The sequence below is a fragment of the Equus przewalskii genome, chromosome 7 (genome assembly GCF_037783145.1).
Source record: "Equus przewalskii isolate Varuska chromosome 7, EquPr2, whole genome shotgun sequence".
NCBI classification, from domain to species: domain Eukaryota; kingdom Metazoa; phylum Chordata; class Mammalia; order Perissodactyla; family Equidae; genus Equus; species Equus przewalskii.
In genome coordinates this window covers 55,133,889-55,278,067 of record NC_091837.1, presented here as the reverse complement: position 1 = coordinate 55,278,067, position 144,179 = coordinate 55,133,889, and the positions used below count along the sequence as shown (strand labels likewise).

Below are 144,179 nucleotides of genomic sequence, written 5' to 3'. Positions count from 1 at the left end.
AGAATGTAGACTTCAAGGGTCCTAACTGAAAAACTAGCATGTTTCCTAGGTTCTGCTTTTTTGGTGGACCCTGAATTTTAATTTTCTTTCCCCAGGACCACAAGACTGCTGAAAGTTTACTCGGCTTTCAATTCTCTTAGCTGAAGGTTTCTTCTTGCCTTTTCAACCTCTTAGTTGATGCTCATAAATTGGCAAATGTCACTTCTCTTCAGGACTTTGACTTCGCAAATGCTGGCTGTCCTCATAGCCCTCCAATTTTCATCTCCCCGGGATTGTAAAACTGCCGAAAACTCTGCTCAGTTTCTCAGCCCTCAAACCTGCCCCACCTATGAATCGGCATATGTGTTGAGAGGGAATGTGGCACAAAATATTGGGATAACCTCAATGTACTTCCTTCTCCCTGAATCCATGGCCCCACAAGTATTGATAGCCTTGGTGACTAACGCTAACCCTGACACCAATTTTAACACTCAGATAAAAAATAAATGCCTCCAATCAGAGATTTTTAATGCTCCTTCTAGCTTTTCTACTTGAATTTGTCAGACGTGCTATTTTAATACAAGGCAGTCTGTGATAACCTGAGGCAGAAATACCACTGACACACCTCTGAAATAACATTTCTTTAGAAAATTCCAGTCTCCCTTAGCTGTGCTACAATGAATGGAAGATACAAAAAAATTGAGTTTTGTTTTTCAGTAGCATCACAGAATACTCCCAAGTCTGGCTAAGATGACAAAAAAATTGGTTCAACTGAGAAATCCCCAAAAGGAAACTCTTAAGGGAAACTTGAGTCAATGTTACAGCCATTTCTTTTCATCTGGAGATCTTCCTTCTAGAGTATAATGAGTACCACCTTCACAATGCTAAATGAGTATTAAAAAACATATAATTAGCACATAATGCCTCTGATTTTACAGGTCTCATTGCTGAGGACTGAAATAGGTAATGCTGTAATAATCTACCTCGGGCAGACCTCATAAATTGGATATTTAGTGACAAGAAGGCATTACACAGGATACTTTTGTGATTCCTAGGACCGTTCTTCAATTGAACTTTTTTCATGCCTTGCCTCTTCCTGGGGTACTCCTTTCACATCAATATGCGTTCATAACCTGTCTGCCCTTCTGCAAGGTCCAGCTCAAATGGAAATGCTAGAGCTTCTTGGCTCCTCCGAACACCTAATTCATGTTTCCTATACTGCTTTTATGGAACTTAATCTACCTTACGAACATTGTGTTTGTTAATGAATGTTTTCTCCCACTCTGAATTAAATCTCATTGACGTCAGAGACTGAAATGTTTTCATCTTTGTTTTCCCTGAAGTACTTTGTGTTTATAAATAGTTGTTGGCAAAATAATTATGTTGAACAGCCTGACTGTAGTGAAAGGCTATATAGCATTCAATGTAAATCAAAGTACAAGAATAATTCTCTCCACTTGTAGTTCTGGATAGTTCAACTAACAAAATATGAAAGATGTATAATAAAAATAAAGGTTAAGCATATTCGCACTACAATGGGGGGCGGGGACGGCTATTGGTATAAACATTATCCTTTCCAGCTAGTGATGGACAGACAATTGTTGACCATTAATTCTGACAAATTCATGCTTCATTTACAATTAGCTATACTTATTTGCATAAACATAATGCAAGTAAAATCAACAAATACATTGTTTGGGTTCCCACAATGCAAGACACTGTGTTGTATGTTTCGAAAAACACAAGAAACTACAATATATTAACCCTGCCCTCAAGAGGGAACATTCTGAGGAGTCAAGAAAACAACACATTAAAAGCAAAACTTTACATTAAAAGTAAAAATATTGATAAAAACAATTTTTTAAACCACAATTAAAGAGATGTCACTAAACAACACATGATTAATTGCCTAATGAGTTGAAGAGACAGTCACTGCATTAGGAAGTGGGCCCAGGGCGAGCGCTTCCTGGGGAGGTGGTGGCCATGGCTGCTACTTGCGAAGGAACCAACGTTTGTGTTCTACACAAAAAGCCCAGGTTGGGAGGATGCAGCCGGAACTGCAATCCAGCCCCAGGTCCTCTCACCAGCCCTCTGCCCTGACACAGCCTTCTTCAGACAAGAGAAGAGAGATCTTTTTATAATTCACTCAAAAATATAGCATGTGCCAGGAGGCTGATGGAGTGGAATTTTATGAAAGGTGTAAGATTCGAACAAGTACTAGTGTAATTTGCTGTAACTCAAGCAGATGAAATATACCAGCAGTATGTTTGGGGGCCACTGGTGTGGGGAGAGTAAAATGTTTAGAAGGAGAGTATTTTGAGATACGGAAACATATGGAGAAGATGTTGTATGAATGCATGTCTACATGAATAGCCTTGTAATCCAGGCCAAAGTGTATAGGGTTTATTTTATAGCTATTTAGAGCCGATAAATATTTTTGAACAGGTTACAAGTGGTTGCTGTTTTAGTAACATTTGTTTAATGCAGTATATTAAGTGAGTTGGAGAAGTGAGAGACAAAGGCTCAGGGCATCTCACTGGGGTGCCATTGTAATTGCCCAGGCACGAAGTGTTGAGGGTCTGGTCAAGGGCAATGGCAGGAGTAATAGTAAGAAAAATGTAAGAGAAATGCAAGAAAAAAATGCAAGGTAATTGGAGGACTAAGAGAATTAGGAAAATTGGGAAGAGAAAGAGTTTTATTTTACAATAAAGATATGTTAGTGATTAAAAGCAATATTTTTTCTTTAAGTAATTTTAATATTCTTTTTCCGATCTTGAATTAATGTAAGTGGTTTTTCTTCACAGAATTTCATCAGCCTTCAAAAATTTCTTCAAAAAGTTGTATTTAACATTTTACTTAACTATTGAGACTAAAGTAATGAGGTTGAATAGTGTCATAAGATGGCTAAAAGCATGGCCTCTGGAGCTAGACTTCCTCAGTTGTACCAAAGTTCAGCACTTACTCCTTATGCGGCCTTGGAAAAGTTACTTGATTTCTTAGTACCTCAATTTCATCAACTGTAAAATGAAGGCAATAATAGTATCACTTTGTAGCATTATTGTGAGGAATGAAACGACACCCGGCACATAGTGGTAGTTGTTATTGAAGTTATTCTTATTCTTATTATTTCTTATATTTCTTGGGCCATATCAGCCTGGGGCTAAGAAAATGGTCATAAAATCTACAAAACAGTATTTCTTTGACGCCATCGCCACCTGCTTTTCAGGAATCTCAATCTCCCTCTTCACGCTGCCAAAGAATTCTGGAAACGGCGAGGTAACATCTCATCGGGCTGTCAGGATGTCCAATCCTCTCCCTTTCTCAAAAGCTAATAATAGCATTACCTCAGGCTTTGGTGCTGCCCATCAGAAGCTCTGCCATCGTTGATGCCTATCCGTGCAACACTATTTCCAGTATCCAATTTTAAGGGCTCCAAAAGGACTCACGGACAGAGCGCCATTATCCGTGCCACCACTGCCAACCCCACCTATACTCTCTCCAGCACTGCTGCTTCTAGGACACACAACTTCATCAACACCGCTGATGTCAGTGCTGCTCATACCTTGTATTCCTGTTACCCCTCAGACGTGGGGAAATTGTTCATTTTATTTTCAAATGGTCTTTTTCCGTGTCCCTCACTATAAGACTCAGGTTTAGGTCCTGGTATCTAGCTTACTGGACCCTCCACACGACAAGCACTATTCCATACTTAGAATCTCCCTTCCAGCTTGAAATTTACCTTTTGCCTTTGAACTCCTTAGGAGGAGCCTTTTTCTAAGAGGTTACGTTATCCCAGAGGGCAACAGCCTGACTTTTGGCGGCTACATCTTCAGAGCTTTGTCAAATCTTGGTAAATGCAACACGGGCTCAAGCAGGATTCCTTGTCCACTTGGTTTAAAAAAAAAAAAACCCACGCCACACAGAAAGACTACTTTTCTAAAAAGAATCAAATTCATAAAAACAAATATTAAAATGAGGAGATTGTTTTCGTAGGACAGAAACCTAGGCAATGAATGGAAAAAAAAGTAGAGGCATTAGGTAAATAAAAGTAGTCAAAGTGTTGCAATTTCAACCCCCTGACAATGACTGATAGATCACAGGACTGGAATCAGATGGATGCTTGTCTCTGAGTGCGTTGCAAAAATGTTCCCTCACACAGCTTGTGAAGCAATCAACGGTACCACGGGCTATTCTGGACTTCGTCCAAGGAAATGAAAGTAGGTGAAATGAACACGGTAACATGGAAGCTAATAAACCCCTAGGGGAAAGTTATCATAATATCGCCAGATTGGAACACACTTCTGAGAATATTTGTGAATGGTAATAGAAGTATGAAAATATTGGAAATGTGGAATGAGTTAAAAGAAAACTTGATTGGAATCAACTGTTGTGCACTATAGTGGAAGGGTATACAGGGCTAAGAAAGGACATGTGACATTTGCTATCCTGAAATTCAATTCTAATAACAGAAGTCAATGTAATCTCATAAAAATGTAGTAATGGGAGTCAAAAACAATCTCCTTATTTAAAAATACTATCAGCTTTGGTATGGGATTAGATTCTGGAGATTAAAAAGAACGAGAGAAGTCACAAGCAAACTTCAAAATTGTATTTAAAATATAGTTTCAAAGGAAGCTGCATGGAATTGCGAAATGAGCAGGGATTTTGGAGTCTGACTGGTCTGAATCCGTGATGCTAAGCGAGTCACTTCTCTCATTTCCTGCTCTATACAAAGGGCACAGGAATACCTTCACAGGAAGTCAGGTCAGTCATGAGAAAGCACTCACGTGGCTCATGGCATTGGATAGGTGCTCAATCAGCATCACCTCTGCTCCCTTTATCCCCCTTCATTTCCATGGCCAACAGAGTACCAGACATTAACTCTCCCCTCTCATTTTCGTCTTCCTTCCACTATAGTAGTCTCTTCATTGTCAACTCTTAAAGTCTGATGGGCCAATGGGAAAGACGGAAGAGTGAAAATGGCCTTGAGAAATCTTGAGAGAATAAAACATACAAATGAGTCACATTATAGGAAGTGCTTTTCATCAGCTGGTAAGCATTGATCCAGCTTGCGGTACCTCAAAAATACAAAATAAGATCAGCAGTGGATGGATATTTTTTTTCAGCTTGTAATGGAGACAAGGCAGACATTAGATGGGCACAACCTGATGATTTCTAATTCTCTTTCAACCCCTTTCTTCTGATTCTAGCCAGGCCGACATGTTCTTAGTAATCTGGCTTCCAGGAAGCAGAGTTGGTGAACCATGGCAGCCTCCTCAGGTCTGTGCTCCCTAAAAGGCAAGCAGCACACCCATGGGCACACAGAGGTGCCACACAGAAGTGGTTTTCAAAAGCTTCCAAAAGTGAACATTTTTAATATGAGAGCTCTGTCCAAGCTTACAAAAGGATGGATACAGTGAAATCAAGAGAAACCTGCCTATCTGCTATTTTTACCAAGCTCAGCTTATGAAGTATAATCAAAATGTAATTTTATTTTGATCTCCCCTCCCCCTTTAAAATGTGCTCATTGAGAGAAGTTTTCCTCTGCCATTAAATACCACCTTCAACACGTCCCTTTACTGTTGTGTTTACTATTTAGTAATAGATGGTTCTAGATTCACTTTAGGTTCAAAACAGTCTCAGATCAATAGTCAAATGCTCGTTGCTGGCAATTATGAAAATTCTGGACTTGATTTAGAGTGAAATCCTCTCCCATCCAGCCACTGGGCCAGTTTCAGGAGAGCTGCCTGCTGCCTGGAGGGCAGGACACCCATCTTCTTTGTCCAGCCTGGCTCTCTACTCCTCCTATCCTACTCATTAGCCATGGTTTCTATCCCCTCCTGCATTGCAACATAGGGAGCTAGAAGGAAAAAGGCAGATAGGGAAGTGTCTCACACGAATAGGTATTGCTATAAGCTGACTTTCTTCTATCTGGGCCTGGAAGATGGTTAAGCTGACTCTGTCTCTCATGGAGGTTATAGTAGCTAAATCTGGTGAGTTTCCAGCTGGTTCCCTCCAGCTATATCACTAGCTTATGCTTTTCCTTGAACTGCCCTCCTCCCCACCCCCACCCCAAACGCTCACCTTGGTCTCAGTTCTCAAATGGTCCATTCTACAGAGATATTTTCCTGCTGGAGTCCCATTGCCTCTCTAGGCCAGTTTCTTTGCTAGGGCATTAAATAGCTTCGGGCCATCCCTACATCAGATCCCTCTCTGGTTCCTGGGGTTTTGCCTCTTTGAACTTCTGGCAAGAGAGAGCGGTTACTTTCTGGATGTAGCCGAGACTCACCTCCGCTCAGCTGCCAAACCAGCTCTCCAACACATCTCATCTACCTTTCAATTTCCTGGACTGAAATCAGACTCAGCCTACTCTGGGGTCAAACCCAGAGGAGGAATAAAGCTGTGTGCACAGTCCTCGAAGTTCTCCCTGCTCAGAGTGAGGGCAGATAGGTCTCCTGCCCTCCTCCCTTAGGGAAAGAGGAGGCTGTCGGTGCAGCTTTCCCTGAGAAATAGTCCTCAGAATGCTCTCCCCTTTCCTCTCTCTTAACATTTTTACATCCTCCATTCAGGTCAGTGTTCCCCTCATGTCAAGCTCCAAATTTGTGAAACCAGCTCTTAACCTCCTGCACATTTTGATCCAGCAACATCTATCGTATTGTGAAACCTTGTTCAAAACGTATTAATATCCTATTACAAATACATGTATCAAATTAAAAAAACATTGGATAAAGGAAAGTATCCAGCATTTTAGTATTAGGGGACCATTTCACCACAGTATGGAAAGCTAGTCAACTGCTCCTGAAATATTGAGATTTCTATGTATTCACTCATTTAGTTATTCCATATTAATTGAATATATATCATATGCAGGCACAGTGCAAGGCTCTGCAACCACAATGGTGATCATAAAGAGTCACGGTTCCTGATCATGGACTGTATAATCTACAAGGAAGGCATCTCTCCCCATTTTTGTTTACCCTCCTTATTTTTCAAACAGAGACTATTAAGCTCTTATACTCTTGGTTCAACATCGAAAACACATCACTTTCTTTAATGTCAGCCCGTAAGAGGCAATTAAGTCAACATATATACAAGACAGCAGGTTCTTGCCAAAAAGTAACTGGAGTATATGATATGAGATTGTTACCTAAAGTCCTTGCCAAGGTTTTGTGTTATTGAAACCTGAAAGTTCACTTAATCAGAAGTACTTCTTGGTAGAGCACCATGGGTCAGTAGGTGAAGCAATGGCATGGAAAGGACTCTGGGAACATGAATTTTAATTTGGTTCTGCCACTGACTGCGACCTTGATCAAGTCCTCAGACTTGTATCTCAGTTTCCCTGCTGTAAGAGCAGGAGGGGACTGATAATAAAATTGGTTGAGTGTTGTTGTGTTTTGTTTTCTTTACGTCTAGGGAAGACAAGTAAGCACTACATATCTGTTTTGAGTATATTAAAACTGAGCCACAAAAAAAAAAAAAATCAAAGGATGTTTCTAGATTCATATAGTGAGTGAGAAGCCATCCAAAAGTTGAAACTGAGGGTCTTTAATTCCCCGATCTCTTATCTTGGTAATATTACTGGCAACGTTAAACATGAATTCAGGTTTTAGTGGTTTAGTTTCCATTTCCTTTCCATCATCTTTCACAGAAAAGTTCTATCCTCACTCCTTCTTGTCCTTGTGAAACAAATGTATAAGCTGCCTCTTGAAGCAATATATTTTTTACCATGTGATTTAAGAATGTTGCAAGCTAAGTGAAACAAACATGTATTGAGGCCCCGCTATGAACCAGACACTGCTGGGCACTAAGAGTATAAAGCAACATGATCAATCAGGGCTCCTAATTGTTGAGGGCTTACTATGTGCCGGGTGCTTTATGTGGATGTTTCTTTTACTTATTAAAGCCACCCCTGCAGGGTAAGAAGCAGCCATTTTAGAGATGATAAAACTAAGGTTCAGAGTCATTTTCCAAGATCACCCAGCTAGTAAGTGGAGGAAGCGGAAGTTTTACCCAAACTTTCTAACTCCAGAGTCCATATTCTTAACCACTAAGTTACTCTGCCTTCCAAAGATGAATAAGATTAGATAGAACCTCCTGTGAAGAGGTTCACGGATGAATGGAGGAGAAAGATTCATAAATAGCTACCATGGAAGCACAGAGAAATGTGCAATTAAATTTGTTCAGGGCTGGAGCAAATGCGTGTGTGAGAAAGTGTTGCAAGAGAGACAACATATGAACTTGAAGGAAGTAAATGAGGAATAAAGGTGAGGCATTCCAGAAGCAACAGCATGGGGCTAAGATACTGTAAGTCTGCAAGACATGTTGAGAAAGAAACTGTGAGTGGTAGAGGCTGGCTTGAGCACGGTACAATTGGCTCCTTCCTTCCCAGGTGTCCATCCACTCTAGGTCTTTCCATGGCTGCACTGAACCTGAATGTAGACGTAAGACTTCTCACTACTCTGTCCTCCTGCCCAAAGCCCATAGAGTAGGGAGAATCTACATGTGCAAACATATCGCCATCAAGCTCTGAGAAAATGCCCACATGATCAGTTCACCTCAGCTCTGTTGTTCCTCAAGTAAAAGCATAAAATTCTGAGGTAGCCTTAGTTAATCTATAGATGAAAGGATTTTGTCTGATTGTGGAGCCAGCCATAGACTGATGGTAGCTTTTAAGACAATCGCCTCCCTGTGGCCAGCATCTAAGTTGATCCCACACTCCATGTGACATCAACATATAGACAACACAACTGAGTTAGGGTTCAGAAGTAGGTGTAACTCATGTTACCGAAGATCAGGCAATGGGAGGGAGCAAGCAGCAAGGATGAGAATGCAAGCAGACATGGCAGAAAAAGAAAATTCCGTCCGAAAACATTTCTCAAGAGCCTGTGATACTCCAGGCTCAGATCTAGGCTAGAAAGCAAGATCTTGCCCTTTATTTGCTGTTACTTTAATATTTTAAATAAAGTGTTATGGAAGCCCAATATGAAGAGGGACGAAAACTGATTTTTTTTTCTTTATAATGGCATCCATCAGTTTCTACCTCTCGACTTTTTCACTTATGGCTGTGTTTTTCCATAGCAACTCATGGGGAGTCGTTAAAATAGGATTTAAGTTAAAATACCTTCTGAACTATTCCACAGTTGGGTACCCACTTGGTTTAAGTCCTGATCACACACACAAAAGAAAACCTTATTAGCTTGATTTCCATATAGGAAATTCAAAGAATCACATAGGAACTTATTTTTATGTAGTTTTGGGGTGGTGATAATGTAAGATATTTGCCCCATGATGAATCATACTTAGGACAAAATAGAGGATTTACATTTGCTATCCCTAGACTTCCAGTTTTTCTTCTCGTGCTTCAATCCATGTTACTAGATGGCCACCTCTGAGTGTAAGCTTAAAAACATTTATACAGGTTTTTAAAATATATTCCCATATAAGCTTGTGCTATTGCTGCTTGTAAGGTCTAATAAGCAAAATAAGCAAACACTTTTTGAAAGAAGATTGAGTCAATGGGAATAGCCAAGCTGTTAACTTTGTAGAACATAACATTTTCATTCTGCAAGGGAAAAGGATAAAATTCCTGAACAAAAGAATCCAGGTTTGTAATAATGAGGATTATGATAATAATAATAATATCTACCAATAATAATTTTGCATCTATTATTTTTAAATGTTTAATATTTTGCACTCTGAGAGAGGTGTCATTCTTACTGTACATTCAAAGAAAGCAGGTCTTTGAGAGGTTAAGTACCTTACACAAGTTCGTATAGCTAATAAGTAGAATAACATGGACTCAAACTCAAATCTACAAATGCTAAAGACTGAACTTAGGCACTATGTTTTACTGCCAAAAAGTTCAATGGAAGATTTAACCCCTAAGGAACATATAAATTCTGAAATCTAGATTTGCAGACAGCTTCCAAACATTATATTTTATTGCTCTTGCAAAATATCTAATTTTCTGCCCTATCTTTCATCTAATCCAAAAATGTCCACTATTAATCCATCTAGTCCACTGTCTGCTTGTGGACTCAGGCATGCATATCCCTGTAACCAGCTCTGGCCTTGGTTCAGAGCCATGTGAAGGGCTGGGAGCCACAGGATCGTTCAGCATCAAACTCATGCCTTTTGTTTACATCCTATGCCTATTATTCAGACCTTTTGAATGGCTCCTAATCTCTTGTTGTTGAGGGGTCATGACCTCATGTTGCCAAAAACTTTTTTTTCACCCCCTGACCTTGTGTGTTCCGGAATCCTAACCTCAGCATCTGATCCCTAATGCCTGTCTCCCTGGATTCTGGTCCTCTTACTTGCTAATCTCTCCCTCAGCTGAACTTTCTGGAATTAATCAACGACCCACCTGCCAGTACCTTTTGTGCCTAACCAAACTCCCAGTCCTGGCACCTCTGGCTTTATCTGTGGCCCATTGTCTCCCAAACTCTGTTAGAACATACTTTAAAGAAATAGTCTGATTTCCAAAGAAGCAAAATCAGTTTGAAGTTTTCCAAAACATAAGCATTGAATATAAACATATCTACAAAACCTCGAAACTGAAGATATTGACATGCTGATCAAATGTCAGCAGACCATTGAAGAGGAGGATAAGCATGAGAGAATACAGAAATGAAGGAGCCACTTGAATGACTGTCTCTCTAGCTTACCTCTCCTAAATTACAATCTCTTTGAAATTCATTCCACTTTAGATCACACACGATGTCCAGTATAATGCCTGGCACTAGTTGGCCTTCATAAATATACTTTGAATTAATTAATTGATGACTAAGACTTAATGAATTGACTATCAACAGCCTTTTGATCCCTTGGTCCTCTATGACTGTCTTTAACACCTCAACAAACGTGTAAATAAGGTCTGTCTATAACACTTCTTATCAGTTTACTTTCCCTGTGCTGTGAGGATTTTAGAAGCCAACAAAGAAGACGGAAATTGTCTGTCTCACGGTCTGGGATTCATCTGCACTTCCTAAAAAGAAAGGAAAGTTAAATAATAAGTTAAAGACAGGCAAAGAGAATAACACTAGTCCGTGCTGTTCAGGCCTATTTATAAAGAAAAGAAATCTTTAAAGGTATATTTTTATCTGGACAGATCAAAGTAAAGTATAATTCAGGACAAAAGTAAAAGAGAACAAACATTCTACTATCAACAAACATTTGGGAACAAATGGAAAATAACACTGAGACTCTGAAAATGATGAGGGTGACCCTGAGGATTTCAAATCGGACTGCCTCGCCTTCTGCCTGGACGACAGCACCATACAACCGAACAAAGAGCTGAGGGGCCGTGTTCCATCCCAGAGCCCCCCACGTGTTTGCATTCGTGAGGTAAGCAACTGTGAGGAGGGGACTTAAAAGAAGACTTTGTATTGTTCACGGAGCCTTTCAAGCATAGCGAGGGTGGCATTCCATCTGTTCAGTTCAGTTCGGTTCAGTGAGCCGGTTCACTTTTAATGGTTCACTGAGTTGTGACACCTAGTAGAAATTACAACCAATGTTTTTTAAAAAAAACCTTTACATGATCTTATATGAAACTGTTGTGGCATTTATAAAGTTTACTTTAAAGTTTTCAGCTCCTTGTGTTTCCCATCTGTTCCCAGGGCATTTCTCCCCTGGTGAACAAAAAAATAGCATTAAAAATGCCTCTGAAAAAGAGGAATATATTTGTTGAGCTTTGTTTTGCACAGTGGCTTCAGCTGTGCATGATTTCAGACAAACACAGGAAGTTACAAAGCTTTTACTCAGGGTTTGCATTCACCAAACCATGAGCTCCTTACACATAGAAAGAGCTATGACTGCCTAACAGTCTTTACAGCAGCTTACAAGACACTCTACCTTGAGGAACAGGTAGAATTCCACTCTACTTGCTTGAATGATTCGCTGAACAATACCAGGTTATTAAGTTTTTCAACAGCGAGAAGATGATGGGGGAGGGGCCTCCATCTGATACCTGCTCAGTGGCATCGTACAAAAAGTCTGTGCGCCTGCATGGACCTTTGCAGGAGGCCAAGTACTGATCGGTGATGATTATGATCTCAGTCAGATCCTCATTTTTACTTAACTGGAGGATGAGAAATAAAGCGGTGCCATGCTACAATGATGTAAAATGATGGGTGGTCATTTCCAGTGTATTTTGCAAACAGCACATTGGGCATGACGAGGGAGAACCCTTGCAAGAAGTTCAGTGTGCAACAGAAGACATTCCCACTACGCTTTGAGAAACCCACCTCAAAGCTGCCAGACTTATTTCTCACAGAGTGAAGGAAGAATGCAACCTAGGGAGAAAAAAAAAAAATAGAAGAGAGGAATGTTTAAGGAGGATTTCCACTGCATGCACTGGAGATCTGAAAAGAATGAAAGTAAATCTCTAAAACAGAAAGCTAAGGTAGAGGAAATGCAAAAAAGCTGACCACATCAGGCTCCAAGTCCAGTCGATCATGGCTTCATCATCGAACACCACTGAGGTTTTTGTCTGATCTGCATTCCCACGCTTTAGCTGACTCCAAAAAGTAGCTCCAGCATTTTCATCTGATCATTGCTCAGTAAAGGAGCAGCATGTAATCCAAAACGGACAAGCTAGACCAGAGTCTCAACAATAAAGAGCTTCCCACTGGAAATATTTCATCAAATAAAAGGATCCTTCATTTTTTTGCCAACAAAGTAGCAAACTCAAATTCTCGTTTAAGTAATGCTTTGGCCATTGTTTACCCCTTCTACACCCCTGGGATTACTGTCTTTATGTTGCAACTCAATTTACCCCCTTACTCATCCAAGACCACCTCTTTGAACCGTGTTCTCGTCCTTCTTCGCTATCACTCAGGTGTCATCCTCGCCACATCAAAGCAGGTAGGGCAGAGATACGTTCACTGCAAAGAAGCAATGTGATGGGAGCTCTGCTTTTTCTAAGCTCTGCTCATGTTTCTGATGAAATTCCTCCCTCTAGACTTTTTGGCCGTTGGTTGTTGGATGTTTTTGTCTTGGCTGTATCCATTTGCACTCGTCTCAGACCCTCACTCTACCTGTCCTCACCATCCATCGGAGCGATTAGACAGTTAAGTTTCAACATGTCGTGAGATAGGGCAACAGCATGGTCTCTAGTCGTATTTAGAGCATTTGATATTCTTGGTCTAAACTCCTTTTAGCTTATTTTCTCTTTACCAATCTTCTTCCTTTCCAAATCTTCTCGTTTTGAACAAATTCTGTTGATCAAATTAGTTTTTATCAAATGAAAACTAGGTGACCTGGGAAGCAGCTAATAGATTAACTCTCCTCACTTTACATATCCGCTGTTTTCCTTTTAAAAGAAAAAAATGTTATAAAGTGCTTTGCATGTTAATCATCCCAACAAAGTGTAAGCACAAAAAAATCCCTGTAATTAGGCCTGAATTTTTATTAAAATCTATAACAAAAGAAAATACTTCTCTCTAGAAATGAATATGGAAATAAAAAGAGAAAACTGACAAATATAACTTAGAAAAACATAAAATGCTTCTGAGTACTCTCTGGAAAGTATGGATCAGCTATTTGTGTGTCTGTGGGTTAAATCTTTGTTTGAACTGTTTCAGAAGCTAACCTGGGTGGCATTTAGAACATCACAGCATGATTAAAGATTGCTGGCGTGCTTTACAAAAAGAAAAGAAGAAAAAGAGGAAGGTCAGGCCTCACTAACTTCTTGGAATTTCTGGAAGACACAACTGACCATGAAGACCAAGAGAATAGAATGAACACTCTATTCTTTGCTTTTTTTTTTAAAGAACACTTTTGATAGTGGTCTGTGTTAGATACTACGAAAAGTTTTAAAACAGGTAAACTCATTAGGGTGTGGGGAAGAAGTTAGAATATGTCCAGCTGTTCCCTGAAAAATAGGTCCATTTGCCTGTTCAAAAGGTAGCATGTCAAAATGTGTGTGAAAACTTCTAAAATAGGAAAAGAAAATAGGCATTTATTGGACACCTACTGTGTTCCAGGCATGTCACATACTTGTTCTCATTGAATCTTCACTCAGCCCTGCAAGGTAGATTCGATTGTCCTCATTTACTACATGAGAAGGTTAGTGCTCCATGAGATTAGGTAGATTGATCGCCTCAAGTCACCCAGCTGCTAAGTGAGTGGGGAAACGGGGATTCAAACTCAGGTCTACCTGACACCAACTCTCCTGTTCTTACCACTACACCCCACTCCAGGGGAAGCTAATGTTGGTGTCTCTGGCCCTTGCATCCTTCAGCTCTCCTGTGCCGTGGGAGGGGCCTCTGCCAGCTTCTCCTTCCAGATTCCTACTGAGCAGATCCCGGATTTCTTCCTTCACAGTAAGGTACAAATGCTCTATTAGCAAGTTGGAGGTATTTGGATTTCCCCCATGTTCTCAGCCTTAAACTGAAGGGATTTTGTTCTAGGAGAAAATTCTGACATGTACAGGGAATGACAGGAGAAGCTTTCCGACACCTTGCAACCTACTCCTGCTCTGCACACGGCCTCCCTTGCTCATGTATACCTTTAAATACGAGTGCGTGCAAACACCGTGCAGGGTTCAGCAACATCTTTTGGCTAACTAGGTGACATTTTGGTGCTTAATAAAAATGGACAGAGCCTGGGGGAGTCAATTACACTAAGGGTACTGAGCTAGAACCTCGCTGGGAAAGAAGTGGAAAAACAAAAGAAAGTAGCTAGGATTGAAGGAAAAGTGTAACAGGTGCACTTCAGTAATGATTAGATTAGTTCATATCCTAAGCATTGTCCCTACAGCCATGAGATGCCTTTTTAAGGTTTTAATGTCCATATCCCTCAGCTAGTAAATTCTAGACGCCATGTTTAGTGTATATACATATACACGTGCACACACACATATACACATATACACGCACATCTCTAAAAAGCAATCATAAGTTCCATATTTATAAACCTTTTAAAAAATAAAGCAAATTAAAATTATTTGACACAAGTTTTTTCTTTTATGTAATCATTCCTTGAGGTCATTTTTTACATCCTGGGGTATCACAAAATCAAAGTACCTTATGCTTTTGTGCTAGAAGTATTTTGGCCTTCAGAGAATAAATGCCCTGGGGAGTTTACCAGAGGGACTGGCTCGTAAGAGAGAGTCACTTCTTGTGGCTCTTCAGGAAGTCCATTAACAATGCCCACCACCACACACAGGGATCCCCTATGACATTCAACACAGCAATTTTAACCTTCCTTCCACGCTCAAATGTGACATTTGGTCAAGATTGTTGAGATCTTCCTAAGAGAGAGTGATCAAGAAATCAAACTGTTACCAACAGTTATTTTCTTATATTCCACACTAAATTTCTCACACCCTTTGCTTCAAGAAACCTTTACTCTCTTAAAAAAAAAAAAATTGAGTACTCCAAAAAGACTTTAGTTAAATGGATTACACCTACTGATATTTACCTTACTAGAAATGAAAAGGCAGACATTTCAAAAATATATTTATTAATTCATTTAAAAATAACAAACCTGCTACATGGTAAAATAAATCACAATTTTATGAAAGGTAGCTATATTATCCGAAACAAACAAAAATCAGTGAGAATTGTAGCATTTTAAAAATATGTTTGCAAGTCATTTTGAGGTCTGGCTTAATAGCTGACAGCTGGGGATTCTTGCATCTGCTTCTACATTCAATTTGTTACAATATGTCCCTCTGGTAGAAGCATATGAAGAAAATCCAGATGTAATTAGAAAAGGAAGAGCATTTTTGTAGCCATTTCACATAATTTTGGATATTATTTTTTTATATTATATCAAAACTCGACAAGAGATGCTTTCCTTTGGACCAGTTGCAATATGTACTATGAATTTATATTAATTAACTTTCTGTACTCTATTACATTAAAACCCATTGGTCTGGGGGCTGGCCCCGTGGCAGAGTGGTTAAGTTTGTGAGCTCCTCTTCTGTGGCCCAGTGTTTTGCCAGTTCGCATCCTGGGTGTGGACCTAGCACCGCTCATCAGGCCACACTGAGGTGGCGTCCCACATAACACCTGCAATTAGAATAAACAACTATGTCCTGGGGCCTTTGGGAAGAAGAAGAACAAAAAAGAAAAAACGATTAGCAACATGTTAGCTCAGGTGCCAATCTTAAAAAAACCACCATTGGTCTACCTTGCATTTTTCGTGAATTCTTTACCACGTATGATTTTGTATCCACAAGCGTTGGTATTTGGAAAATATTGCTTCACTGAATCACTGAATTATGCAAAGCTTATAAATGTTGACACCTATCATTATACAATATTTTTAAAAATATTATCTGTTAAAAGTACCACCAATCTCATTAGGTAAGTGCTTCAATCAAGTTTGTGGTGGTGAATACAGGTTTTCCAAAATTCTATTTTTCACTAGAAAGCTCAAATTTTGTCCGTGGCAATAAATGTTGTCAGTTGTTTTTCCTGAAGTGACAGACTCACTTTTATCATTGTGAAGAAAATTTTTGCCATATTTCCAAGACTGAAAACATCTGTCAGTCATTCTTTCAAATCAAGTCATTTTCCATGAAAAAAATAGCTAGTTTAGCTTGCAACTCAAATACCTGCACAAGAACTTTTGCTTAAGATAACCATTATACTGTGGCATACGGGAGAACTTCTCTTTTGTTATACTGAATATTGAAAAGATTCAGGGTTAAGATGTAATAAAGTTAGTATTTTTATTGCTTCATCAAAGACTTTCTTAAGTGAAACTTGCAAATTTTTAAAACTGGAAGTGCATAGCATTTAAGAATGCATTGACTGTTAGTTCAGTTTGTTACCGTTGTCTTGATTCTTACTAAGGCACCAACAATGTACCCACCATTGCTTTTCCACCATCAGTACAAACGTCAACATGGTAAAAAATGCAGATAACATCTTTGTTTATTATAAAAATAGTTTTGACCTCATGGACCCTCTGAAAGGATTTCAGGCGCTGAAAGGAGGTCAGTCTATGGACCACACTTTAACTACTGTCCTACATAAATAATCTCTTGAATTTACACCTACAAAAAACTTGAGCACCTTAGAGCTATGAGAAGCTCTGCAGCCTTGCCTTTAAGCCTTTTCTGACGGGTTCACCTGTGGCATTGTGTATAAGGTGTGCATAACTGTCTAAGTGTCATCATGAAAATTCCTCAAAGTAAGCATGTTTAAGTTAGTGCTTTGTCTGCTGGCTATCGTCCCTTGCCTGATTTTAACCTGGTATTCAATGGTTACTCAGGTTCTTATGACCTGTAGAGTTGAACGGCTGAGCTGTTCCAGAGCAGACATTGTGTCTTACTCATCTTCAAATGCTTAGCACACGACACTTTATAAGAGCTCAGGAAAGGTTGGAGTTCAATGAATTAAGCTTAGTGACAAGCTAATTGTCTTCCAGGGTCACATTGATTCATCCTTCATTATTGCTGTTTGTCTAGGGTAAGTGGTAGATGGTGATGTGGAAATTACCTAAGAACCTAAGGTAGGATCATTTCTGGACACTGTCACTTACTTTCTTTGTCATCTTTATTTTTCTCTTTAAAAACTCAGTGCTGGGCTGGCCACGTGGCGTGGTGGTGAAGTTCATGTTCTCTGCTTTGGGGGCCACAGGTTCAGGGGCTCAGATCCCTGGCACAGACCTGGACACCACTCACCAAGCCATGCTGTGGTAGCATCCTACATACAAAATAAAGGAAGACTGGCGCAGATGTTAGCTCAGTAACAAACTTCCTCAAGCAAGAAGAGGAGGGTTGGCAACAAATGTTAACTCAGGGCCAATCTTTCTCGCCAAAAAGAGAAAAGAAGAAAAAAAACCTTCAGTGCCACATTCATGTTCCTAAAAGACATGCAACCTATCTGAATGTACCTGTCTAATTCCCTGTCTTTTAGCATACCAGAATTCAAGAGTATCTTTCTTTGGAATTACTAAGCAATTGTGCAGGACTTTCCCTCATACAGGTTGATAGAAGACTTTGATATTTCCTCAGATTTTGTGTGAGTCTTTGGTGCCCTAACTGAAGAAAGTCGTAATCAACGGGTTTGAATTTCCAAGTGTGTGCTTAGAGAGAGTGCTCCCTCAACTGTAATTGTTTCACTTTGTTTCTGGCAAAAATTAATGTATCAACTAACATTTATGCATCCTTTTATATTTTACAAATTATTTCACGTATGTTTGCGTTTTCTTTCACAATAACACAAGCTGTTGTATTTCGAGGACTTTCTATTTGCCAGCTTGAGGCTGGAAAAACAACACACGTAGTTCTGCTTGATGTTAACAAAAACCCTATGAAGCAGGTATTATTATCATTCCCAATTTACAGATGAGGAAACTGAGGCTCAGAAGGATAAATAACTTGGCCTTATAGCTAGTAAATTACAGAGGTGGAATTTGCGCCTAGTTTTCTAACTCCAAAGTTTGACTCTTTTCCACTAAAGCACACTCTTGGAAACTCAATTTTAAGTTATTCTTATTGAAAATATTCCAAATTCTTTATCAGAAATTTCCTTCAAAACACTGTGGTTTGGGATTTGCTGGTTTTGGAAAGCTTATGAAAAGATTAAGCGTCTTAGGATTGATGTTACTTTTTAACAGCCTTGGAGCTAAGGGAGAATATTATCAAACCCTGAAATATTTGGTTACCATGACCATCTCAGAATATTAGTAAAAGTGCTTAGTTGTGCCTGTAATAAACTTAGCACTTAGCTAGGTGCCAGGCTTTTTTAGAGGTTCTTTGCTTCCTTTTCCTCCATTTTCTAAGATAATTTTTAATTTTTATTTTTCATATAATTTTTAAAAAAAATACTATTTAAGCCATATTTAATAAGCTAATAGAACATAATATCCCAATTTATATTATAGGTATAAAAATAGATTTAAGAATCATTTAAATTAATTCCTAAATATTATATTCATCTTCTTGAAAATTTGTATTCTATCTAATAGCATTTAATAATAACCCAAAAAGAATATTGGCATTGTGAGTGTGACCCAATAGCTACCTCAGTTTTGTGTTTTCTATCAAAATGAAGACAATGAGTCAATTTCCATAGTGCACTGTAAGTCAGCGGGTAGTGACCTTTGTCGAATGTCTTAGTGTCAAATATATAGCTAGAAAATCGAAATTTTTTATTAAGTTGTCTCTCCATCCAAATGGATGTGGCCTAAAACTCCGTAGATTCTCCCCTAATTCATTAGCAAATCACACTTAAATATTAGTCATTTAGGTGTTCATTCATTAAATAATATTTATTTTACCAAGTATAATTTCTAATGCCAGAGAACATAGATATAGAGACAAAGAAAAGAATAAAACATGGTTCTGCACCAGTTTGTGTGCATTATTTTTTCCTGCCATCAAACTGCGTTAACTCAGAAGGTACATTTGAATCCATTGCATAATCAAATGAAATTTTATATGTGTCAGCACTTTGAAGACTGAAAAAATGCTATAAAATGTTAGCTGTTATTATTATTAGTGCTAGTTTAGCACAAATTGAGTCATCTTATTGCCTGGCCCAGTTATCTGTAGACTGAAGATAGATGGGATAAAAGTGATATAATTGTTCACTAGCCAACGTGTAGGAGTCTCTCTGAGATTTCCCTTGTGTGGAAACATTAAGGAATATTAACCTTTAAGCATTCTTGGTGGATTGATTTGAAGATATGGCCAGACTCACTCTGGAAGACTGGTTCTTAAACTTGAATGGACCTCAGAATCACCGAGAAGGTTTGAAAAAACACAAATTGCTGGGCCCTACCCCCAGCATTTTGGATTCAGTGAATCTGGGATGGGGTCCAAGAATTTACATTTCTGACAAGTTCTCAGGTGATGCGGATGCTGCTGGTCCATGGACCACAGGCTGAGAGTCCCTGTTCTACCATAACTAGGGACACACTAGATGTTGGAATGTGAAGCTTAATAACAAATTATTTGTGTAAGTGATCTGCAGCCATCCCATTAATCAATGGACCAATAAAGGTAATCATGTTAAAGGGTGTATCTGCATTTATAACAGAATGAAGGAGAAAAGAAAAAAGAGGGAAAGCCTCTGATAAATGACTTCAATAACAAAGCCAACATCAGTGAGGGAAATAGAGAATCTCACATTGCTTGCTATATTTGTACATTATCTTAGAGACGTGACAGTAAGGGTTGGAAGTGCTATCCCTACACAAAGATAATGACTTGATAGCATCAGATTTGGAAATAGAAGAAATAAAAACATTAATGGGAGAAAAGAAATGCAATCTTTTCTTCCTCAAGGTAAAAGGAATACTTTAAGTAAGCTTCAAATGTCTTTAAGAAGCTGCATTTCATCCATATGTAACAGTCCTAGCCTTAAGTCTGGTAAAGGTTAACTTCATGGTGCATGGAGGGCACCACTAAGTGATCAATTGCTTTAACAGACAATCTAGATTCTTGCCTGCACGTTTGTCCTTGGGGCTGCCGCCCTCTCTAGAACCCCTGTGGTCAACTGCCCACTGCAAACCCATCACCTTTCTGTGGACAACAGCTAGGAGCAACCATACTTTCTGAAATTCTAAGCAAGACCAGGAATGCCCGCCTGACTCCTGAGCCCACAGAAACCTAACAAAGTCTCTATAAATATTCAGACACAACCCTCACCCTCACAGTCGATAATAACACTTGGGAAAAGTTGGGGTCATGCAAAGCGGGAGGATTTTGCCTAAAGTTACCTCAATCCTAAATGGGGTCTGTGCCAGTTAGTAATCTCATTCAGCTATGAATTACAGGGGCTCCTTTCCCCCAATAAGGGATTAAATGCACAGGTTTTATTCTCTCATGTAAAAGAGATTCAGTCATAGGTGGTTCAGGACCAGTGTGGTGGTTTCACGAAATCATCAGGGACCTAAGCTCTCTGACCCACCAATCCCAGGGTCAGCCTTGTCCTTACAGCCCAGGATGTGCTGCTGAGGCTCCAGCTCATACAGGCACGTTCCAGATAGCAGACTGGAGAAAGGAAGAAAAAGGGAGATCCTCTCAGGGAGACGTTTTGTACATGCCACACAAAAGCCCCTTTTGCATCCAGCTGTCAGGATGACTGGGAAATGATAACTGGACAGCAAGGAGCTCAGGTTAATAAAAATTAGGGTTTCACTATTAAAGAGAAATAAAAATATTGATATTGGGTTAGCTGACAGTAATTTCTGCCATCAGGTCCAAGAAAATTAAAATTCTTACTTTCCACCATAGAAAGTGGTAAAAGGATAAAACATACCAACATTACAACATAAGTCTCACACTTTGGGGAACATAAGAGCTCCTTAGAGTGCTTGTTGAAGTGCAGAATGCTGGTACCCAGGAGATTCTAAGTCAGCACTCTAATTTGATCACTGTGAGTCGAGAGGTACCAAGGACCAGGCTTTGAGAAACACTGCTTTACAGCTTCATTACCATTTGTCAGCCATCTGCCTGCTGCTGCTTGGAGTGTTACTGAGCATCCCCTGATAACAAATTTTATTCTGTTCCTTTTACTCTTTTATTCTCTATAATTAGATCTTGCAAATGGGTTGGAGGTATTTCCCAAAATGTTTGTTCCGTCAGTGGAGCAAAGTGGGAATGATAATGACAGATGGGTTTTAGCAATGCAATAAGCCCCTTCTTGAAGGCAGGTGGTAAAGGTCTCCCCCAGGAGGAGTTAACCTGACTTCCCAGAGTGGAGTGGCAGGGCCATGCCTTTCAGTGACTCTGGTGGCCGGAAGCAGCCAGATCACGCATGGCAGTCAATCTAACCATGAGTGATTAACAGCCAAGCAGAATCTCTAGGGCTTTATTCCCCAGTCCCCGCTCTGCCTCCTCTTTAACACTCAGGTAAATGTCAAAAATGGACCTAGGGATTATAGCTGACAAGGGGTAAATGCCTTCATGTTGTCCTCCAAAGGTTAAGGTTTCCCAGACTCCGTTGGAAGCCCCAATCTCCAATAACCATTAATCCACTCTACACTGGTAGGAGTGAGCATATTTATGACTGCAGTCACTAAAGGGTGAAATAAAGATTAGTTTTTAGTTAGGAACGCAAAGCTTTTGAGATCAATACAAACCCACTGCTGAAATCAATCTAAAGTTTGGAATTTTTAAGTAAAGATTTACTGGGCTTCCTTGTACAGTTAATTTTCCAAAGGGAAAATAAGCTCAGAAATGTAACATAGTAATCAAATTGGGTAAACACTAGGCAGTCTGTAAACTGACCTTGGTTATGCACATATCAAATAAGTGTGTAAAGCAATAAAAACCCTCATAATGTGGATTGTAAATTTTCCAATAAACAGGTAAAACCAAAATACACATAAAGATTTACATGATAATAATATTAGCAGCTACATTTGCCTATTTGAAAACATAAATAATCAATAGACATTAATAATGAAGTTATTCGTGCATTTCCCTATTACTGTGCATATTAAGTGTTTCAATTATTTCTACTTAGTTTGATAGATAAATGTATAGCCATATTTTATAAAAGCCTTCAAAAAGGATGTCGAATTGTTCTTGAAAACAAAAGCTACTGTTTGGATGAAAGAGCAAGCGGACTGGAAATACATAGCTTGTTATACTCGTCTGATGTTCATGTTTGATGCATGTATACAATTTATTATGCAATTTCTTGAGATTTGACAAAGTAATTGTCTGGCAAACTAAGGCTTTAATGATCTTTTTTTCTGTTCCATATGAAAAGACTGTAGGTATTTTAGGAAAATGGTTTAGTAGATCAGTGTCTATTGGTACTCTTTTGCTTGTTATGTATCTGTAGGTTGCGGAGACCCAGGGATATTTTAGGAGGAGTGTGATTCCATGTAGTAAATTCATTTTCTTCAGCAGAGTAAGTGCATGAAAGCTTACAGTAAGCTATAACTTCAGAAATTATTTAAGCTACCCTTGGGCCCTCACAGTGGAGCTGCATATCCTCTCAGTAGGGTATGGAGGAGAGTGAACAGGAGAGCATCTCCAAATGTGAAGGGGATACCGGAAGACAGGCGCAGCCTCTGGTTAATTTCTGACTAGGCTATCGTGATAACAGGCTGGTGTTCTCTGCATACATCTGTTAACTGCAATACATCTACAGTTAGTAGAGGGTGGAATGATCAACTGCACTCTGACTGATCTGCAGCTCAGATTCATTTGCCACCATTTGCTGCCTGGGTGCTGGAGATGGGCTCTGAAAGCTCATGGCCTGAAGCATGTTGCTTCCATTCAGTCCATGCTGTGGGGCAGAGCTGTACATGAATTTGGATTCTGGGGACTGATGTTGCCCTCTTTGAAATATTTACAGGGTAGAGCAAAATTTTTTTGGTTGCTTAACGTTGACATCTGCCACCTGGTGCCCCATTCTTGGGAAATATACAAAGCCACTGAGCAAATGTGTGTATATCTTCTTAAATAGTAGAATACACATGGGCATAGGAGACAGGCAATGTTTCTTACTCCACTAAAGCTACTATATACATCCTAAAACAGTATTTGAATAGATCATACCCTCCAAGGATGGATAAAGTAACTCTTAAGTTTTACAAAGTGCACATGTACAGTAATTACATATATATATATGTATATCAATAGATGTAGATTGTATGCATGTGAATGTGTAATTCGTGTGTGCACACACATACATAGACATGCGTACAATATACATACATGCATGCATGCATACAAACAAAAGCACCATGTCTACCCTGGGAGAGAGAACTTGATCACTTAAATTGTTGTTGAGATGTTTTGATCAACAATACATTATTTTTCAAAATAATTTGGCAGTTTTTAAATCACTTAAATAAGTTGCATTATTATTAGGAGATTCATTTAGTGCAAATACACCCTCAGATTCTGACATGTGGCTGTTGAAATAAAGCAATTTGGGCTTGAGGTTACTGAACTGCTATCAAGAGTCTGTATGATTTCATGAAAAGCCAGGTTAGGAGTTATGATACCAGAAGAGTTTCTAGGTTTCTGCAGATTTCAGAAGTACATTGTTAAGTGACAATATGCTTAAATGATCAAATTTTCTTACAGCACCAGCTATTCCACTGCACAAATCTCAAAGCGTTTGTTCTAAGAAACAACCTATGAGCACAGAGGTCTTCTTAGCATCAAATATTTTGTTGAATGAGTGATGAATGCATAATGCAACCCACCTATATATCAGGACAACTGGAACAAACAAGTCCAAGTCTCCTTGCCCCAGTGGTGATGACGTAATTGCCTAAGTGGGTCCAGGTAGTAAGTTGAGCCCTTAGGAGTCACAGCATTCTTCTAGGCCAGTGAGAAAGGGGGCTGTACAAACAGAAGGAAGGTCTAAGAGCCTCAACTCTTCATTTCACAGGAGAAGATTCCTGAAATACAAATGATCTAAAAGGAAATCTATATTCAATCCTGTATCTTGGTGCATCAGAGGAATCCGTCTACTTCTATGTCTACTTATTACAGACTTGACAGAATTCTCAAAGAAACAAATGTGGGGTACATAGAGGAGCAGATACACATTCTCTGGTACCTAAAATTAGAAATTTTAAAAAGCTAGCAATACAAAATTTTGTGGATTGCAAAATCCACAAAAATAACATAATTTTAGCTAAATAACTTCCTAATACATACCTCTATAATACTCTTTTCCCTGAAATTTTGCCTTCATAGTCTTCAACTCCATGATGGCAAAGATTTTGTAGTACCGTTTTCTAAAGAAAAAAAAATAGATCAGTTAGTCTTTCTAGTCTTTTTTTTAAAACAAGATTGATCAAAATTTATTTTTTTATGATTGATAGATGAGAAAATTTCTTTCAGCTTCCCCACTTTCATATATTAGTAATATGATGTGTTTGGGGAAAGCTTTATAAGTTTCTTTCATAGATGAGCTGTAAGATTTCAAGTTTTATTGTGCAGGGAACCATCTTAATGACCTCCATGTTCTTCAAGGACTTTTGCAACAGTACACATTCATATCACAATATCCAGTTTTCACACTTTCTTGTCTTGGTGCTGTGTGAGGCAGCACAGTAGGAAGTCAGAATATTCCTGGTAGTCATTCCTTCATTGGGGTAGCTAGCAACAACTTAACTCTATGTGGAAGTAATCGTGAACACATAAACGAATCCTACTATATCCTACTACCCCAATTCCACACTAAATTCCTGAATTCAACTTCCCTTTACACCATATCTCAAAAATGTCTTGGCCTCTCCCCCACCATCTGACATGAGGCAAAGGCAAAGTGGAAAAAGAGAGCAATCGTAATTGATTGCAATTAAAATGTCTTATTTTTGAAAATTTTACACACTGCTAAGTCCCTTCCCAGAGCTTTGAAAGGGGCCCATGCACGTGAGGGGACTTCCCAGGGTGCAGCCTCCTCTGACCACTGAATTAGGACACTATTTATCTATGGCCCCTCCTAGCTAAGTTGAGAGGCCCAATCCCTGTGCTTAATTCAAGAGAATTTACCCAGGCTTTGCTTCATGAACTGGGAGCCCATATCCCATGCCTCAATCAGCATCTCAAGGGAATAGAGATTCAGAACTTGAGATTTAGAGCTAAAAAGGACATTAGCACCTACATAATCCCCATCCCTATTCCATAGATAATTAAACAGAAATCCAGGGAAAGTTAATACGGGAATAGATTTATTCCTTAGTTCTCCTGTGAGTCAATTATTTAAGGCTCACCAAATTGATATTCAGTGTTTTCCATGTACAAGATATTCTCCCACTGAATCATCACAATAAGCTTATCGGATATATACATCCCTTTTTACCTATAAGAAAACTGAACATCAGAGAAATTAAGTTTCTTGCTAATTTTACACAGTTAGTAAATTGTGCAGTTGGAATTTTAACCCAAGCAATCTCTTTCCAGAGTCCACGTTCTTGACCAACATGCTATATCACCTCCATGCTAACAAATTACTTTTACATATGTTAGTTTTCCTGGTCACTACACTGCCCCTAAAAAATAAGTGTTGTAGGAATTATTATCCCATTTTACAAATGAGAAAACTAAGGTTTAGAGACATTAAGATATTTATGTTGCCAACAAATGTAGGTGATCCTCAAATCCACTTCTTTCTATCCCAAATGTCATGTTCTTTCTTCCCACTCCCACTGAGCATTGAACTATTGAAAGAACTGTAGCTACAACCGCTACTGTTACAGGAACTTCCAGTGGTCGTCAGGATCAATGGCCTACAGAAGCAAGAGCAGGCTAGGCTGGGATGCTTTTCCTTATAGGCTCCTCCCAAGAGGCCTGTGTTTGAGGTCTCCCTCTAAGGTTACAGAATCCTGACATCTCTCCTGTTGAAAAGGTATTAGACTTTGAAAAGTCCAGTTGAAAAGATATTGGACTTCAATTGCAAAGTATTCATTTTCCATGTGTTACACTAAATGCATTTGAAATATAACCCTATTAAATAACAAATTTGAAAATTGTTACCAAAGGATGCAGTTCATTCCTCCAAACACGTGTTTACATCCTGTGAGTGCTCAGTGTAGTTTATGATCTTATCAACCCCAAAAGAGGAACACTGTTTTGCCCGTTCTTCCTTCCCGCCATGTTTTTCCCATGTAAACCATTCAAGTTAAGATAAAGTTGGCTGGTGATGGATTGTGTGAACTCGTACTTAGCTTAATATAGATACAAATGGTTACATATAGAACTATGTATAGATATGTGTACATACAGGGTTAGTATACATACATAATATTTCCTTGCTTTATCAGCTGAGAGGGTCTAAAAGAAATACCCCAGTAGCAATTAGCACTTCTAATGTCTGGGTCTTCATTTCTAATACCGTTCTGCAATAAAAAGAAGCAAGATTCCTTGAAGAAATGGTTGATTCTAGGACTTGGGCATGAAATATGCAAGGTGAATATATAGCATCTTGCCATGCAAGGGAGGGGGAGGGAAGGAGGGAGGAAAGGAATGATGAGAACATGTCAAGGGGAAAAGGAGCCAACTGAAAAGCCTCCTGATGGCCAAAGATGAAACAGTTCCAGCAAAAAAATAAAGCAGTATTGGATTATAACCCATAGTACAAAATAAATGCCCAGGGGTCCATACAGATATGAATAAAAGATTAAATAAATAAATAAACAAATAAATAGGGGAGAGTAGCCAAATCTCCCTTGCAGGCAAGTTCCAAATACTTTATGTAGACACTCCATCCTCAAAGAGCTGGAGCACAGTTCTCCACCCCTTAAATGTGGGCTGTGAATAATGACTTCTTTCCAAGGAGTATAATTTGGAAAGAAAGAAAAAAATGAGTAACTTTACTTTGCAGAAATCTGGCAATTACTACCTCAGCCAAGTGATCAAGTTTAACATCAACAGTGAGAAGTCATGCTGGTCACAGGTACTCTTGGTATTATGTGATTCAAATGGGACTTTACAGGGCCAGCCTGGTGGTGTAGTGGTTAAGTTTAGCACTCGGCTTCAGTGGCCTGGGGTTTGCAGGTTCAGATCCCAGGCACAGACCTACACATCGCTCATCAAGCCATGCTGTGATGGCATCCCACATAAAAAACAGAGGAAGATTGGCACAGATGTTAGCTCAGGGACGCTCTTCCTCAAGCAAAAAGAGGAAGATTGACAACAGATGTTAGCTCAGAGCCTATCTCCCTCACCAAAAAGAAAAAAAAAATGAGACTTTACTTCTGGGATCCTCCTCCCCAAACCCCAAACCAGTCTAATCATGAAAAAAAATCAATCAACTTCCAATTGATAGAAAATCTATAAATTATCTGGTCAGTATTCCTAAAAATTGCCAATCACATCAAAAAAAAGAAAGTGTGAGAAACTATACAGCCAAAAGGAGCCTAAGGAAATATGTCAACTAAACGTAATGTGGTATTCCGGATGGGACCCTGGAACACAAAAAGGACTTTAGGTAAAAACTAAGGAAATTTGAATAAGCAATGGACTTTAATAATAATAATGAGAATAATACATCAATATTGTTCATTAATTGCAACAAATGCACCATACTAACGTGTGACACTAACAATAGGAGTCACTGGGTGCCAGCTATATGGGAACTCTCTGTACTATCTTCTCAATTTTTCTGTAAATTAAATCTATTCTAAAATTAAAAGTTCATTTAAAAACTACCTTTGTATCTTAGTAGGAAGACTAAATAAAATGTTATATTAATAATAGTTTTAAAAGAAAATAAACTTGGCAAATCCTGACAGCTACTCATGCTGAGAAATACTAACTTTGGAGAACAGCAACAACAAATACATGCATGCTTATAACATTTTACCTTCAATATTAAATACTGTACATAGTACCTAAAATCATTATACTCGAGTTTTCCCCCAAATATCTACAGCATATTGTTCATTAAATGGGCAAGTGAGTACTTACATATAAGATTCAACTGGCAAGTTTTACCCACTTTGGAGATGCTGTAAAATCTCATGTCAATAAGTATATGCATTTCAGGTTTATGCAGGCAATTACAATTGAAAGCACTTCTTAAAGATGAGAACTCAAAAGAGCTCTATTTTACACAATAAGAGTGTTCTCCACGTTTTCTCTTGAAGCGTTTGGTTTCCTTTGACTATTCTTACAAAGCCGAGGAAATTAATACACATAAAACAAGATAAAACTGGACAAAATATTCTTGCAGATGAGATTTAAGTCCCCACAGAGAACTTAAATCAGTCTTTATTGAGACCCAGGTTTACTTTATTGTTGAGCTCAATAAGATGTAAAGACAAAAATGAGAAGATTCCAATTCACATTTATCATGTTGCATTAGCAGTGGCTGCATGCTACCATCAGGTTTTGAGGAAACATATCCTTTAGTTAGTCAACTGTCTCTTAAAAAATAAAGTAAAATACCCAAGAGAATTCTGTAATTGCTTGTCACCTCAGCCAACCAACTCCCAAAATTATCCAACTGTCAGACAATACTTCAACAATATAACAATACTAATTCATAGAATTTGAACAGTTTGAACAGCTTTAATGAAATATCATGAAATATTGTATTATAAACAAACATAAAATAAGTAGAAATGTGATTGGGTATACTGGGGTGGGATGGAGGAAAAAGGAAAGTATAGTGAAAGGGATAAGACAGAGTAACAGAGAAAGATTATTCTGGAAAAGAGAAAATTAGAGAAATATACACTAACATCAAAGAAGCTGAGAGAAGAAATAAATAGATATTTCAAGATATAAACAGGTTATCTGAAAGGAAACTGGACCTCAGTCAAGATGGTCTATCCTTTTAATGATATAATAATATTTAATGATTAAGCATATAAGTATTTGGCTAAGAAACTTAGATCATTTCTCTCTATTAACTATAAAAAACTTCAACGAGCTGGTGAATATTCCAACACAGGAATATGAATCTTCTTTTTTCTTAATTTATTTTTTTTATTGCCATAACATTGGATTATAATATTATAGAGCTTTCAGATGTACATCATAATATATTTCGAATTCTGTGCGGATTACATCACGTTCACCACCCAAAAGCCAATTATACTTCATCACCTCACATATGAGCCTAATCACCCCTTTTGCCCGCCCCCATACCCCCTTCCCCTATAGTAACCACCAGTCCAGTCTCCATTGCTATGTGTTTGTTTGTCATTGTTTTTCCCTTCTACTTATGAGTGAGATCATATGGTATTTGACTTTCTCCCTCTGACTTATTTCACTCAGCATAATACCCTTAAGATCTATCCATGTTGTCACAAATGGCCAGATTTCATCATTTCTTATGGCTGAGTAGTATTCCATCATGTATGTATGCCACATCTTCTTTATCCATTTGTGCCTTGATGGGCACCTAGGTTGCTTCCAAGTCTTGGCTATTGTGAATAATGCTGAGATGAACATAGGGGTGCACGTATCTTTGCGCATTCGTGTTTTCATGTTCTTTGGAGAAATATCCAGCAGTGGAATAGCTGGATCATATGGTAGATCTATTCTTAATTTTCTGAGGAAACTCCATACTGCTTTCCATAGTGGCTGCACCAGTTTGCACTCCCACCAGCAGTGTATGAGGGTTCCCTTCTCTCCAGATCCTCTCCAACACTGGTTGTTTCCTGTCTTGTTAATTATAGCCATTCTGACGGGAGTGAGGTCATATCTCATTGTAGCTTTGATTTACATTTCCCTGATAGCTTGTATATTTTAGTTGTGGATCCTTCTAATTGTGGCATGTGGGACGCCACCTCAGCATGGCCTGATGAGTGGTGCCATGTTCTCGCCCAGGATCCAAACCAGCAAAACCCCAGGCTGCCGAAGCTGAGCACACAAACTTATCCACTAGGCCACTCTTCATTTTTAAGAATTAGTAAGAGAGGGACCGGCCCCCTGGCGGAGTGGTTAAGTTCGTCCCCTCAGCTTAGGGGGCCTGGGGTTTCACTGGTTTGGATCCCGGGTGCGGACATGGCACCACTCATCAGGCTACGCTGAGGTGGCATCCCACATGCCACAACCGGAAGGATCCACAACTAAAATATACAACTTTGTACTGAAGGGATTTGGGGATAAAAAAGGAAAAAAAAAAGATTGGCAATAGTTGTTAGCTCAGGTGCCAATCTTAAAAAAAAACAGAATTAGTAAGAGAAAGAAAAACAATATTGTCACAAATGAAAGAAAAAGCTGAGGGTGGAGAAGGTAGAATAATTTGCAAATTTGGATAAACTTATGATAAAGATGCATTGTTTTGCTTATAGAGAAAGAGTTCCATACATTTCCTTAATGAACATTTGGAACATGGCATTTCTACAGTAAAACAAATACTTTCCCATGAATTCTAACTCTTCAAACGTTTTTGATGCATGTAAAATAATTTACTTGTGAATGCCCACTATATAATTTCTGTTGACACACTCAAAATACTTTCAGTTTGGGGGCCGCCCCATGGCAGAGTGGTTAAAGTGCCATGCACTCTGCTTTGGTGACCCAGGTTTGCAGGTTCAGATCCCGGATGCAGACCTACTCCACTCATCAGCCATACTGTGGAGGCATCCCACATGCAAAATAGAGGAAGACTGGCACAGATGTTAGCTCAGGGCTAATCCTCCTCAAGCCAAAAAAAAAAAAAAAAAAAAATGAGGAAGATTGGCAACAGATGTTAGCTCAAGGCAAAACTTCCTCACCAAACAAACAAAAAAATACTTTCAGTTTTTATCTTGTTGTTCGTATCTGTCTACTTCCACAAAGCTGACTAGATAAATACGTCTGGCCTCAAAGTTTTGGGCAGTTTTCAGGGGGTGAAGAATGATTTTCTTCTTCTATTGTCTAAACATTCATCTTACTCCATGAGTCACTGGGAAAGCTCCCTATTGTTCTTTGGGGAACATTTACTCTAGTTACTTCTCCTCAGTGCAACCCAAACAGTGGTTAAATGAAGGAAATGCAATCTCTCCCCAAATATGGGGAAACTGAGACCTGCAGAAGAGAGCTGACTTGTCCAGAGTGACAGGAAATGTCAGAGACAGAAGCTGAAGCACAATGAGATCCTTTTCATCTCCCGTCATTGGTACGAAGGCCTATCGCCAAAAAGCTACTTTTCAGAGGCAGGAGTATATTCTGCAACCCATCCTTAAACTATCATTAATAATAAATATCTTTAATTTTTTAGAGTCTCAATTACCCAAGACATGTACATGAAACACCAAATGTCCCTAAAGATAAAAGAATGATGGTTTTAAAACTATAGGTAAACAAACTGAAATATTTTAGATAAAATATCTAAAGAGCAAAGTCAAAAATAGTGGTTCTTTTGTTAAAGTGACCAGTTGCCTCTTGAACAGCATCAGGAGTCATTGCAACCCCGAGAAAAGTAGATTTCTTTATTCCTTCCTCCAGCCAATATTTGTTGCACTAACCATTAATGTGCAAACAAGAAAAAAATAAGAGGAAAACTAAGGAAGTTTCTAGCTACAGATGTTTATTTTTTATTTAACAAACATTCACATGGCACTCGCTATGTGTCTGGAACTGTTCTAAGCACTCTTACAAGTCTTTACAAAAGTTTAAGCAACATAAAACCCTAGGAGGTAGGTGTTATAATTATCCCCATTCTCAAATGAGGAAATTGGGCAGAGAGAGGTTATTTGCCCAAAGTCACACAGATGGAAAGTGGCTGAGCTAGGATTGAAATGCTGGTGGTCTGCTTCCAGAATCCAGGCTTGGAATCACAACACTGTGTTACCTTTGTTTAGCAATTTAATTAATATTTCTATAAAAGTAGGTACTCTCCTCAAATTTTGAGAGCACTCTGCTGAGAGATGGTTACCATAGGAGAAGGGCTTGAGGGCAGCACTCACTAAGGTCCCATCAAACTCCTATCTATGTGCCATGAACAATAAATTATTTCACAATATTATAAAGATTTTAAATTTTAGACAGATCATTCTAATCGAGAGATTGAGTAACACCACTTTCGTCAAATGCCCAATAGTCTCTAATTATGAAATACCCCCTTGTTCTTTCTGCTGTTACCCTGATGACTTTGAAAATCTCTTTTTCATAGTCCGTCAAATACTTATTGAATAACTACTATGAACAAGGTACAGAGCTGTGAACCATCAGAGATTTCACCAGGTACAAGGCTCTTTCTCCCCTAGAAGCTGATAATCTAGTTGTGATCATAAAATAAATTTCCCTAAATAAGCAACTAACAATACAAAGCAGTAAATAATAAATGTGAGTAACGTATTATAGATAAATTCTATAAGGAAGCTAGGAGCCTGCTTCTTTCTCCTCCAGTAGTTCATCATATATACCCTTATTAGAGCAATTATCACACTATAATTATTCACTTGCTGTATCTAATTTACTTGCCTGTCTCCTCCATTAGAATGTTAGCCCCTTGAGGGCAAGAATGCAGTTTTATTCATCACTGTATCTTCAATGTTTAGCACATTGTTTGGCATATAATAAATACTTAACATATGCTTGATGAACGAATGAATGAATGAGGTTCACAGGAGGCAGGAATTCTTGGCCAGTATAGTAGAATGGTTAATCTCTGGAGTCTGGTTGTGTTGGTTTGAATCTCAGCTCTACCTTTGAAAAGCTGTGTGACCCTGAAAATTTTACTTGATTTTTCTTCTCTTCATTTTGCTTATTGGTAAGATTATAATGATAGTACATTTCTTTACCAGCGAATTTTACTACAGAACAAATCATCCCAAAAACGAATGGCTTAAAATAGCAGCCATTTATTTAGCTCAGAGTTCTGTGGGTCAATAATTTGGGCTATGTTGGTTCTCTGTCTTGGCAGGGCTCATTCATGCATCTGAGTTCAGTTGTCAGGTCAATTGGAGGATGGCTGGTCCATGTGGTATCTCATCTGCCGCCAGGCTAAGCTGGGCTTTTTCACATGACAGGGTTCAAAGACAGAGAGTTGAAGCAGACCAGGCCTCTTGAGGCTCGGACTTGGAGCTGGCATAAAGTCACTTTTGGCATTTTCTATTGATCAAAGCAAGTCACAAGTCCAGCTCACATTCAAGGAGTAGGGAAATAAACTCCAGTCTTGATGGGAAGAGCAGCAAAGTTACATCATAATGGGATGTCTATGCGACAAGGATGGAGAGTTGGTGCCATTTTACAATATGCCATATTCCCTCATAGGATTAGCAAGAGGATTAAGTAAACAAAACATCTAAAGGATTTAGACTAGTGTCCACCACAAAGCAATGAGTTTAATAAGTATTAGCTACTATTATTCTGCTGGAGGTTGCCAGGAAAAGGTTCATAGTGGAAAGAAATCTGAGTTTAATCTTGAGAATTAGGTGGGATTTCTATATGTAGAAAACCAAGGCCTCTCATAAAGATACAACCTAAGCATAGGCACCATGGTACGAAAGTAGGATGTGCCCAAAAAAACATCTATCAACAGGCTTTGCAGAAGAGGTAGTGCAGGATCCTGGCAACCCTGAACGCTGGCCATGGAGTTGGGCTTGACTTGGGCAGTAGCAAACCACTGGCTTTTGACTAAATGCCAGTCAATAGTACCATTTCTTATCTTTTATTGTTATTTCAGACTTTTTGTTCTTCGATAAGCTTCCTGATGGTGATGGTATTGTGATATTCCTGGCCACGCCTACCCAAGATTTTTTTTAAAACACTAGAAATCTATGAGTTTAGTCTAGGCTTTGCCACTCCCTGGCTTTGGGGAGCTATGGGGGTCCTTGTTTATTCAATTTTATTGTAAAACAGAATAATTTCTCCCTTCATCTACCCATTTCACCATGGCGGCAGTCTTAAAGGTCAGGCCGCAGGAAGTAGTATTTATCAGCCAAAAGAAACACAGGGGAGGCCAGGCTCTGATGTTTATACAATTTGGTGATAACTTGTAAATCTTAAGCAGAAAAATCAAGAATGAGGAAAATAAAGTTTCAATGTGGCTGCCCCTTCATGTTAGGCAGCAAAACACTTCCGGAACTGCTCTGAAGATAATCTTAAGTTCATCCAGTCCAGTGAGATACCTGGTCCTGACCAACAGCAGCCACTGCTCCACCTGGGTCCCTGCCACCTTGAAGGCTGACCAGGCTGCTCAGAGCTGGTGGCAGCTCTGGTAGACGGCTCCGTGGCAGCCGGTTCAGAATCTTTCCATTGTACCTAGTCTAAATGCAGATTCACTGATGAATAATTTTGATAATTCTGTCGAAGTATGAAGACGGCTTGAATTAGATGATTACACGATCATATTTAATTTTTTTTATAAAACCATTCTGGCTTCTCTTATGCTATGTGAAATCCATCCTGCTGAGTGCTCTTGACGAGTCCCGTCCTTCCTGCCATTTTAAAAACAATAGTGGCAGAGATGCAAGCTGCTGAGAGTGCTCAGCAGGACAGATCAAACACACAGATGCAATTTCTGTACGTTGAACAGTGAAGTAGGATAAAATTCAAATACTTACAATCGCTTAGTAGCTAGCATCTGATTGCTGCAAATTGAATCTTTCATAACGGGATTTATTGTAAATAGTGTCATATCATTTGTGAGTTCTGCAATAATTTCAGTCAAAGCCAGTGCAAGATATTGGAGGTGTGAGATTTACATGATCTATGTGCTAGTTTACACACAGATTATGAAGGAATTTTTTTATTATCAATATTCTTTTTTTACCTGCCTACAAAACAGCCATAATTGCAATCTTTCTCTGAAATTGTGAACATTCTCAAATAGTTTAACTGTGAACCCAGAAAAAAACAGCCTAGCCACTTCAGCAACTGTTTTAGAACTACAAGCCCCCAATTCCCCCTTCACCGTCCACCTTAGTTGTTAAGTAAATGTAAAAATTATAAGTAGTTAAAATTTTTGAAAAGTGGCTTTCATATTGTTCGAAAGCAACAAAGATCCTAGTAATCATCATTAGTCATCAGTATAGTCTATCAGCAAAAAAAAAAAAAAAAAGAAACTCAAAACTAAGATATTTTGAAGTCTGCAAAACACATCTTAATTCCTTTACGATAAAATGGAAAGATGATAATAACATAAGTGATCAATTACTCTTATTCACCTTTGGATTCAGTTCCAAATACTTCATGGGAAGCTGGTAAAAGATCGACATCCGATGCGTCCTACACAAATTGTACTTTGCATATATGAGAGTTTGGTGACACTCCACATACTTGATATCTTTAATTACTAATGAAACAGAACCCCCCCCAAAGAGCTATATTACAGTCACACAATCTTCCTGTTCAAGATGTAAATGAGGGAAATTCAAAAAAGATAAAAAAATCAAAACAAATAGCCCAGAAGATTTGGATAATATGTTTTCTTTCTTTCCTCTGCTCTAAACAACAACAACAAAAATCCTTCTCTATTATTTTACCATGTATGTGGGCTTTTTTATTGTAAATATGAAAGTGAGAATGCAGCATCTCAGCAAGATCTGGCTAAAGGAGCCCTTCTCCCAGATCATCTAGGACCTTGATAGAGAAGGGCCTCTGTGAGGCATAAACGCTTCATTTCGATCCTTCTTCATTTATTTAAGAGTAAATATCCTATAGGCATGTTAATGTTTATTATTCTAAATGGAGAATTCCCTATTTCTGAACCAACAAATTTTCAGTTTTCCCCTCTCCCTTAAGCAGGTGTCTCTCCATCTCTCACCAATCAAAGGGGAAGGTAAAAAGACAGCCTTTCAGTGGTGCCCTGATGTGTATTTTAATAAGTTTACTAATCAGAGCACATATAAATTAGAATGAATCATTCGTATATCTAATAGCACACAAAATTCAATTTAACTCAGGTCTAGCTTTCTTTCATATTCTTTTTATTCAAGGGCATACCTTCCTTATTCTGCTTCTTTTTTTCGTTCTTTCTTGGACACCTCCAACCCCCATTGACAACCAAAATGCAGGGCTATAAATGTAAGGGTGTAATACATCATGAGATAGGTCTGGAGAACATGTCCTCTACCCAAATGCACATGAATCTCTGGTACAGTGAAAATTCCAGAATCATGCCGGGGTTCGTTTTGCATGCTAAGCAGGGTCAAAAACGTGAGCTGTACGTGGTCGTCCTTATGTATCAGATGAGCTCCAAAGGTAAAGAGTTACCCTTGTGAAATGGCAGCTGGGTTTCCTACCCTTTGATTCTAGATCCTGCAAATCAAAGACTCCTAACTGAAAGACAAATCTGACCATATTAATCTTCCAATTAAAAAAAAGTGACTTCTGAACCTTTATCTGGTTGAAGAGCTGACAGAGAAGTTCAGAGATGACTGTTTAACCAGACAAAGTGATAGAGAAAATATGTTTTCCAACAAGATCATAAAGCTTGAATAGTGCAGAGAAACAAATGTAAAGCGAAGGGCTGTCCTCTGTTCTGTCTACCAGCTTTAATGCCCCCACCCCTGGTCTGTACACTCAGCCACTCACCTCCTGGGCAAGGGCTAGTGTCTTCCAAGTCAGACTCAAACCCCAAATACCAAGACAGTAGAAAGTGGCATCTTGGCACACTTGGAAATCAGACGGTTTCTGCATTTCATAGTGTGGGGGGGAGGGGGGTGGAAGGGAAAAGCAGCATACCAATGTAGTGAAATCTGGAAACAACAGCATATATACAGACACAAAAAAAAGTTTGCATATTGCACAGAGCACTTGAAGATCATAAATCTATGCATGAGAAAGATGTAGTGGAAATTTTGGGGGGGATTAGAGTTTATTTTTGTCATCTCTGTGAGACAGCTACTCATTCATCCAGATCACAGCTAAGAAAAAAGCTGGTCACAGAAATTAGCAGTTTCAGCTCAGCAGCGAAGTCGCCAGCCTGTGAAGGCAGAGAGAAATTGACTAATTAGCAATGCGCACTAAAACTTGACGGTTCTTTATAGAGAGAGAGAAGAGAGAGGGAGAGAGAGGGAGAGGGAGGGAGGGGGGGCTCGCTTTTTCCCCTTCTTTCTTCCAAAGATGTTTGAAATCGCAGTCATTTACGCTCGACAATTTTTACAATAGCCTTGAGCCATAATTTTGCGAGTCTCTCCAGCATCCATCCCCCTGTATGGTCTCTCTCTACTGGCCAAGCACGACCGTTTCTCTCCCCAACCGTGGATTTCCTATTACTCTCGTTACGACTCACTGAGCCCCAGGCCCAAGGATAATGATGTGTTGTTTCTTGGTAGCATAATTTGTCACACGTACATTTTTTCTTCTTCTTCTCTTGCAGAAAGCTCTGCTCCCTCTCTCTCTCTCCCTCTCTCTCCCTCTCTCTCCCTCTCTCTTTCTCTCTTTTCTCCCTCTCCTACATTTTCTTGCTGTTGCTAATTCATGGTGATCAAATGATGTACGACAAAATAAATTGTAAAGAGTGACTGCCTGGAGTTGGGAACCAGAAGGTGTTTCCCCCTCCCAAGGAGAGAGCAAACCTTTAAAAAGGAAGGACAATTGATTTTTGGGGGGGAGCTTAAGTGAGCCTTGACTTTGCAGCTGGTTGAAAGCAGGTAAGTTTCTGGCCTTGTGTCTGCCTTGTGTGTATTTTGTTCTGTCTTTTGGGTTGTTGGCGGGGGAAGGGACGGGTAGGGAGTCTTTCAGAGGCGTGGGGGGGGGGGGTAGTTGTGTGGCAAACGCTCATAAAGAATAAAACTCCTATTGCAAGAAATAAGCAGATGAGGGGGAAAGGCAAAGAAGGAGAGCAAGAAGGAAGGGGAACAGGAAAAGATGGGGGTGGGGGGGGGCGAGACAACGAACCGGGGAGAGCGAGAGAGAGGTATGACCGGCTCCACTTAAAGGGAGAGACTCTGGGAGATGTTTCAGGAAAGCCAGAGCTGTGGCGACTGGTGGTGGGGGGGCGGGGGGGCGTGCTGCCGGGGGAGGGAGCTCGAGGGAGGTTAGGGTCCACCTGGAACTGGATGGCAAAGTGAGTCGAGAGGAGCCCAGTCCGGCATAAATAGGAAGCCGGCGATCCAGGACTGGCGCCAGGCAGGGCAGAGTGAGCCGCAGCGGAAGGGGCAGGTCCGGCGGGATCCCTCTGAGCCGGGCGGCGGCGGCGGCCCTCCGGGGCTGGTGGGCGCGCGGGCGGGATGTGGGCAGAGGGTCCCTTTCTGCTCAGCCCTAGAAGGTGCAATTACAGGTTAAGGACCTAGCGTGTAGATCTCGCCTCGCCTCCCCCATCCTGCCCTCCACCGCCTGGATGCGGGCGGCTCAGACTTTTTACAGAAGTAGTTCCAGGGCCGGGAGAGTGGGGGTGCCCGAGTGGGGGGCCGCTGGGGGCTGTACGGAGGGGCTCGGAAGGAAGCTACGGCTGCGGGCGACCATTCTGGGTGGGATGCAGAGACCCCATACCGAACTGTGCATCCCCCCCATCCATTGGACAGCCCCCACCCCCTCCCCCAACACCTGCCTGTTAACTTGAACTTCTTATAGTTACTGGAGTTAAAGCCACTGCGCCTGGTGCCCAAGAGGGAGAACCGTGCACACGAATCCCTCCGGGCCTCCCAGCTCTTGCTCTAAATCCACCCCAGTAGCCCCACTTCCTCCCTGCCCATCTTCCTCGGGGCCGCCCCGCGAGGGAAGGGGAGACACATGTCCGAACTTCCTCGCTTTGAAATGCGGGGGGGCGGAGGAGAGGGGGCCCGGGGGTGGGGGGGCTGGAGGGACTCTCCTGCCAGGTTTAAAGGCATCTCTGGAAAATTAGCAAAACTGAGTGGTGACGGGGAAGCCAACAGTTTGCGAAGCAAGGAAGCAGGCAGGGCCGGGGTGAGGGAAATGAGCTAGAATTGATAAGGACAGCTCCCGCCTCTGCCGAGTCCACTGAGCTGGTCCTCACCGCGCTCCGCTGCACTTTCCCGGGAGAAGAAAGGGCTTTATCTGCTCCCTCAGACATTAGCCTAGGAGTTTCTGGGGGCAGCACGGATTAATTGAAGGGATTCCCAGCTTTTGGAGGGCTAAGAATCGCCCGCCCGCACCCTTGTGGGGCCCCCTTTCCTACCCCCCAAAACTGGACCAACTGCGAAAAGCAAAGCTTCGGGCACAAGTTGACCTGGAACCTCCGCCGTCGGTCGCCTCTGCGCTCTCGGTGCACCCCCGGCTACCCACTCCCCGGCCTTTCCCTTCATCCGGCCCGGCATGGACACAAGCCCACGAGGTGTCTTGGCCTCAGCCGCCACTTTGCCGTCGCTGCTGCCACCGCTGTCGCTGCCAAGAGCCGATCCGGGGTGGTTTTAGGAAAGTGAGGGACGAAGTGTGTGGGCGGTGGCGAGAGGAGTAGCAGGGAGCCGAACGGGCGCCCGGACCCCAGACAGGGCCCTTCTGGTGGCGCTCAGGGATCCAGCGCCTTCAGACCTTCCTCCTAGGGTCGGGGTCCGGAGGCGCGCCGGGCAGGAGCCAAGCTGAGCACTGATTGTTGTTCTTCGCCCTCCCCTCCCCTCCACACCCTTCCCCACCCCGACCACACCCCACTCCCTCCACTACCCTTCTCCCCTCCCTCCCATCCCCCACCCCGTCTGCCAGGTTGGAGGAGGGTTTAAAGCCAGGTGCGCCGAGTCAGCTCGCCATGTCCAGATCCGGGGACAGGACCTCCACCTTCGACCCCAGCCACAGCGACAACCTGCTGCATGGCCTCAACCTGCTGTGGAGGAAGCAGCTGTTTTGCGACGTGACCCTGACTGCGCAGGGCCAGCAGTTCCACTGCCACAAGGCCGTGCTGGCCTCCTGCTCGCAGTACTTCCGATCGCTCTTCTCCAGCCACCCCCCTCTCGGGGGAGGGGTCGGCGGCCAGGACGGCCTGGGGGCCCCCAAGGACCAGCAGCAGCAGCCGCCGCAGCAGCAGCCGCCACAGCAGCAGCAGCCGCCGCCGCAGGAGGAGCCCGGGACTCCTTCCTCCTCCCCCGACGACAAGCTGCTGACCAGTCCCCGGGCCATCAACAACCTGGTGCTGCAGGGCTGCTCGTCCATCGGGCTGCGCCTGGTGCTCGAGTACCTCTACACGGCCAACGTGACCCTCTCCCTGGACACAGTGGAGGAGGTGCTGTCGGTCAGCAAGATCTTGCACATCCCCCAGGTCACCAAGCTCTGCGTGCAGTTCCTCAACGACCAGATCTCGGTGCAGAACTACAAGCAGGTGTGCAAGATCGCCGCGCTGCACGGCCTGGAGGAGACCAAGAAGCTGGCCAACAAGTACCTGGTGGAGGATGTGCTGCTGCTCAACTTCGAGGAGATGCGCGCCCTGCTGGACTCGCTGCCGCCCCCGGTGGAGTCGGAACTGGCGCTCTTCCAGATGTCCGTGCTGTGGCTGGAGCACGACCGCGAAACCCGCATGCAGTACGCGCCCGACCTCATGAAGCGCCTCCGCTTCGCGCTCATCCCGGCCCCGGAGCTGGTGGAGCGGGTCCAGTCAGTGGATTTCATGCGCACCGACCCAGTTTGCCAGAAGCTGCTGCTGGACGCCATGAACTACCACCTGATGCCCTTCAGGCAGCACTGCAGGCAGAGCCTGGCCAGCAGGTAGGAGACAACAAAGAGGAGGGCGGGGGTTGGGGGGGAGCCGGAGAGGCCGGAGGGAGGGGGCAGGGAGATGGGGGAGAGGGGCGGGCTGGGCTGAAGGCTTCGGCAGGCTGAAAACAAACACAAACAAACAATTCAGACTGTGTGGGGAAAGTTGATTTCAGAGTCCCTGAAAGGTCAACAGGGAACTGGCCTAACAGCATCCCCGAGCGCGAGAAAGCCCACGTTCTCAATATCCCCAGAGCAAGAAATGTGGGACTTGTGAACTGAAATTGACAGGCAGGTGGGGCCAAAGGCCCGGGCTGTTAGAGCAGCTTTGGAACCCTCTCTATCCAGTGCTCCTTCCAGCTCTCAACATGAGCTTGCTCAAGGAAAAGGATTCTGCCACGAGAAGAGCCCACCCCACTCCACATCGTTCCTGCCCTGGGCCAGCACAAGCGCCCAGGCGATGCTCGGAGAGGAGAGCTTTCATTCTTTCTGTCAAACCATCCAGTTGGTTTTTTTGTTGTTAGAGACTGGGATCTACTCCCTTTGGCGGTTAGAGCTCGGAAATGCTTTGTGCATTAGGGTCGCTATTGGAAATTCCGGCATCTCATACCCAGGCAAACTTTTCCATCTTGTGGAAAGCCTTTCCTTTTCACTTTTAAAGGAGAGCAAAGCAAGAGGTTTCAGGGTGTCAGAGGGAATCATGCCTAGTAGCTCCTGTCTCAAAGTGGAACGCCGTCGAAAATTGGAAAGAGAGGAGTCACCTAGCTCCAGTTGGTCTCTGTGCCTACTCTGAAGTCACAGAGAAGTTGGGAAGTTGTGGTTGTTGCTATTTAGAATGTGTGTGTGTGTTGCAAATAGGATTTCATGTCAAAGAGGAGAGAGAAATGATGTCTTTTGTAAAATGCTGCTGAGATTAAAAAAAAAAACTGTAGGAATTGTCAATGGTGTTTTATTGGCTCCAATTTTAAAAACGCTTTTTAATGAGACCTAGCAGAGGGTTTCTTCCTCTTTTTAGAAAAGAGAAGCAGTATCTTTTCGGTTTCTCATGATAAAACATCATGAGTCCAGATGCCAGGCTACCCCAGTCTAATCCACCAAAGCGTTACATTAGAAAGTACACCGTTTAAAAATCCGCCATGGCATTTTCCTATTTAGAAGGATGTCTAAAGGATGGGATCCACTTTGTGCAGCCTTATGGAATTAAGTGTTTCTTTTTTCGTCATGATGTTTCTACCAAATCTAGGTAACTAAAGTTTTAAGAAATGGAAGATATTTTCTACAATTGTTTGGGCAGCATTGGTGTTCAGGTGAGGCCCACAGGAGGCATGGGAAATCCTGAACTGAGAAATCTTCTAAGTTGATTTTTCTCACATCTGTGAGAGCTGAGTTAATGAATTGTGGTGTCAAAAGATGACAGTAGGACAATAGCACAAGCAAGAATCCCAACCCCCGTGTGCTTGAAGAGCGAACACGGGAGTCCAAGTGAGAACAAGAACGTGGAATGTATTCTTATTCTGTAAGAGTTTCTCGCTTGTCTAAAGATCAAAATGGTAAGCTTGGTGTGATGGGCCAACGTCACCACACCAATGGGCCTTGGTGATTAGTATTATTATTTTAACTTTCATAACTTTTAAAAGTCCTACACATATACTTAGTTTAGCATATATCATACATATTCAAGAGTCAGACAACACAGTTATAGTTCTGAACAAACATTTATTCATATTTCTAAAAATATATACAATCTAGTATAAATTCAGAAACCCAGAAGGATAATAAAATTAAGATTTAACTTGTTCTAGGAATAATTTTGGAAAATGAGCATCATAAATTTGATCTAATAAATCTTCCTGAAGCCCTCAATGCGGTTTTATCTGATGAGTATATCCTAGGGCTCAGTGTTAGAAGAGTTGACTTTCAAAATGCAAAATCCATTTCTCACCTTAGTCTGGACTCAGCACACCAGCTGGGCCCTGCTGGCTCTGTCCTGGTGGATGGCTGAGATACCAGGCTGCCTGGCTCTGTGATGACACCTTCCAGCTTCACTGGGTCATATCATTTGAGGGATATGTAGTGGTGTCTGACCACTGGATGCTTACAAGTGTCATGGATGCTGCAAGAATCTGATACTTGTGCGGTAGCAAGAAAACCATATTTGCCTTTAAAAGCGGAAGATCCAGAAAAGAAAACAGTTCATGTGAATCTTTTGTTGATCTCAAAGTAATATAATTTAGATTTTGTTCCATTATTGGTAACCATAGCATTTTTTTAGGGACTAATTAGATTATTCTAATTTTAATTCACAGAAAGAATGCAAGAATAACCATCAAGATCTTAAATTTAATGTAGACAAAAATACTGTAAGTTGCAGCCAACAGTATTATATCAGCCCATTTATTATAGCATCAGCATAATATAAAAATGTTCTCTCAGCCTTACACGTAGTTTGACAGAGAGGGAAATGTGTTCAACAGCTGTTTTTGCAATTGCATCACTTTTATTGAAGACAGTTGAATGGAAGGACATTGTATTTATTACTTTTTATCCACCTGTAATTTTTAAAGTCTAAATATAAAAAAGTTCCTCAAATTCAGAGAGGGAGTTTGAAAACTGAAATTGACCCATCCGTTGGAATAAAAACAAAATATAAGTAAACAAAATAACTTCAAGGAGAATTTGCTTGTCTAAGAATATATGGTATCTGTAGAGAGTAGGGCCATTAATATAATAAAATTTAAATGTTTTTAAAGATTATTAAGTAATTTTGAATTTTTATTGTCTAGAAAAATAAAGCAACTCAAGCACAAAGACTTTATATATACGCAAATCAATTTTTAATTTTTGCTCTAATTTTTAATTTCGCTTTTCTTAGGATGCCATTTATCCTCAGATTTATATTTTATTTTAGTAAATTAAGCTTTAAGAATAATAAATAGAAAACAAGAGACATCTTTTATTCAAATGTATACATAACTAATTTAAGACAATAGGACTTAAGTGGACAAAAATTAAAATATTTTGAAGTCTTGTTTCTTAGTTATTTTCTTTTTGCTTTATTGCAAGAAATATAAAACTTAAGAAATAAGTTCTTGAAAAAGTTCCTGGAAAAGTCATTATTAAAGGTTTCTAAAGCATGAGAATTTAATTTAATAAAGTGACATGACATGCGACAGTTAGTATATTAAAAAGGAAATATCAGAAGACTTATAGTCTAAGTTTAGCTCAAGTCACCCACAAAATTTCTATTTTATTTGTATTTAAAAATTTTTAATGCATAATTTAGTAATTGTCCCCAATAAATCAAATTGGACTGGATTAATTAACTTCTCTTTTACATTTTCATTGTACCCCATACAATGTACCAGTTAAATAAATGCTTAGTGAAAGTTGAAGGAATTAAGATTATAAAATAAGAAAGCCTCAGTGTTGCCCTTGACCAATACGTTCCTCAACTAGGTCACTACTGCATGTAACAAAAGTCCGTTGAACCTTCTCTGGGAAAATGCCTGTAAAAGAAAAGCGTTCATGAAAATAATTACATTTTATAAAACATTTAACCAGCAACTATTACAGTCCCGTGTAAAGTCCTATATTGAAGTGTAGTTTTCAAGATACTGTATTTTATAGAAGATAGAATACCTTATAAAGGTTTCATTTTCTACAAAACATAGCCTATTTAAAGATTTCACATAAATTAATGTAGAAATCTATCTAAACATCAGGCGTACTAATTATCTATTTGCTAAAATGACTTGCAGTGATTAAAAAGCTATTAGATTTCCGAATACACAGTTTCGAGTCCAGGCTTGGGTGCTTAGAAAGTGTTTCTTTAAATGTAGGGCAATATTTTCTAAGAACTGAATAACCACCTTAACAAAGCAAACTAATCTTGTATCCGTGCATTCTCTAAATTGTTTCTTCCCATTGTATCAATTCGATACCCTCAGATTAGGAGTTGTTAGGTAGCTAGATTTTGTATCGGAAGTTACTCAACCATTCAGAATACAATTTGTTTATTATCTGAAACAGGACCACTGATTACAAAATTATATCATAGGTTTGGGAGCCAAATAGTTATATCCTACAATCAAAAGGCAATTAGAGCAGATATTAATGCATCGTATTGGCCTAGAGGACTTAGTGACAAAAGTGGACATGTTCAAATTTAATTCATGCTTATACCTTTCCCATATTTGTGAACATGTTGACGTTCATTACCTTAGCTAATTACTAAGTATCTCAATTTTCTTAACTTAAAAATACAGTCAAAAATGCTTTGTTTACAGCAGCTACTTCATTCCAGCCAGCCCTAGTGGTCTGGTCTAGTGGTTAAAATTCAGCGCTCTCCCTGCCGGGCCGGGGTTCATTTCTGGTTGGGGAACCATATCACCTGTCTGTCGGTTGTCACACTGTGGTGGCTGCCTGTTGCTGTGATGCTGAAAGCTGTGCCACTGGTATTTCAAATACCAGCAGGGTCACCCACGGCAGACAGGTTTCAGCAGAGCTTCCAGACTAAGACTAGGAAGAAGGACCTGGTCACCCACTTCCAAAAACATTGGCAATGAAAACCCTGTGAATAGCAGCAGAGCAGTGTCTGATATAGCACCGGAAGGTGACAGGATGGCGCAAAAAGACCCGACAGGGTTCTGCTCCACTCTATAAAGGGTGACTAGGAGTCGGAATCTGACTCCATAGCACTAACAACAACAGCTAACTTCATACCAGGTGATGTTCTAAGCATTTCACAAACATGGCTTATTTAATGCTCATAACAGCTCTAAGGAATAGGTACCATCATTAGCCACATTTTATAGATGGAAAAACTGATACCAGAGGAGTTAAACATTTTGCCTCTGGTTGCACAGGTGGTAAGTGGTGGAGCCAAAGTCTGAGCCCAGGCAGTGTGGCTCTTGAGTCTATGTTCTCATCCACAGTATTCTGCTTCTCGCTATGAGCCTGTCTATGCTGCAGTGTAATCTGGTGATTGTCCTGAGAGTTATATGTAGACTTAAGACTTTCCCTTTGCAAAGAAACTTGTGACAGTTACATATTAATATATCCGACTTTAAAAGAAGTTAAGGAGACATATTGTTCTAGGCCTGGGGTTGGCATGTTTCTTTCTGTGAAAGGCCAAATAGTAATTATTTTTGGCATTGGGGATCACACACCATCTCTGCTGAAACTACTCCACTCTGCCCTGGCAGCACAAAAACAGCTGGGGATGATATGTAAATGAATGGACATGGCTGTGTTAGGGTAAAAAGTCATTTATAAGCACTAAAATTTCATGTTATTTGCACATGTCATGAAATATTATTCTTCTTTTGATTTTTTTCTGCCAGTTAAAGCTAAAAACTATTCTGTGTCTGGGGGCCGTGTAGAAACAGGAGGCCAGCTGGATTTGTTCTGTGAGACACAATTTGCCAACCCCCGTGCTAGTCACTTGGGATACAGCAATGAACAGAATGGATGCAAAATTTTGCCCTTATTCTAGTGGAAAGAATCCTATTGGTCTTTCTCCTTATGCTTGGAAATAATTCTACTCTAAATAATCCTACCATGCTGAGTTAGAATTTCAACTTTCCATAAGACTTAAGAATTTAAATAGGGGTCCCAGGAGGGTAAATAGTGATTAATTAAAATGGTGAATGAGTTGCTCATTTTTTCAAGCATACCAGATATAGAACAAACTACGATAGATTGGTCATTATTCAGAAGAAGGTTAAATGTCATTTCTGTGGTATTTTAATGATTTCCAGTAGGAAAGCAGAGTAGTCAGGTACATTTAACCCACTGCTTTCTGAAATTGATGCACACATGTCCAACAAACTAATCTAGGCCTATAAATGAACAGGTGAGCAATTATTTTTCTCAATTCCAACCTGTATCTCCAGCTGCTCTGATCCAAGGGCATGTGTTGTCAGGACTCCTGACTTCTGGGTGAATCAGCTGGATTGAGTGTGTCTGCAGAACCTCCTTGACTTCTCCTAAGTGAGTAAACTCTGGAGGCGCACTCGTGGTGTTACAGGTTTGGGGGAGATAAACACATAAGCCTGACCTCAGTGACTGCTCTGAATATTTGTAATGAAAACGCTTAACTCAGTGCCTGACCTCCATCCAAAACTGTTACTTCCATATGAATTGGTGTTGGTCTTTAAAGTTGATGTGAACACTTAGGTTTTGGCTCAGTTTAGTTGACAAAGCCAATGTGAAATACAAATGGAAGTGATTTTAAAAACATGATTACACAGACACAACCATTGTTTGCCCGTAATAATAGTAACTATCACTAACTGAGCACCTACCTTCATCTAGACATATTACTTACATTCTTTCTAATGCTTACAACACTTTTTCAATCTTTTTAAATATTAGAAAACTGAGGCTCAGTGGAGATATGTAATTTGTCCAATTACCTGAATAGTGTTGAGTTAGGAGCTGGTCATCCTCACCTGAAGACTACTCCCATTATGAGTGTATATTGTAGATATGCTTCTACAGAAAGCAAACTTTAGTCGACACCTCCCCTGTCTTTGTTTTACTGTACCATAGAAGTGATTGAAATGTCCTGCTTGCTCATGCTTCTTCAAACCACCCAACCAATGAAGAAGAGTGAGCCGAGTACATTAGAACACCAAAATTCTTTCCTACTAGTCTACTATACTTAATTATTAGTTTTTAGGTTAAGGGGTTAAATAACAAGGTTGCTCAGATTTGTTCCTATGATATTGAATTACTGAAAACAGAATGAGCCAATATATTTTAAATAAATCAATAAAAATAAGAACTTTCAGTTTAACATGGAAAAATGGTTGTGAAAATAAAACAAACCAAAACAAAGCCTTGAAGCTTGAATTTGAACCAAGAGGCTTTTTTCCCTAGATTTCTGTGCACTAGAGTGCTAGAGTGGTATCAGCTTTGTTTCTGTGAGGACAGTAGAAAGCTATTCATGTTGGTGACATTTACAGGTGATAAATACAACAGATAGAAGCCAGAATTCTAAAAATGCCTGTATATTTTAATAACATAAAATAAGATTACTCTAATTGGACATTTATTCTGTTCATATTTTGTTTCAAGAAAATCATTTTAACCGTTGTTGTGCCATAAATGCTTATGCCTTCTGTCATTCATTTAGAATTTCAGAAAATATATTCATTGTCATGTCCTTTCCAATAACTTCCAGGATAATTCATGATGCATGAATTACTAATGATGACTTCTTAGAAAAACACACACACACTATTATGATATGGGCAGGAGAGTGAGCTAACCAGGGGAAGGACTCTCAGTTGTACACAGATGATACAGTGAATATGTCCTTTTTACTGTAAATATCAAAAGGGTTTATATATTCACAAGTAATATTAATGAAAATAGGGTTAGAACTATTTGCATCATTAGAAGCAGAAAAGTACTAGGGAAAGCCTACAGTAGTGGGGACATGAAAATAGTGAATATTTATGATGCAAAGAGAGAAAATAAATCATAGGGACATGAAAAAAGAAGAAAAACAAACAGCAAGGAAAATGCAAGGAAATATGAGAAATTAAAGAAATTATTAAGAGAGAAATCATCTGAAAAAGAAAGGAAAAGTACTAGCAGTAGAGGAGGATGGGCAAGGACGTTCTAGAGTTTGGAGAGTAGGTATTCAAATTTGTTGGACAAATAAGTACGAAGTTAGAAGTATTTAAATCACTACATACCCCACTTATATGATTTGCAAAGTTAAAGACAGAGTCCCATTAAAAAGAAAAAAAAAGTCATCCTCAAAAGAAAAGAATAGCGTTTCTACAAGAAGAAAAGGTCAATCATGGTACCTTCACTCCTGTAATTTGATTCAGTTCAATAATTATATATTTGTAATCTGAGTTAATCAGGATGTTTTATAAAAAGCTCTTCGCTCTTGTAATAGTTAATGCAGTAGTTTCAGGAATGTCACAGTTCAAAGGGGACAACCCGTCATGCCAACACGAGGAGATGAAAATATTGTTGCATTCTTTGCAAAATCCTCTTAATTCCCAGCATCATTGGAGCTGGCAGCAGACCTGAGAAGCCAGGGGAACTTCACAACCTCAGGCAGCTTTTCTGAACCCATGACGGTGACCCTGCCACACCCACAGTGGGAACTTGGGGTAACGCATCACACTTTACCACTTACAAGAAATTCTGCTGTGGAATATTCCTAGATTTGTATTGAACATATATATATGGCACCAACCTCTGGGCTAAGTTCTGAGATACAGATGTGAACAAAAGAGACACATTTCTGAGTGACGTAGTTTACACTATAAGGAAAAAGAGTAAATTATTACACAAATTAATCAACCTGGTAATACCTGCTATAGATTAGAAAAGTGCTAAGAGAGACCGTATCACAGAGTGCTGTCACCTTGTTGGAGTGGCTGAAGAAGACTTTCTCCACAGAACAAGATTAGGGTGAGCCTTGAAAATGAGATATCCTGAGTAGTGGGTCTGGGGGAAGACAGGGTATGCTATTGTTAAAGGCACAAGCTGAGAGAAGAGTACATGCGTAAACACTAGGCAGAGAAGAGTAGGGTACCTTCTAGGAACTGAAAGAAGGTGTGTGTGACTAGCGATTATACAGGAAGCATTGTCCATATTTCAGAGGAAGTTGTAGGGCCTGCTAAGGATTATCCACTACACATCTGAATGCCACACCGGAAAAATCAGCATTTTTTTCACTTGAACTGAGAAAATAAGTGGAAACCCTACTGCGTTTGAAATCATAAATTTAATTGTGTGTCCTAGCTCCACGTTAGCTGAGTCCCACATCAGTAAAATGGCTTAATAATTCTAGTTCTACTTCCTGGGGTTTTGGTAAGGATCAGCTGAAATCATGAAAAAATTGCATAAACAGAAAATGCTATTTAAAATTAATTTATTTTTAATTTTAAAAGATACATTAAGCAAAATGTACCTAAATACATTTTCACCTATTAAGAAAACTCTTGAACAGATCTGTGATTTCACTGATAGCACAGAAATAGTCAGAGCCTTTTAAGAACATGAGAATGAAGTTGAAGGGACCCGAAGGTGAACACAAGGGCATTGGAAGGAAGGGGGAAAATTAGAATTTCTGATCACACTCAACACTTTATATTTAATTCTTCAAAGGGAAAATGATGGCCTTTTTAGGTATAAAAGGCTTCCTTCCTTTCCTAGAGGAGAGTCTCTCTTCTGTTTAATCTCATAAACTCAAGCTTAGAGGCTTCGTTTGCTACTGCTCCAGAGCCTCTCCCGTACATATGTCTGGTTCTCTGCTCCCAGTGCGCCTGCGAGCGGGTTGGAAAATTGCACCTTTGCAGGGACTCTGAACTTCCTCTGAGCTCAGCTGGGCCACCGTATGGAGGCTGGCTCACTGGAGGCTGCAGAGAAGTGAACTGAAGAATTACAGTCAGTTTCACTTCCCTGCCTTATGTGCCTTCAGGTGCCTCTGAAGACAGGCGTGGCCAGTGATATGGAGAGGAGGAGGAACAGAGAAAGCACCAATATTAGACAAGAAAGAGTCCTTGAAAACGTGGAAGCGTTGTTGAAAAATCTGGAGAGATGGATGTGTGTGCATGTCCGTGTGTGTCTCCACAGTCAAAGCGCATATTGTTGGGTTCCAGCTTTAAATTTTCTGTGCAGTGACTTCTGAGATGGGTTTTTATCCAATAAAGCTCTAGTTTGTATGGCGGGATGGGGGTGAGACAGTCAACGATTCACAGACTGGCACTGAGTGCAGAATTATTGGGTTGGGAGAGTCAATTTTTCACCAAAAAGACAATAGTCATATTTGTAAATCCGGCTTAGAACAAAGCCTCAGATCACTGTCTGGCCCTGATTTTTAGCACCTTTCAAAACCAACCACACTAGAGCATCTTGGGCAAATGGAAAGGTTTAGAAGAGGGAATGTAAAATCTGTGGGTCAGAGAGAGAAACTTTGAAGGAAAAACTTTCGTGCTTTAAGATGCACACTAAGACCTCAGCACTTTCTATCTCCTCGGCATTAACGGGGGTTCACTGATGCTGTGAGGTATCCCAGTCAATACTGGTGTATTATAGAGACAGAAGTGCGTGCCTCATAACACAGACCAAAGTGGTGAATTGGTTACTATGGCAACTGTACCACTACCACCAATGGCAATTCCTGTAATCTCCCTGTCTTAAGGTTTTCACAAGTGTCCACTCCAAAATGACATTTGTAGATAGGGACCATAAAGTAAAGCTAGGTATATATGTGTGTATATATATATATATGAATATCATATAATAAGAGGTTATGCTTATAATGCAAGTATCTTAAACAATTCTATTACATACTAATTAAGACCTAAAAGTCAGACAGATGTGGATTCAAATCCCAACTTGACCGCTTACCAGCTGGCTCCTTGGATAATTTACTTAACCTATTTTCAGACTGCTTACTTATAAAATGTACATAATGCCCACCTCATTAGGGCAATTCTGACTGCTAGAAAATTGTATGTACAACACTTAACATAGTGCCTGGCTGTGGATACTTGATAATAGATAGCTTTTCTTTTTATAAGAATAGTTCTACTTATATCTAATCTCCTTTCCCTTCACTTGGCAGTACTGCTAATTCCATACAATATGTTCCCTCTAGAGCTGGGTTCCCACAGCCTGAGTCGCAGGTGCTATTCTAATAGTGATAACGTCTCTGCTGACAGTGTCTGTTTTATCCATCTTTGAGTAAACTAGAGAGCCTAGGCCAGTCCTGGAGTCTGTTGCCTCCTCTTGATCTATCTGTGTCAGCAACTGGAAAAGAAAAACCATGATGGATTTACATTGAAAAGCTTTATTGAGATATAATTTACATGCCTTACAATTCATCCATTTAAAGTGTATAATCCAATCGTTTTTAATATATTCACAGGGTTGTGCAGCCATCACCATAATTAATTTTAGAATATTTTTACGACTCCTCCAAAAAAAACCCTATACATGTTAGTAGTCAGGGCCTAACCTCCACCCCACCCCCCAGCCTTAGGCAACCTCTAATTTACTTTCTGTCTCCTTAGATTTGCTTATTCTGGACATTTCATATGAATGGAATCATACAATGTATGATCTTTTTTGACTGGCTTCTTTCATATGGCATAATGTGTCAAAGGTCATCCATGGTGTAGCATGCAACAGTATTTCATTCCTTCGCATGGCTAAATAGTATTCTGTTGTTTCGATATATCAAATTTTCTTTATCCATCAGTCAATGGACGTTTAGTTTGTTTTCACTTTTTGCTATCATGAATAATGCTGCTATGAGCATTCATGTACAAGTTTTTGAGTGGATATATGTTTTCATTTCTCTTGGGTAGATACCTAAGAGTGGAGTTGCTGGGTCATATGGTAATTCAGTTAACGTTAAACAAATACTTAATCTTTTGAAGAACTGTCAGATTGTTTTCCAAAGCAGCTGCAGCATTTTGCATCTTCGCCAGCAGTGTATAAAGGCTCCAATTTCTCCACATCCTCAACAACACTTATTATCTGTCTTTTTTACTACAGCCGTCCTAGTGGGTGTGAAAAGCTATGTCATTATGATTTTCATTTGCCTAATGGCCAATGATGTTGAGCATCTTTTCATATGCTTATTGGCCACTTTATATATATATATATTTTTAAATATCTATTCAGATCCTTTGGCCATTTTTTTAGTTGGTTTGTCTCTTAAGCATTTTTGGTGGGGCTTCTTCTGGTTCCTAGCTCACAGCTGGGGCTACCTCCTGCCGGAACTGGGTGTTCTATTTCACAAAAATGAAAAGCAAATGCATGCAGATGTGCAGTGGAAAACTCTGTAGAGACTTTTATATGGCAGATGTCTATTAAAAATCTTGCTGTTTGATGTGGCAGAGGAAAATATCTCTGGTTGATTTTGGTGTTGTTTGTTTTCTTCTTCATATGATTATTTTGGCTTTATGTTGACTTAGGCATTATATTTCTCAAGTGATAGTCTGGCCTTAGTTTAGCAAATCTTTTATTCAGAGATAAAATATTCATTATTCAAGTTACTTACCTAAATTTTCTTAAAGGCACATAAGAAATTTTTATTCAAACTATGTTTATACAATAATTATTTTAGGGAAATGAGGTGGATTTCTTTGACTACCAAGACAGTGATGACACGTAAGAACCACTGCAGAAGAAGAAGAAATATGTTAAAGAAAACAAACCTGAAAACCAAAAGTTCTCATTTGAAAGGTGATGCATTCCGTACAGGGATCAGCAGGAAACAGCCCAGCCCAGGATTTTCAGTCATGGCTGAGATTCAGCTGAGGGCTTGGCTAGACCTATCACCAGGGCGGTTGCTGACATGGAAAAGCTAAATTCCTCGTGAGAATTACTTGTCCGGTTTCATCTGCCTTTGCTATAGTCTTTTTGCAATTTTCTTTAGGGACACGAAATATCTGCTGCTCCTGACAAGAAGTTGCTTAGTACTCTTAGCAGGTTGGTACTGTTACTTCTCTAACTGTAGCTTTGAACGTGTGGATCTGAGAGAATGTTCAGCAAATCATTTCCTAGGCTTAATGTTTATGCTTCTGGATGGAACCATTTCTATTGTGATTATGAATCTCTTTGAACAATCATATTTTTGCTTTCTGTTAAAAGATTCACATCTCTATTACGTAACAGAGAAGTCTCCAGGCCACCATGATAGATCTGAGTGCAAAGTGGAGGGAATTTTAACATGGATTTCTTTATCTGGATATTGAAAGGGACAAGGCGTTATCAAAAGTCTGTGATAACTTTATAGTTTTTGGAATGCACTACCAGCAGATCCCAAGAAAGCAGATAACTCCCCTAAATTAGTCATGTGTATGTGTGTGTGTGTGTGTGTGTGTGTGTGTTTAGAAGGCAGACATCTTTTCCCTCGGCAGAAATCTTAGTCACGTAAAGAAGGTACCTAATTCTAGGCAATCACTTCAGAACTCCTAGAAGCCCAACAAACTTCAACTGTCACTCAGACATTCTTATATTCAAAATTTGGAAAGAGAGAAAGCAGACAAAGCAAAACTGAAATAATTAAACACCACTCTAATGCACTTCAATAAATTCAAGGTTTGCAATTTTTCCAGAGTCCGGCAGCAGCAAACTACACCAGCAGCAGCGAGTGGTCTAAGTAAAAATCCTTCCAAGGAAGGGGCCCCTCTGTACAGCAAGAAGCCCCTCAAGCCTTCCACCAGTCTAGGCAAATGATAGCTCAAGTTCCAGGAAACGATAGTCTTTTTGATCTAGAAAGAATAATCTCACTTCAGAAAGACTTTTCTGGCGAATGCTTCACCTTTTTTTATGGCGAGGAAACTTTAAAGTCTCAGAGCATAAGAAACATTTAAAATTTCTGAAAACACAAAGACATTCACGTCTGTAGCTTTATAGATGCTAGTTAGGGTCTACCAGGAAAGCTTATGCAAATCGGTTCTCTGTTAGCTGTATCTGTTCTGATCCCTCCTAGTTGCCCTTCCTGTGTTGCAACATTGTTATCTGTTATCGTTTAACGCATATATAAGGTAGCCTGGCATCAAACAGAGGAGGAGATAATGAGCCTGCCTCCTCATCGTCCAAGTGCTCCATACCTGTAATTGGTAGGCTGCTATGGAGTAGAGCTGTCATGTGGTGAAATTAGGAAGATTTAGGAAGATCCTTTCTCAAGGCAGTCATGCAAATTTGACCAGAGAAGGCTCCTTCTCAAGTGTCAGTTCCCAAAACTAGTGTGAAACTCACTGGTATCTTTCAGCCCTACGTTCCTGTTGGCCGGACAGTTCCGGTAAGGAGGGCTATATTAGTCAGCTTGGGCTGCCATAACAGAATAACATAGACTGGGTGGCTTAAACAGAAATTCATTTTCTCACAGTTCTGGAGGCTGGAAGTCCAAGTTCAAGGTGCCAGCAGGGTTGGTTTCTGGTGAGGCCTCTCTTCCTGGCTTGCAGACAGCTGCCTTCTCAATGTGTCCTCAAATGGCCTTTCCTCTGTGTGCAGGAGCAGAGGGGGTGACGGTAGAAAGAGGGAGACCTGGTGTCTCTGCCTCTTCTTATGAGGACACCAGTCCTATGAGATTAAGGCCCACCCTTATGGCCTCATCTAACCTTAATTACCTTCTTAAAAGCCCTATCTCAAAATACAGTCACACTGGGCTTGGGGCGTCAACATATGAATTTTGGGAGGATGCAATTCAGTCCACAACAAGGGCCAAGAATAGGACACAGGGAGTTAGAAAACAAGTTAGGGAAACTAACTGAAATGTTACTTTTCAACTAGATATATACAAGCAAAGTTATATAAGCAATTAAGCAATTATCCAAGTCAGTGATATATTAATAGCTCTTCCAGTAATGCAAAGCTAGAAGAGGGGAAAAAAAATTGCAGGTCCTCTTTTCTCAACACTAGAAAAATCTTGTCTAAACCAGCAGTTCTCTTAAGAAACAGCCATTGAGTTTTTAAATAAAATATATCTTCTCAAGCTCTACCCTAGAGATTCTAAATATATTGATCTGGAATGTGCACCCAGAAACATACATATTTAGCAACATCCAAGGCAGTTGTTTGTTTTTAAATTTTTTTTTAAGATTTTATTTTTCCTTCTCCCCAAAGACCCCGGGTACATAGTTGTATATATTGTTAGTTGTGGGTCCTTCTAGTTGTGGCATGTGGGATGCCACCTCAGCATGCCTTGACGAGCAGTGCTGGGTTTGCACCCAGGATCCAAACCTGCGACATCCTGGGCTGCCAAAGTAGGGCCCACGAACTTAACCACTTGGCCACGGGGCCGGCCCCTCCCAGCCAGTTTTTGCTACCAGGGGTTTTTGGATCACACTTTGAAAATCACAGGATTAAATAAATAATTGCTTCTGTTTTCCAATTTGCTACATATCTGTAGAAGATGGCAGAAGATACTGATCGTAATTTATTGAAAGATAAGTTTGGGGAAAATTTGTTGCAAAATTAAAAGAAATCTGAGTAATTGACATGAGAAAAAGGGAACTGGGTCATTGGGAAAGTTATTGTAATTATCAGACTCTAAGGGATTTATTCCCAGATGATAAAATGTGGGTACCTACTGCACTAGAGAATTTTCAGAATAATTCAAGCCACATTGTCGAATGTGGTAAACTTGCGCAGAATAATTTGTTTCTGCTTGTTGAAAGATGATGATGGAAAAGGATATTATCATGGTCTGGCTGTCAGGTGGGTCTCAGAGGCTTCTGTGAATGCCGTTTTTGAAGGAAATACTGGAGGGTCTTCTAGACCCTACGGAGCCCTGGAGCTGGGGTTTTCTTTAGCCCTTAGCCCCTCCAGGGTTGGTGAAGCAGCAAAGAACAGAAAGAACTGGCTTCCCATGGGGAGAGAGAGGAAAAAGGGAGGAGGATAAGAGATTCCCATTTCACCCACAGCAGCAGGGTGCCCCTAAGCTGGATCCCACAAGCCACACCTCATTGTCTCCACAGCACACACCCCAGGCTGTCCTCAGACCCTCGCTGCTTATCTACCCCAAAATAAGTGTAACCTTCTTCATTTATCTTAACCCCAGGCTGATTTCATAGAATTAGTCTTCCCCTAAAAATAAATTCTGGGCCAGAATCAGCTGAAACTCCCTTTTCTTGAATATGGACACCTCTCTGTTGCCATGAATATTCCAGGAGAAGCCTGAAGTAATATATTCGGTTACTAACTAACTTTTCTCCCTGTCTCCCTGCATGGCCACTCCTGCAGTGACTCTCCAACTGGAAACAGCCTGCTTGGCAGGAGGCTGACTCCAGTTGCTCAGAACAAGCTTCCTACTTTCCCCACAAGAAATCTTTCCCTGGAGTTAGAGTAATGGATACAATCAAGTTCTAGGTCATGAGGTGGGATCTGGCATGGCCCCCCCTCAGCATCATCCTGAATGGCTGCGCTTCTTGCTTTGAAATGTGATTTTGTTAAAATATTCATTTTTTCTCTTATGTCCTAGACTCCCAGAGACAAGTCGTTATACATTATATCCTGAACTTGAATTTTCACCATCATTCTATGGTTTTGTGTCTTTCTGTACTTTTTCCTGTGCAGCAGGTACTAAAGTTTCCTCAGGTCAGGAAGTCACTCTTATCTCTTCAAAAAGCTGGCCAGATGGGAGCGAGAGAGTCAGAGAGAGCTCGAGGAGTCTCAATAATGAGATTGGTTCTCAAGAGGCAGCACAGTGTAATAATTGGGCTTTATTAGGAGTTTAAATGCAGGCATTACTTATGAGTTCATCAGTAGCGTGAGAGTGATGCTTTATCTCCTTTGTCACTAAGCTACACAGAGCTGGAATGGCTCCTTTGTGACAGGCTGCATAGTACGACTTCTCTCTTGAACAGGGAGAAGAGCTTTCTCCTATCACACAAACACTGGTTGTCCCCACCAGCTTGTTCGGTAACAAGCATCTGTGCTGGTGAGCGAGGAGACTCTGCATTCCACTTGCAGGCGGGAAGATTAGTCTAAGAGGTGATATTTGCCATGCAACCTCCTCACAGGGATGTGGGGAGGATTAATGAGATGCTATTTCCATTGCAATTTATGCTCTTCAGAAGAAAGGCACTAAGTACTAGGTATTAGAATTAGGGATTATATAGGTAATCAAGCAAAGAAGATATTCAACTGCTCCTAGTTACTAAAGGAAGCTTTAATCTGGGAGGTGGGGAAGACGGGGAGAAATGCAGTGAATATAAACTTGGCTGGAAGCCATTGTTCCTCGTGTGAAGCAAAGGACCAAGAATGGAGTGTGAAGTGTTATGTAAAATATGAAGATAGAACCATTCTAATGCTTGAGGCTTATAATCTAAACTTTGGGGAGGCCTGCATTTCGTGGGTTCAGATGAAGACCTTAAGGCTTTTTTGTCATGTCTGCCTCTGCCATTATTAACTGGTCTGCAGGTTTGACGCTCAGAAGAACATGGCAAAAGCATAAGCAAACTACCCCATGGAGGACATAGCAACATTCTGGAATTAGCGCATGTCAGGGAACAATTGTGGAAGACCCTGGTGTGCTACAAAGGCTGGGTGAGGAGTGAAGGGGTGGGAAGGAGGTTAATTGCAATTGCAATGTACAAAGCCACAGCCAATAAAGATGTTGATCTTCTCATGGTCAAGCAGATAAGAAGTGGCAGAGCTGGAATGTAACTAGGTTTCCAGAGGTTCAGATTTTAAAATCCTGGTTTCTTCCATTTATTATAGTGTGTCCTCAACTATGGTTTACCTACCGCTGGTAGAATGTGAGACAATTTCAGATGGTACACAAGAAACCATTTTTAAATTTATTTTAATAGGTAGGTATTACCATATTTTAACATGTATAGAAATAAAACACAATTAACCCATGAAACCCATGACTCATAAATATAATTGCTTAGAACAATGACTCTCAATCCTGATTGTACATTAGAATCACACAGAAAGCTTGAAAAAACCTTCCAATGCTGGATCTCACCCCAGATCATTAAAGCAGAATCTCTGAGAGGTGCCCCCTCCTAGATATTTTATAAAAGCTCTTCTAGGTGATTCTAAAGAGCAGCCAGCATTTGGAAACACTACGATAGCCAGGGATTAAGTATTTTTTTAAGAGCAGATTTAAATAAAATTCTAAGTAAGTAATATCATAGAATGTAGATATGGCAAATATCATGAAGGTGCTATATTGTGCTAATAACTGAAAGCTGGTAAACTTCCCTCTATAGTGGGTAGCTCCCATTCTATGAGACAACCCCAATCCTAAAGAACAAAGAAAAACAGAGATATCTAATAAAAATGATGAATGTGGTGGTGTGACAACAGCAAGACTGATTATTTGGTCATGCTCAAGGCTCAAGTAAGGAAAAAGACAGGGGTTTGGGGCAGTGCCGAGTAAAGGTAGCAGGTTAGATTTGGAGGTTAGTCAATAAGACTGTCCATCCCCAATATATTACCCACTGACTCTTCCACCTTGTAGGTCAGAAAGATGGCTTTTCATCTTTCCCTTTTGCCTTCTGATGTCCCCACCAGCACACTCACTGATTGGACCTTAAAACAGATGAGGAACAGAAAGGATGATGAAGTACCTATAGTGACCTGTTCCTGGATAGTGGGGTGACCAGTGATTTTGACTCTTTTCACCCATTTGTTTTTTTATTCATCATTTCTTCATTCAAGCAAGAAGATTTATCAAGCACCTACTATAAACTAAGTCCCTTTTTGCTTTTAAATATGGTCAGAATTTTTCTCAGTGAGCACGTATTGTCTTTATGATATGACCAAACAGATCTTAAAATTACTTCCAGTTTAGAAAAACTAAATAATGTATCTGACTGACCATTCTCCAGTCACCACACAACCAGACTCATGGTGGGAGAAGGAGGGGAGGCTTCAGCGTCCAAAGATGGGAAGCTAAGCCCTTTTCAGCCACACCTGAGAATCAGAGGGTTATGTGAGAAAGCCCTGGAGACATTTCCTTTGTGAAATGAAAGAAATAAAAGCCATCCCAGGCACTAGAAGAGGTGCCCAAGCCCTGCTTCCTCTATTCTTTCATCTGTTAAATGGGGATAATGACACTTTGCCTTTTACCTACCTCAGAGAGGAATTACCAGGTCTATTTAAAGGCTCTTCCCATGAAAGCTGCTGTGTAATTACCAGGAACAGCTATGATAAAGAAACCTAAATACAACAACAAATCAGCTGGAACAAATTCTCCAGGGAGTTTACCTCTCTGGAAAAATCTAAGACAAGGATAGCAGCTCTCCTCTGGGACTTTTGGGTACCATTCCAGCTGGAAGTTTAGGGAAAACTAGCTGATTTTTGAAGTCTCCTCCTGACCAATCACTCGGGATCTCCCTCCGCCTACTCCCCCACCTCCCCCACCCCACCCACTGTGGTCTAAGCAGTTTCCAGCTGAAATTCCTCTCTTTTTTCAGATCTTAGCTCAGAAACTCTTTTATCCCTGAAAAGAATCTCGAGCAGGGCATTTACCTACGAGGGAGAAAAAGAGAGAGAAAGAGACACAGAGAGAAGTGGGAGGTTATAGCGTGGGGAAAATGTGCACTTTATAGATGATAGGTAACGGGGAATTCATTTATAGTTTTCAAAAAGAGGTTTGGAGTAATTGATTATTAATGTCAGGCTTTGCTGAAATTCATTTGACGAAGTATGTAGGGTAGATAAGATGGGAGCAGGAGTGCAGAAAGCAAGGACAGCACCACTATGACAACTCAAGAGAGAGTCACCCCAGCTGAATTGGGCTAATGGCAGTTTGGTTGGAATGCAGGGGATAGATTGAAGAAAGATTACAGTTCTAGAATCTACAGGACTTAGCAAAACATTGAATAAAGCGAGAAAGTGAGAGAAGAGTCAAGATTACCATAAAATTTGGTGACTCGAATATCATAAGCTTTGGTGATTTCCTTAAACAGAGGGAGACGGCAGCCAAGAGAGTGAGTAGGTTGAATTTATGAATGAGATCTAGGTCAATACCATTATAGGAAGCCCAATGGTTTTACATTTTTGTGAAACTTGCTTATGCAGTAAATATTCTGGCTATTTGTAAACAGTGCAACCTATGGTGTATGAAAGGCTTCTAAGCAATAAAAGAAAATGTCAAAATTCCAAAGATTGATTTTCAAATGAGTGATTTATAAGGTTAATAATTATGCATAATAATAGTAGCTATCATTTATTGATTAATTACTATGAGGACCACATAGATATTTTCCATATACAACTCAGATGTCAGCTGGTGGCTTCCCAGATCTGGTAATGTCTGGTAAAATTGTTACAGACCCCTCAAATCCCATGGCCTATGGAAATCCAAAACCCATCCTTGTTTTTGTGAATCCCTGGGAGCTTGCCTCTTCCTGGCTTTTCCTGCCTCCCAGATCACTACCATACATCGCCGCTGTACCACCAGATATGAAATTCCCCATTGACTAACTGCTTGTATAAAATACTAACCCATCGTAGGTTTAGTAAAGTCCACTGAAATTGGAAAGTCATGGGAAAGAGTCATAACTCCTTCCAATCTTCTCCAGCCTCTCCCTACTGGATTATGTTGGGAGCATCAATTTTTGTCTCCCTTCACTATGCAGAGACATTCATCTTTCAAGGCCTCAGCAGTAAAAAATATCTTTCATTTGTTGGAAGGACTGTCTCTCAAAGGTTTTGTTTACAAGTAGCATCTGTTGATTTTTCCATTACACTTAGATGACTTCATTTAACTCTCACAACAATCCAACTTCACAAACGAGACAACTGAGGCTTGAAGAGGTTGAATACCAGTGAAGTGCTAGAGAATTTAAATCCAGGTCTGGCTGACTCTTAAATTAAAATTAACTCGGCCTTTGGAGGATGAGATAGTGATCATCTACCCCTGTTTACTTGCCACTTCAAAACTGCTAGGTTTTTCGATCAAATCTTCAAATTCCAAAAAAAGACCATAGACACCTAAAGACCATATATGGAGAATTACAGACTAAAAATCCCAGTGATGTACTATCATTTCAGAGAGAATGAGTTAGGATAATTAAAATATCTAAACAATGGAAATACAACTCTATTACTTTTAAGTAATAAAACTTGGATGGGGAGATAGACCACTGGCCCATCAAACCTGCCAAAGGAATAGCTAATACTGATGGTGCCGGTGATGAGGAGAGAGAGGAAGAGGATGATAGTTAGGATTTACTTAGCACTGTTATAAATGCTTTACATATATTATTTCTTTTAATCCTGAAAATTAAAAAAAAACTATGCCTTAGGACTGTTGCTATCCTTATTTTAGAAATAAGGTTGAAGAGGGTACAGAGGCTAGTCCAAGGTCACTCATCTCAGAAAAGCTGAAGCCAGGTGTCCCACCCTAGTTGCAAGGCTTACACCCTTAACAGCCAGGCTGTCCTGTTTCAAGAACCATGATGTTTTCGATAGACATCCCCACTAGGATGGAAGTAAGCACCATGAAGAGCAAGGAATTAATTCCTCTTGTTTCCACCATTGTCTCTAGTGTTTAGAACAGTAGGAACATGGTAGAAACTCAATAATTGCTAAGTAATAAATGAATTGAAACAAAGTGTCTAAATCAGTAGAGGATATAAAAACATTAAAAAATAGTCATGCGTTGATGTTTAAAATATTTAACTGGAAGAAATGTAAGATAGGGAAACCTGGCTTGAAAACACTTGGTTTAAAAAAATCTATATTTGTAGTCAGGCGGAAGCTGAACAGGAACCCACCGCTGCACTGTGACTGCTAAAAGACTAGTGTAATTTTAGAAAGCCTTAAAAAATAGGATATGTCATTTCACATGTCACATTTATTACATTGTGTACAATTATGACCTTCACATTTTTAAAAGGGACCATGATAGTCTAGAGATACTCAAAGGAGGCGAATAGGATATTAAGGAAAAAGAAAGCTTTTTCAGATAGCAATGGGGATTTTCAACATAGAAAAGAGAAGACATATGGCAGCTCTCTTTCTATATTTGCAGCACTGCCATGACACAGAGGTGGACACTCGCTCTTTTTCTCTAGAAGACTTAGGTAGATTTTCAGCTCAGCATAAGGAGAAAAAATATATCTAGCACAGCTGTCCAATAACTTCCTACAAAAGAGTGGATTTGGAAAACTAAGGTCCATTTCATTATAAAGTTTCAAATTTATAAGAATAATTAGTTATGAGAAAAACTATTTAAAGGATTTCTACATTATACGGAGAACCTGACCAAATCAGTGGCCTCAAACCTGGCTGTGTGTTCAAATCAAGTGGATGACTGTGAAACATTGTTGATTTGTAAGGCCTCATGCCAGCCTCATACCATTGAATCATAGTCTCTGGGAGTTGGGACCTGAGAATCTATATCGAGAATGTAAATGTTATAATCCCCTCAGTGAGCCTGGTGACTTGCCAGGCTTTCAAATTGCTGAACCAGATTACTTCCAAGTTCTCTTCTAACTCTCTGATTTAGAGATTCTGAGATCACTTGGGGAATATATTCTTTAATGAATAAGTGAGAATTATTAGTAATTTGTAAAATGAATTTAGTCTAAATGTCCATAGGTAACTTTAAAACCAGCTGACTTCTGGGACTGGTTAAAACTCCTCCTGCAATCTACTTAATGAATACTATTTTCCATGTATCATGGGAAGGAGAACTTTACCTGGCCTGCTTCCCAATTATTGAAGTTCCAAATCACTGAAATATAAATAAATGAGACTTTACCGTCCTTAGAACACCAGTATGATGAAAAATTTGTTTACACCAGGAGGTTTTAGGTCATCCTTCAATCATTCATCCTTGGAACCAAAGTATGTATGTGCGCGAGCACACACGCAAACACACGCACGCGCGCACACACACGCACGAATGTGACACATGGTAAATGTTGGGCAATTACTGAGATGGAACAAAGGAGATCTTCAAATTCTATCGCCTTTTTAACCTTATATTTTCTGTGCAAGAATCTAGGAACTCAAATCAAAGGCATCCAAATAATATTATTAATCACGACATACCCAGCTCTTTGTTTAAATTTCTCTAGGTCTTTATCTTTTAAGTACATTACTGAGGTCTAGCTGGTGCTAAGAGGAGGAGTAAAAAGGAGTATTTTTTAAATATTAACAGATTTGAAGAGAACCTATTAATTTTGGCTAAATTGGTTCCCTACGTAAAGATCTTCTAAAAAAAGTATACCATGATGCCATATGAAGGAACTCTAATTATTGCAATAGGGCTACATTTGCAGATTTTGCCTAATCTAAAGTGAAACCTGTGAGGCTCTGCTGGAATTACTTAAAAAAGAATAATTGAAACCCCCTTCAGCAAGTTAATTCAGATTCTCCTACTTTACTTTTCTAGTTCACAAGGTATGTTGTTTTATGGTGTTTTCAAGTTGAAGTTCACACACATCAAAATAAATAGCATGATAATCAGAGGTTTCAATATCCAATACACATTCATTATTGTCTGTCATTATTGTCATTGTCGCTATTATAATTGTGCCTTTTACAAAGAATGGAAGCTTTTCTGCAGAAATTATTCACGTGTATTACTTTCTAGGACTAATTGAATAGTTGACATTGCATTTATTTCAAAGTAAAATATGTGATGGTTTTCCTCATTTGTTTTATTCTTAAGAAATAAGAAATGTAGAGTAGTCTCTATTTTGTCCCTTTCTTTGGATCCAGAAAGGTTCACAATTTTCTGTAATGTCCAAATGTATATTTTCTTATAACAAGGCTCAAAAGACAGCCAATCGAATTCAAGTGATAATTTTCTAAGAACATATAATTATAAGATAACAACTGGGTAGTGAAGTCCTCTTAACCAGCTTGTGTTTATGCATATGAACTCAACAAGAATCTCAGTGAGAAATATTACTTTTCTTTTTTAACTATTTAATCAGATTTGGCATGTTTGAAATAAAGCGCACCTTGTATTGTCAACATCTAAAGATTGATTAATAATAATTTGCCTTAGAGTTTATATAAAGCTTTTCACTTCGTTATTTTATATAATCCTCCTGACGACCCTTTGAAGAGGCAGGTCAGATATTGTTATTTTATTTAACGATGAGAAAACATAGGCTCCAAGAAGCCAAGTAATTTATACAAAAATCACTCTACTGGTAGCAAAACTAGCCCCAGAATGCAGGTCATCTGGGTCTTAAGCAGAAGTTATGGTAAAATAAACATTTAAAAAATAAATTTTAATTTAAAAAAGATCGTGGGCCTGGTAGTGTTAGAAGGCCTATGCCTGAACACTATTTCTGCCACTTTGACTCTGGGAACTTTCTAAGCTCTCTGTAAAGATACAGCTATACCTACAACATAAGGCTGTTTTGAATGTCGGTGGAGAAAATGGTGAGAAAACTACTCAAAGGTGTTTTATTGTTTTATGTGTTCTTTCTTCTGTACTATGCTCCTTCTCACATGCTTTACCCTGTTTTTGGTTTCTATGTGATTCACCTTCACAAGGTAAAATTTTACATTATTTAGAATCAAATAATATTAATTCTGGGTTTGAAAATTGAGTAACACAGGCTTTAGAAACAAAATACTCCAAGGAAAATGCCATAACAAATTGAAAGAATGATAATAAATCTAACAATGCAAAAGATTTAGAATGTGTCTTCACTCACTGAGAAGGCCATACATAATGCACTCAAAGCACCGCTCCTTCACAGCAAACACGCAGCCAAGGAGGGTAGGTGGAATTTCCCTTACTTCCTTGTAATTCTTCATTACACTCCCTGAGGAAGCCTGCAGGGGTTAGAAATTTATCTTAGTTTATGTGGAGTCTTTCATTGCTGCTATGCTAGCTGGTCCTTCGAATCATGTCGTTGTTGGCAGGGGTGGAAGTTGTTACCATTTGCCAACTGTTCAGTGGCTTATGTATTGGTGGTCTCAGTCCAGTTCTTAGAGGACAGATGGCAAGGACTGGCTCTTCCAGCAGAGAGGACAAAGACTCTGGATCCTCTCCTCATCTGCAGAGATGGCCCATCTAAATCGATGCTGAAAATCACCAGTGGAGTTGGTCCAGGGAAACTGGATTTATCAATGAAACAACCTTACAAAGATATTTGAGCCATGCATTTATCTCCCTTTGTCATTCATAAAACAATTTCAAAAGCAGTACATTTATTTATATATTAAAACAGAGATTTAATTATGTTACTTTGGTCACACCATCACTTCAACAAGTCCTTTCCTCTATGTCTAACTGGTAGGTATTTTTCCATCTGCCGCACCCACAGTCTGGCAGCAGGTAGAGGTGTCATATCATGACAGCCACCGAATGGTGATGTCCAGCTGAACAGTCTGTCTACACATGGTAACTGACACAACCTAAAAAGAATACATGCTCTTATCTTGATTTATCTATACTCACACAGTGGTTGATTACCTAGACTAAAACTACAGTAATAAAATGGTCTTATGTCAGTTCCGTAGCCATGCATTTAGGAGATTATATGGCACATGAATTATCTATGTATCATTTCAAAATAAAAGAGAGTTATTACTACCCTGAGTTTCCTTAACCCCTCTCAACAAACCACACCAGTCACTGAAATCCTCAAAGTATGGAGCTCTTTGCTATTATATTCTGGTTTTGTTTCTCAACTACTGGTCTGTGAGGGATATGGGTACCAAAGTTCTTTAAATTCAAAGTTGGGTTTTTTTCTTTGTGGTAAAATTGATATGGCAAGCTAATATTACATTAGGCATTTTTCTATAAGTATGAACTCCCCTATCCATGAGTCCCTAATAGGAGTTTCTCCAGAAGGCGTTTTTCCTACTGAGGCATATACAATGCATTCAATGGCACCAGAGTTTCATTAAAGGAATTCTCTTGTTTCCTTCCTTCACACGGAAATGTCATTAACTGTGTTAAGTTAACTCTCCGAATGTTAGGTTCTTAACCAACAAACAGTGCTTCTCCACAAGGGCATACTTCGCCAAGCGTCCTTGCATCAGAACGACAGGCTGAATATGTAATAATCGATTCAGAGGCACACTGTGGGTTGTGATCGTATTTAAGAGGAACCCTTTTGTATTTATTGACTTTTTCCTTCAATCATGGTTGTTCCGTTTCTTCTACCACCACCTTCAGCCTTTCAGGTAAATGAAAAGTTCAATTATATGTAAAGCAACCGTTAAATCAGCAGGCCCCTTGCGGGGGTCTGGGCCTCCCCTCCCTGCTCCAATCGCAAGTGTGCTCAATCCATTACTGTTCCTGAGGATGTACATCCATCGGGTCGAGTGTGCCGGCCAGGGTGCATCTTATAGCTTTTACTGCATATGAGACGTTGCAGGCCTGTTCTCAGGAACTGCCGGGCAGACTGGGAATCACAGTCACGGTTAATAGCAGTGAATTGCCAGCTCTTGATGGGTGGGTAGTCACTCCTTTCAGTGGTTGCCCCCTGGGGGAGAAGGTAGAAAAACAGAGGGAGGGAATTAGAGTGACTTTGCACAGTTGAGCAGGTTCATGCCGCTGGATCAGTGGCAAGCATTGGCAGGGCTCCACTCTGGGGAGGCTCAAAACAACCTCACAGTCTCATTTTTACCAATTGGTGCTGCTGTGTCGCCAGTGGTGCCCGGGGGTTGAGGGAGAGGTAGGAGGGGGAGCTGAGAATGGGATGAAGGCAGAAGTCTCAGCTAAATTAAACAAACAAAAAGTTGTGTTCATACGGGTTAACCCACTCCAGTTAGCCCCGTGCTACTAATTGTACCAAACTGGTATTTGAAGTTCCCTGGGTGATTAAAGAGTTGGCTCACAAACTCTCTGCATAACCTTAATTTTTTCAAGGTTCTTTGAGTGGAGAATGGCTTATAATAATGATTTTGACTAATACGATTTTTGACATGCAACTTTAATGCTTAACCTTAGTACAACTCCAGAGCATTTCATGTGTACTCAGCTGTAAAGAGTGATGATTTAAAGGGATAATATAAGAAAAAGGTCGTTCTAGAATGAACCTCTAACAAATTGCATAAAGGGAGCTTATTATTCCATGAGTACAGAGAGATGCCGCTCTTCTGATCATTTTTCTGCTTGGTTCAAAAAAATTGTTGAGACATGAATGGGAGAGGAAACAGGAAAAAATGAAATAGAAATCTGCAAGCAAGGAACATTCTTTTGATGGTTATGATTTCGTTGCCACTAAAAAGGCTCTACAATAATGTGGTTATTCATCTCCTCTTTTGTTTTGGGTGAAGAATTCGCTCTAACAAGAAAATGCTGTTATTGGTTGGAGGGTTGCCTCCTGGGCCCGACCGGCTCCCCAGCAATTTGGTTCAGTACTACGACGATGAAAAGAAGACATGGAAAATACTCACAAGTGAGTGCCCTTCTTTATTTATTTACCCACCTATTTATTTCAGGTTAGAGCTGTCTTGATGAATTCGAAAACGTGGTTAATCAAATTAGACATTTTATTGATTTGTTACCCTTTGGAGTTCTGTTTATGTATCACAGGCGAGTTGGAGTAAAAGACTAAATTAACATTGCAGAGGTGGCCAATTTGGTAGCCGAAGAAGCCTAAATTAAAACTGGCCTAAAATCACTGTACGAGTTTGCATTTCTGTGTGTGCTATGCTGGCGGGGGAGGGCAACCGAGATCTTCCCAAAGAAATTCTTCAGTTATCTTTTGCTCATTGAAAAGTGGAAGGTTGGTTAATCGCACTAGCGAATTTTTTCACATCAGAATGTTTGCTTAGTTCATTGTCTCTGTAACTAACCCTCGTTTTGCTTTTTAGGCATTTTTGCTTTAATCTTTAGTCTGTGGACATGGATCTTAGAGAAGCGCTTCCTCCCATTGCTCCACAGTTTGGATGGACAGATATAGCCATGCCTATCCCAGCCGCATTAAACTGTGCTTGCCAACTTGCCCCCAGGATTCTCCTCCTCCCCTTCTGAAAGGGTGATTGTGTTTTACAGCAAACCTCTTGCCTTGGGCGCTGAGATTTGGAACTTATTGTTATATCGGTTATGATCCCCAATCTGACTCAGTCATGGAATCAAAAATCATCGTTTCTTGAGTGCAGCAGGCTGCCTGCGCCAGTCCCCTCGTGGGCACATTGGCTGCACTGGTCAATAAAACTAAATTTTAACTGTCAAAATTGCCCAGAGCTGTATAGATAAAATAATAAATGAGCAATTTTGATCCATAAATCAAAGCCATACATTTAAAACTGGCAAAAGTGAAAGTTAGATTTTCTTATTGCATGTGTCTTTTAAGCAGTTAGATATTTTATGAGATTTAAAAAAAAAAATAAAAAAAATTTCCTTCCTTCTTACTAAAAGCCCTTTAAAATAATAGAAACAGCACAACACTTTGCCCATAAGAGCAGAAGAGGAGCAAAGACATGTGAGGTGGTGCTTGAAATAATACGTTCGGAGCTGGCTTACCCCAGCGAAACCTGCAGTAGCATTGTCCAGGAACTGCAACGAGAAAGCTCCCTGGACACCTATACACCACGGCGGGAGTGAAGAAGTGGTGGAATAGTAGCAGTGAGATTAAGGAGGAGGAAGAAAGAAAAATAAGTTAGAGATGCCTTAAAAATGATTTTTATTCTCTTTTTGACAAAAAATACCATTAAGAGTGGTTTAAATATCTGAATGAGTAACCAAGCTGTATTTTAAAGATTCATCAGAAACTAACGCTAAAATAAAACCAAAGAATCAATTTTCTGACAATCAATAGAGAAAGCTTACACAGAATGAGACCCAGATACTAGGAGGAAGAGAGAAGAAAAAAGAGAGACAAAAGATTCTTGAAGAGAGAGAACAGAGACACAGAGGCAAAAGGAGAGGGAGATAGTAGACCCAAGTAATAAATTATATTCGTTCACAAATCAGTCTGTTTTCCCAAAAACACCAGGTAAGTTTTGAAGCCCTTCATTAAAGGCAAAAATATTAATTAAAGCATTGTGAACAATACCTAAGAAAAGTCTTATGTTCATTTTAAAGCTTGTTCAGAGACAGGGTGATAATCCAATTTATTGTCTAAACTGGGACACTATAGAGCATGAAATAGAGATCTATTAATCTTGCTGGGACAACACGTGTAGACTGGAACATATGATCACCCTACTCAAATGTTTCACGTTGCCTGATTTAACCCTTTACTTAGAAGGATGTAGTAAGAAAGCATGAACTTGAATCAGTCAGACCTGGTTTCAAACCCACGTCTATGACCTTGGGCAAGTCATATAAATGTCCTGAGTCATGGTTTCTTTGGCAGCATCACTCGAGTGTTTTTAAAATAAAATTGGTATTTATAAATCATCTAGCACATAGCATGAACTCAGTCAATTGCAGGTACTATTGCTATTATTGTAACACTATTACCAATATTAGCACAAGTACTATATGGACCTTCATACCTAAGAGGCATCAGTCAACTCAAGCTCTCCATGTGGAAGCAAGACAAATTACACTGCACCAGATACAACACTTTGACCCACTGCTCCAGCGTAGAGAGATTATTTTCCAGAGTTTCATATGGGAGATGTAGTAATCTATAGACTAAGAAGTAAAGATAAATGAGTATCTGTTGACCCCATTCACCAAATTTGAAATTGAAGGAAATAAAGACATTAATGTATAGGAAAATTCTTATAATAGGAACACATTCAAAGATCTTGGCCCTTTTTTTCTATCCTCAGGCATGCTCACAGCTTTGAGATAAACGTCTGCTCTACTTAGACTTTTCATTTCACTGGGGCTTGTACTTTAAAAAATAGTGTTTATTACCTGCTGGGCTGTGACTACATGGCCCCAAGTGAAGACATATTTTTCGGGTTTGTTGGAGAAATATAGACAGTTTAACTGGATGATTTCTGCTGTTGGTTTGTATTTTTTAATTAAAGCATCTTATCTGGCTAAATTGAATAAATAAGTCAGGTAACTGACAGATTTCCACACGATTTGGGCCATCTAATAATAAATGAAGAAATGTCTCTCATTGGAATAAGAAAATATCAAAATTCTCCCCAAATCGAGTTTGACCCAAAAGAACTGCTAAACCAATTGACAGAGAGGTGAGGATGACCATGAATGCTAGGAGCCGGTGACCGTTTGGAGTCTGCTTATTTATTGAATGACTGTCTCCATACAAACTAACAAATAAGCTAACTAGCAAAAACCTAAAACCTGAGGTTATCTAGAGGCCCTGAACCTTAGAATCCCTTGTCCACATGGCTTGAGCAAACATTGCCTGTCTCACAGACATGCGCCTTGCAGAAAGATACCATTCCACGGGGAGGAACACAGGCACCCACCTATGGGAGCCACACTACTTACACATGGTCTATAACAAAGAAGAATTAAAAGGAAAGTCAGTCATCATTTTCTTTAGATCTTACCCTGTTGTGTTACTTATATTTTAGAAACACTATGTAAGGGATGCACAAATAACAATAAATTAAATGGAGTGGAGGTGAGTGGAAGCGAAAAAGTGGGTCTACAGAACATGAAGAAAACAAAATCCAGCAGTCAGCCAACCAGTGATTTGGTCTACCCAAACAGCAGAGAACAATTATTCTCACTGAAAAGGCTGTTTTGGTAACATGGTGGCACAGACTGCATTTTTATTCTCCTCTATGGAAAAATCATTTAATATAACAATATATAATTAATGTTAAGAATAGTGACAGCACTGCCCAGTCTCTATCAGAAAAGTATTGAGAAGTAACATATAAAAATGACAGTGAGGGGCTGGCCCGGTGGCGCAGTGGTTAAGTTCGCATATTCCGCCTCTTGGCGACCCGGGATTCACCAGTTCGGATCCCAGGTGCGGACATGGCACCGCGTGGCACACCATGCTGTGGTAGGTGTCCCACATATAAAGTAGAGGAAGATGGGCACGATGTTAGCTCAGGGCCAGGCTTCCTCAGCAAAAAGAGGAGGACTGGCAGTAAGTAGCTCAGGGCTAATCTTCCTCAAAAAAAAAAAAAAAAGAAAAGAAAATGACGGTGAAGTCCTTTTGTAAATGTGAAGTGTTAAATAATAACAATAAAATTGGCATTGTTGTTCTCTTGACTGTTAATAAGAAAAGGGAAGTTGAATGCGCTTCTGTTCATTTTTATCTTACAGCCCTGCATTTCCTGCATTTCTCACTCCTGCATGCCATCTCCCATTTCATTCTTCCCTTATTAGAAAGCAGTACAGGAGACATAAATACTAAAATGGCAAATGCCAAAACAAGCTTCCTGCACTTTGCAGGCCCTAAATCCTTGATGCAAAGATCAAACAAAACAATTCCCATGGCCACTGTGTACTTTTTGTAGCATATTTCTTACACATCAAAGTTTTCGTGAAGTCCACAGGTGGAAGCAGCTTATTCCTCCAAGCATGGAGGAGCTGTCTATTCAATTTGTATTCCTCAGTGACCAAGTGCATTACTGGTGGGTAGAGGTGTGTCCCAGGAACTGATTTCCTTTTTCCTACATTTCAGATAAGAGATTCTATGTATTGGGTCCTTCTTATTGCTTTCTGTGAGCAATGACAGGAAGTAGGATCTCAAAATATAGATGCATCCTTCCAAGTGTCAATGGTGACTTCCCGTTAATAATGTCAGATGACAATTAGAAGAGCTAAGCTGGAAAGGCTTGTTCCTTCTTTGGGCCCCACTAAGTTCACTTTGTTGCAAGTAGAAGGAAATATGTTTTTTCCTCTTCCTTTCAGTCAATTTGCAACTCTGTCCTCCACTTAGTAGTGCAGGGGTTTCGGGACTTGTATTTTTCACTCATAGAAAATAAAGGAAACTGTTGTGTTTCCTGGGTTATCTCCTCTGGTCCATGGAGGACATTTAACTTGATCCCATCCATGCAGGAACGGTCCTGGGGCTGGTTGCCATTGATTTCTTGCAGGAGAGTCATAAAGATGAGAGGCTAGTGGACTCTTCATTCTTTTTTTAAATGTACTTTCCATGAATATTGAAGGAATAATACTGAGAAGACAAATCTTATATAAGACATTGAACTTCAGTTCCAAAAGATAAATATAGGTTTGATTATATCCAATATCTGAGCGATGGACAATGGCTTAACCACTGATTATGCGGGGAATGATAAACCTGCACATTGATACTTTCAATTGGACTTCTTTCCTTGGCCCTTCTGTTTCTTGATTTCAGTTCATTTCTGCTCTTTGAGGCTATATTGGAGGAAAAGTCAAGTTAGTCAAAAGCTAATAATAATTTCTTATGCTTACTTGTTTAGAATGAAATAAAAAATTCAGTTGAAGGTTTCATATCTGTGGGTTGCCTTTATTCATATTATCTTTATTGCCAAGAACCAAAACCCACAAATTATTTAATTTAATTTCATTTCTAGATGGGTAGGTAGAATCTGTAGATAGAGCATTTCTCATTGCAGAAGAACCTCAGAAAACAATTTTTTGCTTCCAGAATGACTCTGAAAATGCCTGGGAAGAATTTAGATTTATTTGCAGACCTCATTCCTTCATGTAGCAAGCAATGTGGGTACTCTGTGCTGGACAGTGGGGTAGAAAATGAATAAGATAATCTCTCCTCTCAAGACCCCAAGGAGGCAATTACAATGGAGTGTGCTAAGGGATGCACAAGGGAAGCTCAGGGTACTTGGGGAGCACAAAAAGGAGCCCCTATTCTAAACATGGGACAGTCCTAAAAGTGACCTTCGGCAAAGCTGAAAAAATGGGTAGGAATTGTCAAGGCAAAGAGGTGGATGAGAAGGTATTTTATTAAGAGGGTCCAGTACTGGGAATGCCAAAAGGCAAGAGAAAGTTGGTGCCTTCTAGAAACCGAAATGAATTTGTGTACCTCTAGGAGAGTCTGAGGTTGGAGAAGTATGTGGCGGGGCTGGATAGTTAACCAAGAGCCGTATTATATGGGATTATTTCAAGGAATTGTTAACATAGGCTCAAGAATTAGGAATTGAGAGTGGAAATACTCCTCTGAGTTTTGTTTTCAGTGTTAGTGAAAACACAGTGCTCTAAAGGGTTTATGCAATAGTGTGGCAGTCGCTCTCACTTAGCTTGGAACTTTTTATTTCAGTTCATGAAGTAATTGTTTCCATGACTTTGGACAAAGAAGAAGGAGAGAGAATTGTGTTTGGACTTTTTAAATATGTTAGCATCTAATTTTACCTTCAATGAGCTCAATTCTAATTTGAGATACATGGCTGCACACTGCTATATATCTTGAATTATTTGCTACTGTGTATTCATGCACCAGTGCATTAGTGGATTTTTCATAGATTTTTTTAAAAATATGTGTGGTGGTCACTCCAAATACTATATTTCGAGTAAGTTGGGTGCCTGGAAAAACCAGTTAACTTTATTTCTGGTTTATACCTCTCTTGAATATAGCAATTGTTTTTTCTCCAGAGAACAGCATGTGTACAAATAATTCTGATGCCTTCTTTACACAAAAGCTGTGGTATTTGCTACTGAGTCTGGCATGAAGGAGGTATGAGTCATATGGGCTGCTTAAATTTGCTCTGTGTCATTCCGAGGCAGATTCCAGACAAAGTCTGGCAAACCATTAAATGCGAGTACTGAAAGGGTAAATGATCTCCTTGTCCAATCCTCTCATTTTACGAATTAATTTTATTCATTCAACAAATATAATTTATACTTTCTATGTAGTAGGCATTGTTCTAAATGCAGAGAAAATGATGCTGAGTCAAAGCAAATATCATGTCTTCACTAAACTTAGTTTAGTAGGGGAACCAGCGTTAATGAATAATCCTAGATAGCAATATATGATAACAAAATGTGATAGTGCTCTGAAGGCAGGGTATAAAATATATAAGATCTTTAATGAAAGATCTGATATAATTTAGGAGTGAGGGAGAATATCACCAAAGAAGTGGCATTTGGCCTGAGAACCAAAGGAGGAGACGGAGTTAGCCGGGTGCCCAGGTGAAGATGTGAGAGAAGATTGCTGCAGGTTAGTTCATAGCAAACACAGTACTAAGACCCTGCAGAAAGATGTGTGAATGAACTCAAAGAGAGAGAGAGAGAGAAAGATATTATATATGGCTAAAGACGTTAGTAGAAACCAGACCATGTAGGCACTTCGAGGGCAGGTTCACAATTTTAGCTTTTACTTCAAGTGTCTAAAAGAAAGGAGGTGTCATATGCAGAGCCACACAATGATTGAGTGGCAGAATGAGGAATAGAACACTGGTCTGTGTGTTTCCATCAAATAGTGCTGCCTCGTGTACCACACCAATCTGTCTCACCAACAAGTGCCATTAGTCAAGAGTCTAAGCAGATGAATGAGATTTAATCTGTGCTCACGCACTTCCCCCATGAAAATTTAAATGGATCCAACGTACTTGGCATAGTACTGCATTCATAGAATGGAACTAGTGTAGGTTAATTGAATGAATATCCTACTCCCAGAGGTCAAGAACATAATCTCGGTTTAAGAACTAAACTGCAAATTCTTATCTGTAAGTGAGAAAATTTGCATTTATGATTATTGACAAGCCATCATTCAATGCAAATCTCTTGACATTTTAACTCTGAGTTTGAAGCAGTGTCAAAAATGAAACAATACACACACACACACAGACACACACAGAACAACATCTTTTGGGACAGACAGATCTAAATTGAAATACACCCACAGACATTTAATGACTGTGAGACTTTCCTTCGCATCTGCAAAGTGAGTATAATTACACTCATCTCTTAGAGTTATTATAAGAATTAAATAAAGTAATACAAATAAAGCTCTAGGCTGTTTCTATAATATAGTTGTTCTTCAATAAATTTTCATTCCATTTTAGTCTGTTTTGCATTCTTTTATAACCAAACAGAGAAAACTAAAAGATTGAATCTTGTCTTTTGTTCTTATCTTCAAGGATTTAAGAAAGAAGACATACCTTTGACTTGGAATGAGATTTCTATCTATTTCTAGCGTGAAGCTTATATGTATCAGTCAGGATGGGCTAGATTATGCTGTGGTAACAAACATCTCTTAAATTTCAGGGGCTTAAACCAACAAAAAATTTATTTCTCACTCATGCTGCATGTCCAGCACAGGTTGGTAGAGGGCATCTGTTCATCAGTCATTCAGGGATCCAGGCATATGGGGCTCCATCTTAATATGTATTTCTACCATCAATGCAGCAGGGGGAAGAATGTGCTGCGACATCTTACACTGGCAGATAAAAGTGACGTTTATCATTTCTGCTCAGTTACAGGACTACACCCAATTTCAAGGGGGCAGGGGCGTGCCATCTTACTAGGGTTCAGGAGGAGAAGAATCCGAGTATTTGGTGAACAATGCAATGTGCCTACTGTAATCCATCCTACTGGACATCAAATATTCCGTGTACCGTCTTTGCCATGCTCAAGGTGTACTCGCTCCTCCCTTGCAAGGGGAGATCACCCCAAATCATCCAGCTCAGTCTTGATCTCTGGGTGATGGACAGTTATCCCTGTATCAGGTTCATTTGAGATTTCTCTTGATCTGGAAACAAACTAAAGAAGCAAATTATCTGGTTCCCTCACACATAATGCACAGTGATGGATTAGGGACAGGATCAGCACAATAAATACTTTAATTTGGAAAAAGCATAGCAATTTAGCTCCTACCAGTAGACATTTTGAAGAGTGCCCATCCAAGCTTGTGTTCCTTGATTAGGGCTCTCCCTAATCCCTCTCGTTGTCTTTTGTTCTCCATGGCCCCTGTATCCACATTATGGGAGATTCTTCTTTTTCCATTTTCTTCCTGGGCCATATCTGAAGTGAACCTGAGAATATGCCCTTCCTGGGGGTGGAAGAGTTTACTAATACACTTCATGTCTGTAGACATTTATGGGACAATGGTTATTTTAAGTCACAGCCTCTTTTAGTCCAGGCTGGTGGGTCTTTTGGCAATCAACCCTCTAGAAAACTTAGCTGTCTTCTTCTGTTTCCATCCACTCCATGGCCAGTGATCGTGTCCACAGTTCTTTTCTGATGTGCTTCTTAGATGGTTTTTTCCTTTGTTTTCTTGTATTCATTTTTTTCTCTTTTTCACACATAAGTACACACACACTCTCTCTGTCTATTTGTGTATCTACCAGACTTTAATGGCTAAGCTCCCTTTTTACACTTCTCCCTGAGATAGAACAGTTTACTGGGTGTGTCATCCTTCATTGAAACTTTCTTCTTTAAGACATTCTAACATGGTGAAATTACTGTAAAAGTCGTACCTTTACTTTTGTCTTTGTCAGTAAGCTGAGTTTTAAAATTTACTGGTTTTGCTCAAAATTCTTCTCATTCTCTGTAAGATACACAAAACCAAAATCTTTTTACCAGGTGAGATTGAAAAGCATTGCTTCCTCCAGTGCTGCACACCATGAGATTTCTGAACTCTCTTTCCTTTCAATCCTGCTTAGAAATGGGCCATTTTTTAGTGAGATCATCTTTTTTTGTGGATCTTGCCAAGTGCAGCCAACAACAACCAATGCATACGATCGATATCCTCTTTTCCAGCTTCTTCCCTTGGAAGTATAAGTTCATTAAATAACCAATTAGCCATCCAAGTACAAGCCAACCACAGTTTTATCAAGTAGTCTTCCATGCCATAATGCGCATTTCCATCTTTCTATCCTCCATTGTCAGTTTTTTTGTCGTCAGCCACTGGACCCTCTTGTATCAGTAAGGTTAGGCTAGGCTAGATTAGGCAGTCGTAACAACAATCCCCAAATCTTATGGCTTATATAAGTAAGATTTCTTTCTTTTCATGTCACATGTCTATGGTAGGTTAGCTCTCTGTTCCACATCTTCCCTTTGCAGTATTCAGGTTGATGAGAAGTGCATGATTTAGCATGTCGTGGTTGCCATGGCAGGGGAGAGGACAACTTCACCCTGTCTTTAAGCTTCTGCCCTGAATTAACACATTTTATTGGCAAAAACAAATCATTGGCCACACCTAACTTTAAAGTGGGTGGAGAAGTACAATCTTCCCAAGCTCTCAGAAGGAAGATAAACAAAATATTTGTTCAATATTCCTAATAATTGCAACAGTACACCCTTATGTTCAACAAATATTTGGTTCAGTCTTCTTGTCACATGCAGAATATTCTCGCCCCTTCTATGAGCAGTTGTTAATCAGAAGAGATAGCTGTTCCGTGCATCTTTCTATCTCTTCCTGGATCAGTGTGACTTTATTGTCAGGACTAATATTTATTCACAGATTAGGTGCCTCTATATTAAAGGAAATGTTTTAAAATGCATTCTAAATATTATTATAATGCACGTGGGTAGAATTTTTCAAATTTTAACTCCCCTGAAATAGTTTAAATATGTCTGAGTTTATGTAATTTTTACTATTTCTGTTGTTTATTATATGTAAACTATTATACATTTATGATAGTTATGCAAATATGTATTAGATATAAATTATATAGATACATGTAGTTCCAAGAGAACAGAATGGTTTTTATCATTTAGAGAGACTTCATTAAAAAAAGAATTGAAATGACTTTCAAAGTTACAACCAAAAAAATGAAAAGATAATTGGGGTGAGTGATTATTATATGCAAATATCTCCATCAAAATAAAGGAGTAATTAAGGTAAAGTGCAGATAAGCAAACTGCTTCTTTTCAGATCCGTGAGATGACTCTATGGTGGAGTCAAGTAAACAAATCTGTATTTCATAAATATTTGTCCAGTTAGAATTTTTGTTTTGTGTATCATACACAAAATGACTCCCTTACTGGGGAATGATCACTCTATGACCACACCTTCCTATTCATTAATTATATTGCGTTTGGTACAGAAAATATCTGTGCTTCACAGATGATACCTTAAGGGTCAGGCCATATTTAGCTGGCATTAGTGATGGTTTTGTGAAAGGAGAGTGCTAAGCAGACACTTTCTTACCTCTGTGTCTGGATGTCAAGGCAATTACTGCTCCTTACAGTGTGTGCTAATTATTAATCCCATTCACATGCCTTGTTTGGTCATTAAGTCTTAATTTCTTTAAAAAAAATTAAGATTGAATTCCAGTTATTTAGCTAGAACAATAATCATTGTGAGTTTCAAAGACCAAAATCTTCCCACATTTTTATGTTGAGAATGGCAAAGCACTTTCAGAAAACCCTACTGCTAAGGCAATGATGTATCGCTTTCACTTTCATTATATGTTTTTAATCAGAGCGTGACTTCACACTAGACAAAGCGATGCTTTATGCATGGTCTCCCTTGTTTTTGCTAAAATCTTTTGACATGATTAATTTTACTTTAATGCTTTTGTCTTGTTGTAATGGTAAGGATGATGGGTATAAACCAGGCAAAAATACATGCTTTTCTATTATCATGCCTCTGAGCATTAAAGATATCTTAGATGAAAAGGAAAAAAAAGAATCACAGGAGACTGGTCCGGCTGGAATTAAATTTCTTGCTACCTGAACACAGAGTACATGAGATTAAAAAAAAAAATGATTCAGTCATTGTTTTTAGTTTTATTTTTGGTATTTTTTATAGCAATTTATTCATCTGTATGATTAGATCTGAAGAGGAGGAGAGAAATTGTAGCTCCCGGATTTCTTGATCTCATTTGTCGCTTTGCAGCGTTTACCTCCTTCACAGTATTAAGGGACCAAAATATTAATAAATTCAATATGAGTTGTATCTCTACCAGATCAAGGGAAAGCAGGCCATATTTTTCCACGGTGATGTCTGGCATGGGATATAGGATAGATTTCAGCTGTGCTAATTTTCATTCTAAAAGAACTGAATGCAATATCCTTTGTCCAAATCACAGAAAAGCAGTGATGTAGATGACTTTAAGAAACAGTAGACCATTCAACAAGTGAGACCTGCCTTGTGAGCGGATATCCAAGTATCCGTTCTACCATATTCACTTTTTCTTTTTTCCTTAATAAGTGATGGAGTTGCTTACTCATGTTACAAGAGTATAACACCTTTCTTTTTTCTACACAACCTTTCTGCTTTACTTGTCTCCTAAATAAATCCTATTACAATAAAAATACCATCTAGCACTGTCCCATAGAACTTTAAGCAATGATGGAAATGCTGTCTATCTGACCAGTCCAATAAGGCAGCCACTAGCCACATGTGGCTATTGAGCACTTTAAATCTGGCTAGTATGTCTGAGAAACTGAATTTCTAATTTTATTTCATTTTAATGAATTTAAATTTAAACAACTCCCTGTGACAAGTGGCTTCCATATCAATAGCACAGCTCTACATAGCAGAAAGTTGTGTGATATGGCAAATTCGCTTAGAAAAGCTGTCTGCCACCCAACCCTCCTGGTCCAAACCTATCCCCTCAAGAAAAAAAAATAAGTGATCTTATGAGATAACCAATTCACCAAACCCCCAGTGAATCCCATGTGAGCCCTCTTCTAGGACCTAGGGTTTTGCCTTTTGGTTTCTCATTCTCTCCTATAAAACGCCACTGTTTCATTTAGGTTGCCATGCATTCGTAACAAAGTACCAAAAGCTATGTGGCTTAAAACAACAAAAATTTATTCTCTCACAGGTCTCGAGACTAGAAGTCCAAATCTGTGTCAGCATGACCATGATCCCTTCCAAGACTCTAGGGGAGAATGATTCCTTTCTTCTTCCCAGCCTCTGGTGGCTCCTGGCTATCCCTGGTATTCCTTTTTGTAGCCTCATCACTCCGGTCTCTGCCTTGCCTTCAGATAGCCTTCTTTCCTGTGTCACTCCTCTGTCTCTCTGAGTCTAAATCTTCCTCTGCTTTCTCTTATAAAGATGTCTGTCATTGGCTTTAGGGCCCACCCTAATCCAGTATGACCTCATGGTAACTTGATGACATCTGCAAAGACCTTATTTCCAAATAAGGTTACGTTGACCCGTACTGATAGTTAGGAATTAAACGTATCTTTCTGAGGGACACAATTCAACTCATTACACCTAGCACATGACACACATATGGAAAAAATATAACAAAACAAACAGCTTTTAGATACTGTATGCAGGACACATGTTCTAGGCATTTCACTTACACTTAATCATTTAATTGTCACAACAACACTATGGTATTAGGCACAGTAATTGTTTCTACATCAGATGAAGAAATGGAGGCACAGAGATATTAAGTAATTGCTCAAGGTCATGCAGATGGTAAATGGCAGAGCCGAAATGTGTACCCCAGTAAAGTTCCAGAGCCTGCACTCTCTCTTGTTTCTCATTACTGAAGTAATAACAGAGCATAAAATGTAAAAAGAGTTAAAGGTGAAACAAGACTAGACAGGTTACTTCAGCATTTTATGCAGAATAAAATGGAATATTCTCTGCACAAATAGAATATATTAATATCCTAAATATGCATATGTATTTGTTGAACTTTCCACTCTCCCCTTTGTTATTAGTTGAAGATTGAAAGAAGAGTACTGTATTGGGTTATTTCTAAGTGAAAATTATTTCAGAATGAGGCAATTGTCCCTTCCAGGGCACTTGCATCTCCTGCCACTGCTTTCTGTGTGTACCTCCTCATTTGCAAAATTCAGAATTGTGAGATCTGTGTACCAAGATATGATTTTCCAAAGAGAGAAAAGCTGTGCATTTATGCTCTTTCGGTAGTCTGTTACACCTTCTACTAATGACGCTGAGTCCACCTCAGTCTGTGGTGTATTGGTAAATCTCAGATCTTCGTCTCCTGTCCATTCATAAATTTGTTTGAAGTTTTTCATTATCATAATCATTAACTTTACCAAATATCTTAGCTGCTCTTGTGTGTGCATAAACATTTCCTGGGATTCCATTACTTCTTCCATGTTAGAGCTTTCATTTAAAAAAAAAATGATAAAGCATCCTTTTTTGTCTTTATTCTTGTCCAAAACCAAAGTCATTTTCCCCACCCGAGTGATAATCAAAAGACATACGAGCAAATGAATTAAGGAGAAGTGTAATGGTCATGTGCTTTCAGTCTTGTTATTAAATTTGCAAGGTTTGATATCCTATATTGTGTTTGTCACAAATACATGTAAATAGGTTTCTAGAACTAATTCAGAAAACAATCCACAATGGTTCTCATAATTTATATGTATCTCTCATGTCCAGTTCATTTGCTGCTCTCAGCACTGGGGTTTCATCTTCCATGCCTTACTTCAGCTGGTCTCAGCTCTGAACTGGAAAGCTGGGTAAACATGGGTACAAGATGAAGCCGGAATGGTGGAATTACCAAGCGCTTTCACTAGACAGAATAACCTTTCTTGACCTTGGGAAAATTTTTAAGTTTCCTATATAGTAGTCCCCCCTTATCCACTGGGGAATGCGTTCCAAGACCCTCAGTGGATGCCTGAAACGACAGATAGTGCCGAACGCTGTATATGGTGTTTTTCCCTATGCATACACATTGAGGTACAACAGCAAAACTAGCAGGAGTTTTTTCTTTCTTCACAATTTTATGGATAGAAGATTCGTTCTTACCACAGATCTTAGCAACGTCAACATACGACTTTTCTTTCCTTAGCAGGTCGAGAACTTTCACCTTTTCACTTAAAGGAAGCACTTTACAGCTTCTCTTTGGCAGATCCAAATGCCAGCATCACTACTCTTGCAGTCGGGAGCCATTATCAAGTGAAATAAGGGGTACTTGAACACAAGCACTGTGATACCATGATAGTGTATCTGACAACTGAGACGGCTACTGAGTAGCTAACAGGCAGGTAGTGTATACAGCTTGGATTCCCCGGAGAGGGAGATGATTCACATCCTGGTTGGGACAGAGCAGGATGGCACGAGATTTCATCATGATACTCAGAATGGTGTGCAATTTAAAATGTATGAATTGTTTATTTCTGGAATTTTTCACTTAATATTTTTGGATTGCAATTGACCACTGGTAGCTGAAACCAGGGAAAGTAAAACCTCAGATAAGGGGGGCTACCGTATGGTGTTTAAAAAAGAAAACAAAAACATAAAATACATATCTTTTTAAGAAGCAGCTTTTGTTCTTTTTACCAAATAAAGTTTAGTCAGTTACAAATATGATGGTCAATGCTTGAGTCTATCATGGTCTGAGGAAAGCCAAGGATGAGAGTTCAATTCGCTTTACACTCATCTGGCTTCATTTACAGGGAATTCTTTCTCCAAGCCACAGGCTGCACCCCAACCAGCTCCATATAAGCACACGTGATGGCTGATAACAGAAGCCCATCAAAAGAGAGGGGGAACAGTGCAAATCCATTAACACTACTGGAAAATAACAGAACATTTATTCTGCTGAAAGTAGGTTAGTGGCATCATCCTCATGCACATTGCTTCCTTAAGCAGAACTGATGGAGGCAGGGAGAGCACAAAGCAGCAGTTTCTGAGGTCTTCTGAGTTCCACTTGTTTGCAGTATATAATATGTCACTTGACAGGATGCAAATACGTGAATATAAACATATTTCCAAGAATAAGTAATTTCAATGCCAACCTTTCGTTTTGAGAAAAATATGTGAATAGTAGTTGTCTATCCAGGAATCAGCAAACTGTTTCTGTAAAGGGCCAGATAGTAAATAATTTGGGCTTTGCAGTGATAAGGTTTCCATCACAACTACTCAACTCTACCATTGTAGCGTGAAAGCAGCCACAGACAACACACAAATGAATAAGCATGGTAGTGTTCCAATAAAACTTTATTTATAAACATGGGCAGAGGGCTAGTTTTGACCTGTAGGCCATAGTTTGCCAACCCTTGCACTCTAATCTAAGGACATACCTATTTTATTCACAAATCACACCACTCTGTGGTAAAACAATACTTAGCATGGTATTCATAACTAACGTTTATTAGACTGACTAAGCCTTTTATAGGTACTAGCTCATTTAATCCTCACAACAATCCTATGATGCAAGTTCTGCCACGACTTCCATTTTATATAGGAGGAATCAAGGCATAAAGAGGTAAAGTAACTTCTCCAATGCCATGAGCAAGAAGTAAAACCAAGATTCAAACTCGGGTAGTCTCACTCCAGAGATCACTCTCTCAAGTTACAAGCCGTACAGACTCTCAGGGAATATTTTGTGACCTTCATCTTTAACTTTGGAGACAGACTCTGCTCTGAACATAAACAAAACACTTTCTCTGCCAGCAACATGGGGGCAGACATTCTATCTACCTGTTTACTAACTCCACTCCCCTGTCTGGCTCACAGGACATAGCCTACAGACACTGGGCAAATGTTGAATCAGAGGATTAACCCTCACACTCACCAGGGCCACAGGCAAGCACCAAAACTAGGTAAACATTGGCTTATTAGCCATGGGGTCTCCAAGAAGTCGTTTACTGATTGTGCTGAAACAATGTCAGCCTTTCAAAGATATGTCCAGCCCTTAAGTATGTGTAGTTATGTTTTTCTGCTTATCTTAATTATGTCTTTGAACTTGGAAATATCTGTTATGTAGACCAGCCTCTTTGCAAACCACACATGTGAAAGAAGTAAGAGATGAAAAGACAAGGAAGGGGAATTTTGACTTTAGCAACACCAAAATTGTACTGTACATTTAATTGAGCACTTACTATGTGCCCAGCATTGTTAAACATGTTGCATACATCTCCTTAATTAGTGCTCACAAGATCCTACTTGAAAGGCAGATATAACCGTCCTGATGAACATTAAAGAACTAAGGCTTAGAAAGACTAAATAATTTGTTGAAACTTACAGTTAGTAAACATATGAGTTAATATTCCAAGGCATGAATTTTTGACTCCAAAAGCTGGATGCTTAACCACTATATGACACTGTCTCCATTGAAGTGTTCTCTCTCCATCCCACTGGCTTGAGGCTAACATAGATGAAGAACTCTATGTATGGGACGTTGTGCTCCATGCCTTACATGGTTTATCTCATTAAATACTCAGAGTAGCGATGTGAGGTTGAGAGCATTATTATCCCCATTTTATTGATGAGGAAACCCAAGTCAAGGAGAGTGTCCAAGCTAGTTCACGGGAGAGACAGATTATGACCCTAAGAGCTGGCTGCAGAGCTTGCCTCTGAAACTCCACAGTGCCCTGCTTTTATCTTGTCACTATGATTTTAAGGATAAGAATGGACATGTATTGAGGCCCCTCGAGGATAATGGAACTGTACGTGTTTATTTATTGGATACATTTTATCCTCAGAACCCCCCCGGGGTAATATCCCTATCTAGTCCTCACCAGTGGAAAGCACTTTCAAGTCGATCATTCACTGGGTCCCCGTAATAACCCTGTGAGATAAACAGGTCAGGCATTATTTTCACTGTTTGACATATGAGGAAACTCAAGTTCAGAGCGGTTAAGTGACTTGTCAAGGTCATGCAATAATTGATGAATTTGTGACTCCAACCCATGGCTTCTGACCTAATTTAGTTCAGTGTGCTTTCTATTAACCCATGTTCTATGAAACCTTATTAGGAGTTCTCTGACCCATAACTGACATTATTTGATCTCTTTCTAACATGATATTTTTTTTCCAACTAGCTTATGTAGAAATTATACATGTCAGAAGCTTTTAATTCACTCAAGTCATTTTGAATGGAAAATAATTAACTCCTTCTTTGCAGATAATGGAGACATGAGAACTCACAAGGTGCCATATTAAAGCTGAAGCATACTTGGTAAATAACACAGGATTCCAACAGGAAATGATGACCATGTTTAACAATAAGAGAGCTACTTAGAGAGATGTGGGCAAGGGCTAAGACCACCTCAAGGAGTAGTGCACTTCCCTCTCCCACCCCCTAGTGCTAACACAGTGGGGCACTGTTAACCAGGCCTAGGCTCGAAAGGCAAAGGGAGGACAAGTTACCAGAACCAGTGACAGAGAGGGCTGTGTTGAGAAGATCATCTAATAGGACCTTTGTTCAAACAAGAAAGGTAGCCCACACTGACCCAGAAGAAGGAAGCCAGGGGAAGAGGCACCCTAACCTTCTTCTCCTCCCTCCCTCCGTCTTCTGAAGCCAAATCCAGCAAGAAGGCAGGGGAAAGGGAGCCCCTAGATGTAGTCAGTACTGTTGGCACCTGGAAGAACCCAGCAAGGTCCTCGGGGTGAAGGGTGGCTCTGCAGAGGCAATCCAAAGATGCCCAGCACTCACTGGTCATGAAGCTGCCTATTATTGGAGACCAAACTCTACAAATAAAAATGGCAAAACACAGATGCATTTTCAGTTCTTTGGAACTGGTAATGTCTAGTTTGGTTTACCCAAACTCCTTAAAACTGAGCTGTTTTACATTTTCTACTGGGTCTAACTGGACCCACTACCAAGTAAGCAAATTGGAGTGGAGGCAGGTAGCAAGGATACAGTGACATGATACCACCAAGCCTGTCCACAAGTTTCAGATCAAGCCTGTGACCAGTATTATCCTAGGCCCATCCCCCATAGTAAGAATGACCATGAATGTTTGTTTGACTTTTAAAAGGTGAATTACTTTTCTTCTTCCCCATGATTTTCTTGCAATTGAAGATGGTCTCCACGGTGTAGCATTGTGTTTTGTGCACATTAATGTTATGAAGTAACAATTAGTGGTTTGACTCAGGCTTATCAGAAAGCACAAGTGGCGTTTGTGGTGAGAACTGAGACCCCTGTAGACCGCTGTTGGGCTCTGGGGGTCCTTATTTACAGAACACGGGCTGTGCTACTATATTCCTCCTCTCCGTTTTCCCAGCTTCCTTTTGCTTACATTTCTCTCTCTCTTTTCTTGTCATTGATGTTCATACCGCGTTAGACTTGAGGCTCTGTTTCTGATAAGGAAAAGGTACTCCATATCTGAGGGATGGGGTAGGTTTGAGCTGGAGCCTCCTGATTGTCACTAAAAGCTAAAGGAAAAGCCATTGCCAGGAGGGTCACACCATCTATTTTTCAAGATCAGGTGGGTGTTTGTGGATTTATATGGGCGAGTCAGGCAAGTGGTTCCCTGTGCTTGTCTCCTGAAGACAGAGATGAGACTGTTGGAGGAGGCTTCCCCAAACTGGTATGCACTGGAGAATTAAGTGTTCTAACATTTGTCACCACACAGAGATTTTCAGATTGGTAACTGAGGAAGGCCAATCATGTGAAAAAGAAGAGTTAGATTAATTAGCCATTTAAAATGAATGTGTCAAGTTTGGAGGGGAGAAACTCTTTCATTGAATGAACAGAAAACAGGTAACAATGTAAATTTCATGGGAATCAAGCCTGAACTCATGCTCAGTGAATGTAAATGTCAATACCAAATCATTTTTAATGAGTATTATTAACTGCAATAAAAATCTAGTTTGAAAGTTATTCTTTTCCTTTCTTTCACTCCTTTAATAGATGGGTCCCATTGGGAGGAGCTTACCTCTCACCTCTAACCTCTACATATTCTTGTGATGCGTGGTACTAGGGCTTCAGGGCTGGCAGACAACTCCTGCGCCCCTATGCTTCTCTAAAACTGCCCAAAGATGTGTGTCGCTCTGCTAAGTGACTATGAACACATGCTCAGGTTTCCTCTCAATGGGATTTTAAATGTGGACTTTGCCACTTTTGTTGTCCGCTACCTACTGATGTTATCTAAGTGTCCAGAGACATGGAATTGAGGGTATAATTGTTAGAGTGGCTCAAAAACTTACCAGCCTCAGAGCACTAGCACACTCCTGGCCCACGTGGGAATAAAGAGCCTTTTCTTTAGAGAATACACTTTGTTCTCTCCAACCATACTTTTCATCTTGCTACTGTGCCACTCCGCCATTCTGCCATATTTCCATTTAATAAAACCGATGTGAAAAGGATAGTCTTAAAATACTTGTGCTTCCAAGGGAGGAGAAGAGGAAGAAGTTGAGGAAGAGGAGAGTAATGACAGTTATTAACATTGTTAACATGTGAGGAAGCTTGGCGGGCCTGGTATTGTAATTGTGAAGAGCACAAAGTGTTTTATTTGGCAATGACTTCTGGTCCAGAGAACACCCATTCTGCACTTCTAGTACTCCTAACGCATCCTTCATCTCAATGAAAGTCGTAGCTATCCGATTAAGTCCTCTTCTTCCTCTGAAAATGTAGCTTTGTGAAAAATGTTCTTCCTCCGGTATCTTCCTGGATGCCTCTTTTTCTAGTTTCTCTTTTAGTACTAGTGTTTGGCAGAACATAGTCCTGAGCCCTCGTCTCATCCTGAACACCCTTCCTTAGCTGTGGCATCCATAACAGTTGATGATGCACCACTAATCTGTATTTCCTTCCCAGACCTCTCTCTTAAAACCAACTACCGTATTTCTAACTGCCTCCTGAACATCTCCACTTGGCCTTAAAATTGTTATCTTGCCTTCAGACCCATTGTCTTTGTTCTTCTCTATTGCAGTAAATGACATCTTCATCTCTCCAACCTGAAAACCTAAATGTCACCCCTCCTCCCATCCCTTCTTCATCCTGTCAAGAAGTGCTATCATTATGATCTTCTGTATCCATTTCAATCCATTTCTTCATCTCCAGTCAAATTGTCAATCCCCAGCATAAAATATTCAATGAATCCCCTAAACGCACAAAATGAAATCCAGCTCCTCAGCGCACCTTCTAAAGCCTGCCTCCCCAAATTCACTTTAGGCTGTTTGCATCCCACACCTTTTCTTCCGGCTTTTCCAGACTACAAGCAGATCCCTGAAATGTAGTCCTTCTGACACCTAGGCCATTGCTCATGACTTTCTTCTGCAAGGAATGCTCTTCACTTCTGTCTAATTCCACACACAATTGTGCAACACTTGCTCTGTTTCAAGCTCTGTGCTAGGAATTTCGGATGCAAATAAGAAATGGCTCATAATATTAAGGTCTCTTCAAGTTTCACGGGAAACACAAATGAATCTATATAATGTGATAGACCAAGATAAAACTAGATACAGGGTGCTAAGGGAGCACATAGCATTACACTCACCTACCCACACACCTCCTTCTGACCACACTCTGGAGTAACTCCTCAACCACCTCTAGCAGATAATTGCTACCTGTTCTGTATTGTCACAGTGCCCTGCCCATACCTACCTTAGAAAGCTTATTGTCTCGTGTTGTGGTTCTTGAAATGTCTGCCTTCCTATACTGAAAGTCAGAGTACTGTGCCTTGTTTATGTCTGTATCCATATCTATAACAGCCACTGTGTCGAGCACATATAATTATTGAAGAAATGAATGAGTAGTACCTAAACAACAATAGCAGCTGAAGCAACCCTAGCAATCAGCAAACCGTCACACATCAAAGTCCGTTTACCTTCATATCTTATTTATACAGTGATCAATTTGGATGAGTGCTACATCAAATTGTTTGAGATATATATGTATATATTATATATATAATATATTTATAAAATGTTATATAGTGAGGCCCCAAAGTGTTTATAGTTGTTAATGATGAGAGAAATATCTAATTCATCCTGATTATCGTATGCCTTAGAGGATATAGGCATATCTTATTTATATAAGTTCAAGTCCAAAAATGGTGGGCAAGCTTTGAAAATGTATTCTTTCTTATGGACAGTGTATTTAGTGCCTACCATAGCCGCACAAAACAGGTCCTAGTTAAATATCTGTTGAAATAGTGTGTTTCCATTAAATTGTAGCACAGTATATTATAAATTTTGATGAAACTAGCAGGGGCTTTTTACAAAATGTTCATGAAATCTAGACTGTACCAGTTTTATGAAAACTGGGGTAGAGCTTATCATAGTGACTATAAAATATTGAAATTATTTTTTAAACTCTAAGTAGTGTAGTAAATCCAAAGATAACATGGAATTTAAGAATTGGCTTTCTGTGTAAAGGAAGCTCTTAGATAAAATATATGATATCAAATACTGATGGAAATCTATATTCTAAGTTTATTTTCTTCAATAAAAATGCTACCCCTCAATCTAATCTGGTTTTTGGTGCTAGTGCCCATTGAAGTTTAGTGTCTGGGCTCTCTTGCTAATCATAAGACCCTCAGTAAGTCATTTACAGGTTCGGAGCCTTAGTTCTTTCAGTTTTAAATTCTGGGAAATAATATCCCTGCCTGCCTTAGAAGGTGCATGGGAAAGTCCCTTGTAAACTGGAAAGTGACTTACAATCGTGATGAGTTCTCATTCTTCCAACCAGTGTGAGAACGATGTAAACAAAAGCAGAGTGTGATGTTGCATTTAAATCTAGGAAACTGCAAAGTTAGGAACTGCTGAAAAGTGGGTTGAGAGCAGGTGTAAAGGGTCAGGTGAGCACCATTTAGATCTTATTCTATAGTCAGTGGGGAGTCAACAAAAACCTTTGAGCAGGGAAATAACGTAATTAAATCTGTGTTTTAAAAGCTCATTTAGGGTGAATTGGAAAAGGAGAGACTGGAGACACAGTAACCATTTATTGCATAACCCAGACAGGGGATAATAAGGGCCTGATCTATAGCAATGGCTATGAAAACAATGAAAGAATGGCAAAATTACAACATTTCATAAATCGAGTTAAACATCATTTGGTAATTCTGGGCAGTAGGAGGTAAGAGACAGTCTGGCTTGAGCTGATGCCTTAGCTCAAAAGAGGAAACCAAGAAGAAGATGCAAGTTTAGAGGAAGAGGAATAAGTTTAAACACATTGAGTTGTGGCGTATATATCCATTATCTCTAGCTTTGTGCCTGGCACATTGTAGGTGTTCAATAAAGACTTGGTGAATGTATCAACGAAGGAAGGAAGAATTAAAGATTGAGAGATTTTTGAAGGAAGATATCCAGAAAGCGCTGGAAAATATTGGTCTATATGACAGAGAAGGAAAGGCTAGAAATACAAATTCTGAAGTCAGCATGTAAGCAAACAGCGCCATGGAGATCTGAAAAGGAGAAGAGATGGAGTGAAAAGAGAACTAATAACTCAACTCTAAGAAAACAGGCTTATGTACATCCACTGCCTGGCATAGAGTGAGCTTCAATAAGTAAATATTTGTTGAATACTAGAATGAAGGGAGAATGAATGCCAACTTTTCAGGCGTAGATAAAGAAAGAAGAGCTGAGAGTGTTGTAGAACCCTTTGTTTTGTCTGAAGTGTTTTGTCTGAATCACAGACTGATTCTACCGTTCATCATCTAGCTCCCCTGAGGACACGTGAATTATATAGCCTAAATTTCAGGCAATGGGGACGAATTTCTTCCTCTTGACCTTCTCACTTTCACATGTTTTTTTTTTGGCTCAGTTTATTTGCTTAAATCTATTATCAAACTGCAGTTGTAACAGATTATTCATTCCTTAAGCCTGCCCATACTACAACAACGACAGGAACTGATAACGCTTTTTCATGTACTAAGGCTGGGCCTAACAGAACCAAAATATTCAGTCCGTTCACTTCGTTTACTGTGACCTGTGTATACAACATGTTGCATGAGAGGATTTGGAGCTATTTGCCCAACACCTTGACCATTATTGGGAAGGCCTTGCAATATGGAGAGAGGACATTTCAATCTCAGTCTGAGTTGGCCTTCCTCCTATAGACCCAGCCTAGACTGGTGATGAAGACAGCAGGATGAATAAGCATATGTAAATAAAAAGAAATTAAACCTAAAGCTTTTAGCTACATCATAATGTAAAAGATTTGTATCTACAAAAGCATATTTGAAAAAAAATTAAAAATATAAACTAGATGCAAAGCATATTCTGAAACAAACAACCAATTTCTAAATATTAAGTGTGAAGTAAAGGGATAAAATTGATTTTTAAAATTCAAGCAAACTGAAAACCTCTCAGCTTATAAAATTTTAACCTTATCTCATTCCTTCACTACATTAAAAAAAATCAGCATTTTCATGGCTGATACATAATCAATTTATTTGCATTTACTGCTGCCCTTTGGCTTTACCCAGTCTCTGAAGAATTAAATAATCTAAGGACAGGCTGAAAGGAGGTAACAGGAGAAATAATAATACTGAAATAACATACAAACCAGACACTGGTCATTGAATAATCGCGAGTTGACTGTATTTTTAAAATATAGTCATCATTTATCATTATAGCCCAAGAAATCTTATTTCTCAGTTAATAAAAAATTTTCCCTTAAAATTACTTCTAAATGTCAGGTGACTGTAATTTGAAAAATGAGAACATAAAATTAGTGTCTGTTTTCAGAAGCACCATACAGCCCTTTTAGTAATTTCACTGACTTTTTAGATTTTCCGACTGAAGACCCACCTACAGGCTTTTTTCAATCTCATTGTTGCATAGAGGAAATGAACTTGGAGAGCTCTTGTCAGCTCAAAGGCCCTGATTGGTTTGAATACTATTTTCCCCACAAAAGATGATCAGGCTGATTTGCTACAGTCATCTTTGACTATTAAGGACTCAGAGAGTTAACTGCTACTTGAGATGAGGAGCTATAATTCATAGAGGACCTAGGTTAATACGACGAGAAAGAATAGAGGATATGTTGAAACTACCTAATCAGAAAAAATCATCCATACTTTAAATCTTGTGTTATTTGCAAAAATATGAGAGAGTACTTTAAGATAAGGAGGAGGATTTTTTTTTATTCTTTCAACTTCTTCACTACCATGTTTGCTTCTTAACTGAAAGCGATTTCCTATTTTAAAAAGCGAGTTCAATAAAGAGTAAGGATATCTTGAAGCTACTAAAAACACACCATCCATAGTTAAATGCCTGTGTGTTTGTAGAAACCTGAGAGAGAACTTTAAGGTAAGGAAGAGGACTTTATTTATTTATTTTAAAAATCTGTCTTTAACAAGGTTAGCCTAAGCTATCCCTGCTAAGGTATTTGTCTGTGAGTTTCTAAAAGAGAGGATAAACTATACTGCCTTCACCACTGAAGTATGAAGTTCAAAAGTAGGTTACTAAGAATAGCTAGAGAATCAGAGGTAGATTTTGGTTCAGCTCAAATATTTGGAATTACTTAAGAAGAATGGAGTAAAGAAAATATTGTTATTGATATTATTCTCCAACTCAGCGTGATCTGTATCACAAAAGAAAAAAAAAGAACACCAGAGTTTTAAAGAGATCCCCCTAATTTTTATCTGACTGTGCTGGTTTTCCTCTTTGTTTTTGTTGGCCTTGCTTAGAGTCCCATATCTGAGCATCGTTCTTGATGCTTTTTCTGGGGGGCAAGCAAAGAACAGTGTACACCATCTAGTGGCTCAGTTCAAAATTGCAGCGGCCCCAAAAAAGCGAGTTTGAATAGGAGGCAGCAATGGGCGTCTGCAGCCATGGCTGTTAACAGGCGTGGTTCTTCCTTCACCGTTTCTCCAGGCGCCTGAGGAACACCGAAGTGGTTGCTATGAATTCCAGAGGGACGCTCTCACAGCACATAAAAAGATACAGTCTAGAAAGATAATTTAAATAGCCCCCAGTTAAAATCCTACTTTATTCTGACGACATATCAATAATTAATCTGCTTTAATGAGAACCTTTTACTTGCCTACTTAGTACCAGAATTAATATTAGCACTGGAACAGTGTTATGTCATGAGGTGAGCAACTTGGATGAGAGAGGAAATAGGTTCCGTTTGTGATCATATGCTAAGTGAATTGCTTCTCAAAATCATCATCAGCCAAAGCTGTGGTTGCCAGTCTGCAAACTCCTGGAGAGCCACAGAGCTGACGCAAAGGGTCCTTGAATCCACAGTCACAGGCATGTTCTCTATAAATAGAATATATGATGTCTTCTACGTACATATCACTCTCATCTAGGAGTCTGGAAAAGTGTATTTATTTATATTCATACATTTATATATAAGTTACATAAAAGATTCTTAAGAAATATAGTGGTCCTGATTTCAGCAATCTCGCTTCTAGGAATTTGTTGTAAAAAGACAATTATTCACATGTTCAAAGATATTCATTTGAGTGTTGTTTACCACAGCGATTAATTGGAACCAAAATTTGTTGGACAGTTAGGGGTTGTTGAATAAGTTTTAATTTGTCCATACCAAAAAAATAGCATACCACTATTAAAAACTATTAATGAAGATCTATATTTATTGAAATGAAGGTAGTTTACCACGTATTTACAGGTGAAAAGAGCAGATCAGAAAAGCATATATATCATAATCCATTTTTATGTTTTGTGAGCGGGCAAAGAAAAACTGTAAAACAATATCTTTTATCCCAAGAGGAATAAATAATCTATTTTATCAAGCATGATATAAGAGAAAGAAAGAAGCCAAGCATGCCCCTAAGGTTTTTGTCCTGGGCAAGTGGTAGGATGGAGTGGACATTGACTTAAGTGGAAAGGAGAGTGTTTGGAGGGGAAAGCTAGGGGTTTGTTTGGGGGCATGTTAAGTTGCAAAGCCCATTTGATGCCCATGTGGAACTGTCAATTCATGTGGCTGGAAGATCACCAAGGTAGTGAGTATGGATGGTGGTGAGAAGAGATTTAAAGGGCAAGCTCTTAGGGCATGCCAGTGTATACAGACTGAGAAGAGAAGCGACCAGCAAGAAGTCAGATCAGGGAACAGCCAATCAGGTAGAAGGAAGATCCAGAGAGAATGGTCTCCCAGAAGGACACACGTGAAAGAGACAGTGATCTACTGTCAAATGCTACAGATAGATCATGTGAGATGAGCACTGAGAAGTGACATCGGACTTAGAGACATGGATGTTAACAATAGCTGTTTCAGTGGAATGATGAAGCTAAAAATCTAATTGGAAAGAGTTTAAGTGAAAATGGAAAAATTGGAAACTTCGAGTAAAGACAACTCTTTTGAGGATTACTTATGTAAAGGGAAACAGAGAAATGGGATAGGTAGGAAGAAGAGGATATTGATCCAAGAAATTTCTTTAAGGTGGCAGTATAACAGTTTGTTTCACTGCTAATAGGAGAGATCTGATAAACAGGGAAAAATTAATGATGCAAGACATGGTAAAATCGCTGGGGAAAAATACCGTTGAGTAGTTGAGAAGGAATGGGACCAAGTACACAAATGGAAAGCTTGACTTTAGAAATAAGCACCCACAGTCTATCCACCCTTAATATCAAAAGGAAAGGCAGAGTTCAGGTTATACTGACGCAGGTAATTTGATAGGCACAATGCTGGGAGCCTGTGGGAGTTCTCTTCTAAATGTTTCTATTTTCTTAGTGAAATAGAAAACAAGGTTATCAGCTAAAAGTAAATTGGGGAGCAGATGCTAGAGAGTTGAGGAGAGAGAATGAGATGTGAGATAGTCATTTAGGACAGAGGTCAGAAAACTTTTTCTGTAAAAGGCAAGATAGTAAATATTTTATCCTTTGCAGGCCATTAGGTCTCTATCACAGCTATTCAGCTCTGCCGAGATAGCAAGGAAGCAGCCATAGACAATAATCAACAGATGGGTGTGACTGTGTTTCAATAAAACTTTATTTACAAAACAGGTGATGGGCCATAGTTTATTACCCGTTGACCTAGAAGAATGGGATAATGAATGGTGTCAGTAAACAAAGTAGGAATTTCAGGCAACAATAACGTGAATTTTCAATGAGGCCTACTCACATGATGGTATAAATATCTCTAGCCACATTAAGTTGTGTATGTGCTGACATGGGGCTAAATATAACCAAGATTTGGTTTTGCTACACAAGTATGGAGAATACAGAAAAGAGCAAGAGACTTTAGTGTGTGTGCCAGGAAATTATTACAAAGATGAGCATTGAAATCTAAGCTGAGTCAGGAGGGAAGCAAGGACATGGGAGGTTTAGGGTACGAGAGACAGTGAAAAGGAGGCAGTTAGGCCTTACGACTAGCCTTTCCTGCTCAGATACTCTTCCTGAGGAAAGAGGACAATTTACTAGCTATTTTATTGAAGAGTAAGAGCTAAATGGTGATTCAGACTTTGTGGGGTGACCATACCTAGAGGAGTCATTATTCTGTGGGGCAGTTGTGATGTTGCTCCCCATTTTATTAACGTGAAGGGAAGGAGAATCCAAACTGAGTTGGAAGTGGTGTTTGAATGACAGTCTTGTTTACAGTAATATCTAGTTTCTTAGTTACTGGAACTATCCCCTCTCTTCTTCCCCTTTTTTATGTATAAAATTTCTTACCTACTCGCTCTCCACGGATAATGCATTTACCTGTCATTATGCCGTTATGATTTAGTTAATGGTAGTTTAATCTCGATGTCTCACTCTCCCATTGTCTTTGCCTCTTAGCCTTTACATGTGGTCATGTTTTACTTTTTTCTGGGTCAACACTTGAAGGTGCTCATGCTCTTCATATTTTTTCCCCAAAAGACCTTTCTCTCTTGTTGGATTTAAGAACTGTAAGATGATGGCTTTTTTTATTTTAGCAGAAGCACACTCAGGTGATGAAAGAATGCTAGCAAGATCTAAGGACAGGATCCACTTGTTCACACAATTCAGCTTTACTGCCCTCCTTAAACCTTCAAGGCCTCTCTCCCGAAAGAGTAGACTCTTGGGCGTTCAGGGACCTCCATGACCTTGTCTCTTGCTACTTTTCTCTCTTTACGCCCCATTGCTCCTCAAACTTTCCACTCCAGCCCCTCGAAGCCGCCTAACAGTTCCCCAGCCACTGTGCCTTTGTGCGCACAGATGGCATCGACTGGAATTCCCCAAGCCCCTCTCCTTCGGTCCATTTCCCACCCTTCCTTCAAGGACCCAACACAAATCTACCTGTAGCTATTACTTTCCAAGACAACTAAGAAAATTCCTCTTCCTTTGCCTCATCTTTCTCTGTGCTTTAAACTTCTATCACATCATTAACTACAGTCTGCTTTGCATTATATTTTTGTATGCATGTAAATTTTTCCTTCGTTGGATGTGAGTCCCTGATAGTCAGGGTCTATGCTGGTATTCTTCTCGGTTTCACACGCAGCTCATTTTAGGAGTCTGATCTATGTTAGGTGAAAACCAAATGAAATCTCTTATTCTTCTCATGCAACGTATGTTGTTAGGAAGTGAGTTTAAATCACTTTAAGCATCACCAACATAACTCTTGAAAATGTGGGGACCCGTGTCACTTCAGCCTATCCATATATCCAGATGTGATCATCTTTTGGGAACCATGCATTCCTACTCCAATAAGGCAAAACTGTGTTTTAAGTCAGTTCCATTTCAAATCCATGCTTTAGTAATTTCATGCTTTTATTAAGTAGTTATGATCACAAGTGAAGGAACTTTGCTTGTTTAGAGATATTTGGTCCTTTGTAAAATTAAACAATGTAGGGATATTTGGTGGAGGAACTAAGGAAAGGGAACAATAAAAAAACTAACTTTTATAGTTTGTCTGTAATGAGACTGGTGCTTTATATACATTATCCAGCTTAATTGAATTCTCACAATAGCCCTGTGAGGTAGATATTATAATCCACATCTTACTGATCAAGAAAATCAAGAGTCCTAAATTCACACAGTTAAATGATACTAAAACTAGATCTGTATGACTATACTGTCTTCCATTTTAAAAGGCAAATTGCACCTAAGTCTCCAATGTTGAACCAAGTAGCTAAGGCCGCATGCTTATTGAATTACTATTTCACCTTAATCAAATTCCTTTACTTTCTCCAACTAAAATTTATAAGTATTGGTTGCAAGATATAGAAATCCAATTCAATATAATTCAAACTATTTTGTCATTAATTTTTTTTTAAAGATTTTTATTTTTTTTTCCTTTTTCTCCCCAAAGCCCCCCGGTACATAGTTATATATTCTTCGTTGTGGGTCCTTCTAGTTGTGGCATGTGGGATGCTGCCTCAGCATGGTTTGATGAGCAGTGCCATGTCCACACCCAGGACTCGAACCAACGAAACACTGGGCCCCATGCCGCAAAGTGCGCGAACTTAACCACTCGGCCATGGGGCCAGCCCCTATTTTGTCATTAATTTAATAAATATTTACCAGTCACTGACGGTGCGCAAGACATTTTTCTAGGCACTGGGGATTCAGTGTTGAGCAAGACAATCACGCAGCTATGCCGCTAATATATTAGTATATAGCCTTCCTATGCAGCTAATATAAGTATAGAAATAGTTTATAAACAAGCAAAAAACCTGTATAATGATAGGCATTATCAAGTGCTATTAAGAGCACTAAAGCAAGTTAAAGGAGTGATGAATGACATGGGAGGGCTTCTTCATGGGACTGTCAGAGAAGATCTCTCCTCGTCGCAGGCACCTGAATAAAGTGATGGAACGAGTCATGAGAATACACAAAGAAGAACGTATGAAACAGAGAGAAGATCGAGGGCAAAGTCACTAAAACAGGAATGTGTTTGGGATTTTGGGAGACCCCAAGGAAGCCAGTATGGCTGAAGCACCATTGCTAAGGGGAGAGGGCTAGGAAAGAAGGTGGGAAAGGTGGCCAGCGCCAGGCCATATGGTCTGCGTAGGCCATCTGAAAACTTTAAAATTTCTTCTAAGAACAGTGAGAAGTAAGAAAGGACTGAATAGAAGCGAATATCATCATCTGACATGGGTTTACAAGGCTCATTCTGAGTGCTCTGTGAAGATTAAGTCAAAGGGGGCAAGAATGAAAGCAGGAAGAATTTTAGGAGGCGATTGTAAAGATCCGGGGGAGAAAGGGGATTTATGGGCCACATAACCAGGAGGGCAGGGCGTTGCTGGTTTTACAGATGACTCAGAAACAAATTTTAAAATCCTATCAGGTTTTCTTCTTTGTAGGTCTCATTTCTCCTCACTACGTGAGCTCCTTGTTTGCTCAGACATGCTTCTCCACTGCCACAAGCAGCTCCAGGATCTGCGATCAGAAAGGAAAGGTTTCTTCTTGTCAGCTCCAGTATAACCCCTTTGAAAGGCCTGGCAAGGCCATGGGACCATCTCTAGACCACTCACTCACTGTGTCCCACAGTGTGATTATCGACCCAGCCTTGGGGTCCAGGGCATGAGGTGCTCTAATGATAGCTGGAAGTGGCAGCACGAGGAAGGAAGTTTGCATTTTCTGTTGTTTTTTAAAGATAAGGCAAAGCACCCTGTGAAGATAGCAGAAGGGTGTAATGGCTGGGGAGAGATTGAAGACAGCACATTGCTACCTGACAAACCCAAGCTCCAGTGACTTCTACTTTCTCCAGATTCCTTTGACATGAAGCTCCTACGCCATTGCATTAGTCCAACCAAATGGTCTCATACATGTCTATTTTAGTGTTGCAACTAGACTGCAGGCTCCTGAGGAAATAAAAGGGCTGTAGTGTCCATTTCTCTAACAAATCCTCTAGTACCTCTGACTGGATGGTGTTGGGCACTAGCAGATGCTCAGGAGAGATTTGCACATTGATTCCAACCAGAGGAAGTCTGGAGCCTATGCTTTCCCAGCTCAAAGTGTTCCTCAGAAATCCAGAAGCAGTCTTGTCATAAATACACATCCATAAGCAGTTTATTGAAAGAGCTTCACATATGGGGCCAACTGAAAACAACTTGATTTTTCCAACCACTGGCTTTTCAAAATGTCTTCATTGAGTGTCTCATCGTTCCCTGTGGGCTATACCTCAGGAGCTTCTCAAAGCAGCCCTGGTTATACTGTAATGTTAAATCAAAATTTTATTTTCTAAATACATTTGAAGTTTCTCTGTCTCCTATTCATCCCCAAGTGATCCCTAAGATCACCTCCAGGTTCAGTAAGCCACCAGGAGGACTAAGAGGATCAGCATCCAGTGGTACTCACAGCTATGATTTATTACAAGGCAAAATCGGCAAAGGGAGAAGGCTCACAGGCAAAGTCCAGAGGAAACCAGGTGCAAGCTTCCAAGAGTCCTCTCCCAGTGGAATCACACAGGATGCATTTATTCCCTCCAGCATCAAACTGTGACACCCTTGTGAAATGTTATCTACCGGGGAAGCTCACTAGCGACTCAGTGCCCAAGGTTTTTATTGGGGGCTGGACAGGTAAACATCTGCCTAGCACATACAAAAATTCCATATTCCCAGAAGAAAAGCACATATTCAGCATAAGTCACATCGTTTGGACAATTTGGGCACAGGTAGCCACTCTTAGTTAAGGTAGTAGGAGCACTCCTGAAATTGACATTTCCGGACGCCAGCCAAAGTCCAGCCTTGCACGCAGGGCTCCCTGAGGATAGCAGCCTCAGGCCTACTGTGTTAACCCTCGCCTGCACTCTGATGTTGACTTGACGGTGAGCAGGGCTGATCCCCCCTGGAGGAAGTCAGCCATCCTGAGTAGTCTGACTCTACCAGAGATAGAGCTGAAGGAGGGAAAGGCAAAAAGAGAAAAACTCTTGTGTTTTTAGAGCCTGGCTTTGGAGAGGCAAACGCTGTAAAGCTGACTTTGTTTTTTGATGAGCTGCCTTTATGGGTTCTGTTGTGAACCTGTTTCTGAAGACCTCCCGCTGCACCATGCGCGATCCATCACTTGGTTTCTGTTAGGCTCACCTTGACCTGGTAATTCATCTTCTTGAGTAGGGGATCCTTTCAAGACCATTCTAGCCAAGCAAGCTTCCCAAGCACCAGTTCATTCCACAGGAAGGTATTGGGTTCCATTGCCCCACCATGTCCAGAAGTACAGGCCACTTCTGCCTCAGCTCTCTCCCTTCACGCTCCCATCATGGACGGCTCCCACCAGCCTCTGACCTTCGGACTTCTCCTTGTGCCTGCCAAGCCCCAGGAGGCATGGAAATATCTGGCTCAAGAATTCTTCCACCCATCTCTGCTTCGTCTTTGGGATGAAGAATGAGAGGAGTGCTTTGTTCTCCTGTGGATAGAAAATGCCCAGTGCCACCACAACCTCCCACAATCACTCTTAAAAAAGTATCCCTACTCGCTAATAGTCTTCCACATGGTTGTGTATATAGGCTAAATACGTGTGCATGTGTGTGTAAACACACATACATATAACCAGTCAGAAACAGTTCAGGAGCCTCTTTTAGCAAGTCCTGCATAGATGGCCTGGCAAACATCTTGAGATTAGCTTCAGCCTTAGAGTCTCAACCTAAATTCTAAGACAGGAGAAGTGCCAAATATTCATGCATGTTGATAAATATATTCATAAGTAAATATCACTTAACATTCAGTGACTGTCTAGTTTTGCCAGTAAAAAATGATGCCAAAAAAGGAGAAAAGAGAATTCAGTATTCATCACATTGCCCTACGTGTTTCTCTCTTTGGATCTTCACAGCTCCAGTTCTCCAGTTTTTCCCAGCAATACAGATTTCAGAACTTTCTCAAGAGGCGGTTCCAAGTGCCTCTTCATTGGCCAAGACCAACCACCTTGGGCTCATCTCCTAAAATCATGGACCACACTTTAATTTCTCTTGTGTGTTATAAGCTATTGACTCAGTATAATATTGGTTGCCCAGCCTGACTGCCCCAGTACTTCCAGGATATAACACACACACAGGGATTGATGTAATGGACACATGCACACACCATGAAATGGCCATGGGTAGAATGTATAGCAAATCCTTCTGAATTTTTTTTTCTTTTTTTTGGTGAGGAAGGTTGGCCCTGAGCTAATATCTGTTGCCAATCTTCCTCTTTTGCTTGAGAAAGATTGTCACTGAGCTAACATGCATGCCAATCTTCCTCCACTTTGTATATGGGACGCTGCCACAGCATGGCCTGATGAGCAGTGTGTAGATCCAGACCCAGGATCCGAACCAGTGAACCAGGCCACTGCAGCGGAGCATGAGAACTTAACTAGTATGCTACTGGGCCACCGTGAATCCTTCTGAATCTTTGCAGTGAAATATCCTTTGAAGTCGAAGAAGTGCAATAGCGTGATAACACACTGAAGCAGCAAGAGCAAATGCAATGAGAGGTGGTCTAAAAGGACTTAAGTGTTGCTCACAGTTCTGATAATCCTCCCAATTGCTGTCAGAACCATCAGGTGGCTGCAAATGTCAGGAGAGAGCTAATTAGAGCAGAGGCCTTTACTGCCGGGTGGTCTAAGGAGAGAGTGCGCCAGAGGGAGTTTAAGTCAGAGAGTGCGCTAGCTGCCTGTAAGGACAGCCTAGATAACAATCCATCCCTTTCATTTGCCCCCACATTCGCCAAACACATTTCCTCCAGCCTTGACAGAATAGTCGACATTGTAATAGTATGATCATAATATTAAGAACATTTTGGAAATTAATTAATTTTAATAATCAAGTTTTGTAAATTAATCTAATTAAAATAAAAACAATAATACTAGGGCCTGGCTCAAGGTCTGGCACATAGTAGGAGCTCAATAAATATTTGGTGAATCCATGTTCCTTTTACTGATAATGACTCTTGCTGCTATGACAAACTGGAAAAATCCCTGTTTATCCTTATGATTTAGCTGAAGCCTCTCTTTCTCCCTGAAGTTTTAGTCATTTCCTCCCTGGTGTTTCTACTGCTCTTCTCCTAGAGTACTGTGGATCCTACCGCTCTGCTTATATTGTTCTCTTTCTTTCTACACCGTGAGATCTGGAATTCAGGAATGTGTCCCAGAGTTTAGCACAATGACTAATATTTCCTTGATACATATTTTTGAATGAAACGAATGAAGGAATGAGTTGATAGACAAATGATTCTTAAATGTACCTTTCAATATCTCCTGGGTTTCAAAGTGAACCAAGAGATTTCACTTTCCAGCACTGAGTTTATGTGATCTACACCGGAAAATTCTTCCTTACAAATCCTCATTATACAGACCACACCCATTTCCTTCCTCCTGCCCTCAATAATTTGGGACAACTATGGGGCCATCATCTAAGAGAATTCAAACTACTTACTAATCATTTTTGCAATCCTGTTGCCATATCATCCACAGTGTAAATGGCCCTGGCTCCCTTGATCTTTCCCAAAGGTCTTCTTTTCACAGGTTTAAATAATATGTGTTGCTCTACCACGTTAATTCATTGAAAGAGTTTACTGTTTTTTAATGACCCTTTTTAGGTGTAGAATAATGAAAAGTGCAATTTCTCATGTTGCGTTGGCACCTGGGAAAGGGCAGACCGCAAAGCACTAGCATGTGTCATCAACATGTCTCTGAAAACCCAACACTTCATAAAACAGAAAAAAAAAGCGCTGATCTGTGGAAGAGATTGCAACTTTCATTCCCAAAGGTTTTTTTGCTTTCCAAAAGTTAAAATAAAACTATATTTAACTTCTAGCTAACATGCCAGGAAGGATCCAAAATTAAATAATTGATTTAAATAACACACTCATAATTTAGGGACATATTAGTGAAAATATTCTGATTAAAATAAAAATTGGACTTTGGAAGTCAGTTTTGCCTAAATAGCTAATTGAGGTCCGATTTTAAGTCCCCTTAGCCTCACTGGTTGTTGGCACTCACTCTGCCCCTGGCTCCAGTTAAGAGCGCAGAGCTAAAACTGCACATCAACTAAGATTTATTGAAAAGCTGTGACCTTGGCACAGTTAGGTCTACGATAGTGTCTAGAGAAATGCGTCACAGTTATTGAAGAACTTACAAACCTCCTTTGTTTAAAACTAACATATGGATTGCAAATAGGGTGACATCTATCCTAGAAGCCATAGAATCCTGATCTAAGGCACATCTTCCTCCCTTTCTTCCTTTTTCTTCCTTCACTTCCACCCTCCTTCACTTCTTCTGGTACCCACCATATTTTCTACACCTTCCAAAGAAGTAAATTACACAGTATTTCTTAGCTAATGTTCACTCATTCATGCTACTAATGTTTATTGATTCACTAATATTTCTAATTACTGTATTAGGTATAAAAGCTATAGTGATGCCTGGGTCTGACCCAACACTATGTACTGGGCACGGTGCTAGGCATAAAGCTGTAGAGATGACACAGTTGACCTGAAGGAAGGCATAGATTCTTTAGGGGTGACAAACAAAAGGCAGGCAATTTTAATATACCGTCTCATGACTTGGCATGTGTACAGTAAAGGCGTGCATTTAGGACAATAGGGAGTAAGAAAACAATACTCCTTGTCAGGAAAACTCTTCCTTAGATGCAATTTCGAACCACAAGAGAGAAAGACGCTCTCCTGGTTCTTGCACAGCCTCCAAACTCTAAGACAAGTGTACTTTTTTTTCAGATTTATACATCTTGAACTCACTTCAGTAACTTTGTCTCCAGTGACTATGGGAACCTAGCTCAGTGTGTGCAGAACAAACTGGGGGTGAGGGAGAAAGTGTTGGCAACCTTTGGGTTCATTCAGAACCTCGACCAACTTACCACTGGATTCAGACAACGGGAATTTCTTACGGGGCTTAATTTTCCAGACTAACTGTCTGTAACAATCAAATCATCCCCAAACACACAAAACAATTGCATTTATTTGCAGTTTTCAGGGGCAGTACAGTCCAAATATATCAGGAAAAAAAGTAACAGAGCCTTTTCTGTGGTTTATTTATTCAATAATATCTATCAAGCACCTTCTTCATGTAAGATGTTTTACTCTGTGTCGGTTTCTGTCTTCAGAGAGTCATTGGCCAAGTTGCTAGATCTTTGTAGAAAGACTGGATGGTAGGATTAAACTAGCAAATTTTTAAACATTTATATTTCTCACTTATAGTTACTATAAAATTGAAGAAATTGCGAAAAAACAAAAAACTTCTGCTACCATCCCATGGCAAGGAATGCTCATTCATATTATTTAAGTAAGGCATGTTTCTTTCAGGTTATATTTATTTTCGACAGCATGTAATTGCTATTTGAATTTTCTCTGATGAATAAATATTTCATAAATATATATTGTAGCAATACCATGCTTCCAAATATCATTTATTTTGCCAGTTTAGATAACTCCATAGAAAAGAACACTTTAAAAACAGAAATCACATAATTATAGGTAACATAAATTATGATATCATGAAATCAAAACTCAACGGAAAAATGTATGAAATACAAATGCAATTTAAATGTATAAAAAGGTGCTCTACTTCTATCATAATTAAATAAATACACAATTAAATTTTAACTAGGTACCAATTATTCATCTACCATATTGGCAAAGATACAAATCTAAACAGGGATACAGTGTAACACTATCCATCAACAGGTAAAATGCATCCATCCTTAGTCCATAAGTTTCGCTTGGAGGAATTAATCCTGCAGATAAACTCCTGTGTGTACATGTGTTCCTACAAGGACACTCAGCACTGTTTGTCATAGCAGCAACCTTCGACACATGTCCCCTTCTCTCCATCCCTAGGGTCCCTTCTTGATCAAGGCTCCGTCATCTTGCATCTAGACCACAGTAGCGGCACCCTACCTCATCTCCCTCTTTTTCCTCTTTTACTCCCACAACATCCATAGTAGCCAGAGTGATGTTTTTAAAACATGAATCAAATTATGTCATTCTAGGGGCCTGCCCGGTGGCCGAGTGGTTAAGTTCACACACTTCACTTCAGTGGCCCAGGGTTTCACCGGTTCAGATCCTAGGCATGGATATGGCACCGCTCATCAGGCCATGCTGAGGCAGTGTCCCATATAGCAGAACCAGAAGGATGTACAACTAGAATATACCACTATGTACTGGGAGGCTTTGGGGAGAAGAAGAAGAAGAAGAAGAAAAAAAAAAAAGATTGGCAGCAGACATTAGCTCAGGTGCCAACCTGAAAAAAAAGAGAGAAAAAAAATCAGGTCATTCCGCAACTTAAAACCCCGCCAATGCCTTTCCAGCATGCTGAGAATAAAATCCACACCACTTATCCTGGCTTATAAAGACCCATCTCCCCAGCCTCTGCCTGCCTCTCGACTTCATCTCATGCCTCTTTGGCGCTTACCCTCAGAGTTCCAGACATGGAGGCTTTCTCTGGGCTTCTCAGGCACATCCAGCTCATTCTCACTTCAGGGTCCTGGCCTGGATTCCTTCCCCTTATTTTCTAACAATGGTTCCTTCTCAGCCTTCAAATTCTACCCCAAATGCCATTCCCCAGAGAGGCCTTCGCTCACGGTCCCGGCTAGAGCAATAACCAGGCACTCACTCTATAACACATACTCCAATTTATTTCTCTTTATATCCTCTCTCATCACCTGGCTGCTTTCCTATCCATTATGTATTTATTTACATTCTTCGTTCCCCTATAACATTAGCTCTGCGAGAGCAGAGACACTGACAGCTTAGTTTCCTGTTGCATTATCAGCAACCAGAAAAGTATCTGCATATACTGAGTGTTTAGTAAATGTTTGTCAAATGAATTAATAAATGGCCATCAGAAGAGAATGAAATGCATTATAGGATACCCATCAAATGGAACACTGTGCAGCTGTTAAAAAGAATGTCGTGGGAGACAATTTAAGCGTTGTTTTCTGACCTGCAATGTTGCACCTGATCTGCCCTTGGTCTCCCTCCTAGGCGCTGTCTCAGATCTCTGGTCTTCCTGCTCTTCTTGGTACATCCCACAGCGGCCTGTGCTTCGTGGCCTTTGTGCTTGCCACTCCTGAACCTACACCCTGCACGGCTCCCTTGCTCACTTCAGTCAACTCTCTACTCAAAAGTCATCCACTCAGAAAGGCCTTCCCTGACCATATCAAAATTCCCTACCCCGTCACTCCCTCTTCTCTGACTCTGCTTCACTTTTCTTCATTATACTTGTCACTTGAAACAAAAGTGCCTATTTATTTGTGTCTGTGTTTATCATGTGCTTCTACTGAATAGGATGTTCCTTGATGCCGTTCACCATGACCTCCCCAGCAGGTAGAACATTGCCTGGCAGAGAGTAGCAGCTGAACAAATATTTGATTGGTTGGGAATGAATAAATGAATGTACTCTTGACGTACTAAGCAGTGTGCCCATAGTACACTGCTGCCATTTGTATTAAAGGAAATGACTCATATGTATAATCTCCCTCAAGGAAAATCCAAGAACACAGTAACAGTGATAGCCTGTGTAGTAGGGAACTGAAAGGCCGGGGGTCAGGGGTAGGAGGAAAATTTATTAGTCCTGTATATCCTTCTTTTTTATCAGATTTTATTTTATTTTATTTTTACATGGGTGTTCATTACTTTTCCCAAAAAATTAAGAAGTATGTCATATTTGACAGTTTTGCAAGTTTGTATATTTGAGGCCAAAAGGAAATCAAGGCCCTCAGATGTTACATTGAGATAATACACATTCAATAACCATTTATTTAGCAATCCTGTAAACTTGGCATAGCCCTATAGAGTCTTGTTTGGATGTTCATAAAAATTTGTTGTTGCCAAGGATACCTATGCTTTCTGCTGAAAGAGGTATACATTCCTTATATGTAAAATGTGGAGGAAACAGAAGTATGGCTCTCTAGCAGAATAAGTCCTTCATAAATACAACAAGCCCCCTGCACATTTCATATGCCAGGAAAAGGGCCTCTGTGACCAGGATGCTCTGAATTTGCTTGCAAGGTTGAAACATGCCCTCCTTGTTTAAAAAAAAAGAAAAACCCTCTGCCCATAGACTCTACCCACCCTTAGCTGGCTGATTTGCTCAGTGTCTTTCGGGCTCCATCAAACAACTGTACCCTACTTTAATAAAACCAACTATTTGAATATCCCAATTTATAGAAAAAAATTTAAAGGAGTGTTTAGTTGCTTTAATTAAGGATTCCTTTAAATATGAAAATAATAAACATTTAAAGTATGATTCAATACAAAAAAATTATACAGAAATTTCAGGAACACCATCATTGAACACACAGGTACTCAGTAATTACTTGCTGGTTGGATGAACATACCTATTGAAAATCAGTAGAGTGAAATGGATAAGAGCGTGGGTTGGGATCCAGATATCCCCATGATATCCCCGTGTTTGGATTCTATCTCTGCCATTCATTAGCTGAGTGTGACCTTCAACAAGTGACTTAACCTCTCAAGGCCTCGGTATGTCTTATAGAAATAAAATGAATGAGTAATGCCTCCCTTGGAGTTAGTTGTATTAAATGAAAGATATAGGTAAATGAAATATAGGTATATTTTCTCATGTATTATATTTTATCATACATTATAATATCACATATTATTTCCTTCACTTAATTTCTTCTTGCCTGAATGGTAAGAAAAAACACAAATGTTGTTATATTTTCAGAGATAGAATACAGGTAATTCTATATAAATATAAGTGCATATTTAATTTACATCTATATATGGCCCCTGCACAGTGCCTGGCACATAGCAAATGGTCGGTAAGTGGTGGTTACTATTGTGAAAAGTAACACAAAATACACTGAGGGTTTGACTCTTCACTTTCATATCCACAAAAACCAATTTTGTGCAAGCATTCCAGGGTATTTTATTGCACCAGTACAGAGAGGGGTAAAAGATTTTGTGTAACTGAGATTTTTATGGCCTTAAAATTATGGGAAAACAATTAACAGGCATATAAGTGAATTGTGGCAGAGATTTAACTTGTAACAATCGCTAACATCTATTCAGTGTGTGAGGAGTCATTCTGCAGAGTAAATACTGTGACTTAGTATCCTCTCCAAGTTTATTTTATGGTACTACCTGCTTCCTACTTTCCTAATTAAAAATATTAAATGTAAATGCTTTAACTTCCCATACTAAAATAGAATTTCAGGTGCTTGGAGTGGAAAAGGCAAAAATGGTAGAAATTGCTTCACATTTAGAGACTAAATGAATATATTTCCTCAGATGACTAAAGGTTTTTCCTTTTTCAATTTTCTGGCTTTTTTTTTTCCCTTTCCTTCTATCACATCTAGTTTGTTTAATAAAGTTGAGAATTCTCACAAAGGGCCTTATAAACACGTGTTATTAGATTTTAAATCTGATTTGAAAGTGCCTCTCTCTTACTCCCTCTGAGTAAAGTGACCTTTTTAAATGGAGGGAAGTGGGTTTAGATGACAGTCATGATAAATGCGGTCATGTTCACTCAATAAAATAAGGCCCAGTGCATTTGAGGATAAATCAGTGAAATGTACAGCCCCACCTGTCTGTCTCCATCATTCATTTCCACTGTCACTTTCACAGTGGCTGATGGATCACAGTTGCTGTAAAATTAGACAGCCTTTAATCTCATTTCATCCTGATTAGCTTCTCTTTACCCTTTCCCTCTAACTCACTGACTGACACGCTAAAAACTCACACTGGGCTGTCTGTGAACACGGAGTACAAACTTCTCTGATACCTGCCTGTGAGGGCGAGGCCAGTGTCCACCGCTAGAGAAATCCGGAAAGGGTCAGGCGTGTATTCCTTGTTATTTAAAAGATCACCAATAAGAGCAGTACCTAGTGGCATTTTAAACAGATGTTTGCTCTTGCTCACTCCCCTATTTATTTTGCTTTCCTTCGGGTTTAATCAGAAGTCAAAGAAATCAGGTCTTTTGCAAAACTCAAACATTGATTTAATATAGATTTTTTTCCTAATAAACTTGGAGTGTTTTACATTCAGGATAATTTCAAAGAGTTATTTGTGTGTATTTGTAGCCTCTTGACTAACGGTAATAATTCAGAAAAGACAATAATTCAGGAATGAGAATACTGAAATACTCAGCCAAAAAATACAGCATACAGGTTTAAAAACAAGACCAAATATATGTAGATATATGTATAGATATCCATATATGTATATACGTAGATAAGCGAGAATACCTTCAAGTAGCCTATATATTAGGACTTCAAAGACCTTCTTTCTTATTTTGAAGGTTTCAGTAGTTTAGTGCAATAGTTTCATTTGTTTGCATAAAGCATAACAATAGGGGTAATCAAATGAGAAAGAAGCTTAAGAACAAATCATGTATTATTTCCTTCACTTCATTTCTGCTTGCCTGAATGGGAGCAAATGCATGGCAAAACCAAAACACAAGTGTTATATTTTCAGAGATTGTACTTTGTTATAAAGCTGGACTTCTAGTTAAAAAGAAGATAATACAATTTTTCATTATTTATAAGATTTGGGCATTGAACTGACCAAAAATCTAAAATAAATATTGGAAGAGTGGGATCATAAGACAAATTGGTTAGAGTCAATGGCCTCTATTCTTACACTCTTGCCTCATGGGAATAGATGCATACAGATGACAATCGATGCTGTAAGTTTACACTGATCAGATGACATTGTGATGAACTGGAGGGTGACCAGGCTGTTCACAATGTACATAATATACAAGCAGCATAGTTTTGTATTTGGTATTTTGAAACCAGCATCATAATCCAACCGATCATGATTTCAATTTTTTTAAAAAAAGGATATTCAAAACATATTCAATCTTAGTTGCTCAATGAACTCAGTGTATACTCTCCCTCAGTGGGCTCTGAGAAGTAAAGCCTGCAGGAACTATATGGTTAGAAGCATTTTCCAAAGATGTAACTAAAGGTTGAGGGGCAAAAGGATGTTCCCGAGATGACTCCCTAAGTCAACTGACCTAACTGATAGACCACAGAAATCCATGACACACCCAATTTCCACATTATCCCAGAAATCAGGGCTTTCCGTACCAATGCCTTCTCCCTTGTGGATGTAAGTTCAAAAACAATGAATATTCACACTGAAAAATGAGTAAATAGTAAAATAATCAAAACTCCTAAAATCCTTTGGTAAGAAGCTTAAGTGATCTGATTTGCTCTTTCAGAAACTGTTTCAGGTTTCACATCTCTGCCTGTTCCTTATTTTTTATTTTCAAATCTTAGCCAGCATAAATAAGTGCCTGCTAAGGCAAGTAAAATATAATAGAAACAAAATGAAATAAGAGCTATATATCATCCAAAATAAGTCAGGTATGAGATAGGCGCACTCTCTCTGTCTCTCTATCTCTCTGTCTCTCTGCCTCTCTCTGTCTCTCTGTCTCTGTCTCTGTCTCTGTCTCTCTCTCTCTCTCTCGGCATTGGCAAAAGAGCACAAAGTAAGAGCTGGCCCTGACTCATATTGATTTCTCACTGCACTGGTTTCTTAAGTGCTCTGTTGATCCGTGTCAAGCAATAAGTTCCCTGCCTGAACATGCACATCACCTCCCCATTTGTCCTCACCTAGATTTAAGGTGCCCATATGATGAGCTGAACAAGGACATCATTTTTCCTACTGGTGTCACTGGGCTCAAACCACTGCATGTGGTGTGATAACTAATGCTGTGTACATTTATATTTACCACACGATATTATAATAGCAGAGGCTAACACTGCACTGTGCATGGGGTGACAGGGGTGTCCTATTCTGGTTGTGTGTGTCTCCCTAAAAGAAAATGAATGAGGACAAATACAGAGAATCCTGGCTTTAGTGGGTTTCTGAATAACACCCCCTCCCCACAGCCACCACATTGGGGCAGGAAGAAGGGCGAGACGAGGGGAATGGATATTTCTGATGTTCCTGACAGTTTTTATCTTTGTTACAGAAGAGCTCCTAAGCAGATAGATAGAAAATGTGTGATTGTGCTGCTAATGACATTGTACAGGAAATTAAGCGTATACATTTGGAGAAGGCATTAAATCAGCAGGACCTTAATTTAAAAACTTAAAACTGTATGGAAATTCAGCTTGCTCATTGCCGTGGAATAGAAAGCTACCAAGCACCCTGAGTCTGTTTCTGGAAAGATTGCCAGCAAACCAAGATTGGGCAGAGCATCTTAATGGCTCCAAGTGTGTGCAGGGTTAGTTCTTCCAAGAAGTAACCCCCAGCCCTGACCATTTGGGAGTGTCAGTCATTGTTTGAGAATGCGATCCCCATCATCAGGCAGGTGAGGAGAACTTATGAATCGAATGCAGCATGACAGGTTGTTCTTGACTAATTTGTGGAATAATATTATGTAAAATTAATCAAAAGGGGTTGGGTTTGCAATTGCTATGAACACACCACTGAGCCACTGTGCGTTGGTGGGTGCCCCGCTCTGCTGCCTCTGCTCTCTTCTTCCTTCTGACTTAGTGTCACATTTTATACACTTCGGTGAAAGCAAATAACTAGCAAGCCAGGGTACCAAGTCCGAAGATGGGAAATTTCATACGTCTTGTCTTTTCTCTTAATTCCAGTTATGCCGTACAACAGTGCCCACCACTGCGTTGTGGAGGTAGAAAACTTCTTGTTTGTGTTGGGCGGAGAGGACCAATGGAACCCGAATGGTAACTATTGAACTACTTACTAGGAGGTGCTCAAGGAGTACGTGTGTAATGAAAGGCACTAGTAGCAGTCCATTTTGTAATTACTGTGGAAAATATATTTCTGCGCAGCAGGGACAAATGAAGTAGTCGGTGAATTGGACTGACAATTGGAGGCAGGGTCAATCGTTGAGCTGGCAGAGGACACACGCAGCAGAGCATTCACTCATTGACTGTCTGGGGATTTGGCTTCGCAGTGACGCCCCAGCCCCTCTCCTTATCCATCCCCTGAGGAATGCCACAAGCATCAGCACAGACTCCCTAGAGGCAGGTAGCAGGCTGCAGCTATTCAGCATTCTCACTACCTTCTCCACCACTTTTCTCCTATTCCATCAGTATAATACTGCAATTTCAATAAATAAGTATATCTGCAGGCGTGCCGTGTGTAAGCCTGGCTGAAGTTCTCGTGCAGCATTTAGTACTTGAGACCCATTCTACGTGCTGCCCCTTTTGCAAGGGCTTCTTCCGCCGATCCTCCATCCTCCCTGTTGGTGTGATTCCTTCATAAATTTATCACAAAGAGAAATTAAACATTTTAACACACTTTCCAAACCAAACACAGGGAGAATACTGTGCCTTGCACAGTGCCAAAATTATCAAGATATTTTTGGAAAGCTTGCGCATGAAAGAGGAGTTGCAGTTGTAGCCTTCTGTGTAACAGAGATAATTATGACTGAGGAGCCATGAAACAGCTTGCAGGTACACATTTTTACTTTAAAATCCCAGAACATCCAGCTGAAATTACATATCCTGCATATCTTTTATTGGGAATGCTCTTTTTCAGCATCTGCACCAAGGCAAATTATAGAAAATTGTTACATCTGTTCACTCTAGAAAATCTTAAAGGAAAACAACCCAGGCCACCCTCCAGGAACATTTCTCTGAAGAGAGGGGGACATGGTTTCTCAAGACCTGCAGCCTTGTTGTTCCATATCTTTCGATGTTGGAAAGGAGACAGTTCGTGGGCTATGCGAGAAACAGATTCGGAACAGCAAAATGATATTTAATATCTCTCTTCTCACTTGTCTTTGCAATGACAGATTTGATATGTCACCAAAAAACCCTGGCATACATACAATCCACTGTAAACTCCCCATTTAGTGTTTAACCTGACCTTCCTCGGAAGTGATTTGAACTGATAGGAGCATTTGTAAGTAAACACACAGTACACAGCCATCAGGTTGGTCTGAGCAAGGAATCTGCAGAATGTTCTCTCTGAAGCCTAGATTAAAATGAATATATGACAAGAAAAGGCTGGAAAGTCTTAGGAACAGGCCACCGTTAAAATACCAGTCTTGGTGCCACAACAGTTTTCACAAAACACTATGAACCACCCATTCCTATGAGACAGACCTCGGTCAACAACACAGAAAATCTGCTCCCTAGGTTTATGCCCCCCAAAATAACCTATAACTGCATACTGTTCAACTTCCATCAAGCACACAGCTGAGAGAATGGGGTAGGGGATTAGGGGAGAGTAGGATGGATGTATCCCTTCCTCTAGTCTAGAGAATCAAGATTTGAACTTTGAACTAATTCAGACTCCCATGAAATTGTGCTGTTGGACCTCACTGATTTGCCTCCCCCACCCTTAGAGGAACAGCGATTTGGTCTTAAGCCTTCAACCAATCTGCAGTGAGAGAAGACTACAGAAAACACGGCGTTGCGTTACCATAGGAGTGCGTTTCGCTCTCCTGGCTCACCGTGCTCCAAGAGAAGACCCACGTGACAGATTTGCGTCAACCAAAGTACTGAGGCATAGTGTGCTTTAGAAAATCACTGCTAATGCTATTCATGTGATTTAGTGTCTCTTCCTTTGCTTTAGCCACTAGGAGGCTCAGAATTGAATTTTAGTACAACTTGAATTACCATATTTTAGTTTTACTTTCAGTCTCCCTATGAGCCTGGCAGCTGCCTCTCTTTCTGTAAGACCCCTTTTTAGAACTTTGGGAATTGTGCATGCAAGTCTGAGTCATTCTGTCCCTGACTTGTTTGGCACATGGAGTCATTTAGTATAGATCTGGGCAAATACTGAGGAACCACTCCTTAGGCTCTCCTATGTAGAGGAGAATTGGTTACACTGTGAGGCAAGAGGGCCAGTCTTTTGTACCCCCGTGTCAATCAGCTTAGGCCTTTCCCCAGGTCGGGGGTGAGGGCAGGCAGTGAGGTGGCCTATTCTGCTGACAGTTTTCCAGAGAGGGAGCAGCTGAGACTATGAGCAACCAACACTCATAGCAGCTAGGGAATGGGTGTACCAGTCTAGTAAAGGTATCTGGGCTAGGTAGCAAACAGACATCCACCATAATCCCTTACACATTTTCCATGTAGCTCCATATTCCATCCATCTGGTCAACCATAACTGACTTTTTTAGTATTGGTAGTAGTATTTATTGAGTACTCATTCTTTCCCAGGAACTTTGCTAAGCACTCACCTGCATCATTTCACTTAATCCTCCCAACTATCCTGTGAGGCCTGTTCCAAGATTGTTCTAGTTTTACCATGAAGAGTCTAAGCCTGAAGAGGTTAAATAACTGCCAGAACACACAGCTTGCAAGAAGGTGGGCTGATTCCAACATAGGTCTGTCTGACTCCAAAGTCGTAGTCTTGAACCACTGTGTTATACTTCCTTCTCACATAAGCATATGTATTTGGTTAGATATTAAAGAACAATCATGTTTTTGCCTTTAATCTTGTCAAATTAAATCAGTATTATATCACAATCAACAGTGGCTTTCGCTCGCTCCCAAAGAATTCTTCCTCATTCCCCATTTAGAAAACTATGAAGGGACTCAATCATTTCAAATGTATGAGATTTTCATATTATAATACCTCATGCTATCAAAAAGTAAGCAGTTAATATCAAAATTTGTAAAGAATAGCAATCCTGTGATAATATAAAACATACTTCAATTTCATTGCTGGCAGGAAGAAAAAGTTAAAAATCCATGAGTTCAAATGTTATGGTTATGTCAGTTCCAAAGATGAAATCTGAAATTAAACTTGGTTCTTATGAAAATGGCGCCTGAGATGTGTGTCCTTGAATGAAATATACAATTCTAAATTTCAATACAGGCTCATAAAACACAAATAAATACTCATAAAATACAAATATAATTTTATTTATCTTGCCTACATTATAAGACCAAAATTTGAAATCATAAAACATTAGTTACTGGAAATATAAGCAGGACACATACATCTTTTTCTACTCAGCGATTGATATTAACTCCTATTAACTCCCTTCATGTCATTAGTTATGAGCGCATTATAATATTATAATACATATGCATATATTCTGTCAGTGCCCCAACTTACAGAGAACTAATTTACACTTGTCACTTACTAATGATTGACTCCAAAAAACATTGCCCGCGGGGGACTTCCTTTCCTTCCCACTTTCTTCCCTCCACCACTGGCTGACAATGGCCACCACTTCCTCCATTTCACACACCACCCACGTGATAGTCAACAATGATGTCTAGTGACAGGGCATTATCACAAAAAGAGAAGTGGAGAAAGACTTAGGAAAAAATGGGAAAGATGAGAAGAAACTAAAGGAGTGAAGAGAAATCCAAAATTCCATTGAGTATGGCCACCACTCTTTAGCTGCTAACAGAGTCTTGATAGAAGCCACAAGGAAGGAATGAAAAACCCCATTTTATCTCACCTTCGTCACTCCATCACACTCATTCCTGCTGAGGTTTATTATCCTCTTGGCACATTCTTTGCCAACTCCAGAATGCCTTCCTTCTTTTTATCTCCCCGTCCTCCATCCTTGCTCCTCCTTGGCACCATTGCCCTGCCTCTGGAAACTCTTTCTTCATCTCACATCCGTATCACACTAGTCCCTGCTTAGCCTTTTCTCTGAGTGAAGGCCACTACCATTACAACCAAAGCAAACATTGCTAATTTCTGCCACTGCTGCTCAGCACGTGAAGGCGCCCTGCCCCATTGCTGAAAGGAGCCAGATGGCTTCCTCCAAATGGAAATACCAAACCAAACTTGACAGAGAAACACTCTTACACGTAGTGGGTGTATTCTACATTCCTATTAACAGCATTAATCTTTAGATACATTTGGGGATTAACCTTGGAACCTGACTATCAAGAATCATATTTCTTTCTACAGGAAAATGATTGCAGATTCTATGAAAACTGCCTTATAAACCAACTCTAGACACAATCCTTCCTTGAGTTGGACCCTTCCTTTGTGGATTCCAAGTCTTTTGGTTTGTTCTCACTCCTGGTGTCTTATCTTTTTCTGTACATCCCCAAATAAAACTTAATTTACCAACCAACCAGACCATGCAAACCCTCCCACATGATCCTTGAAACTCATGATCTCACAGCAACAAAATCTTTACAATCCTTAAACTCTCCTCTGAATCTCCCTTCAACATCTTTTCTATACAAAACCTGGCTATCCCCTGAGAGTGCTGTTTTCCCAGCCACCCTCTCTATTGGGGACTGGGTTCTGCTCTCCCCTACCCGGACCATACTTCACATTATTGGAGGCAGGTAGCTTTACTACTTCCTCTTCATTGCCACTGCCACACCCTTAAAACCCACCATTTCAAAGGATGTCTTCAGCTTTTACTACCTGCTACCTCTTGATGTAGCAACTATCCACTATTATCCTGGAAGTGCCACCTCCTTCACTCTACTCCACCACTTTTTCACTGTCCATCATCCTCTCGTGTCCGTACTTTCCTCCTTACTGAGCTTAGATTCTATTTCCCATCCCTATAATCATACTAGTGCATACACCTGCAGTCCTCATGTCCATCTCTCCTTCCATTATACTTGTCTGCTAAAGCCCCGGTCCTGGTAAACCCAACTCTCTTCCTCCTCTTCCCTGCCCCTGAGCAACTAAATGTGAATAGAGAAAACTACAAGCCACACTGGCTATTAATGGACCATGTTGGCTACTATCCAACCCCACTAAATCACCCTGGCCAATGCTCTCTCCCACCTTCCAAGTTAATTATTTCACACTTTCTCTCTCTTCAAACGCCTCTTTCTCCATAACCTCCCTCCTCATTCTTACCTGATGGCCTTGCTTCCTAGTTCAATGAGAATAGAAGCAATCAGAAGATAAAATCATCTTGTTACTACCAAATCTATTCGCTTACCTCCATTGCTACCCATATATTTTATCTTCTCTCCCAGTATTTTTTCTGCTCCAATCTAAGGCCTATTCCTCATTCCCTCTTGCCCGCTCATGGACTTTCCAGTACTTCTGAACTTAAAAATACAACCAAACAACCAAATAAAACCTTCTCTTGATGCTGCATCCTCGAGCCATAATGTTTTTATGGCAAAAATCCTAAGAAGCATTGCCTATCCTCTTGCCTCTCCTTTCTTACATCTTATTCTCTCCTCAGGAGTTCCCACATAAGTTTTCATCCCTACCCATCCACTGCAATGATGCTTCTCAAGGCCGCCACCAATCTCCATATTTCTAGACCCTAGGGTCAGTTCTCAGTTGCTCACTCCTCTTTTTGAAACCCTGTTTGACATGGCTTCCAAAATACCATACTTTTCCTCCTATCTCTAACAATTCCTTTCCTGTGCTGGTTTTTCTTCTTTTACGGCAGAGTTCATTCCCAGGACCTGTTATCTTCTGTTTCCATATTCTCTCTCCAAAGGGTTTCATCCTGTTTTATGATTTTAAATAATATCTCTGGACTAATGACTCCAAAATTTGCACCTGGAGCCTTATTTAACCAGTGCCCTACCAGACACTTCCGCTTTGAGATCCAAAGTGGAATTTAAGGTTAAGATTAAGTCCAAAAGAGAATTCATGACTTCTCTCCCAAACTTCAGCAAATTTCATGATCTTCCATCCAGTTACTCTGGCTAAAAACCTGGCAGCCATCCTAAATTATTCACTTTTTCTCATACCAATGCTCAGTCTATCAGAAAATTTTATTGACTGTGCCGGTACAATCGATCCCAAACTTGACCATCTCTCACTGCCTTCACCTTCATTCAAGCCACCGTCAGCTCTTGCCTTGATTATTACAATGGCCTCCTGACAACTCCCCAGCATCCAGAGTGGCCCCTCTATAGTCTATTCTTCACACAGCAACCAGAAGGCAGTCCACAAGGCACACTATCCTGGACCTTGACATCTCTCTGACTTCTGTCCAAATCACCCCAGCATTCTTGCTGGTCTTGAAATCATGGCCAGCCCAGGGACTTCGTACTCACCTGGCCACTGTGTGAAGGCTCATTCTGCAAATATTTGCATGGCTTACGGAAGACACCATGAGCAGGTGACCATCCTACTTAAACTGATCTCCCCTCTATCAGTCCCTGCTTTATTTTTCTTTGTGGCATTCACCTTATTTGATAATATAATATACATCTGTTTATTCATTTACAAAGACAGGGACATTGTCTTTCTTGCTTACCAATATGTTCCAGAACCTAGAACACACAAGACGCATAGTAAGTGCTCAATATATATTTGTGCAATTAATAATTGTGTTGTCTATACATGCCTGTGTGAGTTCATGCATGCACACACACACACACACACACACTCTTATCTGCTTATTCCTGAGGTGAAGTTTGGTACCTATATTTCAATGGTTAGTTACACATATATGAACAGAAAACAGACTTTCAGAGTTAAGACCTCAGGTGCTTTAGATGATTGTCATCTCGGGTGCTACACACACACAAAAAAATGGAATAACCTCTTTTGCTGCCATTTCTTGGAAAAATAGGGTTCATTTTAATACCTCGGAGCTGTTACTGTGCTTCTTAGGGTCAACAGAGGGGATAAGCTCGTTAACCAGCTCTGAGGACTCAGATTTCCCATTTCAGCAAATGCACCTGTGATACATCGCAGCAGGTGCTGCCCCCAAATACACACACAGAGCTTACATGACGCACATCGACTAAAACTGATGTCCTACTGCAAACTCTTAGTGTAGTGCATGCTATGATTTCCATGGAGAGAGAATGGACTCTATCACTGCTAGACTTCTTGGATCATTAAAAAAAGGCTCTAGCCAGAGATATAACACAAAGTAATCTCTGGAACTGATCATTTATAGACAATAATTTCATGTTTTTAAAACATAAAAACACCAAAACCCAGAAGTTTTTACCCTTTGTGATAAAACCGGTTTGATAAACATACTTGCTTTTATTATTATGGTTGGCTTATTTTTATGCCAGCTCATTCCCCAAAAAAAGGCAGAGAGGAAGAAAAGGAAAAAAGAAAAACATGCGAGGTGACACATTTATTCTTCTACTGACTTAGCACTTCTCATACCATGTTAGATTGTCCCTCTACTTAATTCCTCTGTTTGTGAAACCTGAAAACAGAGGCATCTTATAAAATACCATCAAATGTGCAAGACAACAAAGGAATCTTAAGTTTTAAGTCTCCCAAATATATTTTTACAGGAAAACACAGTACAAATTTTGTCAGCCGATATGATCCCCGATTTAATAGCTGGATACAACTTCCACCCATGCAAGAAAGGTAAGTGTTTATTTCTGTGTCTGAAACATTTGTGGCTGCTTTACAGGAAGCATGGATCCTGGATGGTTTTCCATGGTAAGGTTTGCTAAACAGAGCCAATGAAAGACGTATGAGGCAAAATACAAAACTTGGCCTGGCCTATTTAGATTAACTGCCTTATTAACTCAGTGGAGAAACATAATCAAATAAGTCAATTATTTGTCCTAATGTAGGAAAAAAGCATTTGTATGACTTGTCTTCTTTTATTAGATTGCATTGGTTTTTTGGCAAGCAGAGCTACAATCTCACTGACTATCCCACTCTTCTTGGTTATAATATATTTAAATCCTATAATTGAAATACAAAACACCATTCTAACAATGATATGTAATTTGATGCAGAAATTTCAAAAGTAAAGTTTTCGGGTCTCACTGATCCAAATCCTTGACATTTGCCTCCTCAAATGTCTTCCTATCATACATTCAAGAACAGATCATTTGTTAGCTTTTTTAAAAACAGTTTTGCAAGGTGTCCTCTTATGTTTTATGTATGCAGGGTTCATCTCACCCAATTCTCCTGGCACCAAAGGACAAGACGGCAACTACATTTATACATATTTGGCTCTCCTTGCTGTTACTTAGGCATGAGGTCATGTCTTAACATGCATATGCAAATTCACATGCTCAATTTTGAACACTTGATCCTTTTCAAATAGTATCTCAACATCCTCTTGAGCAAATTCTCCAATATAACAGCAACAATAAACAGCAGCCTATTGCTTCTTCTTGATTGAATTATTCAAGAAATAATTCTCTTTCCTGTTTCCTTTGCCTTAATATCTCTTTTTTTCTAAACATTCAATCAGATTACACTGAGATCATATTGGATCCTTAATCATAAATTTCAAGTTAAGAGGAAATTTTCAGATCAAACCGTTTACTCAAAAATGTACATCGCTACAGGAAGACGATGTGAATCTATGCCATAAAGAAACCCAATAGCTAACCGTCTCATCCACATAAATGTATTAAAGCTCTCTTTTAGGCGACGAAAAGCTATATACTGAAAATGATGGCACACAACATATTATAAGGGCCACAGATACTTTTAGGACTCTCTAGTTCAAAGGTAACTCAAGAAATTGTTCTAAGTCAATTAATATCTTAACAAACTTCTCAACCTTCCCGTTGTGCATACGTGTTTACATAAAAGCCTTCCGATGTCTTTCTCCGGAGCACCTTGCTCCTTTCTTGTTTTGAGGGGGTTATTTTCTGGTTGCTGTTATTGTAGCTGCATCACTTTACCCTTTAATCAAAACCATTCAAAAAACTTTTATTTAGAAAAATATTTTAAAAGTAAATATCAGTAATATGTCTGAAATGTCAGCATCTCATCACCAGGGTCCCCTTTGCTGGGGGCTGTACACCACAATAATTAACCTTCACGCCTTGGGTCTGGGAGCATAACTCACGTCGTGGTCAATTATCTCACTGTAGAGCCCCTAAGGATGAGAAGTATTGCTGCAAAACCTAATTAGTAAATTTTTTTTAAATGTGTATTGTTTACTTGATATTCTATAATGACTTCCTCTGAGGCACTATGGCCGATCATGGCAGGGTCTTACTTAGACAATTTTTAGCAGCTCATTGACCTGATAAAAAGACCTGCCATGGTCTGTCGGCACCCGGCAGCCACCGTTCACAGGATGGACTGTTAAACGTTTCTTTCTAAGTCATTATGGTATATCATGTCAGGTCCCTAGTAAAAGAAGGGTTTTTTTAGATTTAGAACAATCAACTCGATAGACCAAATAAAGAGCTCCTTACAGAGCTGAATGGGAAAAGGCAGATCTCACAAATGCCCAGTCAATCTTCTAGCTCCGCATCTTCTATGGGCTGGTTGACCCAGGCAGCAATCCATAACTTAAAATGAAGTGTTTCTGTCATTGCCAGGCCTCCATCCAAAAGAGCAAGTACGATCAGTTAGCAGCGTGGTTTAATTGGTGATTAAATGAAGAAGAAAAAAAAAACTAAAATATATGAGACTTCAGATCAGAAAAGAAGTTTCTGGAAACATTTAATTGAGTTAATTTTGCATTGTATAGATGATGAATCAAACTCACCAGAAATTCCCCACCTCCCTTCTTCCTTTGGCTGCTACTAAACTGCTGAAAAGTAGCTATTATGCTGAGGAGTTACCAAACTGACTGAGAATAGTAGAAACACGTTCCAAGCCACGTGAGGGGTAACCCACTCTTACAGAGCTGGCTGGATGGACAGTCCTAGGGTATCTTACCTAGTCAGAGCCTCCAAAGGAGTATAAAGTGCAGAATACCCTGCTGGGTCAGCAGGGAAATGAGCACACGACCTCTAGGCTTACTCAACAGTGGGTCAGCGCATGAATCGCCTGCCTGCTACCTATGAATTTACTGACAGAAATGATTCGATGAAAACGTAAATTTAAATGTACTGCTCCTGAGTTGTTTTGGTCTCAGATTTAGGCTTTGACTCTTCAGTAAGAAAACGAGGGCAAAAATGAAAACTTAGATGGATAGAACGCTTTGGTGACTAACTTTTTTCGATAAAAATATACATTTTAGGTATTATTCTTATGGAGATCTTACGCTTTAGCAAGTCTAGAAAAAAGGGAAAAGAAAAAGAAAAAGTGGTTTGGAGAGCCACAGCAACAAAGCTTATGTTTCACAGAGTAAGTGAAAAGCTAGAAGCAAATACATCAAAAATGTTTCCAAAACGTAAATATTTTGTTTCTAGCAGTCTTAAAAGAAACAATGCGAAACAATATTCTGTTTGAAAACTCTGTTGTTATTTCCAACCTGACGATGAAAGTCAAAAATCAAGCCTGAGATGAGGTTATAGTAATCCAATTTCGTGCTTTAGGATATAAACTGACCTCCTTAAGGGTCAGAAAGGACTGTACAATATGTAGGGTTCAAAGTATGTTTGTAGAAGTCATTGGCAGTCTTTTTAAACTTATCTCAATACATTGAATGTTGCCTCTGGCATTGAGGGAGGGGGACAGCCAGAGAAGGGAGAGATAAACAATTTGAAATACAAATAGCGTAATCCTATTAAAAAATCTTTAACATTCTTGAACGTATTTTTCCAAAAAAATAAAATGGCCTAATCAGGTGTGCTCTTCTTGTGGGGAGGAGAGGCAGGGAACATTCCCAAGAGAGACCTGGTATGGTAAAATTTTAGCCTTGGGCAAATGTTCACAGTTGCTGACAGACCATTAACTATCCGGTGTTTCCATAATGCATTTCATGAATTCTCCCTTTGGGCATGCAAGGGAATAAGTCAAAGACTCAGAATCTTCACTGTTGGAATTTTACACAAAAATGCACTTTTAGTCAGGAAGTGAAACCTACTGATTTTTTTTTTTTCATTTAGATCCTAACAGTGACACTGTGTGGATAAAACTAGGAGTACACATGGAGCATCAAATTAAGAATAGCTCAGCTAAAATGAGAGCAAGCTCTTACAGGCTGACTCAGTGTCACAGTGAGGAAGGAAGGAACCAGATCAGAAAAAGTGAGAAATGAAATTTAGACTAGATAAAAGGAGTTCACACTACCAACAGGAGATCTTTCTCTTATTCTTCATGATCTAAACTTATTAGAGAGAGTGTTTTCACACTTGTCATGACTAACAGGCATTTTCTCTTCTGGACCTTTATATAGTGCATAGAACTCACCACCTTACAACCCACATAGTTCAAATTATCAACAGATGGCCCATTAGTGAAATTAGTAAATTAATTATTTCAGAGTCTCCAATACCTGTCATAGAATCATATGAAACAAGATACTGACCTACCCTTGTGTCAGTGGTGCAAAGAAATATCTGTGTTACTTTAGTACAGATTTTCGTAGTTATGTGTCACTCTTTTCAATGAAACATTTTAACTTAAAAAGGTAAAAGCACTTTAGTTAAATAAGCTTGATCTATCATATTCAATAAGAGAGCAATTGAAATCTGGTTAGAGAAATGGAAGGAATCAGTGGTCTATCTGTATGCACTTAATTTTGTAATTGTTTTTAAAGCTCATTGTATATTTAGATGTGTTTTTACTCATGTATGCCAGGAAATCCCCAGTTATTTTGGTTAGTGATTCTTTTGATAATCTGATTAAAAGCTTCCTCCAAAATCTTTCTCCAAACATATTCCTCCAAAAAATGCACATGTACAAAACATATATATACACAACATTTTATTACAATTTTATTACAATTTCAGAGCCTCATGGACCCCTCATAAGACATGGGCCCAGGTTAATAATGCTTGCTCTATGAAATCCATCTTGTCTGCTCTTTATTTTCCTTCCTACCTTTTTCCTTCCTCCTTTTTCCATCACTGTTGTTCTTCATCATCCTTCTGAATTTTCCACAGCACACATCTCTTTCAAGAGTATCAAAAACATCTAGAAAAAGCAAAGACAGCCAAAATATTACTCTAACATTATCAATGGTGCTAACAATTGCAGAACTATTAAAAAAAAGAAAAAAACTGACCCATCCGATCCAGCAATCCTACTTCTGCATATATATCCAAAGGAACCAAAATCAGTGTCTTGAAGACATGTCTGTCCTCCCATGTTCATTGCAGCATTATTCACAATAGCCAAGATATGGAAACAACCTAAGTGTCTGTTGGCAGATAAATGGATAAAGAAAATGTGGTGTGTGTATATATATATATGTATTTTATATATATATATACAATATAATATATACAATACAATATAATATACAATAATACAATATAATACAATATAATAATACAATGTAATGATACAATGCAACATTATTCAGCCATGAGAAAGAAGGGAATTCTGCCCTTTGCAACAACATAGATGAAATTGAAAGTCATTATGCTAAGTGAAATAAGCCAGATGGAGAAAGATGAATACTGTATGATATCATGTATATGTGGAATCTTAGGGAAAAAAAGTTAAACTTAAAGAAACAGAGAATAGAATGGTAGTTGCCAGGGGCTAGGGGTCGGGGGGAAAGGGAAGAGGTTCCTCAAAGGGTACAAACTTTCGGTTGAAAGATGAGTAACTTCTGGGGCTGGCCACATGGCCAAGTGGTTAAGTTCCCACACTCCACTTCAGTGGCCTTGGATTTGCCAGTTCCCATCCTGGGTGCAATCCTACACACCACTCATCAAGCCATGCTGTGGCAGCATCCCACATAGAAAAACTGGAATGACCCACAACTAGGATGTACTGGGGCTTTGGGGAGCAAAAAAAAAAGAGGAAGATTGGCAACATATGTTAGCTCAGGGCCAATCTTCCTCACCAAAAGCATTTAAAAAAAAAGAATTAACAAAAAAAGATAAGTTCTGAGGATCCAATGTACAGTATGGTGACTATAGTTAATAATACTGTAATGTATGCTTGAAATTTGCTAAGAGAGTAGATGTTAAGTGTTCTCACTAAAAAAAAGTTATCTATGAGGTGATGGATGTGCTAATTAACTTGATTGTGGGAATCATTTCATACTGTATGCATATATCAAATCATCATGTTGTACATTTTAAATATATTACAATTTTATTTGTCAATTATGCATCAGTAAAGCTGGAAAAAATAAAATAAAATAGAACTGAATACATCACCATCTATAACATGTACCATACCTATATGGTAATAAATCATCTAAACAAACGTTAAAGAATTTAGTCATCACTTAAAATATTATTAAGAAAAGTTTATATGCAAATATCTTGATGGCTAACTTTTAAACCAGATAATATTTAACTGATAGTTCCTGAGCATGAACAAAATGCTAGACACTATGACAAGCACTTTACATACGTGTTCCGGAATAACCCTGTGAGGAAGGTACCATCATCATCGCCATGTTACAGGTGAGCAATCTGAGGCTGAGGGGGTGAAGTAACATGTCAAAGGCCACACACCTAATAAATCATATAGCCAGGCAATCTGATTCCAGAGACCAAACTGTTAATCAGGATGCTATGTGCTGCTTCCCAGTGGTATTGGCACTTTGTAAACACAGCTTGGAAAATCCTCAAACCATGTAGATTTACCTGATAAAACCTCTAGGGCTCCTCATCTTGCTGTTGATGTTGGCCAAGAGCCTTGGTATCAATTTTTATGAAGACCATTAATTCATCAAACATAAATTATATTCTCTGAGGGGTGTGGCGCCTAACAATTTCACTTTTTCAGTATTAGACCACGTGTTATCCTTATGAAGTATATTATTCCAGTAGCATCAATGAGGAAAAAGAGGTAAAGGGTCAAGGACTTGCTTAAGATTCCAACCTAGTCAAGCTAACTCCATGTTTCTGAGTCCTCTTCCAACCTTTATTCTCCCTCTGCTCTCATATCTTAGTAGTTACTAGTCTTACATCTTCCTTTGAAATCTTTTTTGCATCATCTCTTTCCATGTCTTCTACTAAAACTCTAATTCAAGTCCTAAATATCTCACTCTTAGATTATGGTCTACATCAGAATTGGTCTCCCTGTCTCCAGACCTGTCAACACAGCTTGCTTCTTTTGCCTTTGATGGCAAAGTGAGATACTTTAATATAGCCTTTCTTGAAAAGAAACTAAAAAATATCCTATAGCTGTGTAGGAATCAACAGTAGAAGCTACATAGGTGAAATTCCTGTACTTGGTTATATGAGGGCAAAATTTCAACATGATATTCAGTTCACAAAAGTTTCTCTATTTGCCGTAGTACTGGGGGGAAAAAGAAAAAATGATAATTGAAGAAAAATTTTGATGATGTAGTTCTCTTATAAATTGGGAACAATGACCCTTGAAGGACCATGAAGAAAGTGAATGTCAAGATAATTTATTATTGTTACATTATCTACCTCATTTTTCACTTTGTCTTACTGAGCTGTGATATCCTTACAAGGTACCAAATATCCCAAACATTAAAGAACATTTTAACAGTGTATAAAAAGCAAGATAAAAAGAGCTCAAACGAAGAGTTAGTGAATTTCTCCTCTACTGTGACTTTAATTTCAAAAACGTTAACCAGAATGGGCAATGCATATGATTACTGTATAGGGTCTCAGAATTATAGGGTAGCAATACATGTCATTTCCAAAGGTCAAACAACCCTTTCTGAAGCAGGATGTACCTCCTTTCCCTGACTGACTGGGCTTCTTTTGTGATTTACGGTGGGTTGTTGTTTTCATTGTAGAAGAGCCAGTTTCTATGCGTGTCGGTTGGACAAACATCTATACGTTATCGGTGGAAGGAATGAAACCGGCTATCTGTCCAGTGTGGAGTGCTACAACCTAGAAACGAACGAATGGCGTTATGTGTCGTCTCTGCCACAGCCTCTGGCAGCTCATGCAGGAGCAGTGCACAATGGGAAAATATACATTTCAGGCAAGTCGTTCCTCCACTTTCTGTTACAAAGTTCCATTCCAAGGCACTTTCTTGACTTGTATGTATATGTTTAATTCACAGGAGGTGTACACAATGGAGAGTATGTCCCATGGCTATATTGCTATGACCCCGTAATGGACGTCTGGGCTCGAAAACAAGATATGAACACAAAACGCGCCATCCACACTTTGGCTGTAATGAATGATCGCTTGTATGCAATTGGAGGAAATCATTTGAAAGGTCTTTCTTTGTTTTTCTAATCACAATAACATTTGCATCTCATGTTTCTTGCTAAGGGGGTTTCTTGTTAGATAATCATAGTTAACCAAGTAAAAAACATGTTGACCAAATAAAATCTAGTCGGTGTAAATTAGCAGTACCCTTGGGCAAGCGTTTATTTCGGCTCTTCTGCAGATAGGATTATTTTTAAGTTAACACACACATTAAAGAAATGAATAATGATGTCTACAGAAAATAAAAAACAAGAGCATTAATAACTGAAAAACCCAATTTGTTGAAACAATGGATTCAGTAAAATAAATTATTCCTTATCACCAAAGCTATAGTAATGGATTTTTTCCAGAAAGTTGTTTTTTGTAGTAATCTTAAAAAACTTTAGTCATAGCTGCAACAAAGAAACAAATACATGATTTTTCTTAAAGAAAAAATTTTGTGGAATTTCAAATCAAAATTTAGAATTATTTCTTTTAAGAGTTGAATATCAAACTATGATTCTCAAATTCCATCTGCTTTTTTTAATAAAGAACTTATCTGAAGCATAGTGTTTTTAAAGCCATGTTTTGGCACCTTTTCTTCTCCGTATGTGTATATGACTACAGATTTTTGTAGTTTTTGTGGATGTATGTAACTTTATGTGCATAACACTGAATTTGACAGGAAAGCAGAGAGACCTCTGATATTAAGAGTGTTATTGAACTGCTTGTCTCATTTACCTCATCTGAAAATGAAGAAACTGGTTCAACTGATATCTAAAACTTCATCCAGCTCTGACCTTTTGTGACCCTTGAAATTGAAATGGGAAACAGGCCTTCTGAGTACGGTAGATAAGGCCTATCTATGCATTTATTTTTCAATTATATACCCATCTTTAAAAATGGGTTAGACATAGACATTTTTTCTATTTTTCCGAATACATATTTATCCCAAATGTAATAAAGACCGGACAAGTGTAATTTTTATGTAAATATTTCCAAGTTCATGTTCAACCAGAAATGTCAATATCCTGGTCTATGTCTGGCGCTCATCCTAGAGCTCTCCCCAGTGGGAGAGGATTATCTTTACTGCTGGAACTCCTCCCATTTTATTCTTTTTCTCTTTCACTGGAGCTGCTTCATTTCAATCCATACACCATTCCTTTACGTCAACATATTTTATATTAACTTTGTAGCTTTCTACATTAAAATCTGATTTCCATCAATTTCTTTTGCATAAGAATGCCTAAAAATTTTAGTAACTTTTAATGTTTAGTATTATACTTGGACAGAAAAGACTTGGGTAATGATAGCCTAAATGAAAAATCAAAATTAAGTTGGCTCAGGGAGGCATCATGGCATAGAGAAAAGGGTGTGGACTTTGCATGTAAGCCTGGGTTTGAATCCCAGTTAGACATTTATAGTTGTGTGGTCTTACTTAAGACACTTACCCTCACATCTGTATAAAAGAGAAAATTATACTTTCCTTGGTAGTCATGAGGATTACAATCAACATATAAATTATGTATTTAGTACAGAGAAGGCACACATATCCTCATACAATGCCAGTAGAACTTCAGAACTAGGAATTTGCCCAAATTCTTATTCCAAGTATACATGCTTCAAAAGTCATTGTCAATCTTAATGGTAAAGGAAAGGAATGTGCCACACAGTAGCAGTAAGCACGTTGCTCTATTGTTCCCAAATCTGTGTGATTTATTTTATGTTAGAAGTTAGTGGCCTGAAATGATCTGTCTGCCTCTTCAAGAATGAAAATTATTCTACCTTCTCAATTACTTTGAAGAGTCCAGCATGTTGATTAATTTAGTATATGCATTGCAATAATCAGCTAGCATGCATTTAACTAGGAAAAGAAAATCATTGAAGATTTGGTCTGCTCGGTGACCATGAAGCTCCCACTAGGGATTTTTGACTCCCTAAATTAAAGGGAGGGCTCCAATGGAGTCCGGAAACCTAAGTTGTTCTCTGCGACCTAGTGACTTCCCCAGCCACTAAGAAGCTTTATCAAATTAACTTTATCAAATTATCAAAAGCGGGAGAAGTCCTTCAGTAGAAGTTAGCTCCTACTCTACACCTTGATCCCTAGTAGATACTGGAACCTGTTCATGTCATCATAGCTGTTTATAAACATAGTCAGGCTGTAAAAAAGTTAAAGAGGCTGGACAACGTATTTTTAATTCATTAAAAGATTTTGAGAGAGTAAAGTATTCATCTAACAAAAGCAATATAGTAGTTTAGTCTGTAAAACTGTGAGCTCTGAAGCCTGTTCACCTGGATTCGGATCTCAGCCTGTCTACTTACTCAAGTCATTCACTTTCCCTGTCCCTCGGTTTCCCTGCCTATGAAATGAATACAATGGTATAACTATCTCACAGGGCGACTGAGGGGATTAACTGAGTCCATTTACCTAAAGCACTTAGAAAACAACTAGCTTATTGTAAGCACTCTATAAAATGCTTGCTTTAACTATTATTATTTTAAACCTTCTTAATAAGGCTTTAAGAAATCATTTTCAAGAAGATCTACCCCCTTATAATCAAATTTTACCAATAACATCTAGTTAAACATTCTTGCTTTGAATTAACCCCAAACACCCAGAGTTTAGGGGTTTTTTTGTTTGTTTTTTAGGTCTTTCTGACATGTCACCCAATTTCACTAGTACATTTATTCACACTTTTGTGTCTTCCAAAACACAATTATCTACTTCTTGGCTCTAGACATTTTTTTAAAAGAAGCCCTGGCCTTAAATTGGGACTCTGAGAGTTTATTTTTTGTGGTTCCATTTTGCTATGCATCTTAGGTTTCTCCCACCTTGATGTAATGCTCGTGGAATGCTATGATCCAAAAGGTGACCAGTGGAATATTCTCCAAACTCCCATTTTGGAGGGTCGAAGTGGTCCTGGCTGTGCAGTGCTTGATGACAGCATTTACCTTGTGGGAGGCTACAGCTGGAGTATGGTATGTGTCCACGTTGACCTCCTCGTCCTCCTGTTTATTTATGCTTGCTTCTTATTTCTCTCCAAATGTGTTACCACCCCAACATGTACCTTTTAAGAGTATCATGCTTACATGCAAGCAGTAAATTACTTTAAGTAGTAAAATAGAATTAGTGTGGCTGCTGTAGAGCTGCCTTGCTGTCTGGTCAACTGTGTCACAAAATGTGGCAGATCTCTGGTTCTCTCCCACGGCCATCTCTCTGCAATTCTGGCTTTCCAACTCAAAGTCAGACTGAAGTGGTTTTACAAATGTTCTGTTGAAATTGGTTAAATAGAAGAGTCTGAAAAGTTTCTGACCAGTAAGGCATGAAAAATGGAAATTAATTACTCAATATCCACAAATTCTATTTAGGATGTTTTAATTTGTCATTGCTTTTCACTTTTTTCCTCTCTTTATCATGAAAATTCCCAAACATACGCAAAAATGGAGAGTTCAATGGGCCTTCACTAAAACATCATACAATTTGAACGTCCATCAACATTTTGCCATACTTATTTCATCTATGCGCCCTTTAAAAAATATTGGTTGAAGCAGTTTGAAGCAAATACTAGACATCATATTGTTACACCCTAACTGCTTCAATGTTTATCTAAAAAAATCATTCATTTATGTAAACACACTATCACGACACTCAACAAAATTGATAATAATTCCTTTATATTCAATCCTTATTCAAATTTCTCCTATCGACTTGAAAACAATGGATTTTGTCAAATTGGTGTGTTCAAGTCAAGATCCAACAAGTCTCATTTGTATTTGGTTATTATTTCTCATACATATCTTGCAATCTGGAAAATTACCCCTGCCTCACTTCTTGGTCCATGGCATTGACTTGTTGAAAAAACAGGATCAGTCATCATATAGAATATCTGATATTCTGGAATTGGCTAATGATTACCTTGTGATATCATTTAAAATAGTCCTGTTTCTATAGTTAAAGACTTAATTAGATTCAGCTATTTTCTTTTTGTAAATTTCTTTTATTATTTTTCTCTTTGAGGGGGCCAGAACACTGAGGAGGTGGCTGTGTAGTTCAAACTACATCACATCAGGAGACACGTAGGGTCTCATGGTCTTCATATTCACTTTGTAAGTGATGACTGTTTTAGGGGCCAGCCCCATGGCCGAGTGGTTAAGTTTGTGCTCTCTGCTTCGGCAGCCCAGGGTTTTGCTGGTTCAGATCCTGGGCACAAACCTACACATAGCTCATCAAGCCATGCTGAGGTGGCGTCCCACACAGCTCAACTAGAAGGCCCTACAAGTAGAATATACAACTATGTACTGGGGGCTTTGGAGAGAAAAAGAAAAAAAAATAGACTGACAACAGATGTTAGCTTAAGGCCAATCCTTAAAAAAAATGACTTTTTAATATTTTCCTATTTATATGTGCTTGTTTTATAAGATTAATTTGGGGTTTTAATAATACTAGTTAGTTTTCTTCTTTTGCATCAAACAAGGTTGTTACATAAAGTTTTAGGGAAGCTTTAAAAAGTTATTAGTTATATGGAGGAAAATAGGTACTGACACCTATAACTAGATATTGGTACATGTGCTTGTTCACTAGTGCAAATTGCTAGCTGCAATTGTACATATGGAACCAGCCACCAGGAATACACTTTCAGAAAATGGTTATTAGGTTGGTTGGGAATTTTGTTTGTTTGTGGCCTATGATAAAAACAAAGCTGCTTTGGTTTGGGAAGGGAAATGTGTATACAAACACTAGCCCCAGAGGTTGACAAAGGAACCAAGATTAAAGACATTTTTTATTTCTCATGTGGGCTCTTGAAAATAAATAAACCCATGTGTGATGAAATTGGCAAGACTTCCTTTCTAGTTTATTTTAAACTGTTTTTAAATCTCATCTCTGATTCTCTACAGAAGTAAAATAAAAATGGAAAAGTGAGGCGACGATCAAAAATCCATTTACTTCAATTAATTGAATATTTAAGGTAGATTTTTCTTTATTTTAAGTTAAACCAGTTGGACAATTTCCAAATTTGGTCAGTTTTTCTAAAGGATTTGTTGATCATCTAGGGTGCTCTAGATACTTGACTTTTAGGATTAGTCACACACCCACACAAATAAACAAAATTTTGAGATCTTGTCAGTCTCAAATTTTCCCTTGGAATGGAACAGTTGAAAATCCATTGCTTTCGTTTGGAATTTTTTAGCACGAGCAGAGAATCAAAATATTTTCTTCCCAATGTAAAGGCGATAGGTAAGGCTGCCATTGCACTTCTCTGAACATCCTTCCCTAAATGATCCCTGCTCTGCCTTTACAGGGGGCCTACAAGTCATCTACAATATGCTACTGTCCAGAAAAAGGCACCTGGACGGAACTGGAAGGAGACGTAGCAGAACCACTGGCCGGCCCAGCCTGTGCAACAGTTATCCTGCCCGCCTGCGTACCTTACAACAAATAACACCGGGAAACCCTGGAATGAACAGTATCACCTTCTAGGAAGCAATGACATCACTATTATAATAGGAGCAGTGCGTTCTATTGGTACAACTGCCGAAACCCACTCTTGGTTTTTGATGATTTACAAGCAACTACAAAAGAAAAAGACCTGTTCTTGAACGGATACCGTGTCTGTAACTCAGATCACACCAAACTTCCTGTGGTGACAGACCCTTCCATTTCAGACTGGTTTTAACTTGTCCTAGCTTTACAAAAAGTCCTCATGTGGATCTTAACTTTCAAAAGGAGAAAGATACCATACAGAAGAGTGCCCCCAGAGAGACCTAAGACCAGTATTGTGCATTGTAGTCTACCTGCATGTGATCTGTGTTGAAGTTTTGGGGATATTGTGTTCATGAATGATTCAAAATTTGACCCACCAAAATACTTACACTGCATTACAGAAGTCGCCACTTGATTCTATATTCCTAACCTGTGGCTGCATCACCGACTCCATAGGCAAAACGGTTATAGAAAATCACATAGGGTTAAAGAGGAACATTTTTGTTTTTATATAACTTCATTTCGTATATCTTCTGCCCCTTACAGCACCTCTTGGGATCGGAAAAGAGGAAGATGTTGGCTCTCATAGCAATTGCTCTCTGCCCTGTAGGTTCTAGGCTAACTGGAGTCATAATTTCTGTGTCCTTAATTTTGTATGAAAGATTAGAACAAAATATACTATGTCGCTATTGAGTTCATGCAGGCTCATGCTGTCTCATTTTTTGCAGTATATAAGTCGTAAACACGTGTTATTTGCTTCGAAAGGTACAACTGACAAAGCCAGTCTTACAACATTGAAGAGATTCTGATGGCTAATACAGCTGACCCAAACTGAACCCATAATGCAACCTGGGAGATTGCTTTCAGGAATCCAGGGTCAAAAAGAAAGAATAATTTAAGGACAATCCCAGTTGTCTCTCTGTCGCTAAAACACACACCTTAAAAGAGCCACAGGAGCGCATTACAGCTCCTGACAAATGTTTCTCCCTCTCCCTCCCTTTGGCTCTAGCAATGGCTCTGGATTTAGCTCTAGAATAGCACACGACTTACCCTCCTTCTTCCCCCAACTCATCCTGTTTCCTTTGTTATCACCAGAGATGCCTGAGCTCAGCTAAGCGAGCAATCGCTAGTCATCTTTAGAAGCGTCAGGAATTTAGGAGCAGAAGGTCAGGAGAGCGTGTCGTAGTCGCACTGCGGCCAATCAAAGAGCAAAACTGGCAGGAACACGAATTTGATTTTCAAGCTCTTCAGAGCTAGAACAGCAGCAGCTTGGAGTAAAGAAAGGCCTAAAATATTTTTTTCATCACCCAGAGATGTTGTTGAACCCCTCAACCAATGTGTCGTTCAAAACAAGACGGGGAAGCCACAGATTAAAAATGCCTTGGTGATCAGCTTTCACCGCGGAGCATGTTAAGATGGATGGGTGTACTAGAATCCAATGCTGTTTCTACAGTAAAGTGCAATCTTTGTTGTTTTTGTATTTATTTGTATGTTCAGATCCAAAGGATCCATTGTAAAAAAATATATATAAATATGTATATCCAGTGCAATCAACTTTCATTTCTTTTTCCTTGAAAGCATATGACTATATAGAAAGAAAGAGAAGTTACAGTACAGTACTTTGTGAGAAAACCCCAGCTGACGTCACGAAGAGAGCAAGGTCTGCTTCAGAACCTTTTATCATCAACTGTCACCATTTCTTCTGAAAGTCACAGTTTATACAAGGATATTTGCTTTCCTTAGACTTGTTCTTCATTTATTTTTTATTTCTAGCCAAATTAAATAAAAGCATTTATGAGAACTATAGGTAAAGCTTTCTGCATTTCAGAAAGACACAAACTATTAGAAAGTGAAAAGTGAATAAATAAGTCACAGAGAATGTAAATTTTGTACAGTATTAGAATGTGTAAATGAAGCTTGCTTGGAAGGGGAAAACTTTAAATAAAACCTTTATGTACTAATTCAACTGCCTCTCGCATTCCTACTTATAAAGTGTATGTATAAATCTCTGCATTAAATTGAAAGTTTATAATATGTAAATGCATAAATATTTTTATCCTGAAGATATACTTTATAAGTTTATCTTCCTGGCAATATGTAAATATATACAGTATGGACAATGCTCAAAATTATGGAATGCTTTAGGAAAAATGTGAGTTAAAAATCACAAGTTGAATCTGATTTTCCACTGGACGAGTGTTACAGTAAGGCATAACTTAGCCAGGATCTAATATTAAATATTTATAGAAATTGTTAGAAGCACCGTATGTATTAAATAATACTTGTACACTTTTCTAAAGAATAAGTGAATCACACACTTAATTAGATCAATTAACCACATAGTGTTGAATTTTATTTTCTTTTTAAAATTCTGAAAAAGAAGTTGTGCAGAGCAAGGAAGGGGGCTGTGGAAGACAATAATGGAAACTGAGGCATGTAGCCAAAGGTCACATTGGGCAAACTTCCAGGCAAAAAGCCTGCAAGCTAGAAAGAATTTATTTTAATGCTTCCCTGCCAAACCTACTATTATTGATGATTCAACGCATAATTAAAGGATCATTTGATCCTCCCTAGTATTCCATGAAAGCAAGAGTAACGGGATTTCTTTCTTCTTCCATCGGATCTTTACCTCTCTTTGCAAGTGTAGCGTACCAGAAAAAGGTCCCTCTCTACAGTAGTCTCTTCTCCTGAGCCAGTTATCATCTTCTCCTGAGCCGATGGCTGCTTGTTGCAGGGCTTCTTCCAGATACCCTGAATCTCCAAAAGCCTTAGGGCTGACCAGATACCATGATCAGTTAAGCGAATATACTTGCCTTTTTCCTAATCCCAATGGACTACCTCCTTTAAGTCCATAAGTAGACTAAAACTAGCTAAAACTGGAAGAGTGAGCATAGGCACCAGATCTTTTAATTAATTAAGCTGTGTCTGTGGTCTTAAGATGAGTTCCTGCATTTGTTCTCCCCTATTTGGGCCAAATTTATGTTTTCCCAGCTGATTGACACTTACATCACTTAACAAGTTGTCGTGATTATCAACATTGTAAGTATCAAGCGTTTATTTAATACAGCCAAAAGGCAACACTATATATGCCAGACTTTGATTAAACTTGGTTCTCTAGGTCAAAATATTTTTTAAATGAACAAACAAAGGAGCTAAAATAGGATTAGTAAATCACACCAATACGCCTTGGAAGGTGTCTTGACAGACTGGGTTCCCATAGATGAGATAGCAGGAAAATCACGACCAATCAAGCCTGATTTCCTAGAAGCAGCCTGACCTAGAGGATGTTGAAAATTTGATGGAAAATAAAGTGGCAATGAGAAGAAAGTCAATATAAGAAGAAAATATCCAAATACCTAGTATGTTTGCTTTGTGTGGCTGTAACTGTAAAGTGCTGCTCTGGGTAGCGCAGATGGACCATGTATTGGGTGGGGTTTCTTAGTGGAGGTGTTCTACACTTGTTGACCGTACAGGCTTGGTGCAATAACAAAAGGTTCTGGTCCAGAGATGCAGATGAAACATGTGCTTCAACAATGCAACACAATGGTGTAAGAATAAGGAAAACATCTTCTATAAATTGACGCTTGAGTGGCTTATTCTATTCTATTCTAGGCTATTTCCTGGCATATATTAAGGACTCAGTAAATGTCAATTCTTCACATTAGCGGGAGGAGTGTTACTTCAGTGTTTTTAGCTCACCAAAGGTGCTAAAAACAAGATGGTTGGAGTGAGCTGACATGTAAGACTGTCTACTCAGGCTCAGAAGAATTACATAACTTCAGGTAAGGGGATCCTTGCTGATGTTCTCCCCTTCCATTTTTTATATGTTAAGTTGACTCCTCATCTGTGACCTTCCAAATCCCTGACATACAACAAAAAGACATATGGCGGGGAGGGAGCCAGCCCGGTAGCGCAGCAGTTAAGTTCACACATTCTGCTTCAGCGGCCCAGGGTTCACCAGTTCAGATCCCGGGTGCAGACCTATGCACCACTTGTCAAGCCATGCTGTGGCAGGCATTCCACATATAAAGTGGAGGAACATGGGCACAGATGTTAGCTCAGGGCTAATCTTCCTCCAAAAAAAAAAAGACATATGGGAGTAGACAGCGGGGGAAGGTAAACATTTGGCTGCAGGAGAAAGTCATCCTACATTTAGAGAGATAGCAGGGTCCTGGCTTCCAATCAAGTCTCTCAAATCTGGGACATTTAGAAACTGATCGACCTAAATTAGGAAAAAGGAATAGGATTTAGTTATTAATTCAAGGTTATCATTTGTACAATATTACAACAATATAACACTTCCACTAACCTAATGCTTATTGTGAGTCAAGGACTATACTGGGTATTTTATACATATTTTCTCATTTACTACTCTGAACAGCTCTATAAGGTAGATTGCATTCGTATATTAAAGGTAAGGACACTTATGCTCAGAAAGAGTAAACTGCTAGATAAGGTTAAACAGCTGATGGGTAGTGGAGCTGGGATTCAAACCAAGGCTTTAATCTAAGGCCATCATCTAACCACCATACTCTCCTGCTCACAAAGAAATTTCTTAAATCAATCATTTGTAGTCATGTAGGAATTCCTGGTGGATTGACTACTTTTTCCATATATCAATAGGATGTGCTGGAGGGGAAAGTGGACAGTTAATGATGATGCATTATGGCAAATGCTATATTGTTGGTGTGAATTAACTACTGGGAAGAGTGGGCAAAAGGAGAAGGAACTTGCTCTGTGACCTTGGGAGGTCATCTAGCTTCTCCAACTTCAGTTTTGTATCTGCATATGGAGTGACAATCTCTTCTTCAAAACGTTATTGTGAAATCATACATAAAGAATGGGAACATGGGGCCGGCTCCGTGGCCGAGTGGTTAAGTTCGCGCTCCGCTGCGGCAGCCCAGGGTTCGGATCCTGGGCGCGGACATGGCACTGCTCGTCAGGCCACGTTGAGGCGGCATTCCACATCCCACAACTAAAAGGACCTGCAACTAAGATATACAACTATGTACCAGAGGGGTTTGGGAAATAAAGCAGGAAAAAAAAAAGATTGGCAACAGTTGTTAGCCCAGGTGCCAATCCTTAAAAAAAGGGAGATTGGCAACAGTTGTTAGCCTAGGTGCCAATCTTTAAAAAAAAAAAAAAATGTGAATACACTTTGCACCTTGTAAACTCTGAAGTAAAATACACATATCAGCTCTTAGGGTCCAATAACTCCAACCTTTAGTCTGGCATGCAAGAAACGTTTAAAATCTCGCCTCAGCGTTTCTTTCAAGCCACATTTTTATTTTCTACTCTGTTCTTTGAGTAATGTGAATTCTTACCTTTCCACAAACACAGCCAAGTTTCTCCATCTCTGCCCTTGTGCTTGTGCATTTTCTCTGCAGACGAATGCCACTTCGTGCTCAACACTATCTATTAAAATCTTGTCCTCCAAGATTCCATTCTAACTCCCCTGCCTACATGAAGCTTTCATGCTCACAACAGTCTTAACGTGATGTTTTTCATCTGACTTGCTATGGCTCTCCTACTTTCTCTATTGCATGCTATTTGTAAGGCTTTGTCTCTTACCCTCTTACTAGATTTAGGGTTCCTTGAGGGTAGAGATAATATGCAATATGACTTTGAAAAAACCATAAAACCATGCAATATTTGTTGAATAAAGGTATATTTTTAAGAATTATTAATATAATGTGATCAAGTTATGGACATTTGGGGAAATATAGGGGAAAAAAAGAAAATTACGTTTAGTCCACCATACAACAGAATACTTTTTATCTTTTGTGATCTGAACTCTTTCCAGTCTTTTTCGTTTGCACTTTTTGCATTCTGTCCAACTGAATTTATATTTTGACATCTTAAATTTTTAGCATTTCACAAGCATGTTTCCATGTGACTAGGTGGTCTTTCTAATAATTTCTAATAACTTCATAGTATGCTGAATGAACATTCAAACATTGGCAAATTTTGATTTATGTACTGGTGTCACATACAGTCCTCAAACAGCATTTTTATGTGTTCTTTCTGATTCCCTCCCACCAACTTCACTGCACAGTTCATGTCTACCCAACTGCCAATATTGTTTCACCATAACAAACATTTTGAAATGCATGAAAGCTTCTTGTTCTCCAGAGATATTGCTGATTATTCACTTCACCTCTGGTCCTTTTCCTCACTTAACATTTCTGATGAGAAATGCTGCAACTCTCCCCACCTCCAGGCTCTTCCAGAATAGTTGCGGTAAATTATGCTTTCCTTGTGAATGGACTTAGACCACCAAGATTCCACTTCAGGCCAGATGGCATTCATACAGTTTGGCAGGAAGGTCTTTGCTTGTCTTACAAGTTTGTCTTAAAAGCAATTCAGACTATTAAAACCAGCTGGGATGGGACACCATATTAAATTTATTCATTTCTTTTCCAACATAATTGACCATGGTAAACCAATTCAAAGGAAAGAAAGAAAAGAAAAGAAATTTAAAGCCAAAGGCCCTTGAGGCCACATGTCTGATGAGAAAATACAATCCACATCTCTGGCTAGACCATCCCTAGGGCGGTTATCACCTCTTCTAAATCCTTAGAATATGTACTATCTATACTGTTCACATAGCACCTACCACATGTTTTATTATATTGACGGTGTGCTACGGTATATTTATGCCTTGTTTTAACTAATCCCCTTGGTGTAGAATGAACAATGCCTGAAATGTTGTGTTTCCCCACAGTGATGTGCCCACAGTGGTCCTCAGTAAATGGGCAGTGGTTGATTTTAGAGGCATTAGAATACCTGGAGTAGCAAAGTCATTTCTGACTCAGAAATTTTATGCTCATAATTTTGAAAATGTAAGTTGTACATGAGTTTTGTCAAAGACAATTCTGACTGCTGCCAATATGACAAACCCTACAGCAGCCTTTGTCTGTAAGTATGTGTGAGCTACTTGCCTTTGTCATATTAACCATGTTGTCCCTACTTAATGACTGTGAATGCCAGAATTTTAATGAAAAACCCTTGTTCAGTTGTATAAAAACCTGACTATCATGAAAATCTTTGCCCCCGTACACAAATGGGATAGTACTGGAGTAATTCTGGCCTCCAGCTCAGAAAACATTCCCAAATATTGCTTTCGAAGTGATCTCTTCACAAATGACGAGGGTGAGTACACAATAAGTTGCTTTGTGTCCCCAGAGTGTATCCCAGTGTTATGCTGTCACTCTTTTGCTCATTTATTCCTTCCACTATGGACAAAGCTCTGTGATGTACCCTGTAAAGTATATAAACATATACAAGTAAACACAATGCAAAGTATATGTGCAATAAAGACATGCAGATAAGGTGATGTGGGAGTTCCAGAAAGGAAGAGCTTATGTCCCACTAAGGGAATCAGGAAAGGAGGGAGCAGAGGAAGCATATAAAGTCAGTCCTGAAAAATAAGTAGAAAATAAATGGAACTTTTTCTTCAATTAATGTTTGTAAGGTAATCCCTGAAAACACAGTGAATAACAATTAAGCCAGTTTCATATGGAAAACTGCTAAATAAAAAACAGTATAATTTTCTCCAGATTTGTGCATTGAATGGTGGTATAATTGATGAAGAAAATAAAAAAGTGTGAGGGCAAGAACTTTTCATGTTCAGATAGAATGAAGAAATCTACAGCAGGCCAAGACTCCCACTGTGACAACTAGCAAAAGATGAATAAGTTATTTTTTTTAATATTTTAAGGCTAAGGTTTAGAGAGCTATAAAAGCAATTAGAATTCAATTAGCTAAGGAAAGAGGACAACAGTATTCTGAGGTGAGCTGGTGATGGTCAGCAATTTTTTTCTCTGGGAACGTTTTCAAATCCTGGCCACAAGTTGATCAACCTTCATCCAGGCAGAGGACCTATGCTGTGGGAAAGAGAAACCAGAGAACTTTTAGCTGTTACACAGAACTGGAGTGACAAAATGAAACATTGAGGAACCCTAAACACACAGCCAGCTTTCTCTGAAATTTGGAGTTCTTGTGTTGTAGAATAAGATGGTGAACTAGGCTAAAAACTTCTAGAAGGCAGGAAAAAGTTCCCACAATCTCACAGTGCTTGGTATTAAAGACTTGCCACTGAAGAGAACTGCTTCAAATACAAGACCGCTTACCCCCTTAAGACATTTGCAAATTTTAAAGCTGTATGAATTAGGAGGATAGAGTTAAACTAAAAACCACTGAAAGGAAGAGCTGAACCTTCTTCAGACTTCAGGGCTGAGGAGACAAAGACCAGACTCTCAGCGCAAGCTGAGAAAAACCAACCTTTAACAGACCAAAGGTAGACTGACAAATACTAAGACGAGCCCTAGCCCAGGTCAATCCCTGACTGAATTGAGGTAAAAACCTCCTCACTCTATGTGCATAACAGAGAAAGGAGGAAACCTCTGATGGAAGATAAAATTATATGGAACCACTACAGTTCTGTTATACACAATCAGTGCGTTCAGTCAAAAATTACTACACATGAGAAAAATACAAGACCATATGATCTATAATTAACAAAATAAAATGGAATAGAAATAGACCCACTGCTGATCCAGATTTTTGAGTTAACAAATAAATAACTATGATTGAAATGTTAGGTAAAATGTAGAAAAAGTAGGCAAAATAAATGAAACAATGGAGAATTTCACCAAAAAATTAGAATCTATTTTTAAAAAGAATCAAAGGGTTATTCTAAAACTAAGAAAATGCAATATCTTAAATTAAGAACTCAATGAATGGAGTTAACGTCAAATTAGACACAGCAGAACACAGGATTGGCAAACTGGAAGAGAGGTTAATGGAAAATACCCAAAATGAAACACAGAGTAAAAAACAATAGAAAAAAGTATACATTAATGTGAAAAAGATTTCTTGGACATGCTCAAAATGTCTAACATATGCATCATTATAGTTCCAGGAAAAAAAAAGGAGAGATCGGATAAGAAAGCCATATTCTAAGAGATATTGGCCAAGAATTTTCCAAAACCGTTAAAGGATATCAATCCACAGATTCAAAAAGCTCAACAACCCAAGCAGGATAAAGACAAAGAAAATCACATAGCACAACATAGTAAAATTCAGGAAAACCAAAGACAAAGAATAAAAAAGTCACATTATTTTCAAAGGAGCAACAATGAGACTTTCAACTTAGTTCTCAACAGAAATGATGGAAGCCAGAAGACGTTATAATAACATTTTTTAAGTGCCAAAAGAAAATAAAAGCCAACTCAGAATTCTACATCTGGTGAAAATATTCTCTTAAAATGAAAATGAAAAAAAGACAATTTCAGACAAACAAAAACCAGGAAAGTTCATTAACAGTAGGTCTGCACTAAAAGACATACCAGAGGGAGATTTTCAGGCAAGAGAAAGTGACCACAGACGGAAACATGGAAAACACAGGAGGGAATAAAGAACACAGGAAAAGGTAAATATATGGGCAACTATAAATGAATATTGACCATACAAAAAGTAATTGTGAATTCTTGTGAAATTGAAAACATACAGATAACTACACTGTATAACAAGAATAATTCAAAAGACAGCGGGGAATGTTAAATAGAGTTTCTAGCAGTATTAGGCAAGAGATAAAAATAATAATTTGTATTAAGTCAAGGAGGCATGTTCTGATCTCTCTATTAACCATGAAAAGAATAATAAAAAATGTAAAATTAACAAATGAATAAGAGGAAAATGGGATACTAAAAATATCTAATTAATTTAACAAAAAGCAAGAAGGGAGAGAAAAACAGACCAAATAAAAAGCAAATAGTAAGATGAAAGATATAAAACCAAATATGTCAGGCGCGTCATTAAAGATAAATGGACTAAATACTCCAAGTAAAAGAATCAGATTGTCAGACTCATTTAAAAAACTCATTAAGTGATGCTTGCAAGAGACAAAATTTAAATATAAGAACATACCAAAAGAAAGCTAATGTAGCTAAAATACCAGTAGGTATAGTATGAAGGCAGAATAAACATAGTTCACCAAAATGGGCATGGCTTCTTTCTACATTAAAAGACTAGCACCTCTGGGTTGATAATATTTGGCATATTAGATGCTGTTTTACACATTATAAATCAGTTGTAGCTCATCAATGTTTTAAGAAATGATTTTGTATATAAAGTTATTTGACACAAAAGAAAAAAGGAAAGAAAGAGAGAGAAAAAAAAGAGAGATGATAGATAAATAGGTAGGGAGAGAGAGAGAATCTTGGCTATTTATTGTAAACTCTCTCGGGATTTCTGTTACTTAAATTTCTAACACGATTCTTAGATCTTTAGGCCAATACAGTAGGCCATCCCCATTGTATTGTTTCTTTAAACATGGTTCATGGTCTCCAGGTCTACAGTACATTTCCCCCAACATACATACAAACTCAAACAGACAACTCTCTTGGTAGTGTTTAGGGAAAAAGAGGCACTGTGGCCCAAAAAGCCCAGAAATCCTGGAGTGGGAGGGAAGTGTAAAGTAATGTTGGAATCACGATGACATATTCTGAGATTAAAAAGATGGAGCCTTGTTCTATAGAAGGGAAACATATATTTTAAAAAAGGATTGTTCATCCCAAAATTAACAACAGCAACAAAACCCTGTTTGGGGGTAAAAAGTCAGGGAATATGTCTGGTATATATTACCTGGGATATCAGACTCTCAGACTCAGATTTGACTCCGTAAAATGCCGGCAAAGGCAGACCAAATGGATTGTGTGAGAAGTGAGTAGTTACTGGGAAAGGTAGATAGTGTTAATAAATTCCAAAGGGCTTGTTCCATCAAGAAAGATCCCACTAATCTGCAGACGCCGAACTCGAAGGACCTCATAAGACACATTCTGTTACTGTCAGTGTTCCACACCAATTACAGATTTCTGAAGGGCCATCAGAGCAAAACTATGCCCTTAATACGTAAGCCGACACTGCTGTAACTAAGATTGCAATTGGACTGGGACAAATCTCTATGATCTTGATATGTGAAAATCCAAATAGATGGTTTCCATAGAAATGAATAAAAACATTTCCAAATTACTTATTCAGGATTAATCCACGGCAGCTCTGCAAAGCAAATACATTTGATGAGGCTCAGTAAAGCAGCCAATGAAAAATAAACTAAAATTGTCCGATAAGGTAGTTCCTTCACTAACAGAAAATCCACGCTCAGTTAAAAGATGGATTTAGACAAAGGGTTATCTTTTAATTCAAGTGTATAAATTCATAAAATTAATCATTAGGAACACCTTAAAGATTACTGGATGCAGTTTTGAGTGGATGAAAAGAGCAAAGACTGTAGCCACTGACCTTTCAACTCTTAATTCTATTGTTTCTTAGCTGGGTTAACTTGGGCAAGTTAAGTACTTCTCTCTCAGCCTTAGTTTCATCATCTGCAAAATGGGAGTCATAATACTTTTCTCTTGGGTATGATGAAATCATTTTTCATCTTTCAAATGAAGGAAGCATAATGCAGGGGATGAAGGGCTGTGTTCAAGACCATCATTAGTAAGAGAAAGAGCTACATTCAGGAACTGCATAACTCACAGTCCCGAATCAATCCTCTTCTGGGACTGCCCTGTTTCTTTTATGGATGTTTTTATGGATTTTTTGGATTTCCATTTATACGAGTAAACTGAGCTAGAAACCTGGGGAATTATCCTAGGAATCTAGACTAAAATGACTTCTCTTCAAATGTTCCGTTGACTCAAGTCTATGCCCCCTTCCCACAAATGTTTTGGTTTCAGTTATCTGGCATTAAATGAAATATTCTAAAATTTGAACCCATGGTATACGTAGCAGGATGTTAAATACGATTTTTCCTAATGCCTCAAATTAGAATTTTGGCTAAGTCCTTGAAACTGAAGTCAATGGGCATTAAGTACCAATATAAGTTAGTTTAGATTCTCTGAGAAGCAAACACCAAGACGTGAAGACCGGAAAGAGATGTATTGCAGAAAATACCTGTTACGGAAAAGGGGAGGGCACCAGTGGAGACAGGAAGGACCTGGAGAATGCAATTCAGGTCTGACCACAGTGAAGAAGAGAGGAAAGAAAGGAGGCTTGGGTAGAAAGATTGTCAGCCCACAGCAAATCTGTAAGGTTTGAAGAAGGCCAGAGGGAAGTTCTGGAGCCAAAATCACTCTTCAGAAAAGTTCACCCGGTAGGAACAGGCCTGTGTTAGTGCCCCTGATACACTCAGTCACTGGCTGCAAACAGTCTGTGCAAAGCGTGGCTTTGGCACAAACATAGTGACAGATTCAGAGCATAGTAGTGGGGCTGTCAGTCAAGTACGCTGCCTGTAGCAGGAGGTCTGAGGGGCACATTTTCATGGCTGCCACACCACATTTTCTAAATGTCAGAGCCTTATCCTCAGAGGACTTGCTA

At 39.4% G+C, this 144,179-nt stretch overlaps 2 protein-coding genes across 3 annotated transcripts; one reads left to right on the top strand and one right to left on the bottom strand.

The window, feature by feature from the left end:
• Positions 1 to 36,210: 36,210 nt before the first annotated feature.
• Positions 36,211 to 39,569, bottom strand: LOC139084533 (homeobox protein unc-4 homolog). 2 transcript variants are annotated; one of them, XM_070627546.1, is made up of 3 exons: positions 39,438 to 39,569; positions 38,298 to 38,509; positions 36,211 to 37,229 (listed from the first exon to the last, which is right to left on the bottom strand). In XM_070627546.1, the coding sequence occupies exons 1-3, from the start codon at positions 39,523 to 39,525 to the stop codon at positions 37,152 to 37,154; spliced, it is 378 nt and encodes a 125-aa protein (XP_070483647.1). In that variant the 5' UTR covers positions 39,526 to 39,569; the 3' UTR covers positions 36,211 to 37,151. The 2 variants fall into 2 exon arrangements, with proteins under 2 accessions (XP_070483647.1, XP_070483646.1); XM_070627545.1 differs by having other exon boundaries at positions 39,387 to 39,525.
• Positions 39,570 to 39,782: 213 nt separating this feature from the next.
• KLHL14 (kelch like family member 14) lies at positions 39,783 to 133,764 on the top strand. The gene is made up of 8 exons (XM_070627544.1): positions 39,783 to 40,900; positions 67,604 to 67,725; positions 111,104 to 111,193; positions 118,652 to 118,730; positions 125,914 to 126,104; positions 126,186 to 126,344; positions 129,138 to 129,295; positions 131,617 to 133,764. The coding sequence occupies exons 1-8, from the start codon at positions 39,951 to 39,953 to the stop codon at positions 131,755 to 131,757; spliced, it is 1,890 nt and encodes a 629-aa protein (XP_070483645.1). The 5' UTR covers positions 39,783 to 39,950; the 3' UTR covers positions 131,758 to 133,764.
• Positions 133,765 to 144,179: the final 10,415 nt, after the last annotated feature.

Excerpts from the sequence above, each read along its gene's own strand:
- LOC139084533 (XM_070627545.1), bottom strand. The coding sequence starts at position 39,525 with ATGCCGGGCCGGATGAAGGGAAAGGCCGGGGAGTGGGTAGCCGGGGGT. Across the intron at positions 38,510-39,386 it reads AGTTGGTCCAGTTTTGGGGG|GGCTGAGCAGAAAGGGACCC; the intron begins GTAGGAAAGGGG and ends TGCACCTTCTAG. Across the intron at positions 37,230-38,297 it reads ACTTTGCCATCCAGTTCCAG|GCTGGCGACTTCGCTGCTGA; the intron begins GTGGACCCTAAC and ends CTGCCTTCACAG.
- KLHL14 (XM_070627544.1), top strand. The coding sequence starts at position 39,951 with ATGTCCAGATCCGGGGACAGGACCTCCACCTTCGACCCCAGCCACAGC. Across the intron at positions 40,901-67,603 it reads AGGCAGAGCCTGGCCAGCAG|AATTCGCTCTAACAAGAAAA; the intron begins GTAGGAGACAAC and ends TTTTGGGTGAAG. Across the intron at positions 111,194-118,651 it reads GGACCAATGGAACCCGAATG|GAAAACACAGTACAAATTTT; the intron begins GTAACTATTGAA and ends ATATTTTTACAG.